The sequence below is a fragment of the Rattus rattus genome, chromosome 15 (genome assembly GCF_011064425.1).
Source record: "Rattus rattus isolate New Zealand chromosome 15, Rrattus_CSIRO_v1, whole genome shotgun sequence".
In the NCBI taxonomy this organism is placed as follows: Eukaryota; Metazoa; Chordata; class Mammalia; order Rodentia; family Muridae; genus Rattus; species Rattus rattus.
The window spans coordinates 7,329,610-7,473,788 of NC_046168.1; the positions used below are offsets into that span (position 1 = coordinate 7,329,610).

At 40.4% G+C, this 144,179-nt stretch overlaps 13 protein-coding genes across 13 annotated transcripts; all 13 read right to left on the bottom strand.

Annotated features, from left to right (window-relative positions):
- Nucleotides 1–22,022: 22,022 nt before the first annotated feature.
- Nucleotides 22,023–26,701, bottom strand: LOC116884732 (protocadherin alpha-13-like). Its single transcript, XM_032885946.1, has one exon. It carries the CDS (start codon nucleotides 25,120–25,122, stop codon nucleotides 22,717–22,719), a length of 2,406 nt encoding a protein of 801 aa, XP_032741837.1. The 5' UTR covers nucleotides 25,123–26,701; the 3' UTR covers nucleotides 22,023–22,716.
- Nucleotides 26,702–34,859: 8,158 nt separating this feature from the next.
- Nucleotides 34,860–38,247, bottom strand: LOC116884507 (protocadherin alpha-11-like). Its single transcript, XM_032885635.1, has one exon. The coding sequence runs from the start codon at nucleotides 37,362–37,364 to the stop codon at nucleotides 34,938–34,940; it is 2,427 nt and encodes an 808-aa protein (XP_032741526.1). The 5' UTR covers nucleotides 37,365–38,247; the 3' UTR covers nucleotides 34,860–34,937.
- A 2,201-nt stretch (nucleotides 38,248–40,448) lies between these two features.
- Nucleotides 40,449–44,366, bottom strand: LOC116884508 (protocadherin alpha-10). Its single transcript, XM_032885636.1, has one exon. It carries the CDS (start codon nucleotides 43,152–43,154, stop codon nucleotides 40,737–40,739), a length of 2,418 nt encoding a protein of 805 aa, XP_032741527.1. The 5' UTR covers nucleotides 43,155–44,366; the 3' UTR covers nucleotides 40,449–40,736.
- Nucleotides 44,367–47,735: 3,369 nt separating this feature from the next.
- On the bottom strand, nucleotides 47,736–50,604 carry LOC116884475 (protocadherin alpha-9). The gene has a single exon (XM_032885592.1). It carries the CDS (start codon nucleotides 50,273–50,275, stop codon nucleotides 47,786–47,788), a length of 2,490 nt encoding a protein of 829 aa, XP_032741483.1. The 5' UTR covers nucleotides 50,276–50,604; the 3' UTR covers nucleotides 47,736–47,785.
- Nucleotides 50,605–53,862: 3,258 nt separating this feature from the next.
- On the bottom strand, nucleotides 53,863–58,595 carry LOC116884907 (protocadherin alpha-7-like). Its single transcript, XM_032886129.1, is given in 2 exon segments — nucleotides 53,863–55,689; nucleotides 55,691–58,595. Coding segments are annotated over 2 exon segments (2,496 nt in total). The 5' UTR covers nucleotides 56,360–58,595.
- Nucleotides 58,596–58,608: 13 nt separating this feature from the next.
- On the bottom strand, nucleotides 58,609–65,070 carry LOC116884477 (protocadherin alpha-8-like). Its single transcript, XM_032885593.1, has one exon. The coding sequence runs from the start codon at nucleotides 61,625–61,627 to the stop codon at nucleotides 59,207–59,209; it is 2,421 nt and encodes an 806-aa protein (XP_032741484.1). The 5' UTR covers nucleotides 61,628–65,070; the 3' UTR covers nucleotides 58,609–59,206.
- Nucleotides 65,071–65,112: 42 nt separating this feature from the next.
- On the bottom strand, nucleotides 65,113–68,435 carry LOC116884706 (protocadherin alpha-7). Its single transcript, XM_032885894.1, has one exon. It carries the CDS (start codon nucleotides 67,552–67,554, stop codon nucleotides 65,158–65,160), a length of 2,397 nt encoding a protein of 798 aa, XP_032741785.1. The 5' UTR covers nucleotides 67,555–68,435; the 3' UTR covers nucleotides 65,113–65,157.
- A 2,759-nt stretch (nucleotides 68,436–71,194) lies between these two features.
- LOC116884908 (protocadherin alpha-6-like) lies at nucleotides 71,195–74,112 on the bottom strand. Its single transcript, XM_032886130.1, has one exon. It carries the CDS (start codon nucleotides 73,688–73,690, stop codon nucleotides 71,195–71,197), a length of 2,496 nt encoding a protein of 831 aa, XP_032742021.1. The 5' UTR covers nucleotides 73,691–74,112.
- A 4,011-nt stretch (nucleotides 74,113–78,123) lies between these two features.
- Nucleotides 78,124–80,701, bottom strand: LOC116884909 (protocadherin alpha-5-like). The gene has a single exon (XM_032886131.1). The coding sequence runs from the start codon at nucleotides 80,515–80,517 to the stop codon at nucleotides 78,124–78,126; it is 2,394 nt and encodes a 797-aa protein (XP_032742022.1). The 5' UTR covers nucleotides 80,518–80,701.
- Nucleotides 80,702–84,025: 3,324 nt separating this feature from the next.
- LOC116884307 (protocadherin alpha-4) lies at nucleotides 84,026–91,815 on the bottom strand. The gene has a single exon (XM_032885415.1). It carries the CDS (start codon nucleotides 88,230–88,232, stop codon nucleotides 85,827–85,829), a length of 2,406 nt encoding a protein of 801 aa, XP_032741306.1. The 5' UTR covers nucleotides 88,233–91,815; the 3' UTR covers nucleotides 84,026–85,826.
- On the bottom strand, nucleotides 91,813–95,555 carry LOC116884309 (protocadherin alpha-3-like). The gene has a single exon (XM_032885417.1). The coding sequence runs from the start codon at nucleotides 94,808–94,810 to the stop codon at nucleotides 92,420–92,422; it is 2,391 nt and encodes a 796-aa protein (XP_032741308.1). The 5' UTR covers nucleotides 94,811–95,555; the 3' UTR covers nucleotides 91,813–92,419.
- A 1,681-nt stretch (nucleotides 95,556–97,236) lies between these two features.
- Nucleotides 97,237–101,862, bottom strand: LOC116884308 (protocadherin alpha-2-like). The gene has a single exon (XM_032885416.1). It carries the CDS (start codon nucleotides 101,363–101,365, stop codon nucleotides 98,966–98,968), a length of 2,400 nt encoding a protein of 799 aa, XP_032741307.1. The 5' UTR covers nucleotides 101,366–101,862; the 3' UTR covers nucleotides 97,237–98,965.
- Nucleotides 101,863–107,785: 5,923 nt separating this feature from the next.
- On the bottom strand, nucleotides 107,786–110,417 carry LOC116884304 (protocadherin alpha-1-like). The gene has a single exon (XM_032885414.1). It carries the CDS (start codon nucleotides 110,269–110,271, stop codon nucleotides 107,812–107,814), a length of 2,460 nt encoding a protein of 819 aa, XP_032741305.1. The 5' UTR covers nucleotides 110,272–110,417; the 3' UTR covers nucleotides 107,786–107,811.
- Between the last annotated feature and the right edge of the window lie 33,762 nt (nucleotides 110,418–144,179).

Sequence of the window (144,179 nt, forward strand, 5' to 3'; positions counted from 1 at the left end):
ACTGCTTTGACTTAAGACCAAGGAATGCTGAATGCTGTCTGAATATCCATTTGTTTTACTGTGAGAATTCCTTCAGCATGATGTTGGGACTGACAAGATGAAAAATGGCTTTCTGATTCATTTCCAGTCCTGTGCTTCTAGAAGGACTTAAATAGTTCGAAATGCCCCTTCTATCCTGTAATTATACTAAGTCAGGGCTGAAGGGATCCCATCTGAGCTTGATCCCAGGTTTAACATATCATTCCTTTTCACAATGCACTAATGTTGTGAAAATAAACATTACTAAGAAGCATTAAATGAGGGGTAAGAAGCATTAAATGTGATTAACTGACAGTTTTGAACTTCTCATACTCTGTTATGAATTGCCTTCAAAAGTGGGGATGGGAAGGTGAATGTATGCTTCCTGTCAGTCACTACACATCAGGTGTACCAAATGAACAGGGAATCCATGGATTCGTGGGGGGCATTTCTAAGCACAGACCATTTGAGGCCAGTTATTAAAGTCTTTTGTTCTTTTAATGCATTTTAAAATAACTGGAGAAATGTTCTGACTGACTCTGACTCATAATCAGGGGATCTGGCTGGAGGAACCTCTCAGTATGCAGTACTTTCCAAGGTATGCAGAGGCTGTTGGAGCACGTCAATGTATGCAGTTGAAAACAGCACGGGAAAGTCAGGTGGCAAACACATGTCAGCCCATTCAGAAAACACCAGCCTGCTCCCACCAGAAGCTTTACATCAGGCAAGAATGCAAGGCCATTAAGGAACAACAGATCCTCAATGAAATGCATAAACGATAATGTAGGTCTGCAAAAATAGCCTCTCTGAAATATTGTCTACTTGCCCTTAATAGAGTGTCGCCTCCAAATTTCAGATGACTGATCCAACATCAGGTTTTATTTTTAGCCACAGTTAAAACTGGATTTATTCACTCAACAAATATTCCTTGTCCCAAAAAGACTTTTTAGACACACACACACACACACACACACACACACACACACACACACACACACACACACAAAGACTAAAGAGGACATTTGCAGTCCTGAAGACAGTTACTGAGCCACCACCCAGTGTAGATGCTGGGAAGCAAATTCAGTTCCTTGTGGTAGGACAGCAAATACTCTTTTTTTCTCGTACAATATATCCTGATTATATTTTACCCTCTCTCCACTTTCTTCCCACTGTTCCTCCCCTCTGAATTCACTCCCTTTCTGTCTCTCATTAGAAAAGAAGAGGACTTTAAGAAATAACAACCAAACATAACAACGTAAAGTATAAGATGAAGCAAAAAATTCCATGTCAAAATTGAACACAGCAAACCAACAGGAAGAAATGAGTGCCAAGAATAGGTAAAAAATATCAGGGACCCATTCATTACTATAGTCAGGAGTCCCATAAATATGATAAGCTAATAGCTATAACATATGCAGAGGACCTGGTGTAGATACATATAGGCCCGGTGCTTGCTGCTTCAGTCTCCGTGACCTCATATGTGCCCTTAGTTGATTCAGAGGGCTGTGTTCTCTTGGTTTCCTCCATTCCCTCTGACTCTTATAACCTTTCCAACTCCTCTTTTGTGGAGTTCCCTAAACTCTAAAGGGAAGGATTTTGTGGACATCTCTAATTCAAACTCTATCTCTACATAATGTCTGACCATGGGTCTCTGCATCTGTCCCCAAATGCTGCCTGAGGAAGCCTGTCTGAGGGTAACTGGATAAGGGACTATGTCTGTGAATATAGCATCAGATCATTACAAATCATTTTTTTGATTTCTTAAACCAGTCATATATCATTGAGCTATCTAGTCCCTGATTCATGGTTATCCAAGCAGTTTAGGGTATGAGTTCCTTCTGATGGAGTGGATCTTAAGTCAAATCAGATATTGACTGGCTACTCCTACAAGTCCCATGACACATTGCCCTAGCACATTTTGCAGGGAAGACAGTTTATAGGAAAGGCTTTGTAGCTGGTTGAGTGTCTACATTTCTCCTTTGCTAGTCTGGAGAGTACCTTCCTGCACCAAAGAGACTAGAGCATAAGGATGAAGGCTCTTTGTAGGCACCAGATCAACTTCTTCATGCTCAGTGTGGATTTTGTCCTTGGCAATGGGTCCCTGCTGTCAATTCGCAGAGACCAGCCCTTTCTTTGTCTTAGCATCAGCTGGAGTTGTTTGGGGATTTTCATGGAACTCTCCTGGTCAACAACTCAAATGAATGCAACCCAGTCTCACCAGTGGAAGTTTTACCTGCCTACAAAAGATGGCCAGATTTTATCTCCCATTACTGAGTCCTCATTAGGATCACTTTCATTCATTCCAAGAAGTTTCCTCTGAACTAGGTTTCCACACCATCCCCAAAATGCTCATCCTCCAAGTCCAGCTGTGGCTCGCTGCATTCTCTCCCTCCATCCCATTCCCCATCTTGATCCCTGCTACTCCCATCCCTAGCCTCCCCAGTGTACCTGTAAAATCTATTCTATTTCCCCTTCCTAGAGACATCCATGCATCTCCCCCAGACCCCTACTCCTTTCCCTAACATTGCTGGCTAAATGCATTGTAGCTTGATTATCATCTAATTACTGGCTAATATCTACTATTTGTCTTTCTTGGTCTGGGTTACCTCACTCAGGATGGTTTTTTTTGTCGTGCCATCCTTTTGACTACAAATTTCATGATGTCATTTTTTAAACAGCTAAATAATATTCCATTGTGTAAATGCACCACATTTTGTTCATCTATTCTTCTGCCAAAAGGCATCTAGGTTGTTTCCAACTTCTAGCTATTATAAATAAAGCTTCAAAATAAAATAAAGCTTCAATGCCACATGAGCAAGTGCCCTTGTGGTAGAATGAAGCATCCATTTGGGCATATATCTGAGTGTCTTGAGGTAGATCAGTTTCCATCGTTTTGAGGAACCACCGTATTGATTTCCACAGTGGCTACGCAAGTTTGCACTCCCGCCAGCAATGGAGGAGTGTTCCCCTTGCTCCCCATTCTGTCAGCATGAGCTGTCACTTAGCCATTCTGACAGGTGTAAGGTGGAATCTCAGAGTGACTTTCATTACCTTAATGTCTAAGGATGTTAAACATTTCTTAGTGTTTCTTAGTCATTTGAAAATTCTCTGTTGAGATCTCTGTGTTTAAGTCTAACCCATTTTAAGTGGATTGCTTGCTTGCTTGGTTGGTTGGTTGGTTGGTTGGTTGGTTGGTTGGTTGGTTGGTTTCAATAGCATCTTCAACAAATGGTGCTGGTCAAACTGGATGTCTGCATGTAGAAGAATGCAAATAGATCATATTTATCACCCAGCACCAAACTCAAGTTGAAGGGGATCAAAGGCGTCAACATAAAATCAGATACACTCAACATGATAGAAATAAATGTAGGAGTAGCCTGGAAGGGATTGGCACAGGAGACCACTTTTTGAACCAATAAGGTAAGCACTAAGATCAACAATTAGTATATGGGACCTCATAAAACTGAAAAGCTTCTGTAAGGCAAAAGGCACTGTCAATAGGACAAAACAATAGCCTATAGAACAGAGAAAAGATTTTTACCAGCTTCACATTGATAAAATATCAATATCAATACCAAAAATATACAAAGAAAATTTATTTTTATGTAAAAATGCTTCAATTTATTTTACAATTCATACTAAATTTTTTGTTCATTCATATAAGTTTTCATGTTAGGTAAAACCTTTCCCTATTGTGATTATACAGATTCATTCCAAAGTAGGTAACCTACTTTAAAGCTAATTTGTTTCAGTAAAACAAGTATGGAAGGTGTATTTGGCATAAACAAATAACTTTTGAAAGAAATACAAATTGTAACTGGAATACCAAGTTTCAAATAAACACATATAGTACAAAAGAACCATTGTTCATAGGACAGTCCAGGGCTATACATACCAAATTAATATATATAAATGAAGTTAATGGCAAAGCCTTACTCTTGAAAAATCAGAAGAAAAAAAGGGCTCTGTCTGTGGTGTGCCTGTATTAAAAGCATGAAGATTTGAATTCCAGTACCCAGAACACATATAAAATGTTAAGTGTAGCAGTATATATCTACAACCCAGAGAGTATATAACTACAGAAAGCAGAGACAGGCAGACCTTGGGGATTCACTGTCAAGCAAGCCTAGCAGAATCAATACGTTCCAGGTTCTGTGAGCAACCCGTTCTCAGCAAATAACAATAGCAACTAAAGAAGATACCTAGTGTCAGTCTCTGGCCACAAACATGTGCACATATACACATGCATATCATGTGGTACAACAGGAATTCCAACAGTTTCAAGAGAGAATGTAAAAGATGTAAATGGCAGTGATGGTGTGAGGGACAATTTTTATTACATGATGAACCTGACCATCAATGTGGCACTTGGGTATGAAAACATTCATGCATCAACACACAGTAAGTGAGGACTACTGTTTATCACAGAGTTCCCATGCTCATGAAAGCTGAAAGCATCCTATGGCCCATTTCTAAGAAAGACATTAGGAAAACCTAACACATATGTTAAAACCATAGTATAAGGCAGCAATATGCAAACGCTGGCCAAGAAATACAGAGCTGAGAAGCAACATAACACTATTAATATGATTTCAAGAACACACATATTGTGCATATTGTGTGAAAATAAGCAAATATGTTCCATGGTGCAAATATGATTAGAGGACAACTGTATGAGTAAGTTCTTTCTTTTCTTTCATTTATGGATTGGACTGAGTTCATCATGCATATATAAGAAACATACCAAAGGGAAACCATACTACACATTAAAGTTCTACTCACAGTGAAAGAGGAGTGAGGAAGACATGGATTTAGGGATCAGAGAAGACAAAAAAGAAGACAGAAGAATGGGTGATACAGAGTCTAACACACTGTGCACACATACAGTGATATTGTCTTTGTGTCTGAACTCCACCTCCAAAACAGAGTGCATGTATGCGCGCGCGCACACACACACACACACACACACACACACACACACACACACACACACAATTATTTGAAATGCCAATAACCAGGCCATAAGCCAAATTATTGGCAAAAATGAGAAAATAAAAATATTTATGGTCTTTTCTTTAAATGGGAAAACATGTATCAAGACTTCTGCAATACTGGCATAGACAGAAAACCCTGTGGCTTTAAACTCATCCTGTAGACACAGCACTCTCATGAGTGTTGTCTCTCTACTGCCTATGGAAATACCTCCATATCTTTTCTGCTATGTAAAATATTCCAGCAAATATAGCTTAAGGGAAAAAGGTTTCACTTTGGCCTATCCTTGCAGATTACAGAATCAAGCAAGGAAGGTACAGCAGTCAGAGCAGGAAGATGGTTGACCCTACTGCCTCTACAGCCATACCCAGGAAGCATGAAGAAAATGGAGTGCCAGGATGTGAAACTTCGGAGCTCCCAGTGAGGCAGGTCCTCTAGCAAGCCTCTCCCTCCCAGAGAATATATACCCTCTTCAGACAGACACCATTTTGGAACCCATGAGTCTACTGGAAACATTTCACATTCAAGTCACCAAGACACTTAATTTTATTCAGCAGCTAGAAGAAGAGCTATGACTTTACCAGGTCAGGGTTCATTTAAAATTAACTAAAATTAGCAGGATGACAATGCTGCCTTTAAAGACACACAGCAACATCTCCAGATTTTAAGAAGCTCACAGGAACCGTCAAACAATTCCCAGTGCCCAGAAGTGCAGGCAGCTCACCGGTGTGAGGACCAACTCCTATTACTGTCTCTCCCTGAAGTACTTTCATTCAGATATTCACTTTAATCTCAAAAGCCATTCACTCCTGCTGTGCCTGATCTGTCATCACACATAGCTCTCCATCACACTTCTCAACCTCCATCAATTTGCACTCAAAACACTCTGAATGTTTAAACTGGGGACACTATCATTCCTAAGTCTCCCAATATGCCTCACTTAAGGGGCTGTTTCTATCTTGTGACAATCTTGCAAAAGCATCACATAAGTACTGTTGATATTTCTAGAGCTGAAGCTATAATCAGAACAGCCATCAAAGAAGGCCTTTATCAGGAGTTGCACATTGTGACCACACCATCATGAGAATAGGGATGTTCCCATTGTCCTCTGCTGTAAGTACATGTGAGTAAGAGAGAATAAGACAAGAAATTTCAAGATCAGCTCATACACATGTTTATATTTTCCTAGGCATAGCTACCAGATCATTATAATTACTAAAAGGACAAGCTAAAAGAAAAGAACTTTTGTTTCTAACTATTAAAAAATGTTAATAAGCGTGATTGTTGGGGGGAGGGCGGTAATGGGAGGAGGATGGGGAGGGGAACATCCATATAGAAGGGGAGGGGGAGGGGTTAGAGGGATGTTGGCCCGGAAACCAAGAAAAGGAATAACAATTGAAATGTAAATAAGAAATACCCAAGTTAATAAAGATGGAGGAAAAAGATGTTAATAAAGAAATTCAAGTATTTTCTTTTTAGTAACCCAGAAAAGAATTTGTTAACATGGAAAGTAAGCAATAGCAGTATTTTTCAATGGCATTTACAGAACTTGAGCAGACCACAGCATTAACTTCAGTACTACTTTCAAAAATGACTATGTGCTCTACATGTTAAGGTGTAATGTGGCTCTGCACACATCCTGAAATGGCTCTATCAACTGAAGACAAAGTGTTCAAACACACAGGCATGTGAGCACAGTGCACATCCAAACATGACAGGGTATAGTAAAAGGATATCTACACTTTCATTCTCCATCTGCGCCCAGAGATAAGGCTGTCTCACAGCCCCCTGGACACAAAACCTGCACAGAGGGAGCTGGTCTCCCAGGAACACTCTCATTCTTAAGCCCGAAGGTAAGACCCACTTCTGCTCCACTGACTGTCCCAAGAGGGACCTACCAGGAGCACACAGGGCACAGGAACCATGGAGCAGCCCTGGACAGGATTCTTCTGGTCACCATCTGCGCCCAAAGCTAACACTGTCCCACAGCCCTCCAGAACCAAAGCCTGCCAGGAGAGAGCTGGTCTACCAGAAATACTCTCACTTCTAAGATCACAGGCTGAGAGGCCCACAGGAGAAACAAGCTCAGTCAGAGACAACAAGACCAACCAACAACATATTTTTAAAAAAAAAAAACCATATGGACACAAGTGCAAGAACCTAAACAAAAGAAACCAAGACTACTTGGCATCATCAGAACTCAGTTCTCCCAACCACAGCAAGTACTGGATATCTTAACACACTAGCAAAGCAAGATTTGGATTTAAAATCACATCTCATGGTGATGATAGAAGACTTTAGGAAGGACACAAATAACTCCCTTAAAGAAATACAAGAGAACACAGGTAAACAACTAGGAAGTGCTTAAAGAGGAAACACAAAAATCCCTTAAATTACAGGAAAACACAACCAAATATGTGAAGGAATCAAACAAAACCATCCAGGATCTAAAAATGGGAATAGGAACAATAGAGAAATCACAAAGAGAAACAACCCTGGAGATAGAAAACCTAGAAAAGAAATCAGGAATCATAGACTCAATCATCACCAACAGAATACAAGCTATTGAAGAGAATCTCAGGGGCAGAACATACAATAGAAAAAAAATGATACAACCATCAAAAATATGTAAAAAGCAAAAACTTCATAGCCAAAAACATCCAGAAGATCCAGGACACAATGAGAAGACCAAAACTAAGGATAGTAAGTCTGAAAGAGAGCAAAGATTCCCGACTTAAAGGACCAGTAAATATCTTCAACAAAATTATAGAAAAAAACTTCCTTAACTTGAAGAAAGAAGTGCCCATAAACATACAACAAACCTACAGAACTCCAAATAAAGAAATTCCCTCCTGTCACATAATAGGCAAAACAACAAATGCACAAAACAAAGAAAGAATACTAAAAGCAGTAAGGGAAAAAGGTGAAGTAACATATAAGGGCAAGCCTATCAGAATTACAACAGACTTCTCACCAGAGACTATGAAAGCTAGAAGATGCTAGGCAGATGACATTCAGAAGAGAACACAAATGCCAGCCCAGGCTACTATATACAGCAAAATTCTCAATTAACATGGGTGGAGAAACCAAGATATTCCATGACAAAACAAAATTTGCACAATATCTTTCCACAAATTCAGCCCTAGAAAGGATAATAGATGGAAAACTCCAACATAGGAGGGAAGCTGCACCCTAGAAAGAGCAAGAAAGTAATTTTCTTTCAACTAACCCAAAAGAAGATAGCCACACAAACATAATTCCACCTCTAACAACAAAATAACAGCAAACAACAATCAAAATTCATCATTATCTCTTAACATCAATGAACTCCGTTTCCCAATAAAAAGACATAGACTAACAGATGGGATACATAAACAGGACCCAGCATTTTGCTGTGTACAAGAAACACACCTCGGGGTTGGGGATTTAGCTCAGTGGTAGAGCACTTGCCTAGCAAGCACGAGGCCCTGGATTCAGTCCCCAGCTCTGAAAAAAAGAAGAAAAAGAAAGAAAGAAAGAAAGAAAGAAAGAAAGAAAGAAAGAAAGAAAGAAAGAAAGAAAGAAACACACCTCAATGACAAAGACAGACACTATCTCAGAGTAAAAGACTGGAAAACAATTTTCCAAGAAAATGGTCCCAAGAAACAAGCTGGAGTAGCCATTCTAATATCGAATAAAACTGACTTTCAACTAAAAGTTATCAAAAAAGATTAGGAAGAACATTTCATACTCATCAAAAGAAATATCTACCATGATGAACTCTAAATTCTGAATATCTATGATCCAAATGCAAGTTCACCCGCATTCATACAAGAAACATTACTAATGCTCAAAGCACACATTGCACCTTACACAATAACAGTGGGAGATTTCAACACCCCACTCTCATTACCGGACAGATCAAGGAAACAGAAACTAAACAGAAGTTATGACCCAAAATGGATTTGACAGATATCTATAGAATATTTCATCCTAAAACAAAAAAAATGAACCTTCTTCTCAGCACCTCATGGTACCTTCTCCAAAATTGACCATATAATGAGTCACAAAACAGGCCTCAACAGATACAAGAAGATAGAAATAATCCCATGAATCCTATGAGATCATTATGGACTAAAGCTGGTCTTCAATAACAACAAAAATGACAGAAAAACTACATACACATGGAAGCTGACCAATGCTCTACTCAATGACAACTTGGGCAAGGAAGAAATAAAGAAAGAAATTAAAGACTGTTGAGAACTTAATGAAAATGAAAACACAATGAACGCAAACTTATTGGGCACAATGAAAGCAGTGCTAAGTGGAAAACTCATAACTCTGAGGGCTTCAAAAAAGGAACTGAGAAGAGCATACACTAGCAGCTTGACAGCACACCTGAAATCTCTAGAACAAAAAGAAGCAAATACACCCAAGAGGAATAGACAGAAGGAAATAGTCAAACTTTGGGCTGAAATCAACCAAGTAGAAACAAAAAGAACTATACGAAGAATCAACAAAACCAGGAGGTAGTTCTTTGAGAAAATCAACAAGATAGATAAACTCTTGGTCAGACTAACCAGAGGGCACAGAGACAGTATCCAAACTAACCAAATCAGAAATGAAAAGGGAGATATAACAACAAGAATGGAAGTAATGCAAGAAATTATCAGATTCTAATCCAAAAGCCCTATATTCATCAGAACTGGAAAATCTGGAGGAAATGCACAATTTTCTAGACAGATACCAAGTACCGAAGTTAAATCAGGGTCAGACAAACCATCTGAACATCTAAACATCTAAACATCTAAACACTACCATAACACCTAAATAAATAGAAGCACTCATTAAAAAAAAAGCCCAGGACCAGATGGGTTTAGTGGAGAATTCTATCACACTTCATAACAGAACTAATACCAATACTCTTCAAACTATTCCACAAAATAGAAACAGAAACTATACCACTCATTCTATGTAGCCACAATTACGCTTATACCTAAACCACACAAAGAAGCAACAAAGAAAGAAAACGTCAGGCCAATTTCCCTTATGAATATTGATACCAAAATACTCAATAAAATCCTCACAAACCAAATCCAGGAACACATCAAAATGATCATCCACCATGATCAAGTACACTTCATCCTAGGGATGCAGGGATGGTTCAGTATATGGGAATCCATCAACATAATCCACTATATTAAAAAACTCAAAGGAAAAAACACATGATCATCTCATTAGATGCTGAGAAAGCATATGACAAAATTCAACACCCCTTCATGTTTAAAATCTTGAAAAGATCAGGAATTCAAGGATCATCCCTAAACATAGGAAAAGCAATATACAACAAACCAGTAGCCAACATTAACTTGAAGCAATCCCACTAAAATCAGGGACTAGACAAGGCTGCCCACTTTCTTCCTTCCTATTCAATATAGTACTCAAAATCCTAATCGAAGTAATTAGACAACAAAAGGAGGTCAAAGGGACACTAAATAGAAAGGAAGAAGTCAAAATATCACTATTTGCAGAAGATATGATAGTATACTTAAGTGACCCCAAAAGTTCCACCAGAGAAGTCCTAAACCTGATAAACAACTTCAGCAAAGTGGCTGGATATAGAATTAACTCAAACAAATCAGTAGCCTTTCTCTTCTCAAAGGATAAACACACTGAGAAAGAAATTAGGGAAATGATACCTTTCACAATAGTAACAAAAAATACAAAAATACCTTGCTATGACTCTAAGCAAGCAAGTGAAAGATCTGTATGAAAAGAACTTCAAGTGTCTAAAGAAAGAAATTGAAGATCTCAGAAGATGGAAAGATCTCCCATGCTCATGGATCCGCAGGGTTAATATAGTAAAAATAGGCATCTTGCCAAAAGCAATCTACAGGTTCTGTGCAATCCTCATCAAAATTCCAACTCAATTCTTCACAGAGTTAGAAAGTTGCAATTTGCAAATTCATTTGGGATGTCATAAACCCAAGATAGTGAAAACTATTCTCAACAATAAAAGAACTTCTGGGGGACTCACCAACCCTAACCTCCAGCTGTATTACAGAGCAATAGTGATAAAAAAAAACTGTATGGTATTGGTACGGAGACAGGCAGGTAGTTCAATGGAATAGAATTGAAGACTCAGATATAAACCCACAAACCTGTGGTCATTTCTTCTTTGACAAAGGAGCTAAAGCCATCCAATGGAAAAAAGACAACATTTTCAACAAATGCTGCTTGTTCAGCTGGAGGTCAGCATGTAGAAGCATGCAGAGCAATCCATTCTTATTTCCTTGTACAAATCTCAAGTCCATGAGGATCAAGGACCTCCACATAAAACCAGATTCACTCAAACTAATAGAAGACAAAGTGGGGAAGACTTGACCACATGGGCACAGGGGGAAATTTCCTGAACAGAACACCAATGGCCTATGCTCTAAGATCAAGAATCGAAAAATGGGAAATCATAAAATTGCAAAGCTTCTGTAAGGCAAAGGACACTGTCATTAGGACAAAACAGCAACCAACAGATTGGGAAAAGATCTTTACCAATCCTACATCTGAGAGAGGTTTAATATTCTATATATGCAAAGAACTAAAGATATTAAACTCCAGAGAATCAAATAACCCTATTAAAAATGGGATATAAAACTGAACAAAGATTTTTCAACTGAGGAATATAAAATGGTTAAGAAGCACTACAAGAAATGTTCACCATCCTTAGTCATCAGGGAAATGCAACTCAAATCAACCCTGAGATTCCACTTCACATCAGTCAGAATGGCTAAGATCAAAAACTCAAGTGACAACAGATGCTGGCAAAGATGTGGAGAAAGAGGAACACTCCTCAATTGTTAGTGGGATTGCAAACTGCTACAACCACTCTGGAAATCAGTCTGGCAATTCCTTAGAAAATTTAACATAGTACTACCTAAGGATCCAGCTATACCATTCCTGGGCTTATACTCAAAAGATGCTCCAATGTATAAAAGTACACTTGCTCCACTATGTTCGTAGCTCCCTTATTTATAATAGCCAGAAGCTGAAAATAACCCAGATGTCCTTCAGCAGAGGAATGGATACAGAAAATGTGGTACATTTATACAATGTAGTACTACACAGCTAGTAAAAACAATGACTTCGTGAAATTCTTAGGCAAATGGGTGGAACTAAAAAATATCATCCTGAGTGAGTTGATCTAATCACAAAAGAACACATATGGTATTCATTCAATAAGAAGTGGATATTAGCCCAAAAGTTGGAAATACCTAAGATACAATTCATTGACCACATGAAGCTCAAGAAGAAGGGAGACCAAAGTCTAGATTATTCAGTCCTTCTTAGAAAGGAGAACAAAAATAATCACAGGAAGATTTGTGGAAACAAAGTGTGGAGCAGGGACTAAACCACCAACAAAAGGGTACACCTGGAGGGACACATGGCTCCAGTTTCATATGTAGCAGAGGATGGCATTGTGAGCTCAATGGGAGGAGAGGCCCTTGGTTGTGTGATGACTTAATGCCTCAGTGTAAGGGAATGCCAGGGCAGGAAGGCAGGAGAGAGTGGGTGGGTGGGGGATCACCCTCATAGAAGCAGGGGTGAGGGGGTATGGAATAGGGGGTTTTTAGAGGAAAGGGGACAGCATTTGAGATGTAAGTAAAAATTATCCAATAAAATATTATTTTTGTCTTTCATGACTGGAGAAAGCTTGAAGCATTTCAAGACTGTGTGAGTTCTCTAAATTATTTTACTCAGACTTTTTAGTTATTATTTGCATAGTTTTATGGAATTTTACCCAGTTCATATGCATATTAATATTACACCAAAGATTGGTGGAGAATTCATTGCTGATTACCAGGGCTTTTTTTATGTTGTCCTTAGTTCTGTGTCCTTCTCTGCAAATTCTCTATTTCTGGACCTTTGTACTCTGACTTCTGCCTCTTCCATGCTCTAAAGCTACTGCCTGAGTTTTGTTATTTTTCTTCTTCCTCTGTGGCGTCAAAGAAATTCTTCTACATAGTGAGATGAGGGCAATCCTAGGGTTTGTCTCATTTGTTTCCTCTTTCCCTTCTATACTATTACTGCAGTTTTATTATTGTTTATTATGGGAGAACTAAAAAATAATAAATTGATATATTTCACTACATAATATCTCTATCATATTTATTTCTTTTAACTAAACTTTTTGTTAAAGACAACAAATGCTGTCATAAAATTAGAATTCATTTTGATATTTGTCTATATTTACACTTTCAATGTTTATTCTTTACATGAAGTATAGTTCTTAGTAAAAACAAGAGAGGGAACATTGCTTTTTAAACTTAAGATAATAATATTATTTTAATGAAAATTTATATCATATTAGTTACATTTGTTACAATGCTTACCTAATGCTTGATCACAAATTCCCATTTTATTCAATACTTATTCAGGGCAGGATGCAATGGGGGGAATGTGGAGGGGAAACTGGGAAAGAGGATAACATTTGAAATGTAAATAAATAAAATAACCAATAAAAATAAATTTAAAAATAGAAAAGACAGTCTATCAGACTGATACATAATCAGGGCACATCATTCTGATGCATACAAGACACACATCTCAGCAACAACGATAGACACTACCTCAGACTAAAAGGCTAGAAAAAGCTTTTCCAAGCAAAGAGACCCAAGAAACAAGATGGAGTATCCATTATAATATCTAATAAAATAGATGTTCAAACAAAGTAACCAAAAGATAAAAAAGGATATTTCATACTCATGTAATGAAAAATTCACCAAGATGATATCTCAATTTTGAACATCTATGCCCCAAATGCAAGGACAAACATTTGTCAAAGAAACTTAACTAAAACTCAAATCGCACATTTGACACCACACAATAATAGTGGGGGACTTCAATAACCCACTTTAACCAATGGACAGATCATCAATACAGAAAATAAACAGAGAAAGAATGAAACTAACAGATGTTATAAACCAAATGGATTTAACAGGCACAAAGGAAGCCTCAATAACATTGAAATAGTATCTTGTATCCTATCAAATAACCAGAGAGAGAGAGAGAGAGAGAGAGAGAGAGAGAGAAATTAAAGACTCAAAAATTCAATGAAAATGAAGGTACAACTTACACAAACTTATGGGACATAATGAAAGCAGTGCTAAGAGTAAAATTCATAGCATTAGGAACCAGATGTAGATCTCTCCTGAGAGACACACACCCAGAATACAGCAAATACATAGGCGAATGCCAGCAGCAAACCACTGAACTGAGAACAGGACCCCCATTGAAGGAATCAGAGAAAGGACTGAAAGATCTGAAGGGGCTTGAGACCCCATATGAACAACAATGCCAACCAACCAGAGCTTCTAGGGACTAAGCCACTACCCAAAGACTATACATGGATTGACCCTGGGCTCCAACCTCATAGGTATCAATGAATAGCCTAATAAGAGCACCAGTGGAAGGGAAAGCCCTTGGTCCTGCCAAGACTGAACCTCCAGTGAACGTGATTGCTGGGGAGAGGGTGGTAATGGGGGAAGGATAGGGAGGGGAAGCCCATATAGAAGGGGAGGGGAGGGGCTAGGGGGATGTTGGCCCAGAAACTAGGAAGGGGAATAACAATCGAAATGTAAATAAGAAATATTCAAGTTAATAAAGATTAAAAATGTATATAAAAAAAAGAAATTGGAGAGATCTCATACTTAACAGCACAACTGAAAGCCCTAGAACAAAAGGAAGCAAACACACTCAGAAGGAGTAGAGGGTAGGAAATAATGAAACTCAGCGCTGAAATCAATCAATTAAGAGATAAAAATATGGGCTGGAGAGATGGCTCAGTGGTTAAGAGTACTGACTGCTCTTTCAGAGGTCCTGAGTTCAAATTGTAACAACCACATGGTGGTGCACAGTCATCTTTAATGAGATCTGATGCTTTCTTCTAGTGTGTCTGAAGACAACAATAAATCTTATTAATTAATTAATACATAAATAAATCTTTTAAAAATACATTTAAAAAAGAAATTTAAAAAAGAAACAAAAAATACATTACAAAGAATCAAAAAAACTAAAAGTCGGATCTTTGAGAAAACCAACAAAATAGACAAACCCTTAGCCAAACTAAGTAAAAGGCACAAAGGCATTATCCAAATTAACAAAATCAAAAATGGAAAAGGGAGACTTAACAGGAACTGAGGAATTCCAAACTGTCATTAGGTCTTACTTTAAAAGCCCATATTCTACAAAACTGGGAAATTTAAATGAAATAGATTAATTTTTGGACAGATACCACATACCAAAGTTAAATCCAAATCAGGTAAATGTTCTAAACCATCCTAAAGAAATAGAAACAGTCGTTAAAAATCTCCCAACAACAACCACAACAATGAAAAGTCCAAGGCCAGGTGGTTTTAGTGCAGAGTTCTTCCAGACATTCAAAGAAGAGCAATACCAATACTTCTGAAACTATTCCACAAAATACAAAAGGAACAAAACCTAATTCATTCTATGAGGCTACAGTTGTTCTGATACCTAAACCACACAAAGACTCAATAAAGAAAGAGTACTTCAGATCAATTTCACTTATGAATATCGACACAAAAGTACTCAGTAAAATTCTTGCAAACAAAATCCAAGAACCCCATCAAAAACATAATTCACCAGGATCAAGTAAGCTTCATCCTAGGGATACAAGGATGGTTCAAAATGTGAAAATCCATTAGTATAATCTACTACATAAACAAACTGAAAGAAAAAATGACATCTCACTAGATGCTAAAAAAATGCCTTTGAAAAAATCCCTTCATATTAAAAGTATTGGAGGGATCATGGATTCAAGGCACATACCTAAACATAATAAAAGCAGTCTATAGCAAGCCAATAGCCAAAAACAAATTAAATTGAGATAAACTTAAAAACAATTCCATTAAAATCAGGAACAAGACAAAGCTGCCTAGTCTCCCACTATTTGTTGAATATAGTTCTTGAATCTAGCTACAGCAATAAGACAACAAATTGAGACCAAAGAATAAAAATTGAAAAGGAAGAATTTATAACTAATGCCAAAAAAGAAAAAGAAAAGAAAGAAGTCAAGGTATCACTACTCATGGATTATATCGTAGCATTCATAAGCAATTGCCAAAATTCTATCAGAGAACTCCTATAGCTGATAAACAACTTCAGGAAAGTTGGATATCGAATTAACTCAAAGAAATCAGTAGCCCTCCTTTATAAAAGTGATAAATGGGCAGAGAAAGAAGTTATGCAAACAACACCCTTCACAATAGCCAAAAATAATACAAAATATCTAGGTGTAACTCGAACCAAGCAAGTAAAAGATCTGTATAACAAAAATTCCCTGAAGAAATTGAAGAAGATACCAGAAGATGGAAAAATCTTCCATACTCATGGATTAGCAGGATTAACATAGTGAAAATGGTTATCTTACCAAAAGCAATCTACAGATTTAATGTAATCCACATCAAAATTCCAATAAAAATTTTTACAGACCTCAAAAGAACAATTCTCGAGTTCTTATAGAAAAACAAAAAACCCAGGATAGCCAAAACAATTCTGAACAATCCTGAGTTGCCTAACAGTGAGGACATGGAACCAGAAGAGGCCACCTCCTGGAACTAGACAGGACCCCAGTGGAAGGGTCAGGACACCAACCCACTCAAAATTTCAACCCAAAATTTGTCCTATCTAAAATAAATGCAGGGGAGGGTATAAAAAAGGCAGAAATGGAGCAGAAACCAAAGGAAAGGCCAATCAATAACCAGTCCAACTCAAAACTCATCCCATCAGAAAGCACTAATCCATGACGTTATTAATGATACTCTGTTATGCTTGCAGACAGGAGTGTGGCATAACTGAAGTCTAAGAAGCAGAAGCAGAACTGAAACAGAAGTAGATACCCTCAGCCAAACATTATATGGAGGTTGGGAACACTTATAGAAGAGTTGGGGGAAGGATTTAAGGCCCAGAAGTATATGGGAACCCCTCAGGAAGATCAACAGAGTCAACAAACCTAGACTCCTGGGAGCTCTCATGGGTTAGATTGAGCCCCTATCCCCAGCATATATGTACCAGACAGATAGCTCAGTCTTGATGGCCGCCCTGTGTAGCCTCAGTGGGAAAGAATTTGCCTAATCTGTCAAAGACTTGATTACCAAGGTGAGAGATACCTAGGGGGATTCCACCTTCAGAGGAGAAAGGGGAGTGGGGAAGAAACTCAGTGAGGGAGGGACCAGGAGGAGGGTAGCATTTTGAATATTCATTCATTCATTCAAAAACTAGTAATTGGAAGAGGAGAGAAAGAGGAAGAGGAAGAAGGAAGGAAGGAAGGAGAAGGAGATGAAGGAGAAGAAGGAGAAGAAGAAGGAGGAGGAAGAGGGGGGGAGGAGGAGGAGCAGGAGCAGGAGGAGGAGGAGGAGCAGAAGGAGCAGGAGGAGGAGGAGCAGGAGCAGGAGGAGGAGGAGGAGCAGGAGCAGAAGCAGGAGGAGGAGAAGAAGAATTATTCCAGTTCAAAGGCCCAGAAAAGATTTTCAACAAAATCATAAAAGGAAAGTTTCCTAACCCAAAGAAGGACATGTCTTATAAAGGTGCAAGAAGCTTACAGAACAACAAATTAATTGGATGGACCACAAAAGGGAGTCCCCTCATCATATAATAATCAAAACACTAACTATACAAAACACAGAAGGAATAATAAAAGTTGCAAGGGGAAAAGGCCAAGTAACATACAAAGGCACACCTGTTAGAATTACACTCAATTTCTCAATGGAGACTCCAACAGCCAAAAAGGCATGGACAGATGTCCTGCAGACTCAAAGAGACCACAGATGTGATCCCAGACTACTGTACTCAGCAAAACTTTCAATCACCATAGATGAAGAAAACAAGATATCCCATGACAAAACCAAATTTAAACAGTATCTTTCCACCAATCCAGGCCTACTGAAGATGCTAGAAGAAAAATTCCAACTGAGAAAAGCTAACTCTAGCCATGGAAACAAAGAAAATAAATGTCATACCAGCAAAACCAAAAAAGGAAAAGAAATACACACATGCACACTATCACCACTACCACCACCACCACCACCACCACCAACAACAACAACAACAACAACAACATAACAGGAATTAACTGTCATTTGTCATTGATATCACTCAGTATCAATGGATTAAATTCCTCAATAGAATGATACACACTAACAAAATAGACGTGAAAAATGGGATCTACCCTTCTAATAAATACAAGAAAAACACCTCAGTATCAAAGATAAACATTACTTCATAGTAAAGAGTTGGGAAACATTTTCCAAGAAAATACACCAAGAAAACAAGCTGCTATGGCCATTCTAATATCTTAAGAAAGAGAGAAGACATCAAATCCAATCTAATTAAAAGATGGAGAAAAATATCCATATAAATAAAAGCAAAAGCAAAGGGGAGGGATATAACATCAGCTTTTGGGAAATCCAAACAAACATGTCCTACTTTAAAAACATATATTCTACAAAATTAGAAAATCTTAAAGAAATACTTTTCCTGATAGATGCCACTTACTAAAGTTAAATCAAGATCAGATAAGCAATTTAAATAGACTTATAGTCCCAAAAGAAACAGAAGCAATCATTAAAATTCTCCCAACCAAAAAACAGAAAACAAAAACAGAACAAAACTCAGAGCCCAGCTGTTTTAATAAAGAATTCTACCAGACTTTCAAAGAAGAGCTAATGCCAATATTTTTCAAATTAATCTACAAAATAGAAATAGAAGGAATATTGCCAAATTCATTTTATGAGGCCACAGTCACCCTGACACGAAAATCAGGTGAATATTCAACAAATTAAAAGACTTATTCTTCATGAATATAGATGCAAAAGTACCAAATGAAATACTTGAAATCTTAAATTCAAGAATACATCAAAAAGAATATCTCCCAGGATCAAGTAGGCCTCCTACTTGATACAGATACAGAAATCCTAGAGATACAGAAATGTTTTAACACACCAAAATCAATCAATGTAATCCACAATATAAAATAAGTGTAAAACAAAGACCACATAATCATCTCATTAGATGCTAAGAAAGTCTTTGACAAAATCTGATACTACTTCATGATAAAAGTCTTGGAGACATTAGGGATAAAAGTAACATAGTTAAACATAATTATGACAATTTGAAGCAAGCTTATAGCAAACATCAAACTAAGTGGAGAGATATTCAAAGCAATTTCACTAAAATTTGGAGCAAGACAAGACTTTATATCTATTCAATATAGTACTTAAAGTTCTAGATAGAGCAATCAGACAACTGAAGGAGATCAAAGGGATACAAATGGAAAGAAAGAAGTCAAAATATCATTATTTGCAGATTCTATGATAGTATACAAAAGCATCCCCAAAAACCCTACCAGAAAACACCTACCACTGATAAGCACAATTAAGGGATGGCTGGATAAAGACTAACAAAAAATTCAGTGGCCATCCTGAGCTGCCAATAATATAAAATATCTTGGTGTAACTCTAACCAAGCAAATGAAAGACTTCTATAACAAAACCTTCAAGTCTTTGAAAAACAAAATTGAAGAAAATTTCAGAAGATGAAAAGATCTCCCATGCTCATAGATCAGTAAAATTAACATAATAAAATGCCCAACTTATAGCAATCTATAAATTCAATGCACTCCTCATCAAAAACTCACACAATTCTTTACAGACTTTGAAAGGCAATACTCAGCTTCATGTGAAAAAATCCATAACTGGAGCTCAACATGTAAAAAATGCATATGGATCCATATCTATCATCTAACGTGAAACTCAAGTCAAAATGGATGAAAGACCTCAATTTAAGCCAGATAAACTGAACTTCATAAAACCCAGGTGATGTAAACAATCCTATACAATAAAAGAATTCCAGAGGTATCATCATCCCTGATTTCGAGTTCTACTACAGAGAGGTATAGTAATAAAAAGTGCATGGTATTAACATGAAAACAGACAGGTTGATAAATGTAATAGATTTTTAATAAAGAAGCCAGTCATACACAATGGAAAAGTGAAAGCATCTTTAAAAAATGGTGCTGGTCTAACTGGATCTCAATATATAGAAAAATGCATAAAACTCAAGTCAAATTGGATCAAAGACCTCCATATAAGCTAGACAAACTGAACTTAATAGAATAGAAAGTGCAGGCTAGCCCTGAGTGCATTGACACAGGGAACAATTTCCTGAACAGAACACCAATAGCACAGGCAATAAGACCAACGAGTGAATAATGAAAAGCAAGGCAAAGGACACTGTCAATAGGACAAAATGGCAGCCTACAAAAGGGGAAGGTTCTTGATCAACTCCACATCTGACAGAGAGCAGATATCCAAAATATACAAAGAATTCAAGAAACTAAACATCAACAAACCAAATAATCTAATTTTAAAAATGAAGTGCAGAGAATTTTCAACAGAAAAATCTTATATGACTGAGAAATACTTAAATGTTCAGAATTTTTGATTGTTAGTGAAATGCAAATCAAAACTACATGAGATTCCATCTTCTACCTATCGGAATGTCTGAAGTCAAAAACACAGGAAACAGAGGATGTGGAACAAGGAGAACAGTTCTCCATTGCTAGTGGAAGTGGAAACTTGTACAACCACTAAGAAAATCTACCCCAAGACCCAGTTATACTACATTTAGGCATATATCCAAGGGATGTTTCATTCTACCACAAGGATATTTGCTAAACTATGTTCATAGCAGCTTTATTTATAACTGGAAACTGGAAACAACCTAAAGAATGAATGAAGAAAATGTAGTACATTACACACTGGACTATTACTCAGCTGTTAAAAAAAAATAACATCATGAAATTTGCAAGCAAATGGATAGAACTTTTTAAAAAAGTCATCCTGAGGGAGGTAACCCAGACTCAGAAGGACAAACAAGGTAATGGCAATACTCGCTTACTTTATAGCCATTAGCTATAAAGTAAATAATAATTGTGCTACGATTCACAGCCTCGGGGAGGCTAACTAACAAGGAGGGCTCAAAAGGGAGGTATGGATAGTCTTGATAAATGGGAATAAAATAGAATTTTCAGGTGGACTTGGGGCAAGTAGGAATGGGAACAGGAGGGATCGGTGAGTGGCGGGGAGGGGAAGAGTACTGGGAGAGACAACTGGAAGTGGAGGACACTGGGGTGGGGAATGTTGAAACCCAGTGCAGTAGAAGCTCCCTGGAATCTAATGAAAATGACCCTAGCAAAGACTTGTGGTAATGGGGAATATGCAGACTGAACCAGCCATCTTTTATAGTCAGGCAAGGCTTCCAGCAGTAGAACTGGGATACCAACCCAATCGACAAAACCCTTGACCTACAATGTGTCCTGCTGCAAGATGTGCTGGTGGCGCAGAACTTGTGGAAATGGCCAACCAATGGTCTGACTTAAGGTCCCTCTCATGCTATGAGAGGGAACCCACACCTAACATTGCCTGGATGACCAAGAATCAAAGACTGTACTTCCCAGAGATCCAGGACAGAGTTAACATGACTGAAAAATATGAATAAAATGATTACTAATGATATTCTGCTATACTCATAGATTAATCCCTAGTCCCATTGTCATCAGAGCAATTGATGAGATCAGATCCAGAGTTCAAACATTAGACAGAGCCATAGGAACCCTGAAGAAGCAGTGGGGAAGGATTGTAGGAGCTAGATGGGTCAATAACACCATGAGAACATAGCAGAATCAACTAGGCAGGGCTCAGAGGGTATCACGGAGACTGAAGCAATTGTCACAGATCCTGTATGGGTCCAAGCTAGGTCCTCTACATATGCTATTGTTAGATAGCTTTGTCTTCTTGTGATACTCCTAACAGTGGGAGTGGGAAGGTATCTCTGACTCCTTTGCCTGCTCTTGGAACCCTTTTCTGCCTACTGGGTTGCCTCATCTAACCTTGACATGAGGATTTGTACAATTAAATAAGTAAATAACAAATCAAATAAATAAATAAATAAGCAAACAAACAAATTTCACTTGTAACCAGGTGTGACGTACTGCACCTGAAATCCCAAACACTCCACTCCGGAGCATAGACAGAAGAATCTAAAGGAGTCCATGGGGGAAGGCAGGGAAGAAAAACTGCAGCCAGGGTATAATATATGAAAGAACAAAGGAAAAGAAAAGAATAAAAAGGAAAAAACTAGAGATAAAGTAAGTTCCATTTTTTAAAAAGCTAAAATAACTAGAAAAGTTTTTTAAAAGTATAATAAAATAGTAAGTTGGAGCCCGACTTAAGCTCCCTGACTAGACCCTAACTCAAGAAAAAGGGTCATTTAGAATTAAGGAGTTATGAGCTGTTTAAAAATAACCTATGTATGTAGGTATACATTAAGGCTACATTTTAAAATTGAGCCTCACTATAATATCTTGTAAAATGGTTCCAGTCCATGCATTGGTTTTATTTAAAATGCTAAATACAAAACAAACATGCCCAAGCTATTAGGAGTACAAAAAAAAAGGAACACAAGAACATTTTTTCCCAGTTTGGGACACTTTACTACATTTTCTGACAATATTTCATTAGTGAATTACCAAACCAATGTCAATAAAAAAAATTGTCAAAGACGGCAAGGATGAGAAATTTTTTAACTAAATTAATGAAATGATTGAGAGAAAGGATATCATGAAGGAACAACTGTTAGACACGATGCTTTATATTATGAACTTACCTCTTTCAAATGTTCTACCTGCCTTTCTCTCTGACATGTATCCTCTGCAGAGCCTAGCACAGGAGGGAGACTGGGACTGAAGGCCATAAGATCAGTCTTAGGTGGGCCCTCTCCAGAGCACACCCTCTGTCGCCTTTGCTGCGAGTAGGACCAGCTACCCACTGCGCTTGAGCACACGAGCATGGGCTTCCCTGGAACACAGGCTCCATTAATGGGCCTTGCTGAGCAGCGCAGTGCAGTGTAAAGCAGTAGCGTGAGCACCAACAGGCTGGACACCGCGCAAATAGCAATGATCAGGTACACGTTGACAGTCACCAGAGACGCCTCCGAAGATGCTATGCTCTCGGAAGCAAGGGAAGATATCTTGGGTGCCTGGCCATTCTCCACCAGAGACACCAGCACAGTGGCTGTGGCGGTTAGCGCGGGCTCGCCGTGGTCCTTCACCAACACCAACAGACGCTGGCGAGGTGCATCTGCTTCATCTAGGGCACGCGTCGTGCTGATCTCGCCCGTGTATAGACCCACGCGGAACGGACTGCTCATGGCCCCTGCTGCCAACTGCAGCTCATAAGACAGCCACGCATTGTAACCAGAGTCCGCATCTACTGCGCGCACCTTCGCCACTACATGCCCTGAACCCACTGACCTAGGCACAAGCTCACTCACTGCCCCCCCAGCTCCGACAGCTCTGTGAGGCAGCAGCGTGGGAACATTGTCATTCTCATCCAGCACAAACACCTGCAGAGTCACATTGCTGCCCAGGGCTGGCACACCAGCATCCCGCGCGCTCACCTGGAACTGCAGCAGCTCCAGCTCCTCATGGTCCAGAGGCTGCAGAGCAAATACCTTGCCGCTTTCAGCGTGCACAGACACATAGCTTGACAACAAGCGCTCGCCTACCCTCCGCTCCACTAGCGAGTAGGACACCAGCGCGTTCTCCTGAGCATCTGTGTCCACCGCAGACACCGTAAAGATGTGCGCGCCAGGCGGGTTGTTCTCCTTCACAAACACCGTGTATTCGGGCTGCGCGAAAACAGGCACGTTGTCGTTCACGTCAGCCACCTCAACGGACACGCTGGCCGTGGCCCACAGAGAGGGTGAGCCCCCGTCTCGGGCTGTCACCACCACCTTATAGTCAGCGGTGGTCTCACGGTCCAGGGCGCTGTCCAACACTAATGAATAGTAATTCTTGAAAGTGGACACCAGCTTGAAGGGAAGGTGCGGTGTCAATGAACAAGTCACCTGCCCGTTGTCACCAGAGTCTCGGTCAGACACGCTGACCAGAGCTATGACAGTGCTTGGCTGAGCATCTTCTCTGACTGGTAGTGACAGGGAAGTGATCGTGACCTCTGGTGCATTGTCGTTTACATCTAGTACTTCCACCAGAAGGGTACAATGGCCTGTCATTGGGATATTCCCTTTATCCACTGCCTCCACGGGTATTTCATACAGTTTAATTTCTTCAAAATCCAGTAGGCCTTTTGTCCTAACTTCTCCGCTGTTGGGATCTATATTAAATGCATGCACTACCGCAGGGGATACAGGCCGCCTGAAGGAGTAGATTATATCTCCATTTGTACCCTGGTCGGGATCTGTGGCGTTTAAGTTAATCACCAATGTTCCATTAAATACATCCTCTAACACTCTAACTCTATAAACGAACCTATCAAACTCTGGAGCATTGTCGTTCACGTCAAGGATGGTGATCAGCAGCTGAACTGTGCCAGTCAGTTCCGGTTTGCCTCCGTCACTAGCTGTTAGTAATAAACTATGTTCCTGAATTTCTTCTCTGTCTAATGATTTCTTTAACACGAGAGATAATGAAGAAGGTCGCTCACGATTGTTTTGCGTGGCCAAAGCAAAATAATCACTGGGATCCAATCGGTAGGTCAAGGCGGAATTGATTCCAATATCTGCATCGGATGCGCCATCTAGTGGAAATCTAGTTTCTGGAGGTCTCGACTCTGCAATCACAATGTTTTTGTTGGTTTCGGGGAACACGGGCGGGTTGTCGTTAATGTCCTTCACCTCCACCTCCACGTGGAAAACCTGCAGCGGACGGTCCACGATCACCTCCAGGTGGATGCTGCACTCCGCGCTCCGTCCGCACAGCTCCTCCCGGTCGATCCGAGAATTCACAAACAAAATGCCATTCTGCAGATTTACCTCCAGAAGGTCCCCGCGGTCCTTGGACGCCACCCTGAACAGACGGGGCACCAGCTCCGTCAGCTCCAGCCCCAGGTCCTGTGCGATGCGGCCCACGAAGGTGCCGTGTTTGGCCTCCTCAGGGATGGAGTAGTGGAGCTGGCCGCTCCCTGCTTCCCAGGCTGTGAAGAGCAGGAAAGAGAGCAGGAGGCACCGGGATCCTGGGCCGCTTTGCGAGAATAATAGCATGGTACACGCGCAGAAAGATGCGGTGGTAGCTACAATATACAGAATACCTTACCTGAAACTGCCTCTCAAAAGCTGTTTTGAAGACGTCCTAGGACTAGAGAATTCACAGCGAGTTCTCTGAAGGAAGTGACTTTCTTTGGAGGGAAAAAAGTTCGCAGTGAAGAGCGACATCATGAGGCATGAGTGTGTAAGTGTAGCCGTCACCAGTCTTCATATTTTCCACTGATAAGCCTTTATTCCTTCGCATTTTCTGAATTTTCCATTGCAAGTATGTATGTGTGAGTTAAATATTTGATATCCAGGAACAGTAAATTGTTTATTTTAAGCATTATGTGTTAATTAATGTCTTGCGCTGTGTGTGTGTTTCTGTGTGTGTCTGTGTGTGTGTAAACTTTTTAATTAGAGAACGTACATTTGGCTTTGTTGTGGTAGATCTCTAGTTCTCATAGCCATGCAGGTTTTGTTAGTAATGTTCTTTCCCTATAATATTTTCAAGACATTCTCCCATTTATCGCCACTAATTCCAAATGGAAACATGGTGATCACATAAAACACATGAAGTGGGAGATGAGCAGTTATATAGTAGATTTCAAACAATACACACTGTCCATAAGTTCCAAGAGTGGATACAATGTTTGTATTTTAAAGAATGTGTCTATGTGTAATATGTTTTCATGGGTACAGGACGGTCTATATAAACCAATGATTTTATGTTTTCAGTTCACCTTGTAGAAAACATACCAAGAAATACCATCCTGTTATTTAGTATAATTTAAACTACTATCAGTGGTTTAAACTTGCTTTCCCCCCTAATATGAATTCATTTCATCATCAGTAAGAAAAGCCTTGGTACTGTTTAACTCTGAGTTTTCCAAATACATGATAGTAACAACACACTAATGCCAATATGTCATTCGCAAAAGAATATTACTGTTATCTGTTACTATAGCTGCAAAGTCAAAAAGTTTCAGGCCAAACAGTACAATAAAAAGATATTTTTATATACTATAAATGTAGGGGCTTGAGAGATGGAGTTACGAGCACTGGCTGCCCTTCTAGAGGTCCCACGTTCAATTCCTGGCAGACAAGTAGTTGTTTATTACCGTCTATGATGGGATCTTATGCCCTCTTCTGGTGTGTAGGCACAGATGCAGACAAAGCACTCATACACATAAAATACATAAACACATAATTCTTAAAGTACATGTAAATTATATATGACCCCACTATTATGTTATAAGTTGTATATACAGTTACTACATTCAGTAGTCTGTGAACAACTCTATAAGAAAAGATGATTGGGTTCATTTCTGTACCTCTATTCCCCTTCTGAAATCCATGTGGAATATTGTATTCTCTCACCCATACGATCTTCTCCTGTTCCTCTATTTCTACTGCATGCATTAACCTTGTGATAACGTAGTCCCTTAAGTCTTTCTTATGCTTCCTGTCTACCAGAATGCACACATATTGACTCACTTATCCCTCGACATAAGTCAACCATTTGCAGTATGCCCTTTAAGATACCCTAGAATCACTTATCGTCTCAAACATTCTCTTCAACGTCCAACACAGTTGACTATTTGACAAACATCAATTTGTCCTATTGATCTTTGGTATAATGTGGTTTATTATCCACAGTGACAATAGATATTTGCATTCCCCTATACATCAATTGGACACTCTCGTGGATGCATCCCTCTTACCTGTAGGCATTTTTCATATTTTTCTTCTCTCAATTTCTCAAAGTTACTCCCATCATGTGACTTGATGGTTTTCCCACTAAGATACATCTCAAAACATGAAATGGAGGGCTCTTTTCTTACTTATTTTGCCTACTCTTCTTTTAATTTTTTTATCTTATTAGTATATTTTGTCTTCATGTGTGCACATGACCATGTGCATGTCTGGTATCTATGGAGGCCAGAAAAGGGTGTTGAGTTCTCTGGAACTTGAGTTACACTGTCAAACGCCACAGATGCTCTAGAAGAGTAGCAAGCCTTTAACTACTTTGCCATCTCTCCCCATTTAGGCTGACCCTATTCTCTGGGGGGAAAAATAGGTGACTCCCTCCATTTAACCTTATTAACTCCATCTCCATTTCTGTGCTGTCTGTCTTATCCCTGGTGCCTCCTCTTTTGCTTGCTTCCTTTCTTCACACGACTAAGATATTCAAACACCTTTAACTTCCGGAAAAAATATTTTTTCATCTCATTCTTAATGTTTACTTGATACTTCACACTCTGATTCTCCACCTTGGTTACCTTGTGGAGAATGGCTGTAGTCCTGAGTGTGCATTCTTGACATAAGCAAAGCCATGTGTAACAGGTCTCACAACTAAGGGAGTTTGAAGTGGGAATTTCTAGTTTCTTTGGAGACTCAGTTGTGTTGTGGGATGTTTTTCTGGAAACTGTCTTATGAGAGGATGTTTGTGCTGAAGCAGACATGTGGGGGGATATTTTGCTGAGAATGAATAGATGGTGTTTCTCTAGAAGCAGCATGGAAAGGGGGCATGTGATGTTTTGCTAGAGTAGACGCTTGAGAGAACACTTTGGAAAGAGTACAAGTGTAACTCAACAGACAAGGGACAATACTGTGTGGTATTTGTTCGCCTTGCCACAGATTGCTGGTCATCGTCTGTCATGACTATGCAGAGAGAAATGCATCAAAGAACTTTTGGTAGTGTTCTGGCAGCTACTTGCCACTTTGACAGACTCAGGCCATTTGGCAGGGCCTGGAAGTTTCTTCTGGATCAAACTGCCTTTGTTGATTCATGAATGGTGTTTGCAAGTGGATCAAACTGCTGCTGCTAATTCATGTGAACTGAACTGCTGATAGCCTGACAACACAGACTGGATTCACACCAAATAACTATTTCCTAACAGCTCTACACCTTCCTTTGCCGTACCAACCTTTCCTTTGCACTGCCTCTGGAGGATGGTAGCTAGAAGGGAGGTTAAAGCATTTAACCACACTTATTAAAGTAGGATTTGAAAAATAAAAGCCTAAAGGAGTGGCATGCCCTACTTCATGCCTGAGACCGCAATGTTTGCTGAAGCAGGATGATTGTGTAACAGGTGACCTTTAAGAGGACAGCCATGCAGAAGGCTCTACTCACAGTTTCCTTGCTCCACAAAACTGAATATTCACCATCACCCCCATAAGATTCTTTATTAAGATAAGCTGGCTACTCTTTTCTTTTCCTAGTATATAATAAAAGTGATTGAGTGGTAGGGGAGGCTGCTATGTCTCCATCCATGCATACAACCCAACCAGTCCCAGCTTGGCTTCTATTTTGTGTCTGTTTTTCTTAATCTCCCATGGCCTTCTAGGACCCAGCCTCCACAGCAGAGACATTACCTACTTTCTGTCTTTCTAAGCTTGCCATAGAAGCTTGAATAGTGGCACCTCAAAAGATGTACCCACATCTTAAGATTCATGAATATAACTTTATATACTAAACCAATGTGACTAAATTAAGAATAATTTATTCTGCAGAATCCAAGTCAGTCCTAAATGTCATTACATATGCTCTTATCAAACGAAATCTGATGAGAAGACATGAAGAGAAAGCACTGTGACTATAAAGACAGAAATTGAATGTGATGTAATCACAAGTCAAGGAATGCCAACAACCATCAGAAACTAACAGAAGCAAAGAATAGGTTTTATTCTCTCCTGCTCTATTATTTGTAGCATGTGTGTAAAGGAAATAGTCCCTTGACTCTTACAGTGCTTTATGTCATCATTTTGGACTTCTGGCCTCAAAAAATGTGAGACAAGCAAATGTCTGATCCCAGTCTTTGATCATTTCTTATAGTAGCCTCAGAAATTAACGTATATGCCTACCTAATGCTCATAGTCAACCACTGAGCAAAGAACAGGGTCCCCAGTGGAGGACTTAGAGATAGGATTGAAGAAGCTGAATGGGTTTGCAACCCCGTAAGAACTACAATACCAACCAACCAGAGCTCCCAGGGACTAAACCACCACCCAAAGAGTACATGTGGACAGACCCATGGCTCCAGCTGCATATGTAACAGAGGATGGACTTGTTGGGCACCAATGGGAGAAGAAGCCAAGGCTTGACTCCCCCACCCCCAGTGTAAGGGAATGTCAGGGCAGGGAGGTGGGAAGGAGTGGGTGGATGGGTGGGGAAACACCCTCAGAGAAGAGGGAGAGGATGGGATAAGGGTTTATAGATGGGAAACCGGGAAAGGGGATAACATTTGAAATGTAAATTAAAAAATCCAAAGAAAAGTGATTTTGAAAAAATAGAAATTAACATGTATGCCTACCAAAATCATTTTCTTCAATACTGCTTTTCGCTTTTCAGCCTGTCTCTTGGTGACTTTGTCTTTTCATGGACTTATATTTTTGAGAAGCAATTATTCCTCAATGTGTGTATAACACCCTCTGAGTTCTAGATCCATGTTCCAAATCATGATACTATTCTAGTACCTCAAACGTGACAGGTTCATAAGTGTCTCTCCCACTCCCTACATGCTCAAATGCATATCAGTAATTTACCCTCTTAGTACATCAAACTTAAAAAAGAATAGATACCACTACATTTTTGTTGTGGAAGTCTTTCTTTCGTGAGCCCTCAACACCTATGACAGGAAATGTCACTAGTGTCAGAATAGAGTACATAGCTTCTGAAAGGCTTAGGTCACAGGTCCAGTCTGCATTCTCATTTTATACCTTAAACTCACAACGTGGGGCAAGCAAGAAAATGAGAGTTTACAGAGGCATACATGGCAGGCAACAGATTGTGAAGGACAATGACATGTTTCAGCTATTTCTTCAGGACATTCTCTTCCAAGCAGCAAATAAAGCCATGCTTGGCAAATATGCAGTACAAGCAGTGCTTTAAGTAAGTCAATCACTAAATAAATCAATCAATCCGTATGCAATAATTGGTCTTTCCTACCTTATTCTACTTCATTTTGCCTTCCTCTTATCATTTATACATTTTTGAGACATGGTCTCTCTGTGTAGTCCTGTCTGTTCTGGAGCTCAATATGGAGACCAGGCTGACGTTGACCTCACACAGACCCTTTTGCCTCAGCTTCCAGAATTCTGGGGTTAAAGTTGTGTGCTGCCACACCTGGCTTTATCATTCATCTTGAGTCCTACGCCTGAAAGCTTCTCTCTAGTATGTTTCCCTCGACTTGATTCTTTTCTACTACAGTTATTTAAATCTTCATTGTTCAGCAGGGTGTGGTTGCCTTTAGCACCAACACTCGAAGGCCCGCAGACTTCTAAAATCAAGGCCAGCCTTGGCTATTAAGTTCCAGGACATGACAAGAACTACATAAAGAAACCCTGTCTTGGGGGAAAGAGAATCTCCATTTGCTTGATACCTAAGTATTCATAGAAGATCCTGTATATGCTTCCCTGCTTTCATAATCTTCCCGTGCCTGATCTTTCAAGTTCCCATTCTTCAAAGAGCATTCTTTTATTCATAGTTATCTTCCACCCGTGAAACCTTACTGTTTATCCTTTGAAATGTTATCTATCATTTAAGATATTCCTGAAGAAAATGTTGCCCAAACTCCAGTGCTCAATCCCTCTTCTAAATGGCACAGACTGCCTAGACAATACATCAACATCATACAATAATCAAATATTAATGATTGAACTTGTAATGTATTCCTGATCCTAAAATAAAAGTTTATGAAAGAGTAGGCAAAAGCTAGGAAAATTTAAAGCCTTTAACATCACATTGAAGGATAGGGAGTTTTGCTTTCTGGTCAAAAACAAGTTCTGTATATTTTTGTGGAAGGAAATTTCAAATGTAAGTTGTAGTTCAGAAAATTCAGCGAATATGGGTGCAAGATCAATATATCACCATGAGGTTGGAATCCTCCAAAATGAGGTTTAAACGGGTCACACAACCTCTGTGACTTCAGTGTCAGGTTTTCTCATCAGTAAGATGTGAATGATGGTTGTATCTGCACCATAGATATTAGCACCTGATAATTAAGATAATCTCAATTAAAGATGTTAATAGAAGAGCTAGTATAGAATAAGGTTTATACTTATGTTTTACAAGATTGAAACGGGTCATTCATTAATCAGAAAGTCACCAAGAGACAGGCTGAAAAGTGAAAAGTAATATTGAAGAAAATTATTTTGGTAGGCATACATGTTAATTTCTTTTTTTTCAATGTTTATGTGCCAACATAGAAAGAAAATAATCAAATAAACTATGATAAGACAGGCCTTCTTTGGGCGATATTTAAGAATTTTTAAATTCACAAATGATTTTACTATATGTGTTTAAGAAAGGTATAATGTCAACCTCGCTTTGAAAAAGTAGTGGAAGAATGAGCTAAGGAGATGGCTCAAAGGGTTTGTTGCCCAAGCATGAGAACCTGAGTTTGGATCACCAGAAACCAAGAAAAAGCCAAGCAAGCACTATGATGGTCCACTATGATGGTAGAAGCAGAAGGATCCCTGGGGCCAGTGAGTCCAGCTGAATCAGTAAGCACCAGGTTCAGTGAGAACTTCATTTGAAACACAGTTGAAGAAAACACACTGACCTCTGGTTTTCACACCCATGTGCACATACACACATGTGCATGCACACAAATAAAATGATTGCCACTCCACTTGAAAAATGACAAAATTATTAATCTTACAATCAAATACAAGCCATATCTTACTATCGCCACTATTACACTTGTAATGTAATATTTTAATATCTGGATTGTACAAAACTTAGTATGGTGATTGATGAGGTTACTTTCCAAACATTGGAAGATCAATTGAGGAATCTATTCAAAAATATATTTTTAAAACTCTTTGACCTATTCTTGTAATATTATAAGAATATTTTAAGTCTGTAATTCTGACTAAATTTTGAAACATATGAATTATGAAACAACTGACCAGGTTTTAAACTAATATACTATTATTTTCAAAGCTAATCATTGAAAACTAACAAGAAAAAGAAAACAAGTGATCCAAAAATCCCTAATGGTCTAAAATCCCCAATACATGCCATATGAAATAACTATGACCAAACCAGAGAATCTAAGACAATCAATCAGTGGTTCGAAAGATAAAATTAGAATGAAAATTAAGAAAACAAAGATGTAGTTCCAGCCTAAAGACTAGTTAGTTATTAACAAAAGCAAAAATACTGAAGTGCTATCAACAACTTACTTCCACCGAAGGATTTAAACAATCTTCTAGACACTGAGGCAGGTTGGGGCCGAAGGCCATGTGGTCCAAATAAAATTGGGGCCACTCCACAACACAATAGTTGTGTCCTCTCTAGCCGATTCGACCTGCAGCCCACTGCACTGAACCACACCAGTCTGAGCTTCCCGGGCCCAGCAGAGCACCTGAATGGTATGGACAGCAGCATCAAGACTACCAACAGACCAGACACTGTACTAGTAAGCAGAATCATTTAGAAGCACAGGATATTTCTATTCTGGCTTTCATCTAGATCAGAAGAATGTAGTTGAATTATAGCGATGTCATTTTGAAGATTTTCAAAGAAGGCTACTTTAAAAGAGAATTTATCAAACTTAGTTGTATTGCCATTCATATCCAAATAGCATTATTTTGTTTTGTTTTATTTTTTGCTGTTTGAGACTGGGTTTCTCTGTATAGCCGTGGCTGTTCTGAAATTTAGAGATCTACCTGCCTTTGCCTACCGAGTGCCGAGATTAAAGACATGGACCACTACTGCCCAGATGGTTATTTTAATCTGAGTAGATTCTGTTAGCTCTGGTTTACTGCCACTAATAACTGTTAACAATAAAGGAATTCTGATATATCCTCTCAAGAATCAGTACTAGAGATATGCTTTTATATTTTTCATCATTATTTTAAATATGAAATGCTCATTCAAATTGAACATATGGATAGGTTAGACAATGTACACCAATATCAGCATCAGAAACACCCTGCAGAGGAAGTTGAGCATCCAGAGGTAGAGATTCAGAAATAAGCTCTTTTTATGATCTGGAGAGACGTATCGGTGATAAAGAGCACTGGCAGCTCTTCCAGAGAATCGGGGCACCCACATAACAACTCACAACTGTCTGTTCCAGGGAATCTGACACTCTCACATACATGCAAGCAAAGCATTAAGGTCCATAAAAATAAATAAATCGTTTAAAATGTTTTTTAAAAAAAAAGAAAGAACCACTTTTTGTTCACTTTCTCTAACTTCCTCAATGGCCTAGACCTCCACGTGGAAAACCTGCAGTGGCCCGTCTACGATCACCTCTAGGTGGATGCTACATGTGCTCCAGCAGCCCAGCTCCTCCCAGTCGCTCTGAGAATTGACAAACAAAATGCCCTTCTGCAGAATTACCTCCAGATGGTCTGCGTGGTTCTTGGACCCCACCTAAACAGAGCAAGGCACAAGCTCTGTCAGCTGCAGCCCCAAGTCCTGTGTGATGCAGCCCGCAAGGGAACTTGGCCTCCAGGAGGATGAAATAGTGTAACTGGTCACTCCCTGCCTCCCTGGCTTACAGGAGCCAAAGCAAAAGCAGTAGACCCTGGGACCTCAGTACTCTTAGCTAAGAAAAATAGCATCTCAGATTGGGGTCTGGGGGAGGCTTTGGGCTGGAACTGTCAGCTTCAATGACGTTCATGAGATATTTATATGCAGTCTCCCTTTTCTGTATTTATTTAGTAAGCTTCATAGAGTATCCTGATCTCTCTGTCATTGGATGGGATCTGAGCAAGATCAAGTCTTGCCCCTGCCTTTGCCCTTTCTCCTCTGCTACCTTCAAGAGAGAACCAGTGCTCTGGAGCTGGTCTCCAGCACCAAAGTTCCAAGAATGGTCTTCAGTATGAGTTCTTGCCAAATATTACGCTAAATGGTATATTATACAACTGAGGAGGAAATGCTTTGAATGAGCTCCAGATGCATGACTGATTCCCTATTTCTGCACTTATCCAAGAACTAAAAGAATTACAGAGGCATAAATGATCTTTGCTAAACTCTTTCAATCTGATTAGACTACATGAAAAAGCTTATAAGACATTAGTGATAAGGCATTTACAATTTCAAGAATTTAAAAGGTTAAAATAATGCATGCACATCAATAGGTTTAACATTTTCCTTTCTGAAAAAATTTATAAAATTTAGGAAAGTATGCAAATGAGCAGCTGTTGTTAGCATAAAAGACAACTAACAAGTGTGGGTGATATGACTGAAAAATTCTATTTGCCTCATTCACTCTGGGAGCATAAGTCAGCCTTCTTTGAGGATGTAATACTTAATAAATCTCTTGCACTTTGATGGGAAATCAAGAATGGATAATTATTTCAATAACAGAAGCATATTAAAATGTAAGACTGAACTTTTGTCTCCAAGTAAATTGAAGATGATTTTTGCCATGGTGGTAGAGGATATTTAGCCATGTGATGGCAGTAAATCAATTCAGAGCTAGAAACAAGGGTTCCATTGTTGATACAAACATTTTTAAAGCAACTGATCAAAGAATGTGAAAGTATCAAAGCAAAGAACTGCTAATGGACAAACTCAAGCAAATCTAAATAGCCTGCCATGATTGCCACATCATTGAAAATTAGAAATGAAGTGCTGTGACTTAGCTTAGGTAAAACAATGGCTATTTCCACTCAGTTGACTTCTAGCATTTTATAACCAAAACTTGAAACAAACAGGGCACTTATTAGCACTCTATTTTATGATTTAAAGGCTGGGTATATATACACATCTAGCATTTTGCTAACAGACGCTGTTCCTTGAAACAGCACTCGAACTTTATTCATATTAAATATTTCCCATAAAACTTAATTCTAACTGAATTTATAGACATTTACCAAAAAGGTGGGATATGTAGAAAACTCACCTGTCCAGGGTGATTTGATTCTGACCCCTGCCTTTCCCTTTCATCTCTATCCATGTTGGGAGGTAGGCTGGGGCTAAAGGCCATGAGGTCTGTCTTGGGAAGAACTTCCCCAGAGCACACCCTCTGCCGCCTCTGCTGTGAGTAGGACCAGCTCCCCACCGCACTGGAGCACACCAGCATGGGCTTCCCAGGCCCCCCAGCGGCCTCATTGATAATAGGCAAAGCCGAGCAACGCAGCGCTGTATACAGCAGCAGCGTGAGCACCAACAGACTGGACACTGCGCAGATGGCAATGATCAAATACACGTTGACATCCGCCAGCGATGCGTCTGGGGCTGAAGCACGCCCTGATGCCTGTGAAAAGGACTTTGGAGCCTGACTGTTTTCCACAAGAGACACTAATACAGTTGCAGTGGCTGTCAGTGCTGGCTCACCATGGTCCTTCACCAGCACCAATAGAGTCTGTCGAGGAGCGTCCACCTCATCCAGGGCACGTGTCGTGCTGATCTCACCCGTGTACAGACCCACACGGAAGGGGCTGCGTACTCCACCTGTTCCCAGTTGTAGTTCGTATGACAGCCAAGCATTGTAACCAGAGTCCGCATCCACTGCGCGAACCTTGGTGACCACATGGCCCGAACTCACCGACCTAGGCACAAGCTCGCTCACTGTCCCGCCAGGTCCGACAGCTCCGTGGGGCAGAAGCGTGGGTGCGTTGTCGTTCTCATCCAGCACAAACACCTGCAGAGTCACATTGCTGCCCAGGGCAGGCACACCAGCGTCCTGAGCGCTCACCTGGAACTGCAGCAGCTCCAGCTCCTCATGGTCCAGAGGCTGCAGCGCGAACACCTTGCCGCTCTCCGCGTGCACAGACACATAGCTCGACAGCAAGCGCTCGCCCACCCGCCGCTCCACCAGTGAATAGGACACCAGCGCGTTCTCCTGCGCGTCTGCATCCTCCGCAGACACCGTGAAGATGTGCGCGCCGGGCGGGTTGTTCTCCTTCACGAATACGGTGTATTCGGGCTGTGCGAACGCAGGCGCATTGTCGTTCACGTCAGCCACCTCCACAGACACACTGGCCGTGGCACACAGTGAAGGTGAACCCCCATCCCGCGCTGTCACAACCAAATCATAGGTTGACACCCTCTCACGGTCCAGACTGCTGTCCAATACCAGAGAATAATAGTTTTTAAAGGTGGATACGATCTTGAAGGGGACATTGGGTGTAAGAGAGCAGGTCACTTGGCCATTGATACCAGAATCTAGGTCGGATATGCTAATTAAAGCAATCACTGTATTTGGCTGCGCATCTTCTCTTACTGGAAGGGACAGCGAAGTTAGTGTCACTTCAGGGGAGTTGTCATTGATGTCTAAGATTTCTACCAAGACTACACAGTGACCTACCATTGGAGGTGTTCCTTTATCCGTGGCCAGCACTTCTATTTCATAAGACTTGTTCTCTTCGTAATCTAAGGTGCCGTTGACCCTCAATTCTCCGCTGTTTTCATCTAGAGTAAATAAGTGCCTCCCAGTGGGCTTAATGGACATCAAAGAGTATACCAGTTGCCCGTTTACACCTTCGTCTAGATCCGTGGCGTTCAACTTTATGACAAGAGTTTCCTTGGCAGCATTTTCCATTACTCTTACCTTGTATTCTAAATGATCGAACACCGGATCATTGTCGTTAACATCCAAGACGCGAACCCAAAGCTGAACTGTACCGGTGAGCTCTGGTTTTCCGCCATCTGTGGCTGTTAATAGCAAATTAAGTTCTGGAGTTTTCTCCCGATCTAGAGTCTTCTTTAATATAAGTGACAGTCGTTTAATCTGCTTACTATTGGTTGATGATTCTAAAGAGAAATACTCGTTTTGACTTAATCTGTAGACCAATACAGCGTTCTCCCCTATGTCCGCATCAGATGCTCCCTCTAGCGGAAAACGTGAGTCTGGTTGCTTGGATTCAGAAATAAGTAGCCTTTGTTCTCTAAGAGGAAACACTGGAGAGTTGTCATTAATGTCCCTCACCTCCACCTCCACGTGGAAAACCTGCAGCGGCCTGTCCACGATCACCTCCAGGTGGATGCTACACTCCGCGCTCCTCCCGCACAGCTCCTCCCGGTCGATCCGAGAATTCACAAACAAAATGCCATTCTGCAGATTTACCTCCAGAAGGTCCCCGCGGTCCTTGGACGCCACCCTGAACAGACGGGGCACCAGCTCCGCCAGCTCCAGCCCCAGGTCCTGTGCGATGCGGCCCACGAAGGTGCCGTGTTTGGCCTCCTCAGGGATGGAGTAGTAGAGCTGGCCGCTCCCTACCTCCCAGGCAGTGAGGAGAAGTAACCAGCGCAGAGGTGGCGGAGTGCAGGATCCCCTTCTCTGAAAACCTAACATTGCATATGAAATCGGCCCCCAAAATGTCTCCTTTCGCTGACTGTATCAGATACTTGTCTTCAGATTGAAATTTCGCTTGATTCTCAAGAATTTTAAAGGATCCGTTAAAAGCGGCATTCAGAATGATGGAGTCGGTTTTGTTTGCGGAGCGCAGGACTCTTCGGACTAATCTATGAATGAACTCTTTCCACCAAGTAAAGAGCGACACCTTGTGCCTGAAATTGTGAGTACTCGTATACTTCCACCACTGGAGAATTCCTCATCTTGTATAGTTTGACCAAAATAATTAGAAAAATGCACATTTATTGACCATTTTGATTTTAAGCCACATGAAAATGGAACATATGTGAAGGTTGTACTTTTTAATTGAATAGCATCAAATTAAATTCCTTTTTGACTTACATCTACAAAATTATTCTTTTATCTAAACACTTGAAAAAGAGGGCTCATGTCTTTCAGTAAAATTGTAAGAGTAAAATTGTGGAGTTAAACAGTTACCTAACATCTTATTTAGTATAAAATATTATCAGATTTGAATTGTTATAATTGCAGTTTCCCTTATTGCTTAGACTGCCAGGGAACTCAATGGTCCCAGCGGTTGACCTAGTTTGTTGCTGCTGTTTGCGCTTTGGTTTTCTTTGAGACTACAGTGGATGTTAGGCAAGTGCTCAGCCCTTGAAGTTCCATAATAACAATGTTCTGTATGCTATGCCCTTAGCTGTGTAGCATTTTCTTATATTTTTAAAAATTAAATCTCCTCGAACAGTTTTACGAGGTGCAAGCTATGTATTGATGCATGTATCTACTGTGTAATGGTCAAATCAGAGTTGACACATCATCATATCAAACATTCATCATTTCTTTGTGGTGAAACTTTCCAAGTTATCTCTTCTCCTAGTATTAATATTTACATGCTGTTATCAGCAATATGATTCTTCTTTTCTTCAGCTCTGATTTTTGATTGTTGTTTTCTTGTAATGGATCACTGAGTTTGTGTCCACTACAGAATAAGGAAACAAATGTTTTCCAGTTTTATAATTTAAAACAGAATTCACAAAGGAAAAGCCTGTTGACCTAGATGAATTCTGCATTTGACATATATGATTTCTCACACAAGTCATATTTTCAGTAATGAGATCGTGATATTTTACTTATGTAATCATTGATTAGATGACAAAGGCAGACTTTTAAACCACAGAATGAAATATCATTCCCTGAAAGAAACAATGTCTCCAGAAAAGTCTCTGCACCATTTGGATATTTCCATGTAACTGACATTAGTTTTCTTAACCCAGTAAAAATACATCCTTGGGAAATGATATCAGTGAAAAATGTGAGGTTTGTTATTGAAGTTCATTTAAAATGTAAGTAAATTTTATGATGTCTTCTCTAAGTACATGAGATTGTGCTGATTTTTCTATGATAGGTTTCTCTGTGTGTGGCTGGATGTCCTGGAACTTTGTAGACCAAGTTGACCTTGAATCAGAGATCCACCTGCCTCTGCCTCTGCCTCTGCCTCTGAAGTGCTGCTATTAAAGGCTATGCCACACATCCAGATTTAATTTTCATTTCTTGAAGATGTAGTTATGTTTTCTCTATTTTTCACACACATTAGCAGTTGAGAAGAAAATGACGATGCCACACAAGTTTAGAGCAGAAAATAATTTAGAAAAACCTCTAGCATTATGTTATATAGGAATTCTTTGAGAAACAAAGGCTGACTTTGAGTTCCCAGGCTCAGGTAATACCCTAACCTTGGTGTTAAATGCTCTTTTGCAACCTACAGGTATTACAATAACGTGAAAATTTCATAAACTATGGTTTAAAAAACAAAGAAAAGGATCAGTCAGCTCTAAGAACAGTGAATTCTATTCACTGAAAAACAATGCAATCGCATGCAGTCAATTCAAATGCAATATATAACATAGCAGTAAGCTGAACACATTATGTGAAGTGTGTCAAATCTATATTGTACAAAAGGAAGCAGCAATTCTCTACATTGTTAAAAGAAATGAGGTTTGAGATGCAATGTAAAGAAATAAATATGAAAAACTCTACCCATGAGAGATGATGATATCGCAAATATGAGTTAAAATCATATTCTAACTTAAATGCTTGTTTCCAATAATACATAGTTTTGGATATGTAAAGTGGTCCAGTGTAAACATCAAGTCAAAGGTTTGGTAAAGAGTGTGACTCTATATCCCATAGTTTGTATTTTGGCTGAATAGTTCAGGTATCTATATCTGAATTATTTCTAGAGAAGATATTATACTCTCTCTAAACTTACCTATTGGAATGAGCTCAACATTCAGCAGCAGACTAATCTCAAGGTATCTCATCAAAATTATTGTTAATACTGACTTTGTAAAAATTGATTGTGGATTTCATGGACTTTGTGCTCAACATTTACTAATTGAGTTTGACTAGATATAAATCCTTCCGGCGTGTCTCACTGATTATATATTAAAATGCAAAGTTTTATGCCCTCTTAGCCAGTAATATTGAGTACTTCTGGGGTTCTTTCTTACAAATGTAAACCACAGAAATGAATTTTGAAGCCATCCTTCAAATGTCAGGATGTATTTTCAAAATCAGATTATAAGTTCGCTTTCCAAGCACTATGCTAAGAGAATTATAGTATTTCCCCAACGATGTTGACTCTGCTCTACTGTATTGTGGCTTATTCAAGTCAACACAGCAATTTTTTCTGAAACATTTGGTCAGATGGCCCAAGCTTTTCAATCAAAGGTAACAATAACCCTGCTTTGGGGGAGTGGGGGAGCCAAGTGGTGGCGGCTCAAGAGACAGAGGAAAGAGGATCTCTAAGTTTGAAGCTAGCCTGGTCTACAGAGCAATTTCTAGGATAGCCAAGGTTGAACAAAGAAACCCAGTGCTTCAGGCAAGCTGATCTCCATCTCTGACCAATCATTTCATAGTTTATAATAAGCTGAGAATCCAAATCAAATTAAAAATTAAATCATACTGTACTCCCAGATACTCGAACATAATGAAGAGCAAAGGACACCTGTCCTAGCAGGTGAACTCCCAGAACAATGATCGAGTGTTGATAATCAGATTTGAGCCCTGCCACTTTGTATTTTCTATTATGATCCTTGACTTCTTTCTGGCATACCTGTTTAATTAAAAAATTGTTGTCATTCTATTTCATTTTTTGCTAGCAGTGCTACCAGTACTATTGTTATACATAGCATGAAGAAAGAATTACTAAATAATATCCAGGATGACAAGAGTGGGAAGTGAGATGAGATGGCCAGTCGTCTTTAAATGGGCCGTCTCAAGAAAAGCAACACAAATTTACTGCTGAAGATATAATCATGAATTGACAGAGTATATCAGTGACATCACCTGTCATGAAATGTACCCCAAGATTTCTGTACTTACATTCTCAAAGATTTCTTGCTGGACACCACTATCTCCAGAACCCAAACCAGGAGGAACACTGGGGCTGAAGGCCATGAGGTCGGTCTTTGGTGGGACCTCTCCAGAGCACACCCTCTGCCTCCTTTTTTGAGAGTATGACCAGCTCCCCACTGCGCTGGAGCATACCAGCATGGGTTTTCCAGGTCCACAGGTGACCTCAGTGGGCAGTGCTGAGCATCGCAGAGCAGTGTACAACACGAGTGTGAGCACCAACAGGCTGGACACCGCACAGATGGCGATGATCAAATACACATTGACATCCACTACAGGTGATTCAGAGGCTGCTGTACCCGCCAACACCCGTGAAGAGGTCCTTGGTGCCTGGTTGCTCTCAACCAGAGAAACCAGCACTGTGGCTGTGGCAGTCAACGCTGGCTCGCCATGATCCTTCACCAAGACCAACAGGCGCTGGCGCGGCACATCTGCTTCATCCAGGGCGCGAGTGATACTGATCTCACCTGTGTATAGTCCCACACGGAAGGGACTGCGCACACTGCCAGCTCCGAATTGGAGCTCATAAGACAGCCAAGCATTATAACCAGAATCGGCATCTACTGCGCGCACCTTCGCTACTACGTGCCCTGAACCCACTGACCGAGGCACAAGCTCACTCACTGCCCCGCCGGCTCCGACAGCTCTGTGAGGCAGCAGCGTGGGCGCGTTGTCGTTCTCATCCAGTACAAACACCTGCAGAGTCACATTGCTGCCCTGGGCAGGCACACCAGCATCCCGCGCGCTCACCTGGAACTGCAGCAGCTCCAGCTCCTCATGGTCCAGAGGCTGCAGTGCGAACACCTTGCCGCTCTCGGCGTGCACAGACACATAGCTCGACAGCAAGCGCTCGCCCACTCGCCGCTCCACCAGCGAGTAGGACACCAAAGCGTTCTCTTGTGCGTCCGCATCCACCGCGGACACCGTGAAGATGTGCGCGCCAGGCTGGTTGTTCTCCTTCACGAACACCGTGTATTCAGGCTGCGCGAATGCAGGAGCATTGTCGTTCACGTCAGCCACCTCCACCGACACGCTGGCTGTGGTACACAGTGAAGGCGAACCCCCGTCCCGCGCTGTCACCACCACCTGATAGTCAGCTGTGGTCTCTCGGTCCAGAGCACCATCCAGCACAAGTGAATAGTAATTCTTGAAGGTGGACACCAGCTTGAAGGGGACATGAGGAGACAGGGAGCAGGTCACCTGCCCGTTGACTGTAGAGTCAGGATCTGTCACGCTGATTAAGGCAATAACTGTCCCCACGGGAGCATCCTCTCGAATAGGGAGCGATAATGACGTTACTATTAACTTGGGAGCATTATCATTGATGTCCAGGACTTCAATTAAGATTGTGCAGTGACCGAACATTGGAGGACTGCCTTCGTCAACTGCTTCTGCTTGAATCTTCCATAAATTTGTTTCTTCAAAATCTATTTTTCCATTGACTTTAATTTCTCCACTGACTGGATCTATATGAAAAGTGGCTTCTGTCTTAGGGGAAATGTCCGCTGCAAAGGAATAAAAAATTTGACCATTTGAACCTTCGTCCAAATCCGAGGCATTAAGTCTAATGACCAGGGTACCATTTCTTGCATTTTCTACCAGTTTTACCCGATAGATTGCTCTATCAAATGCTGGCGCGTTGTCATTTGCATCTAGAACTGTAATATGTAACTCCAAAGTGCCTGTGAGCTCAGGTTTGCCCCCATCCGTTGCTTTAACCACTAAGTGAAGCTCTGAATCTCGTTCTCTGTCTAAAGGTTTTTTTAACACTAGTTCGAGTGGTTTTACCAGCTCATCTGTGGTTGGTACTTCCAGGGAGAAATATTCACTGGGACTCAGTCTGTAAGTCAGAAGAGCATTGGTTCCGATATCTGCATCCGAAGCGCCCTCTAGCGAAAAACGAGAATCTAGAGCTCTCGTTTCCGAAACAAAGAGATTCTTTTGTGTGGTTGGGAACACAGGAGGGTTGTCATTAATGTCCTTCACCTCCACCTCCACGTGGAAAACCTGCAGCGGCCTGTCCACGATCACCTCCAAGTGGATGCTACACTCCGCACTCTTCCCGCACAGCTCCTCTCGGTCGATCCGAGAATTCACAAACAAAATGCCATTCTGCAGATTTACCTCCAGAAGGTCTCCGCGGTCCTTGGATGCCACCCTGAACAGACGGGGTACCAGTTCAGCCAGCTCCAGCCCCAGGTCCTGAGCGATGCGTCCCACGAAGGTGCCGTGTTTGGCCTCCTCTGGGACGGAGTAGCGGAGCTGGCCGCTCCCAGGCTCCCAGATTGTGAACAGCAAAAGTGAGAGCAGCAGGCACCAGGATCCATGGCAGTATTTCATGGCGACAAAGAACATATTGTCTTTGGATTTTTTTAGTAGTAGTGATTTTCTTTCTCTAAGATAATATTAACAGTGTGAGTGCTGTTTATAGTCTTTAAAGCTCGGGACCAGCTTCTTTCCGGTCTGCAGAGGATCTGATTTTCTTCTGTTGGCGCTTTTGTTGGAGAACAACGGCACCCTGTGGCTCAAAGTGTAAGTGCAACTGCGCTCTGCTCTCTTCGCTTATCAGGCTCCAGAATGATTTCGTTTGCTTTTCATTGAAGGCTTCTAATAGTTCTAATTTCAATAGCCAGTAACTAATTAGAGGTTGTTTTATCTTAGAATTATAGTTCCTGGAAAATTTTCATCTTCTTTATAGACATCTAAGAATATATTACTGCACAAACTATATCATCGTGTAAAATAATATGGACAACATACATTGTAGCAGTGATACAGCATTTAAGAGAATTTAAAGAAATGTAAGATATTTGAATGCTTCATATCCAACCTCTTCCTGAGACTATAATTGTGTTTTTCTAAATATTTTACATGCTAAATTATTCTAATTATTTGACTTAACTCTAAAGAGAGTGATTCAACATGCAGATTTCCTGTTACCACTACAACACAATGGAATTTCAATTCAATGCTAATAAACTATTTACTACTTTATCCAAATAATTATTTACTTGATGTTAATGTATTCATTTAACACTGATTTTAGGAAATTTAGAGCACATTTGTAAGGCTATACCAGTTTAAAGCTTTTGTTCAGTCACTGAATCTACTCAGGGTGAATGTTATTTCCACTTCAATGTAAATTATACTTGTTACTTACATGGAAAAATAATCAACTTTCATTCAAAAATAATATCAGTAGTTCAAGTCTGTTTATACTTATTTTCTTAGAAAATTGATGTGAAGAGGCTAGGATATAAACATTATTTTAAGTCTAACTCAGCTTTATTATCTTGTTTTTACCTGAGATACAAAAATATATTAAAATTTACATGAAAACCTATAGAAGACAATGAAGTTTATTTTATGATTAAAGACATAAATCCTAAACCAATAAATTGCTCTGTTAAAAAGAGCAAGCAAAAATTCAACCTATTGAGTTGACTAAATTCAGGAAAAAAAAGAGAGACTCATAAAGAAAAATTAATTTCCTATTTTCTGATTGAAATGACCCAATGACTTTTAGCCTAACTCCATACCGAAGTGAAGGTCCCTTCTTATTTTTGGATTGAAATATTACTTTGCCGAACAAGTACATATAAAATTAATTTTTAGATTTAAAATTCACATGTGTAAGGTATTTGCAAAACTAGTTAGGGCATCATGAGAGAGGAAGAAGAGGTGGAAAATAGAGCAGGTACTGTAGTCCATGTGATAAGGCAACAGAAAGGCCAACAATCCAAGGGCAGAGAGGACACCAGCCAGATAGAGAAAGGGATAAGAGGAAGGGGAATGGATGCCAAAGCCCTTAAATGTTAGCCTAAAAACTCAACATAAAAGAATAAAATGCAATTTTAATGTCTTGAAGTTCCAAGGTTTCCATGCAACTAACAATTATATTTTAACAATGATTTCATGCATTAGTAATGCAACTCAAATACTATCAAGCAAGATGTGATGATACATGTCCCTCACCCTTGCATTCAACAGGCAAAAAGAGGAGAAATAAAGAGAGAGAGAGAGAGAGAATACTAGAAGAAATTAGGGGAAATTCTAAGGAACTTAAGAAAAAAGCTATATCTTTATTTTAACTAAGCTGTTAGCTGTGTCTCTTAGGATTGTATACTATAGATTTCTTACTGAATTTAATCGCTGATGTCCTTGCAAAAATTAATAACAGGAAAATGATAAATGAAAAATAATAAAGTCAGCAACTTGAGAAATACACAGTAACTCAGTATATTTACATGTTTGATGTTAGGAATATCAAATAAATATAAAAATAAACATATCTATAATGCATATATACATATGTTTGAGCAAAGGAAAGGAGAGAAAAGAAACAAAGAAGAGACAGGGAAAAACAGAGACACAGAGGTTCTCTTTTTAAAGCCTACAGCCAAGAGAGGTACAATAGGTCATGCTTGTAATTCTGGCCTTGAGAAACTGGGGCAGGAAGCTTGCTGTGACTTTGAGGTCACTCTGGGCTATTGTGAGACTCTGTCTCAAAAACATAAAGTAAAAACTCAGAAATCAAACCAGGATATTGTCACCATGAAGGTTAAAATACCTCTTAAATTTGCTATTACAACTTGCACTATATTGCATTAAATTATTTAGTGACATGAGTGCACTTCATAACTGAGACATTATCAATAACATGAGCTATGACTAAAGGAAAAAAGAAACCTATAGAAATTCAAATCAAAGGCATAGATTTCATAAGTATGTGTAATATAGTGACCAATAAAATTTTGCATTTTTTCATCAAGAAATCTTTGGGATTTAACATTGAGACCAGCCATGGGAAGCTGGCCGTCAAAGGCAACATTGTGTTTATCTTCTTGTTACAATTTTGTGTTGTCCAACTTAATAATGTCAACCTTTGTTTGGATATATTTGTGAAACATGGACTGAATAATAAATTCATAGCGAATGGGAAAGGACAAATAACTGCTAAAGATCAGAATTAAAGTGATAAATAAAGATTAGTTGCTTTGGTGATGCTGGAATAAATTTGAAAAGTTACAGTAAAGCATAGTTGGTAGGATACTTTCGTCTCATCAGGGTTTTCTGGAGGAACAGAACTTATAGAATAGAGCGCATATATATATATATATACATATATATATATATATATATTGCTGTCTACCAATGGAAGATCTAAGGCTGGATGTTTCAATTGGTCTTCAGCGTGTGTCAGAATCCTGAAGAAGACTACAGTGCCAGGGAAGGCATAGACGTGCCACCGAGAGCCAGAGCAAGTAGGCAAAGGGATAGAAGTCTTCCTTCTATGTCCTTCATAAAGGCCACCACCAGAAAGAGTGTCCTAGATTAAAGGTGTATATTCCCGCCTCAAAGGATCCAGACTAAAATCTGGTCTTCCCACTTCAAATGATTCAATTAAGAAAAAAAATCCCTCACAGCTGTACCCAGTCAATGAAATTTTAGGTAATTCCAGATGGATCCAGGTTGACAACGAAGAACAGCCATCATGCCATGGAACTTAACTAGCTTACATAGCTGTCTTTATATAAACCAACGCCGCTCTGTTTAAGATAACAAGAGAACCGGGGTTGGGGATTTAGCTCAGTGGTAGAGCACTTGCCAGGGGAAGCCAAGGCCCTGGGTTCGGTCCCCAGCTCCGGAAAAAAAAAAAAAAAAAAGAAAAAAAAAAAAAAGATAACAAGAGAACCTACTGACCTAAACCACACGTGCAGAGTAGTATAAAGTATTCTAAGGGAATAATAAAGTTTTCCCATTTTAATATTAATTTAGACTAGAACATTTTTGATCTCTTGAAATAAAAAGAATGCTAGCCTGGCATGTAGAAGACATTTCGTTTGAAATCGTACGTCACAAGAAGGTAAAGGAATTGTTGATGGTGCTGTTTTCTATTTTTAAAGATTTATTTATTTTATTTTTATGTCTGAATACTTTGCCTTCATTATTAGGTGTACTTTATGCATGCTTAGCACCCACAGAGGCCAGAAGAGAGCATCAAATGCCCTGGAACTGGAGTTACGGATGGTTGTGTGTGACCATGTAGGTGCTGGGAATCAAATCTGGGTCGTCTGCAAGATCTCAAGTGCTGCTGAGCCATCTCTCCATTCCCGAGAGAGATAGTTTGTCATTTGTTTGTTTTTAAAAGGACCGTACTATTTGCTCCTGGAATTCACTATGCAGACCAAGCAGAGATCTTCTTGCCTCTGTCTGCTGAGTGCTGGCATTAAGGGTGTGCCTCACCAACCTTGGTGAGATGAAGCCTTTAGGAATAATTTTCAGAGACTTTCCACTCCCATCATAACACTTTCCTCAAAGGGAAAGTGTTTAGGCTTTCTGATAAAGGGGACCATTGTTAAATAAAATCACACCAAGAACTACGAAACATCCTTCTTCTAAAATAAAAGTGAATAATTCATACTGGAACAAGAACCAGTACTACTGAAGCAAAAGAAATCATCAAATAAGAAAACATTATGAATGAACTGGCAAGATACCTTGCTGCTATACCAGTGAATGCAGTTGCTGAATACAAAGTCTTGTTCTATGATACACATGAGGGACAAAAGAAAATGCTATATGTTCTCATGAAAAAAAAAGGGAAAGGAAAAAGTGCAACATTTTGTTAATGCATTGGATCAAATCAAAATTAACTTGAAAATTAAATATAAATAAATAATGTTATAAATATTTTTAATATGAAGACAGCATATGAAAATAAAACTTACTGCATCCTCAACACGAGTTCTATTGGGGAAAGCTTATGGGTTCATAGTTTAAGGCAGAGGTTTGCAGAGTAGTGCATAAATGGACATCATAAAACCAATTTCTGGAATAAACTATATTCCAAAATATTGCTAAAAATATTCGTGCATAGTGGTACTCAAAGAAAATATATCTGACACACATTCATTTGTCACATAATAAAGAATAAAGTGAGAAAGAAAATATATTTCATCAAAAAAATATGAAGGTAAAAAGTATTAGCCCACCTTCCCGGACAAGTCTCCTCCAGCAGAATGATTTTCCATTCCCACTTCGGTCACTGGGCAAGGGGCAAGACTGGGACTAAAAGCCATGAGGTCGGTCTTGGGCGGACCCTCTCCAGAGCATACTCGCTGCTGTCTCTGCTGTGAGTATGACCAGGTCCCCACCGCGCTAGAGCACACCAGAGTGGGCTTCCCGAGTCCGCACCCACCCTGCATGGGCACAGCTGAGCAGCGGAGGGCTATGTATAGCAGCAGAGTGAGAACCAATAGGCTTGACACTGCGCAGATAGCGATGATCAAATACACATTGACATCCACCAGCGACTCCTCCCTGCGGGACGAGTTAGGCAACCCCTGGGAAGAAGCTTTTGGCACCTGGCCGTTCTCCACCAGGGACACCAGAACGGTGGCAGTGGTGATCAACATAGGTTCCCCATGGTCCTTCACCAACACCAATAGGCGCTGGCGCGGTAAATCAGATTCATCCAGGTCTCGTGTCGTGCTGATCTCACCGGTGTAGAGACCCACACGGAAAGGGCTGCGCGCCCCTACAGCCGGATGAAACTCATAACACAGCCAAGCATTGTAACCAGAGTCTGCATCCACTGCGCGCACCTTTGACACCACGTGTCCTGCACCCACTGACCGCGACACAAGTTGGCTAAATTCGCCCATAGGTCCGCTTGACTGCTGCCCCAGCAGCGTGGGTGCATTGTCGTTCTCATCCAGCACAAACACCTGCAGAGTCACATTGCTACCCAGGGCAGGCACACCAGCATCCCGCGCGCTCACCTGGAACTGCAGCAGCTCCAGCTCCTCATGGTCCAGAGGCTGCAGCGCGAACACCTTGCCGCTCTCCGCGTGCACAGACACATAGCTCGACAGCAAGCGCTCACCCACTCGCCGCTCCACCAGCGAGTAGGACACCAGCGCGTTCTCCTGTGCGTCTGCGTCCACCGCAGACACCGTGAAGATATGCGCGCCAGGAGGGTTGTTCTCTTTCACAAAGACCGTGTATTCGGGCTGCGCAAATGCAGGAGCATTGTCGTTCACGTCAGCCACCTCCACGGACACACTGGCAGTGGCACACAGTGAAGGCGAGCCCCCGTCCCGTGCTATCACCACCACCTTATAGTCAGTTGTGGTCTCTCGGTCCAGGGCACTGTCCAGGACGAGGGAATAGTAATTCTTGAAGGTGGACACCAGCTTGAAGGGGACGTGATTAGCCAAGGAGCAGGTGACCTGCCCATTGACACCAGAGTCTTTGTCTGACACGCTGATCAGGGCGATTACAGAGCCCAAAAGAGCATCTTCTTTCACCGGAAGAGACAAAGAAGTAAGGACTATCTCTGGGGTATTATCATTTTCATCCAAGATTTCCACGAGTACAGTGCAGTGAGCAACCATAGGTGGATAACCTTTATCCGTAGCATCCACACGAATTTCATAATTGTTACTCTCCTCAAAGTCAATAGCGCCATTTACTCTTATCTCTCCAGTCTTTTCATTTATTAGAAATTTCCTTTTTATAGTAGACGAGGTCAAAGAGCTAAATGAATACTCCACTTCTTTGTTTATTCCTTCATCTGAGTCTGTAGCATTCAGCCGTATTACTAAGGTTTGATTCTCTTGATTCTCATACATCTTAACTTCATAAACAGATCTGTCAAACACAGGCGCGTTATCATTAACATCCAACACCTGGATCAACAGAGAAACCGATCCTGTGAACTCAGGTTTGCCTCCATCGGTTGCTGTCAGTAGCAACTTTAGCTGAGGATTTTCTTCTCGATCTATCAGTTTTCGAAGAACAAGCACTGGGAACTTGTCTTTGCCTTTTTTGTTTACAATATCAAGGATAAAAAATTCGTTTGAACTAAGTTTGTAAGTAAGCATCGAGTTCTCTCCAACATCTGCATCAGATGCGCCTTCTAGTGGAAATTGAGAATCAAGCAGTCTAGATTCAGGAACCAAGATCTTTTGTTCCGCTACGGAGAATAGCGGAGGGTTGTCATTAATGTCCCTCACCTCCACCTCCACATGGAAAACCTGCAGCGGCCTGTCCACGATCACCTCCAGGTGGATGCTACACTCCGCGCTCCTCCCGCACAGCTCCTCCCGATCGATCCGAGAATTCACAAACAAAATACCATTCTGCAGATTTACCTCCAGAAGGTCTCCGCGGTCCTTGGACGCCACCCTGAACAGGCGGGGCACCAGCTCCGTCAGCTCCAGCCCCAGGTCCTGCGCGATGCGGCCCACAAAGGTGCCGTGTTTGGCCTCTTCTGGGATAGAGTAGTGGAGCTGGGCACTCCCTGCATCCCATGTTGCAACGAGCAGAAGCCAAAGTAGCAGGCGCCAAGCTCCATAGCTCAGACATCTGGAGATCACCACTGAGGCCTTCTCTTGTCTTAAACATCCATGAATATGCCATCTGGGACGCACAAAAGTTCTAATATCTTCTGGTCGGTTTCCCAAGCTCATTTTTTTTTTAACCGAAACGCCGAGATCTCCAAATCTAGCCACTTCCTAACCCCTGAGAAACAGCGAAGTGTATCTTTGTTCTTAAAGACTACATTATTTCGTGGACAGCAGCGACATCCAGTGGCTAAATGTGTAAGTATAATTTTATGCGTGCACTTTTTCTTTAATTCACATCTTTGGTTTGTTTCTGTGGATTATTATCCCTAGGTACATCCAATGCCTCATATTAAATTTCTTTAGCATGTGGAAATATTTAATATGCAACTTTCTCTTCAAACGTAAAACTGCAAGAGATAATTCCTTTTTTGGTCACATGATAATTATTAGGTAAATTTAAGATTCAAGGAATCTTAAGATTCAAGGAATAATGAAAGGACTGATTTTTTTTTACTGCACAGTCCTTTCAAGTTATAATACCCAACTCGCTTATTTTGGCATTGTTTTAAGGTTAAGTAAATTTCATTCAGACAGGAGTTTCAAGACACCAATTCAGTTGTTTGCCAGATGTTTGTGTCTCCAAAGTCAACAGTAGATTGTAGATCCCCAACTTCAGCATCTGCTATTTTACCATTTACATTCCTGTATTTGTCTCTAGTAACCACACAACTTTGGCTTTTCATCCATGCAAACTCTCCATGTTCCACCTCTCACCCTCATGGCAATGTCTCAGTAGTAAGAAGACATTGGTGTAAATGACAGCAAACTAAGTCTGGGCTGGTTCTTGTAGGAGAATTAAGAACTACACAAGTGTAAATTATTCTCAGACCCAAGTTTGGACATGCTTGTTTATACAACACTTATGACCAAGTCCGGCTCCTCAGGAAAAAACATTTCCTTTGGAAAATGGTCACCCTCCAGTTGTTAAACTGTGGCTAGTAGTCCATGGGCTGAAAGAGATGGTCCTTACATTTAAGAAAATGGAAATCGGTTACATGGAAAATTTTTTATTTTATTACATTACACAATGACTTGAGAGTCTCATTTTATATAAGTTGACAAATTCATGACGACTGCTTTCGGAGTTCGCTACAAGAAATCCATTGTTTCTGTGTTTTTCAAACTTTGAGGAGTCTCTGATTCCTGTTGCCAAATGTATGCCCATCAATCTAACTTACCTTGAATCCAGACTTAGACTTTCAAATGTTTGCTAGCCATTGTTCTTCACATTCCATGCACTGTTTGTGATTGGCTCAGGTATTTGCTCTTTGTTTGTGATTGGTTCAGGTACTTGCTCTTTGTTTGTGATTGGCTCAGGTATTTGCTCTTTGTTGTTTGTGATTGGCTCAGGTATTTGCTCTTTGTTTGTGATTGGTTCAGGTATTTGCTCTTTGTTTGTGATTGGCTCAGGTATTTGCTCTTTGTGATTGGCTCAGGTATTTGCTCTTTGTTTGTGATTGGCTCAGGTATTTGCTCTTTGTTTGTGATTGGCTCACATATTTGCTCTTTGTGATTGGCTCAGGTATTTGCTCTTTGTAATTGATTCAGGTATTTGCTCTTTGTCTTGTTTTGCTTTGTTGGGGCTGGGGCGGGTGATGAGACAGAGTCTCTCTATCCTTGACTGATCAGGCTAGCCTATTACTCACAAGATCTCCCTGCCTCTGGCTCTGGAGTGCCAGGGTTAAAGGCATGTGGCACTATACCTTGCAGGCTTAAATATTCAACTGTGTGGTATAGACTGAGGGGGAGCTATCAGTTTCATTTGCATCCAAGACAAGTCTGTCTCGGAGAACTAGCAGCTTCAGCACTTTGTTCTCAGTGCATCTCATCTTCATGTCTGCATTGATGTAATTGGTAATTTGGCCATTTATAGAAGCCCATATCATCGTCCAGCATAAAGGCTGCCATCATATATACATTTCAGAACTTGCAAAATACCCATGACATTAATTTATCTTTAGGGACATGAGGAAGCATGAACACAGTGTAACCCAAGGAAGTGAGATAGGAATTAATGACAAACTGGTGATAGAACACATATCGTCACTTTGCCTAACAGGTGACAGTGTTTGTCCCTGTAGCAATCTTGCTCAAGCCAAGTTAGACTCAGGAAACCAGAAATGAAGTGCCTGTCACCCCTTTTATTCCATTTCTTCCTGAATGATAGTTTATCAAATGAAAATGAGAAAATTGAAAGATAGCTTGAACTAAATGGACAATTTACAGAAACAACTATTTGAAAGTCACAAAGTATTGTCTCCAAATGTTTAGTATAGCACATAGGAACATTGAAGAGTCTTGTACTGTAGAATAATGAAAGAAAACTAAATTCTCACCTATTGTACGGGAGTTTGTTTTTGTAGTTTTCAGACTATGAATTACAAATGAATTAAATTTTTACATTCCAAATTTTAATCACTAATCTAAAAAAAGTTAATTTAAAAAAATCACTTTCTAAAGAAAGAAAGTTCCCCGAGCTGCTTTAATCTCAGCACTTGAGAGGCAGAGGGAGGAAGATCTCTGTGGATTCAAGACCAGCCTGGTCTACAGAGCTAGTTCCAGAACAACCAGGGCTACACAAAGAAACTGTCATGAAAACCCATAAAACAAAAAGAAAGAAAAATAGCTGCTGGGAGAGAGAAATAGCCCAGAATTATAAACATAGAAATCATTGTCAATAGGCATCTTATAATTTACATTATGAAAAATTTAGAAATATATTTTACACATATTGAAATGAGAATCACATTTATACTCTTTGATAGAATTGTGTTTATGACTTTCTGGGTTTCTTTTTGTTGTAGATGATGATGTTTAGTTCTGTTTTGCTTTTCATGTTTTGAGACAATAGTCCTGACACTCTCTATGTAGGCCAGGCTGGCCTTAAAATTACAAATATACTATGCCTCTGCCTCCTCTGCCTCTCTGCCTCTCTCTCTCTCCCTCTGCCTCTTCCTCTTCCTCCCTGCCTCTCTCTTTGTCTGTCTCTCTCTTCCTCTCTGCCTCTGCCTCTGCCTCTGCCTCTCTGCCTCTGCCTCTGCCTCTGCCTCTGCCTCTGCCTCTGCCTCTGCCTCTGCCTGCTTGAATTAAAGAGATGAACCACCATGCCCAGCCTAGAATTAGGTTTCTAAGAAGAGACATTTTATTTGTTGTCTCTTTGTTTTGATTTTACTGATCCCCTGGTTGCAATGTGTCTCCATCCAGAGGACTGTTGAATATGAAATTTTATATTCATGTTCACTGAATGACTACCAAGCCATTGTAGAGGTTTTTTTATTTGTTTGTGTTTGTTTGTTTACTTTTGTGGTATTATTTAATTTTTGTTTGGTTTGTTGGTTTTTTTGTTTATTTGGGTTGGTTAGTTTGGATTTTGTTGTTGTTTGGAATGATAGTGGCTGTTGTTTTGTTTTTTGTTTTTGTTTTCACAAGGAATCGTTCTCAAATGTTATGGAAGTCTATCATTAGCAATTTGATTAATACATTACAGTTTTTAAATAAAATTACTTCAGCAGTTAACTGACACTTCCATAATATGCAGTGATTTGCTCTAATAGGAGTATGGAAATAGAAGTCTTATCCAAATTTATATATATATTATATATATAATTATATATATTAATTTAATATATATAATTATACATATATAATTTTTAAAATACTGGTATAATTGTAGACTTTTCTACAGTGCTTAAATATACCAAGGGAGTTTTTTGGAAAAATCTTCCACAAATAAATATATGAATAAACACAATTCTACAACTCACCTTCTCAGAGGAGTCCAAAGAAACAGATGGTTCTGCAGATCCAGGACATGGAGGTAGACCGGGGCTGAAGGCCATTAGGTCGGTCTTCGGTAGGCCCTCTCCAGAGCATACCCTCTGCTGTCTCTGCTGCGAGTAAGACCAGGTACCCACCGCGCTGGAGCACACCAGCATGGGCTTCCCAGACCCACAAGCGCCCCCAGTGGGCATCGCGGAGCAGCGTAGCGCAGAGTACAACAGCAGCGTAAGCACCAATAGGCTGGACACTGCGCAAATGGCAATGATCAGGTACACGTTGACATTCACTAACGATGACTCTGGTACACTAACACCCACAGAGGACCGGGACGAGGCCTTTGGGGCCTGGCCACTTTCCACTAAAGACACCAGCATGGTGACTGTGGCAGTCAGCTGAGGCTCACCGTGGTCCTTCACCAGCAGCAGCAGACGTTGTCTAGTCCCATCTGTTTCGTCCAAGGACCTTGTGGTGCTGATCTCACCAGTGTATAGTCCTACACGGAATGGGCTGCGCATGCTCCCTGGCAATGAGAGCAGCTCGTAAGACAGCCAAGCATTGTAACCAGAGTCTGCATCTACTGCGCGCACCTTCGCCACCACGTGACCAGGATCCACCGACCTAGGCAACAAATGATTGAACACTCCATCTGAACCACCCGTCCCAGATCCAAGCAACGTCGGCACGTTGTCGTTCTCATCCAGTACAAACACCTGCAGAGTCACATTGCTGCCCAGGGCAGGCACACCAGCATCCCGCGCGCTCACCTGGAACTGCAGCAGCTCCAGCTCCTCATGGTCCAGAGGCTGCAGCGCAAACACCTTGCCGCTCTCCGCGTGCACAGACACATAGCTTGACAAGAAGCGTCCCCCCACCCTTCGCTCCACCAGCGAGTAGGACACCAATGCATTCTCCTGTGCATCCGCATCCATCGCGGAAACCGTGAAGATGTGTGCTCCAGGCGGGTTGTTCTCTTTCACAAACACCGTGTATTCGGGCTGCGCGAATGCAGGAACATTGTCGTTCACATCAGCCACCTCCACAGAAACGGTGGCCGTGGCCCGCAGCGTGGGAGAACCCCGGTCCTCCGCAGTCACCACCACCTGATAGTCAGCTGTGGTCTCTCGGTCCAGGGCGCTGTCCAGCACAAGCGAATAGTAATTCTTGAAGGTGGACACCAGCTTGAAGGGGACGTGATTAGCCAAGGAGCAGGTCACCTGCCCGTTGGCACCTGAGTCTAGATCAATCACACTGATCAGGGCAATAATTTTCCCCAGCTGCGCATCTTCTTTAACAGGGAGCCAGAGTGTTTTGACATTGAGCTGTGGGGCATTGTCATTAGCATCGACAACTTCCACAAGAACAGTACAATGACCAATCAGTGGTGGGAAGCCCTTATCACGTGCCTCTAATGGAATCTTGTAAGCTTTGCACTCTTCAAAATCAATAATTCCGATAACTGTAATCTCTCCACTCACAGCATCCACGTGAAACTTGGATTTTATATCTGAAGAAACATCACTAGAAAATGAGTACATAACTTCCCCATTGACGCCTTCGTCCAAATCTGAAGCATTGACTTTGATTACTAATGTCCCGTTTGGAACGTTTTCTGGTAATTTCACGGTATACAGAGATCTGTCAAAAGCTGGAGCGTTGTCATTGACATCCAGCACTGTGATGAGTAACTGAACGGTGCCGGGTCAGCTCCGGTTTGCTCTCCGTCCGTAGCCGGAGCAATAAGCGCATCTCTGCAGCTTCTTCTCTGTCTAAAGGTTTCCGCAAAACGAGCCCAAGAGGTTTCACCTGCTCGTGGTTGGGCGGTACATCCAGAGAGAAATGTTCATTGGTGCTCAGTCTGTAAGTCAGCAGAGCATTGGAACCGACATCTGCATCTGACGCGCCCTCTAATGGAAACCACGAGTCGAGCAGTCTGGACTCCGGAATAAACAGAGTCTTTTGTGTCGCTGGAAACATGGGAGGGTTGTCATTAATGTCCCTCACCTCCACCTCGACGTGGAAAACCTGCAGCGGCCTGTCCACGATCACCTCCAGGTGGATGCTACACTCCGCGCTCCTCCCGCACAGCTCCTCCCGATCGATTCGAGAATTCACAAACAAAATTCCATTCTGCAGATTTACCTCCAGAAGGTCCCCAAAACCCTTTGAGTCCAACTGGAAAAGACCAGGAACCAGCTCCGGCAGCTGCAGTTCCAGATCCTGTGCGATGCGGCCCACAAAGGTGCCGTGTTTGGTTTCCTCGGGTATAGAGTAGCGGAGCTGTCCGCTCCCCACCTCCCAAACTGCGAGGAGCAGAAGCGAAAGCACTAGAAACCGTCCCTCTGGGAGTGCACCGCCTAAACAAAGCATTTCAGGAGCTTGATACTTCCAGTTCGCTTAAATTACTTCCAAATGAAGAGAAGCCAACTGATTCTCTCAATTCCTCCCTCCCGTGTTCACCATTGCTCATCAGAGTAAATAAGAATGGAGCGTCTTTTCTGCTGGAAAAAGGATGGCTATACCAGTCTTTTAATCAGAACGAATAAAGCGGCCGAGAGCGACATCAGGCGGCCTCAAAGAGTAAGTACATATTCGGCGAATGGACACTGAACCGTTGAACCTTATTTTATCCTCTGAATTTTATCATTGTTGAAATAGAAAACCACCTTTATCTTCCTGGAGGTACTATTAGAGGACTGACCTCTAAAATTAAGAAATACATAATTACAGTTCTCTTGTTCCTGGGAAAACTGTCCACAAAATTTTAAAATAACGATGAAAATTGAGTGGCAACTTAAAATGATGAGGTACATAATCACAAATATTAAATTTGAAAAACGTTTTCGTTCTGTAACTCAGGGACATCCACATTCCTGAATTTTTGATCCTGACATAATAGACCCATGATGCCTAGCAAAGCTAGGCACCCAGAAATTTACTGATCAAAATAAACTTTTTTCTGCTGGATGAAAGATATCAGTAAATATATGCAGATGGAGTAGTTTTCCTAAGTAATTCCATAAACTGTCAATGTATAAAGTATTTTTAAAATAGAATCTAGTAGAACAACCTTTGTGGGGAGAAAATATATTTCTTTTTATTAATATTTACATAGCCTGTTCCCACCATCATGTTTTATTCCTGCACCTACAGGATATGATTGCTTTCAACTATTGTCTTATGTGAAGATCAATGTCTTCTCTCTTGTACAGCATTTACTGTACCATCCCATTGTACATTTCATCTTCAGTATTGTTCATTCAGAGTTTGGGAAGAGTTCTATTTTAAACTTATGCTTACAATTCTTTTCTACCTTTGTTCTAATTAAGAACAACTCTCTTTTGAGTTCTAGTCTCCCACTCAAACATGATTAATTGATCGATCCATTGATTGATGATTGATTAAATCTATTATTAATCCATTGGGGGGTCTAAAAGTAAAATGATGGACATTTTGATGATGAAAATTATTGATGATGTTTAAAGTGATTAGGTGCCAAATTCAGTGTTAGATGACATAAAGGACTTTGAATGCTATTTATGTTTTGTAAAAACAGCTAAAATTTAGGAGGAGATTATGGTCAAGTCACATCTGAGAGCCAAGTAGATGTCATCATAATAGTAAATATAAAGTCGTTTCCACAAAGAAGAGGCTGCACACTGTTCAAATAGTATTATAAGCATAGGCATACCGAAGGCTGAAAGTCTTTAGAACTGAGAGCTAAAGTAAATATTCTATATAGAACATTTTGATAGATAGATTACAGGCGTAGACAGGAATTATGAAAGATATGAAGGCAACCACATAAAATTCTTGCTTTTTGATTCATTTGAGTTGGGGAAAAGGATAAAATCTACTTATAAACGATTATGTGGTGTCATTATATTGCTAACATGCTATAAGAGTCCAGAGTTCCAGAAACCTCTAATTCACATTCATTAAATCTAACAATTCTTTTCTAAGAAATGTGCTTAATATCTAATAAGTATATATTGTCGGGGCAAATAAAACACACTCAGGAAGCAAAGGGAAAAAAGGAGTTCTAGAATTTAAACGTTGAAAGACCAGGAAAGTAGCTCAAACTTTCGACAGATTTACTTTCAAAAAGAAAAATATTTCTGTGTAAACTAAAACGTCTTCAACATTTTGAGTATTTTTATAATGATTTATAAATTACACATCTATCAACAACAGTAGAATTATTACATACTGTATTCTTGCTCTTTATTATTTTCTTAAACCATATTAAATGTAAACGTAATGTAGATTTTTTTGGGGGGAGAGGTGCTAGATTCTGAACTTGGGCCCATGAGCCTGCTATGAAAGGTTTTTTTGTAAAATAATCAACTCATATGGAAAGACCAACACGATTGTACTGTATACTGACTCTGCTTCAGCAGAGCTTTATCAGAATAAGAGCAACGATCGACCAGGCAATGATGCTCAAAAAAAAATATTAAAGTACTGAAAATAATGTAAAGCTTCCATACCAGTAAACGAAACAAACAAACAAAAACAAACTTGAAATGGTGGAAATTGCCAGATCTCAGAACTCAGGGACTGAAACAGGAGGACTGTGAGGTTTATGTTAAACTGAGATACATGAGAGATAGAGAAAGAAGGAAATCATTCTGCATCTTATGACTAAAAGGTTTAAAACAGTAATAAATGTTACAACATCTTGAAACTAAGAGATCTAAAATGAACAAATAAGATGATAAACCAAACTCGTGAAATTGACTGTTGTAGCATAAATGGAAGATATGCCTTCCCGATAATACTACAAAATACATCAAAAGCTCAGAGAATAATTGTGAAATGTAAAAGCTCGGAGGAATGCATTCCCACAGATGTCACCAAATTCTGATCTAGAAGACTGAACTCACACAAAGGCTAAAAGCAGTACTCCACACAATACGAAATTGCTTGTGACGCCTTGGAACAACAAAGATTGCGGTGTACGAATAACCAGCATGTGATATGTCACTTGAACTCAAGAGTATCAAGCCAACATGAAGATGTAGTATCTCAGATGTTAAATAGATAGATAGATAGAAGATAGAAGATAGATAGATAGATAGATAAATAAATAAATAAATGTACGACAACACAAAAATAATAAATCAAGTAAAAATTGTGGCTAGAATAATATTGAATTTTGACAATAACATGTGCAAATGTGCAATACCATGAAAGGAGTCACAAAATTTCTACGAATTAAATGTTTCTAAATATAAAAGGACTTACTTGAAAGCCATGATGGTCATTTAAATCTTGCCCTTCCCCAATGACCTCTGATACTGGACGCGGTGGAAGACTGGGACTAAAAGCCATGAGGTCGGTCTTAGGTGGGCCCTCTCCAGAGCACACCCTTTGCCGCCTCTGCTGTGAGTACGACCAGCTTCCCACGGCGCTGGAGCACACCAGCATGGGCTTCCCCGGAGCACAGACTCCATCGGTGGGCGTCGTCGAGCAGCGCAACGCTGTGTACAGCAGCAGCGTGAGCACCAACAGGCTGGACACTGCGCAAATGGCAATGATCAGATACACGTTGATATCCACCAGCGAGGCCTCTGGGACTGAAGCACGACTAGAAGCCTGAGAAGAGGCTTTTGGTGCCTGGCTACTCTCAACCAGGGACACAAGGATGGTAGCTGTGGAAGTCAGAGTTGGCTCACCATGGTCTTTTACCAATACCAACAGACGCTGCCTAGGTGCGTCAGACTCATCAAGAGCACGTGTTGTACTGATCTCACCCGTGTACAGCCCAACACGAAACGGGCTACGAGGGCCCACTGAGGGTTGCAGTTCATAGGACAACCATGCGTTGTAGCCAGAATCTGAGTCCACCGCCCGCACTTTTGCGACCACCTGACCCACGCTCACAGACCTGTGTATCAGATCAGTTGCCACACTACCCAAGCCTTCAGTACCAGCCAAAAGAATGGATGGAGCATTGTCGTTCTCATCCAGCACAAACACCTGCAGAGTCACATTGCTGCCCAGGGCAGGCACACCAGCATCCCGCGCGCTCACCTGGAACTGCAGCAGCTCCAGCTCCTCATGGTCCAGAGGCTGCAGTGCGAACACCTTGCCGCTCTCCGCGTGCACAGACACATAGCTTGACAGCAAGCGCTCGCCCACCCTACGCTCCACTAGAGAGTAAGACACCAGCGCATTCTCCTGTGCATCCTCATCCATTGCCGACACCGTGAAGATATGCGCTCCAGGCGGGTTGTTCTCATTCACGAACACCGTGTATTCCGGCTGCGCGAACGCAGGAGCATTGTCGTTCACGTCAGCCACCTCCACAGACACGCTGGCCGTGGCCCACAGAGAAGGCAAACCCCCGTCCTGAGCTGTCACCACCACCTGATAGTCAGCTGTGGTCTCTCGGTCCAGAGCGCTGTCCAGCACAAGCGAATAGTAATTCTTGAAGGTGGACACCAGCTTGAAGGGGACATGCGGAGTCAAGGAGCAGGTCACCCGCCCATTGGCTCCAGAGTCCAGATCAGAAACGCTAATTAGGGCAATGACAGTACCCAGTGCAGCGTCCTCTCGAACAGGCAGGGATAAGGAAGTCAAGGTGATCTGAGGCACATTGTCGTTTTCATCCAATACCCTCACTAAAACAGTGCAATGGCCTGCCATCGGAGGGTGTCCTTTGTCCGTCGCGTCAACGCGGATTTTGTAGACATCTACTTGCTCAAAGTCCAAATTCCCTTGAATTACGATTTCTCCTGTGTCTGCATCTATGCTAAACTGGTCAAGAATCCTGGGCGACACCAGCCTATTAAAAGAGTAAGAAATTGCTGAATTCGTCCCTTCATCCCTGTCAGAAGCATTCAGTCTAATAACTGTTGTTCCGTTGTCTGAGTTTTCCAAGATTCTCACTTCATACTCAGGGTGTTGGAAAGTAGGGGCGTTGTCATTCACATCCAGCACAGTGACCAGCAGCTGAACCGAGCCTGTGAGCTCAGGCTTGCCTCCATCCGTGGCTGTCAGCAGTAGCTTATGCTCAGGAGCATCCTCTCTGTCCAACAACTTTCTTAAAGCTAACTCAACCTGTTTACTTTCTTCGTTCTTTGAACTCACAATTAGTGTGAAGTAATCATTAGAGTCAAGCCTATAAGTTACAGCTGAATTGACTCCAATGTCTGCATCGAATGCGCCCTCTAGCAGAAACCTAGAGTCTAGCATTCTGGATTCTGAAATATGCAGTTTTTGTTCTTTCACGGGGAATACAGGCGGATTATCGTTAATGTCCCTCACCTCCACCTCCACGTGGAAAACCTGCAGCGGCCTGTCCACGATCACCTCCAGGTGGACGCTACACTCCGCGCTCCTCCCGCACAGCTCCTCCCGGTCGATTCGAGAATTCACAAACAAAATACCATTCTGCAGATTTACCTCCAGAAGGTCCCCGCGGTCTTTGGACGCCACCCTGAACAGGCGGGGCACCAGCTCCGCCAGCTCCAGTCCCAGGTCCTGCGCGATGCGTCCCACGAAGGTGCCGTGTTTGGCCTCCTCAGGGATGGAGTAGTGGAGCTGGCCGCTCCCAGCTTCCCAGATTGAGAACAGCAGAAGCAAGAGCAGCAGACGCCGGGAATCCGGACCTCCTCGCCGAGCAAACACCATGTCAAGGACTCCTTTTGTTCCTTTGAGAAATCTGGTCTTGATATAAAGATCAACTGTTGGGCATCTCGAATCCTTTAATCCAGTTGAGCGGCAACTGCCATTGTTCAGCGGATTTTAAGAAACATACGGCTGTGAGAGAGTCTTGGGATCTGAGCGAGGCAGACCTTGATAGACAGCGACATCATGTGGCTCCAATAGGTAATGAGTCCAAAGATTTAACAACCTGGGCAATAATTGGGTTCTTTCATAATATGAATATTTTCTTTTCATTTTTTATTCTTTAATAGTAGATTCTTAGTGTTGCAGGTGCATGCATGTTTATCTTCTCTCTCCTTTACAGAGATTCCGTTTCAGTGAGAGATCTTTTCATTAGTGAAAATGTCTCTTTCCAATATTTTAAATACTGGTCTATCAATAGTATGCTAATAATTCTCTGTAATATGTGTTATGACCTGGAAATGACATGCATATCACAAGTATAAACTTCCCTCCACACTTGTCTGTGGAAGTAATTTGTTCATTGGCAGCGGTCATTGAAATGTATTATTCTATATGAACGTATAATTCTAATTTTTCTTAAGTTTATATGTGTTCTTGTGAATCCTTATTACATTTGAAAACATCCTCTTGATGTTCCCAGTGAACATAAAAACATTTTAAACTGTTTTGCTTACAAATTCTTGGAAAATGAAAACCCATATTTTTCCAACAATCAATATATGTGTGATGTATCAAATGAGCCTCTCACAACATTTTCCTTTATAGATTTCTCAGCCATGGTAAATCCAAATAATATTTCAACTTCTGGTCTTGGCTGGATATGGATCTTTCTTCTGCTCCAAAATATGAGCATAACTCCAAAATTATGGCTTTATCTTCTTCATACTTTTTGCTCTTTCTTTAATGAGAGTCTTCTCTATGTCAATGTCTTTAGACAAGTTTGAAGAATGTTTAAACCTATAATTACAAAGGTGGAGGTGGTGGTGCATGCCTTCCTTTCTAGCACCAGGGAGGCAGAGGCAGGAGGATTATTGTGAATTCAAGGCCAGCCTGCTCTGTGTAGTGAATCCCAGGAGTGTTAGGACCATACAGAGAAACCCTGTCTCAAAAGTCCAAAATAAATATCAATACTTACCACCAAATCTTAATATTTGAACATCATGATTTCTATATTTTGGCCATTCTCCAAATTTACTTAGGCATAGTCCCCAACTTAATTTTATAACTGGTTCTCTCTTGCATACAGTATTTAAAGTTTTCCTAGTCCCTTCCCATTTTATATACCATGATTGTTGTACTTATGACTATAACTTCTAGTGGAGTGTGCTGAGGCCTCTAACACATTTGATTTCTATTTGACAAGTATGAGTCCTCAGTCTCACATCAGGCCGTCTTCATGTTGCCTCTGACGTCTTTTCACTGTGAATTATGTTTTACAGAAATACCCCCTCTCATCCTAAAACGCTTCTATTAAAGTTCTCTTTTACTTCATTTTTATCCATGACAATGGTACTCTCAAAGTTAACCTCATAAGTTAATTCTCCAAAAATTCATTTTTTAATAACTGCTTTCAATGAGGTGTATATTGATTGGAATTCCTCTAGTGGCCTTATCACTAAATTGCAGCTTATTTCAATGACATCTGTTGTTTTTCTCTAGATTCCTATCCTTGTATTCTGTAGAGTACCTACCAAAGTTACATCACACCGGAAGCTTCTAATAGCTATAATGTTTACATAAACGTAGTTCTAACTGAATAGTTTGAATTTCTAAAATTAAGTAAAGCATAACCTATGGCTTTTTACTTAAGCTCTTAAAAATCTGGATGTTTGGGGATATGATAGATATAATTGTGTAATATTTTAATTGCTTCTTGGTGCTTGGAATAAGAATATATCATTAGCTACAGATGCCGAGTTACTGAAAATGCACAGACAAGAAAAAGAGAAAAGGGGAATGATGGAGTTTTCTATGAAACTATTAACTTTATTCTCATTTTAGTTAACAAAAGACTATCTCTATAAATAACATTAAAGACATTGTTAAAATGGAACTACAGAATCTCTGTGAATTTTACAAACAAGAAATATATCCCATAGCCAGCAAAGAAAAACCTGAGTTTGTATCTCTCAAACTGATTTCCTAATAAAAAATAATGATAGCTCATGAATACAGATGCCGTGGTAAGGGGGTTCTCCTGTGAACTTCTGTGGTGTCCAAAAATGAATTAATCTTAATTTTTATTAGTTAATTTGCTAGGAAGGCTTTAAATTGATATATCCATGTAGGATGAAACAAAACTTTGAAAATCAATACAACCATTACGATTACTGTCACTAAAACTCTACAATAATCATAAATATTCTCCAAATGGACTATTCTTTAAATAGAAGCAGAATTTGGTGTGCCTGTGGTAGTGCTCTAAGGTTAAGTCTCCTGAGAGCTGCCCATGAGTTGAGCACATTTACTCTACTTACACTAAAAACAAGAGCAAAATATTCCAAAATAATCTCATGGCATATATTAGAATTGAGCCAGCTTTGAAGGTGGATAGTCAGAGGTAACTAAACAAATACTTGAAATTTTAAAAACAGCACAAGTTTTCTGATCTGCCTTTGTGCACCATGGATGTGCACAATGAACAACTTAGCTGATAAGTCTTGATCTTAATCTGAGTGATGAAGTAAGATGCAGATACTTGACATGCTGAATGAACAAAAGATGATGCCTGCCTTGCAAGAGAAGAAGTGCAACAATGCAGAAGAGAAGGTTTGAAGGGTCACTATTTTCCTAAACAGAAAGGCACGTTGCATATATATTTGTAGTTTTAGAATACAAAACAGAAGCCAAAACCTCCCAGAATTCAAAGAAGTAAATGCTTCACTGTAAGAACTGGGAATAACTTTCGCTGTACACTAGAGTTAATTCTTCTGTATTTTGAATGTGAGTAGTCCCGATGGAACTATATTTTTAAGTAATATTAATTACCACAAACATGGCAAGTACAATCCTACAAGTAAGGTTTAAAAAAGAAAGTGCTACACAAATATGATTGGAAAATATAAATTCTTGCAATAAGAAACAGAGATAATTCAACTTGTAGAGTAAAAATATTACACCTATAATGTCGAAACCTATGTTGTGGTAGAATATGCACGATACAAAGTAGTAATAGGTCAGCATATATATTTAAATTAGTTTACTGTAGGATTTATAAGTTCTCATTGGGAGTGCTTGCCTAGCATGCTGTGGGAATTCTATTTTATGAGGTCTGGACATTGAATAATGCACCGGTTGTGGACACACTTAACTTTAGAAATCTCCTACGTAAAGAATGTAAAGACATTAATCATATTAGCAAGTTTTATCAATAGTCCAGACCAACATAAATTACCAAGTTTATGAAAGAGAAACCCAAACTGGTCTGAAAAACCCCTGTGTAAGCCAGATTAAGCTAAAAATTAAATTCCCTTATGCCTCAACCTCCCTGGTGTTGCAATTAATAGGTTACATCATGAAATACAGCTAAACTATTTTTTCCACTCCTGGAGAGAAAAATATTTAAGACTCACGTTGTCTGTAGAGCTTGGACCCTGAGGTAGGCTGGGACTGAAAGCCATGAGGTCGGTCTTGGGCAGACCCTCTCCAGAGCACACCCTCTGTCGCCTCTGCTGCGAGTACGACCAGCTTCCCACCGCGCTGGAGCACACCAGCATGGGCTTCCCCGGAGCACAGGCTCCATCTGCGGGCGTCGCCGAGCAGCGCAGCGCGGTGTACAGCAGCAGGGTGAGCACCAACAGGCTAGATACCGCGCAGATGGCGATGATCAGGTACACATTGACATCCACTAGCCCCTGATCCACGCTGGAGGCTCCAACTGACACCTTAGTTGAGACCTTCTGTGTTTGGCCACTGTCTACCAGAGAAAGCAACACGGTGGCTGTGGCAGTCAGAGAAGGTTCTCCGTGATCCTTCACCAACACTAACAAGCACTGCCGCAATGCATCTGTCTCCTCCAGTGCACGTGTCGTGCTGATTTCTCCTGTGTACAGGCCGACACGGAAGGGAATACGAACTCCACCCGCAGCCGGCTGCAGTTCATAGGACAACCATGCATTGTAGCCAGAGTCCTCATCTACTGCACGCACTTTCGCCACAACCTGACCAGGCACCAGAGCCCGAGATACTACCTCACTCATTGTGCCACCAGCCCCGTTAGCTAAAGGCCCCAGTAGCGTGGGTGCATTGTCATTCTCATCCAGCACAAACACCTGCAGAGTCACATTACTACCCAGGGCAGGCACGCCAGCATCCTTCGCATTCACCTGGAACTGCAGCAGCTCCAGCTCCTCATGGTCCAGGGGTTGCAGTGCGAACACCTTGCCGCTCTCCGAGTGCACGGATACATAGCTCGACAGCAAGCGCTCACCCACCCGCCGCTCCACCAGCGAGTAGGACACCAGCGCGTTCTCCTGTGCATCCGCATCCTCCGCAGACACCGTGAAGATGTGCGCTCCAGGAGGGTTGTTCTCTTTCACAAACACCGTGTATTCGGGCTGCGCGAATGCAGGAGCATTGTCATTCACGTCAGCCACCTCTACTGACACACTGGCAGTGGCCCACAGGGAGGGCGAGCCCCCGTCACGGGCAGTCACCACCACATCGTAGTTAGAGATAGTCTCTCGGTCCAGGGCACTGTCCAGCACGAGTGAATAGTAATTCTTGAATGTGGACACCAGCTTGAAGGGAATGTGAGGATTCAGGGAGCAGGTCACCTGCCCGTTGGTGCCAGAATCACGATCAAATACGCTAATTAAGGTGACGACTCTTCCAGGTTGACTGTCCTCAGATACTGGGAGAGACAAGGAACTGATAGTCAACTCTGGGGCATTGTCATTAGCATCTACAACTTCCACAAGAACAGTACAGTGTCCTGGCAGTTGTGGGAACCCTTTATCACGTGCCTCTAATGGAATCTTGTAAGCTTTGCACTCTTCAAAATCAATAATTCCGATAACTGTAATCTCTCCACTCACAGCATCCACGTGAAACTTGGATTTTATATCTGAAGAAACATCACTAGAAAATGAGTACATAACTTCCCCATTGACGCCTTCGTCCAAATCTGAAGCATTGACTTTGATTACTAATGTCCCGTTTGGAACGTTTTCTGGTAATTTCACGGTATACAGAGATCTGTCAAAAGCTGGAGCGTTGTCATTGACATCCAGCACTGTGATGAGTAACTGAACGGTGCCGGTCAGCTCTGGTTTGCCTCCGTCCGTAGCCGTGAGCAATAAGCGCATCTCTGCAGCTTCTTCTCTGTCTAAAGGTTTCCGCAAAACGAGCCCAAGAGGTTTCACCTGCTCGTGGTTGGGCGGTACATCCAGAGAGAAATGTTCATTGGTGCTCAGTCTGTAAGTCAGCAGGGCATTGGAACCGACATCTGCATCTGACGCGCCCTCTAGTGGAAACCGCGAGTCGAGCAGTCTGGACTCTAGAATAAACAGAGTCTTTTGTGTCGTTGGGAACAATGGAGGATTATCATTAATGTCCCTCACCTCTACCTCCACGTGGAAAACCTGCAGCGGCCTGTCCACGATCACCTCCAGGTGGATGCTGCACTCCGCGCTCCTCCCGCACAGCTCCTCCCGATCGATCCGAGAATTCACAAACAAAATACCATTCTGCAGATTTACCTCCAGAAGGTCCCCGCGGTCCTTGGACGCCACCCTGAACAGGCGGGGCACCAGCTCCGCCAACTCCAGCCCCAGGTCCTGCGCGATGCGTCCCACGAAGGTGCCGTGTTTGGCTTCCTCGGGAACAGAGTAGTGGAGCTGACTGTTCCCTGCCTCCCAGACTGCCAGAATTATCAGGAGGAGGAGCAATTGTTGGCTTTTCCAGTTGTATCCTCTCAGGTTTACCATTTCAAATTACTGACGTTTTCTTCTCATGCGCGACAGTTACCTCAAATTCTGGAGACTTTTTATTCCTTCATTCCAGTCCCGAGATGCTGGCCATTGTGGAGCAAACTGAAGAGTGAAGCCCAGTGGATTCTTTCTAATGGAAAATGGTCTCGCTTTGTGACTATTTAGTGGCTAAGAGCGACATCATGTGGCCCAAGAAGTAAGTAGATTTACAAAATTTACAGTTATGCATTGAAACGTGCATTTTAAATTCAAATTATGTTCTCCGTTGTAAACATGTAGAGCAACATTTCTCAGGCGTCTTCGTGGTATTTTTAATGTTTAACAGCTTTTAATTATTTAATTTTGACCATAAGTTTCGCTCTGTATTAGAAAAGCAGTTTTCCTACACTGTTTTAAAATACAAACAAACCTAAAAGGATCTCTTTAAGACAAACTTAGTAAATAATTTTAATGTCGAGAAGGCGAAGAGGTAATAAAATTTCATATATTTTTATTGGATGGAGATCTAGAAAGATGGGAGTTGGATGGGAATCTTTGAGACAAGATTGTGTATTAAAGTAGCTTCTTAAGAAACAAATATTGTGAATTTCTCTTTATAAGATTAATAAGTTTGTGGTTCTCATGTTTACTTATTCTTTCCTTCCAAAACCTTGTTTATATGATTACATGCTTGTTTTCAGTCTTCAATATCATGTAGGTTCTTTCTTCATATTATAAACCCATTTCATTAGCTAAATATTAGTGCTGACCCATCTTATTTTCTACAATTCTTTAATTAAGTCTTTGAATATTTTATCTTTGGGGAGTTAGTTTAACAAGTGTAGTTTCTTAAATGTTTCACACCACTGTTCCCAGATGCAAGTAAAATAATTACATGTGTATTCCAAGGCTTCCAAATTTTGATGTCTGTCCACATGGGTGGTTTTAATGACTGGCACTCTGCTTGACACTTGCAAACCCCTTTTGTTACTCTGTCTTCATGCCTCACTTTCTTCATATGGTCAACTTCATGAACACCTTTATTACCATTGCCTCAAATGTTTAGTACTTTTCAAATGACTTTAGAGAAGAGTAAAAATTATTCTAATACTTACCCAAGAGATTCTCTTCATAATACTTTTTCTTGCCTTATCTCATACTGTCTCCTGTGCAAAATATACCCTTCAGTCCAAGTAGATTTCTCCCTGCTTTCAGATTCACTTGGAATTTTGCTGCACATCCATTTACTTAGTTATATCTTCCCCCCAAATACTGATTATTGTCAACCTTCACTCAAAGGGGTATCTCCATTTTATAACCACCAGACTCATCATTGATCTGGCCATTTCCTTCAACTAGGGAGATAGAACAGTTGCATTCAGTCACACCATGATTTACCTATCTATGTATTTTCCCTTTTTGTGACTCATAACACTGTTCTCTAATTGTCACATTGTATGTAGTATATCTTTATTTTTAATACAAAAAAATTGAAGCCATGGGTTAGATTTTTACTCATTCTTCTAACAGATACTGGGAAATGAAACCCTTCTATACATTTTTAAATGTTTTACTTCGTGAATATAGCCATAGTACTTTTGTGAGCTATGTTCAGGTTATTAGGCATAATTATCTATACAAACTGTCATTTTGTTGTTGTTGTTGTTGTTGTTGTTTCTGTTGTTGTTGTTGTTGTTGTTGTTCAAGACAACATTTCTCTGTATAGCCCTGGCCATCCGGGAACTTACTATGTAGAATAGACTGGCCTCAAACTCAGTGCTGGGATTAAAGGTGTGAACCACCATCACCTGGCACAGAGTGTGTTCTTTATCAAACTTCTATATCCAGAAGTAAATTTTTTACTCTTAAGTATATAGGAAAATTTAGAAGATTTTTTTAAATCTTGCTGTTATATTGAGTATGTGTTAAAATTACTCTGAACTTCCTTGCAAAGGACAAAGAAAACTGGATTAGTGATTTAAGCCATTTCAAGAATGGAAATGAAAAGGAGACAGCAGAAGCTCAAACGCCAACTTAGGCCTTATACTGACACTGAGCAGTTCTTAAGTGAGAGAAAGGGTGATATGGAAGCCTACAGTGCTCTATTTCCCGGGGGAAACGGCAATGCAAAAAGCTAGAACTATCCTTGGGAGTCACTTCTATGTCTTGAATGCCTTTTAAATCCAAACATTTTTCTATTGCTAAAGTCTTCAATGGTTAATACTAAAAAGTAACTGTTTTCAAATTAATGCATGACACTAAAAAGTTCATGGCAGCTCAGAATAACTGGGTGATACTGGCCTTCCCAGAAAGAACAAAAACAAAAAATAACTTCACATAAACGAAAATGACATGGAATTCACGAGTAAGCAGTCACTACTTGGCAAACACTATTATAAGCACCGTAGAAGTATCAACTTAAAGGTGTTTTTATATTTTTTCTGTATGACAGATATTATTATTTATATTCTCTGTTTTGCAAATTTAATACAAAGAACTAATAGAATATACAGCCTATGCAATAGTGCAAAAGTAGACACAGCGGGGGTGAGATTTGGCAAGGGAGGATGTCCTGGAGACTCACAAAGTAGCCACTACATGGATGCCTTTTGTGTAGAGAAATAGTGAATGGTGCAGATAATTACACAAAGGAAAAAAAAGAAGCTTGTAGTCCATAAGGAGACCCATTAAACGAAACTCAAAGCAAGAGAACTGCAACATCACGGAGGTGCATTGACCTTTATGTTTGTTTCTTTATGACTTTCCTCGCAGTGATAGAATCTAGGGCCTTGAACCTGCTAGGCAAGCCAACAACCACTGAGCCTAACCCTGAAATATTGACTTTATGTGAATCTATTGGATTAAAATCTAAGGCTTCCCCAACTACTATTTCTATAGTGTATGAAGTGCACTAATAAACTGGGTAATAACTATGGATGGAACAAGTTTATTAAAGAGTACGAAATCTCCCTCACCCATTCTCTTTCAGCCAGAGGTACTCAACCTAGTCATTGTTGTTTATCCCTAAATGGCTGCAAAAATCAACAGTTTAAAAAAAAAAGAAGCTCTACTTCCTCTAGGATTAATAGTGATTAGGGAAGGAATACAGAAAATAACATTGTACTCATTCAAGAGAGTATAATTCATAGACTGCTTCCCTACCATGCCTTTGGTTAAGTACACATACAGAGAGAGAAAGACAGACAGACAGACAGACAGACAGACAAAGACAGACAGAGACAGACAGAGACAGACAGAGACAGAGAGTCAGAGAGAGGAAAAAAACAAAAAAGCAAAGAGGAAAGAATGTATGACCCAATTGTGTCCTATAAAATGTCCTATAAAAAAAGAACAATATATTCAAAATGATTCTCGTCCTAGTCTTAAAATACAAAAATCTGAATACCCTATGTAATTGCTCAGAAAAATATTAAAGCCAATATAAACTCTGTGGTAGAAAGGACAAATGTAATAAAATTTTGAGTTTGACTTTAAAGCTATATAGTGAAGCCGAATCTTCATAGCCAAATGTGTATAACAATGCTTAATTCTGTTTACATGTAAGATCAAAAACAAATGAAGATTATGTGGGAAATAATGAAATTAAAATGCTTAGCCCGGTGTAATAAATAAAAATTTTAAATGAGAAAATATGAAATTAACTATAGAAAAACAATACAAATTTTAATCCGTACAGATAGTTATGAAATCTTGGACTTACTCTTGAGCAATGATCTTCGTTTGAATCCTGATGCTCACCCACAACCGGACAAGGAGGAAGACCCGGGCTGAAGGCCATGAGGTCGGTTTTAGGTGGCCCCTCTCCAGAACAAACCTTCTGTCTCCTCTGTTGTGAGTAGGACCAGCTCCCTACCGCGCTAGAGCAAACCAGCATAGGCTTCCCTGCCCCGCACACACCCTCTGTAGGCGGAACTGAGCACCGCAGTGCAGTGTATACCATGAGGGTTAGAACTAGCAGGCTGGACACCGCGCAGATGGCAATAATCAGGTACACATTGACATTCACTAAAGAAACTTCCTGGCCGGTGGAGCCTGCCGCTCGCGAAGAGGCTTTTGGAGTCTGGCTGTTCTCAACCAGAGACACTAACACGGTGGCTGTGGCCATCAGCGCTGGCTCCCCGTGGTCCTTCACCAGCACTAATAGGCGATGGCGTGGTGCATCTGCCTCCTCAAGGGCACGCGTGGTACTAATCTCGCCCGTATACAGACCTACCCGAAACAGGCTTCGTGTTCCACCTGTTAAAGGATGCAGCTCATAAGATAGCCAGGCATTGTAACCAGAATCCGCATCTACTGCACGCACCTTAGTGACAACTTGGCCAGCACCCACTGAGGGTGACACAAGTTCGCTCACTATACCACCGGATCCTTGTGTCCAAGGTCCAAGCAGCGCGGGTGCGTTGTCGTTCTCATCCAGCACAAACACCTGCAGAGTCACATTGCTGCCCAGGGCAGGCACACCAGCATCCCGCGCGCTCACCTGGAACTGCAGCAGCTCCAGTTCCTCATGGTCCAGAGGCTGCAGTGCGAACACCTTGCCGCTCTCCGCGTGCACAGACACATAGCTCGACAGCAAGCGCTCGCCCACCCGTCGTTCCACCAGAGAGTAGGACACCAGCGCGTTCTCCTGTGCGTCTGCATCCACCGCGTCCACAGTGAAGATGTGCGCGCCAGGCGAGTTGTTCTCCTTCACGAACACCGTGTATTCCGGCTGCGCGAACGCAGGAGCATTGTCGTTCACGTCAGCCACCTCCACAGACACGCTGACCGTGGTACACAGAGAAGGCGAACCCCCGTCCTGAGCTGTCACCACCACTTGATAATCAGCTGTGGTCTCTCGGTCCAGGGCGCTGTCCAGCACAAGCGAATAGTAATTCTTGAAGGTGGACACCAGCTTGAAGGGGACATGCGGAGTCAAGGAGCAGGTCACCCGCCCATTGGCTCCAGAGTCCAGATCTGAAACGCTAATTAGAGCAATGACAGTACCCAGTGCAGCGTCCTCTCGAACAGGCAGGGATAAGGAAGTCAAGGTGATCTGAGGCACATTGTCATTTTCATCCAATACCCTCACTAAAACAGTGCAATGGCCTGCCATAGGAGGGTGTCCTTTGTCCGTCGCATCAACGTGGATTTTGTAGACATCTACTTGCTCAAAGTCCAAATTCCCTTGAATTACGATTTCTCCTGTGTCTGCATCTATGCTAAACTGGTCAAGAATCCTGGGCGACACCAGCCTATTAAAAGAGTAAGAAATTGCTGAATTCGTCCCTTCATCCCTGTCAGAAGCATTCAGTCTAATAACTGTCGTTCCGTTGTCTGAGTTTTCCAAGATTCTCACTTCATACTCAGGGTGTTGGAAAGTAGGGGCGTTGTCATTCACATCCAGCACAGTGACCAGCAGCTGAACCGAGCCTGTGAGCTCAGGCTTGCCTCCATCGGTGGCTGTCAGCAGTAGCTTATGCTCAGGAGCATCCTCTCTGTCCAAAGATTTTTTCAACAAGAGTCTAACTTGTTTGTTGCCATCGCTGTTTGTTTTCACATCTAGTCCAAAGTATTCACTGGAACTGAGTTTATAGGTCAAGATAGAATTTAATCCAACATCAGCATCTGATGCGCCCTCTAGTGGAAACAAAGAATCTGGCAGCCTAGATTCGTAAATTAACATTCTTTGCTCCTTTACTGAGAACACAGGCGCGTTATCATTAATGTCCCTCACCTCCACCTCCACGTGGAAAACCTGCAGCGGACGGTCCACGATCACCTCCAGGTGGATGCTGCACTCCGCGTTCCTCCCGCACAGCTCCTCCCGGTCGATCCGAGAATTCACAAACAAAATACCATTCTGCAGATTTACCTCCAGAAGGTCTCCGCGATGCTTGGTCGCCACTCTGAACAAGCGGGGCACGAGCTCCGCTAACTCCAACCCCAGGTCCTGCGCGATGCGGCCCACGAAGGTGCCGTGTTTGGCCTCCTCTGGGACGGAGTAGTGGAGCTGGCCGCTCCCTGCCTCCCAGACTGCAAGGAGCAAGAGCGAGAGCAGCAGACACCGTGTTCCCAGTCTGCCTTCAGTGGTAAAATCCATGTAGAATGTTTCTTGCTTTGTTTCCATTAGAAGATCTATTTTTCTCCGCATAAAATTCCGTATGATTCAAAGTCTATCGATTCAATTCTTCTGCATTCGCCATCATTCAGCAGTCTTGGAAAGACCCAGCTACCAGAAAAAGAGCTTTGTGCGCTGGCTAGATAGAACTCGGTGGTAGACAGCGACACCATGCGGCTCCAAATGGTAAAAAGCGAATTCGTATAGCCTCAATGAAGGGTTATTCTTTTAATTAATATTCTTTACCTTACCTTGATAGTAAATGATCCAAATGTTTATACTCTTCAAGGACAATGTCTCCTCCCATGACTTTATGTAACTTAGACTGAATATGGTCTTTATTCACAGAGAAACAATATTCTTAGCAATGTTTTAGACATTTTTATCATCGGTTTAAAAATAGTAAATGTAGTATAATCTAATCTTGGAAATCAGACGGTGAGCAATTCTCCATAATTTGAGTACACATAATATATATATGAGAGAGATTTTTTAAAAGTTTATCTAAACTTGAGATGATTTAAAACATTTTCAAGTTTACTATCTAAACTTTTTAAATATTAAAAGATTGTCGATGATTATTGGCACTTTGTTCCACAAATATAATACAGCTTATGGCTCCCTCATGCAGTATTTAGCATGGTTTTAGTGCATAGTGTGTTCAACATTTTAATGCATAGTATGTGTTCTCATTATTGGTCAGCTTCACCCTAAACTGTGCATCTCTGGATGTTCAGGTCTCAGAATTGAGAATAGCAAGTAGGATACAGGAATGTGCCTGTGAAATGTCTCTCCATCATTTCTTGTCCAACATTCAGTTTATATTGGTTTCACATTTGTGTATCCTACTACAGTAATTTCTGCTCTTATCCTCTTGTTTTTGGTGCCCTTTCTGCTCTTCCTAAAGACTTGATCTTTTTCTTTACAGCTCAACTTTATCCATTATCCTTTGCTTTGCAGGGTCTGAGACCTTTCTGTGCATTCCCAGACCCACATCTATATCTCACCTTCCTATGTATCCGTCCATTTCATTAATATATGCTGACTCCTTGAAAGCAGTCAGTTTAGCATGAAATCGTTACTACTCATTATTAGAAAATTCATAATTTTAAGGCTCAGAAATTGGTGTTTTGTTTTGATGACAGAAACACTATAACAAAATTACTATGGTAATTTTTATCTTTATCCCTGTCTTCTTTTGGGTTTTATTCAAAGTCTGCCTACAGTTTCTCTATCTTTTGCATATATCATATTTGTCTTTATAAGTATAAATTCATTAAGTTACTTAAACTAGAAATTTAATATTAGAGCCACTTCCAGATGACTTAGATCTTTACCATAAGCCAACTTTTCATTTTAACCATAACAACATTTTCTGTTTGTCAAGAGTTTCTCCATGTTAAAAATTAATCAGATTATTTTCTAAGATATTTGCTATATATAGGATCTTCAGTTGGTGTTTGGTTTCTAGTAATACACTGCCAATGTTAAATTCATAAGCCAAATAATTATTTTCAATTATTCTTCAGGATGGATCATAATTTGAAGGTAATATAGGTTGCTTCTATCCTCTTCCTTAAGATGGCCTTTGCTTAAACTTGGTTTTTATTGGCTGAAAATTGAACCTAAGGCCTTGAAACGTTCTCTACCACTGTGCAGTACCCTCAGCCTCAGATGGGGCTTTTAATAATTCCATCTTTCCCTGTAAAATATCATCATCATACACTAAAGTCACGACAAATATAAGCTTTTCCATTACTTCACCGTTAATGTCATCAGCCGGGCATGATCGGACTTCTTTTCAAATCTAAGCGAGGCAGCAGTACCCACATGTGGCCTGTCATCCCACCTTCTCCACTATTCTGACGTACGTTAAGCCTCACAATAACAAAGAGCTGTCCCCTTTGTGAGAAGCTATCATCAAATAATTAACTCAGATCTATTTGCCATTCTTTGCCAGAAACTTTCCATTACAAAAGTTTGTGCAAACAAAAACAGCATTTGCTGGCCCAGGTGTCATGGTGCATGACTTCAATCCCTGCACTTGGGAGACAGAGACAGAGGCAGAGGCAGGCAGATCTCTGAGAGTAGAAGGCCACCCTTATCTACAGAACAGAGTTCCAGAACAGCCAGGGTTACAAGGGGACTTGAAAAGGGAAAACTAAACAAACAAACAAACAAACAAAAAGTTATTTGCTAACCAGTAAGTTTATATTTCAAAACTAAATTAACCAGATTTCTAAAAGTTGGTAGGTATTTGCAATAAACTAATTCTGTAGCAAAAGCGACTTCTCAATTCTAATATCTCCCTAAGGCTGCTCGGTGTATTATAAATATCCAAATAGCATGTTAGAAGGGATAGATGTAAAAGTAAATGCATAGGAAAACTTAAAAATGAAATAAAAAGGGTTCTAATATTTTTATATTAGGTGTATAATGGTTATTGCATGTTACGCCCACATGTTTTACCAAAACAAAAAAGAGGAGCAAAACAGTTTTCAGTTTTCAGTGGCAAGGACACTCGCCTGTGGTAGACTACAGTGTCTGCAGACAACGAACACAAATGAAGAGTTTCATAATAGTAAATTTTTGTTTTTTTCTAAACGGAAAGTGTAAAGCAGCACAGAGCGTGTTTTCTGACCAAACACACTCGGACTTTCAGAGCTGAGGGACTTCACACGTAATACTCAATACAAACAACTTAAAGTGAAACAGCACTCGGGTTTTGGGGAAACGACACCATTATTCCTTCAAATTCCAATGTCAAACTTTGGTGGGAAATGAATAATTCTATATTCACACAATGCTCTAGGATGGGAATGAAAGAAATTTTTACTGTACTACTTTGTATTACAAGAATTTTAAACAATGGTTATGTCTATCAGTGAAAACACTACTAAAATGAAATTTTTAACACAAAATTTTTTAATTATGAAAATGTTGACCCTCATAGAAGCAGAGGGGGTGGGATAGGGGGGTTGTGGAGGAGAAATTGAGAAGTAGGATAAAATTTAAATAAAATAATCAATAAAATTAAAACATTGGTACAGAAATCTATTTAGATAAAGATTCAATAAATTATTTACTATACAAATATGACTGAAAAATAAATTAAACTTTTATATAAAGATAAAATAATTACAACCAAACAAAAAAGAAAAAAGCACAGTTGATGGACTGTTGTAAAAAATACTGATGTAATCATAAAACAGTATATTAAGAATAAATAATTTAACCCAGGCTTGGTAGTTCATGCCTTTAATCTCAGCTCAGAGGAAGAAGATGATTGAAAACTTGTGAGTTCCAGGCCAGCTGGTTTACATAAGGAGTCCCAACCAACAAGGGCTACATAGTAATATCCTGTCCCAAACCTGACAAAAAGAAAAAATTTTATTTGTCTTGCAATTTGTTCTACGATGTGCCCTAAATTAAATGTGAGTGTACTTGTACAGTGATATACCATGAAAACATTTTACAAGCAGACTGTGGTCTCTCATGACAGTAAATCAGCACCAGGGAGCCTAAAACAGGAGGATTCAAAGTTTGAGGCCAGCCTAGGAATCTAATACTGTCAAGGCTAGTAGGGTGACATAGTTCACCTCCGTCTCAGAAAAACAAATAAGGAAAGAAACAAAAGTGTCTTAACAGAAATATTTCTTGCTATGCAAGCAGATGGATCTGAGTTCAAGTCCCAAGAACCCATAAGCCACACGTGTAACCTCAGCACGCATGGCTACCTCCAGGTTCAGTGATAGAAACTAACTCAGGGGAATAAAACAGAGAGTGATGGCACCTCCCCCTCTGGCCTCCATGAGCAGAGGCAAATTCTCACACACACATACACCACACACATACATTACATGTCCACAAAAGACTCAAAAATATTTTAGGTTAAGAAAGAAAGTTGTTGGGCTTATTAATAAAACCTCCCACAGAATAACAATGACTGTGAGTCATACTTGGTGCAAAGAAATGTCCAAAAATAGAGCTTTTAAAAATGCATTTATTTTATTTTATGTGTATAAATGTTTTGCCTGAATTTATGTATGTGTGTGATGTGTCTGTACAAGTCAACATGTGTTGGCTCCCCTGGAACTGAAGTTATAAATGGTTATAAGCCATCGTGTGGGTAGAGGGAATTGAAGTCAGGTTCTCTTCGAGAAAAAAGTGCTCCTAACCACTGAGCCAATCTCTTCATGACCCCACGCCCAAAAACTTGTACTTTAAAGAATAGGGAGGGGCTGGGGATTTAGCTCAGTGGGAGAGCGCTTACCTAGGAAGCGCAAGGCCCTGGGTTCGGTCCCCAGCTCCGAAAAAAAGAACCAAAAAAAAAAAAAAAAGAATAGGGAATGGTACAGCTAAACGTTAACTATGAAATTTCTAGGCTAATTGTATGTGTATCGTTGGATTCTTCAAAGCTAAAATAACCACGGGGAACAAAACTTTACATATTCAATGATAAAGAATTAAGAGAAAAAATTCAGTGAGTACGATTTACAAAACTCAAAACTCACATTCTCTGAAGAGCTGGGTCCCTGAGGTAGGCTGGGGCTGAAGGCCATGAGGTCGGTCTTGGGTGGGCCCTCTCCAGAGCACACCTTCTGTCGCCTCTGCTGCGAGTAGGACCAGGTCCCCACCTCACTAGAGCACACCAGCATGGGCTTCCCCGGAGCACAGGCTCCATCTGCGGGCGTCGCCGAGCAGCGCAGCGCGGTGTACAGCAGCAGGGTGAGCACCAACAGGCTGGACACTGCGCAGATGGCGATGATCAGGTAGACGTTGATATCTATCAGTGTGGAGTCTGAACCAGAGGTTCCAACCAACACTCTGGATGAGACCTTCGGTGTCTGGCTGTTCTCCACTAGAGACACCAGAAAGGTGGCCGTAGCTGTCAGCGGTGGCTCGCCGTGGTCCTTCACCAGCACCAACAAGCGTTGGCGTGGCATGTCCGCTTCATCCAGAACTCGTGTCGTGCTGATCTCACCAGTATATAACCCCACGCGGAACGGGCTGCGCACAGCGCCTGTCGCTGGCTGCAGCTCGTAAGACAACCACGCGTTGTAGCCAGAGTCGGCATCCACTGCACGCACCTTCGCAACCACATGGCCGGAACTCACTGACCGGGACAACAACTCAATAGTTGCTCCTCCACCCTGAGGCCCCAGGAGCGAGGGTGCATTGTCATTCTCATCCAGCACAAACACCTGCAGAGTCACATTGCTGCCCAGGGCAGGCACACCAGCATCCCGCGCGCTCACCTGGAACTGCAGCAGCTCCAGCTCCTCATGGTCCAGAGGCTGCAGCGCGAACACCTTGCCGCTCTCCGCGTGCACAGACACATAGCTCGACAACAAGCGCTCGCCCACTCTCCTCTCCACCAGCGAGTAGGACACCAGCGCATTCTCCTGCGTGTCCGCGTCCACTGCTGACACCGTGAAAATGTGCGCGCCAGGCGGATTATTCTCTTTCACAAACACAGTGTATTCGGGCTGCGCGAACGCAGGCACGTTGTCGTTCACATCAGCCACCTCCACAGACACGCTAGCCGTGGCCCACAGGGAGGGCGAGCCTCCATCCCGGGCGGTCACAACCACGTCATAGTTAGAGATGGTCTCTCGGTCCAGAGCTCTGTCCAGCACAAGTGAATAGTAATTCTTGAAAGTGGACACCAGTTTGAAGGGGATGTGGGGTGTCAAGGAGCAGGTCACCTGCCCATTGGCGCCTGAATCACGGTCTGACACGCTAATCAGGGCGATGACAGTCGCCAATGGAGCGTCCTCTTTGATAGGCAAAAAAATGGAGGTTATGGCCATCTCAGGCACATTATCATTTACATCCACGAGTTTCACTATGACTTTGCAGTGTCCTGCTAGGGGGAATGAACTTCTATCCACTGCATCAATATTAATCTCGTATAATTTACAGTCTTCGTAATCCAGCTCGCCCTTAACCTTTATTTCTCCACTGGTAGAATCTATTGTAAATTTTGATTTTACACCATCAGGAACAAGATTACTGAAGAAATACAGTATTTCTTTATTAATTCCCTCATCTGCGTCTGAAGCGTTGAGTTTAATTACTAACGTCTCGTTGGGTGTGTTTTCTAACAATCTGACATTATAAACAGATCTATCAAACTCCGGAGCATTATCGTTTGCATCCAATACATCAATCAGTAACTGAACAGTACCTGTTAGTTCAGGTTTCCCTCCATCAGTTGCCATCAGCAACAAACGATGCTCTTGAGTTTCTTCTCTGTCTAGCGGCTTCTTCAAAACTAGGTGCAAAATGCTTGTTTCTTCTTCGTTTCGTTTAACATCCAAGTCGAAATATTCATTAGGATTTACCTTATAGCTCAAGGCTGCATTGGCTCCCACATCCAAATCAGATGCGCCCTCTACTGGAAACCGCGAGTCAGGCATTCTTAACTCTAAAATAAATAATCTTTGTTCGGGTCCGGAGAATGTAGGCGGGTTGTCGTTAATGTCCCTCACCTCCACCTCCACGTGGAAAACCTGCAGCGGCCTGTCCACGATCACCTCCAGGTGGATGCTGCACTCCGCGCTCCTCCCGCACAGCTCCTCCCGATCGATCCGAGAATTCACAAACAAAATGCCATTCTGCAGATTTACCTCCAGAAGGTCTCCGCGGTCCTTGGACGCCACCCTGAACAGACGGGGCACCAGCTCCGTCAGCTCCAGTCCCAGGTCCTGCGCGATGCGGCCCACGAAGGTGCCGTGTTTGGCCTCCTCAGGGATGGAGTAGTGGAGCTGGCCGCTCCCTGCCTCCCAGGCTGCGAGAAGCACAAAGGAGATCAGCAGGCGCCGAAATCCCGGACTTCCTCGCTGGGAATATACCATCGCAATCTTGTTCCACTTCTCCAATCTCTATTGCAGCACCACACAAAATCCTTTGAAAACTTCGTTCCAATTTATTATAGATTGAATTCCTTGCTTTTTGTGAGCTTCTGTAGCAGAGCCTGAAATGGAAGATCCTTTTCCTAAGTAAAATGTACTCTCTGTATCCTTTTGACGTTGGAAGCTAAAAAAAAAATCTTGTGGTGTCTAGCGACACCATGTGGATAAAAGGGTAAGTACTTTGTTTCATTTTACTCACTTTTTATTAATGAATTATTTCTCAATAATACTCAATTTCAATTACATGCTTTTATGCCTCTATACATTTCTGTTTTCTGATTAGATGTCACTTTTTTAACCAAGCTCCTATTTTAGTTGCATCACTTCCCAATCCGATAGATGTTCTGCGGATGATCTCCCAATTGGGCTTGACTTTATAAACACAATCTAAAGTAAAACGGCGATATGAGCATACCACTGCATACGGATACAACGTCAGCAGACACCCCAAATAATTTGTCTATTTATTTATAGAGAAATGTATACTGAAAATGATAAACTAACTTTCATTAGTTATTAGTTCAGTAGTCTCTGTTGCTCAATAGTATCTTTTCCATACTTAGCTACAGCCTAGTTTTTTAGTTTTTCTGTATTAACCTAATGGACATGAATTTCCTGGGTATTTTTGAACAGAATATTTTAGATTGTAATGTTCAGTACTTGTGATTTATTGATGCTATCTTCAAAAGAATTAAAACAGTTTTAATATGATACTAAGGTCCTTTTTGAAATTTATCCAAATTAATGAACATTTAGTCCTTTTACAGCACCTAACAATTTTTATGTTGAATTACTGTAATGTAATTTTCAGCACCTAACCATTTTTATGTATCACTGTAAGGTAAAGATTTTTTTTAAATGAAAATAAATATTTTACTGGTTTTTTTTCTTTTCTCCATCTTTATTAAATTGGATATTTATTTACATTTCAATTGTTATTACCTTTCCTGGTTTCCAGGCAAACATCCCCCTCCCCTTCTACATGGGTGTTCCTCTCTCCCCATCCTCCTCCCATTACCACCCTCCCCCCAACAATCCTGTTCACTAGGGGTGCAGTCTTGGCAGGACCAATGGCTTCCCCTTCCACTGGTGCCCTTACTAGGTTATTCATTGCTATCTATGAAGTTGGAGCCCAGGGCCAGTCCATATATAGTCTTTGGGTAGTGGCTTAGTCCCTGGAAGCTCTGATTGGTTGGCATTGTTGTTCATATGGGGTCTCAAGCCCCTTCAAGCTCTTTCAGTCCTTTCTCTGATTCCTTCAACGGGGGAACCAGCACCATTTGCTGAAAATGCTATCTTTTTTCCATTGGATGGTTTTGGCTTCTTTGTCAAAAATCAAGTGACCACAGATGTGTGGGTTCATTTCTGGGTCTTCAATTCTATTCCACTGGTCTATCTGCCTGTCCCTGTACAAATATCATACAGTTTTTATCACTATTGCTCTGTAATACTGCTTGAGTTCAGGGATAGTGATTCCCCTGGAAGTCTTTTTATTGTTGAGGATAGTTTTAGCTATCCTAGATTTTTTGTTATTCCAGATGAATTTGCAAGTTGTTCTGTCTAACTCTCTGAAGAATTTGATTGGTATTTTGATGGGGATTGCATTGAATCTGTAGATCGCTTTTGGTAAAATGGCCATTTTTAGTATATTAATCCTGCCAATCCATGAGCATGGGAGATCTTTCCATCTTCTGAGATCTTCTTCAGTTTCTTTCTTCAGAGGTTTCTTCAGAGGTTTCTTGAAGTTCTTATCATACAGATCTTTCACTTGCTTGGTTAAAGTCACACCGAGGTATTTTATATTATTTGGGACTATTATGAAGGGTGTCGTTTCCCTAATTTCTTTCTCGGCTTGTTTCTCTTTGGTGTAGAGGAAGGCTACTGATTTATTTGAGTTAATTTTATACCCAGCCACTTTGCTGAAGGTGTTTATCATGTTTAGTAGTTCTCTGGTGGAACTTTTGGGATCACTTAAATATACTATCATATCATCTACAAATAGTGATATTTTGACTTCTTCCTTTCCAATCTGTATCTAAGGTGAAGATTTTAAATGTCCAGATGTCATACAGTTTTAGTAAGCAACTTGGCACTATTTTCAAGACACAGCATCTAAGTAGCAACCGTGGAAATTGTTTAATCATTTATCATACATTTAGCCAATAAGTTGGAATCCTAATAATCGATTAAGATATAGTGTGCCACAAAAATATTTAGGCTCTAGTAAAAGTAATGATATATTCAATGAAGAAAAGGCATTCCTAGTGTGAAAAATAGATTACATTTTATGCAGATATATAGAAAATAAAAGTCTCTGAACTTTGACTCATCCTTGCAGCTGTTGAAATTATGACCTGTATTTGCCATTCTCTAGTTGAGGGCTTGAGAGTTGCTTTCTCAAACATGATATTCTTTTTTTTTTATTTTTTTTTTATTATTATTAACTTGAGTATTTCTTATATACATTTCGAGTGCAAACATGATATTCTTAATCACACAGAAGACACAAGACTCTCCTAAGCCATTCTAAGTCAGATAGTAAAGAATTCCCTTTGACTGTTCTAGCTCTCTGTTCTCTTTTTTTAGGCATTTAGTTGTAGCCAGGAGTGGTGGTGCACACCTTTGAGCCCAGCACTCTATGACTTATTTTACTTTTTGTTGCCATATGAAGTAGTATAAAAGTAATGAACAAGAGATACAAAATTAGAACACTAATTAATTACAGATAGTTCAGGAGTGAAAAAGAAAGTAAAGAAATTAATATTTATTTCAATTCATTCTTTCTCATTGATATAATGTATATTTTCAAATGCATGTCAAGTAAATATTTAAATAGATTCGATTTTCTGAAAGAAAATGTCATTCAAGACAACTGCAACTTTTCTTGTACAGGTTATAGAGTTTAATTCATATTATTGGACTTAAGAAGAAAGTTATGAGAAGAAAAACGTTCTGATAGATGATTCAGTGACATGAGAGACCACAAATAACTATAATTCTTATGGTAATTAAATTCATTAAAAGGAGATAATTTCACTTAAAAAACTACTTTTTTTAAAAAAGCAAAGCAAGGTTCTAAAATTTGGAGGGCACTGATCAAAGTCAGGAATTCAGTTGATTTGGACCTAGATTAATAAGAAAAGAACCAGGCATGCCTTTAATCCCCTCATTGCAGAGGCAGGAAGATCTCAGGGATTGAGTCTACCCTGGTCTAAAGAGCAAACTTTGGGACAACCAGGGCTGCACAGAGAAATCCTGTTTCAAAAAACAAAGAAGAGAAGGAAGAGGAAATAATTGCCAAGTAAGGAGAAAGTTGCAACAACATAAGCATCAGGCAGCAAAGAGTGTGAGTGACTTAAAAGGACAAGTAGATATTAAATATATGAAGTATATGGTGAGAAGACTTAACATATGTATGGTGATTCTCAGAAGAAGTAATGTAAAGTAGGAGCAATATTTGAGGGTATGCTAATAAATATTATTTTAAATTGATAAAGAATCATTTCACAAGTATAGAAGGTCATTAAAAAGACTTTAGGGGAGATTTTTAAAAGTAATTCAAAACTGATCAGGTAATACAAAGGCTGTTGACAATTTTCAAACAAAAAGAAGAATCTTTTGCTTCGATTTTTCAAGACAGGGTCTCTTTGTATAGATCTAGCTGTCTTAGAACTCACTCTGTAGACCAGGTTGGCCTCAGAGATCCACCTGCATCTGCCTCCCAAGTGCTCAGATTATAATCTTGTTCCACCACAACCTCATCAAGAAAGAATGTTTAAAGGAGCTAAAGAAGAAAAAAAGTCACAATATTTCAATGATAAATTTGGTAGTCATCATCTCATGAAAGGACCATAGAAAGTTATCTTGAAAGTGATAGGGAACAATACTTCCAACTAAGCACTAAATACCTAACAAAACTATTTCTCAGAGGTGGCATTTAAATACATCTGAATATACAAAAGCATGGAGATTTCTTCACTATCAGACCATAGGAAAAGAAATACTCAAGAACCCTTTTCAGAAGAAAGATGAACTCAGGAACACAAGCATAAATGAGTATTAACAGTACAAAAGTAATAACTGTATGTCAAGGATCTATGCATAATTCAAAAGCACAAGTGTAACATAAATTGGGCAGCAGATACACAGAATGGTTCCCTAAGCTCTCAGCATTCTCCCAACATGACAATACATTGCAAGTATTGGTTTATGCCTCTACAAGTCAGCAGTGTGCCTTATAATCTCTAGGAAATGAAAGAGAAAATTAAAAGAATTTATGACTTTAAAACACACATCAGAGCTACAGACATCAGCAAGATGTTGTCATATGAAGTTCTAGACCTCCTTTTCCCTAAGGAGAGAGAGGCACATTGTCAAGAAGAATATACACCCCTGTTCCAATCCTGAGAGACCTAAAAATGAAGCCAGAAGCCCCTGAACTTCAGACAAGCTCAAAACTGCTGTTTCAAAGCAGGTGAAAAACACAAGGAACTTCTCATCATAGAGTTTTCTCCCAGTAAAATACCGCCCTGGCGAGAGGAAACAACAGCTTCTAGCTTCTCTCGAAGGAGTGTGGAAGAGTGGACCTCGAATTCTACATCCTAACGTTCAGAGGGTAGAGCACTACCCAAGGCTGGGTTTCAACAGAGATGGAGTTTTAACCAACTGCACAGAAATTTTAGAGAAATTGAAGAACACCATTGACTGAAAACTTCAGAAGAGCAGTTATACATACAGGGCCAAGCAAAAGGAGCAGTGGCCTCAAGGATGGAATGTTTGCTCATTAAGATTGTCAAAGCTAAAAGAGAACCTTGAAGAATGAAGAACTAAGAGACTTAATGGTTGTTTGGGTTTTTTTGTTTGTTTATTTTTTGGTGAGACAATATTTGCATTGTGTTATTCACAGAAAGAAGAGAACTGAAGAAATCTTTGGAATTATGTCTTAAACTCTCTAAATCTGAGGATGAAATGGATGGTCAGGACCAAGAATCTTAGCATAGTTCAGAGAGGAAGAGACTGAGTAAAGCCACATCTACAAACTAATTGTCAAGAATCAACAACAATGAAGACAGAATTTTGACGGCAGCTGGATCACCATAAAGCTTATCAGCAGATTTCTCGCCAGAAATTTTGCATGCTAGAAGGTATAGTCAAACTCCCAAAGGAAAACTTTCATCACGCACGAATCCCAAATCCAGTAATAAATAAATCTGTGAAGAAAGTGATAATAAGCCACTCATGAAAAAGTCAAGTTAAAGACAATAAAAACTAACCTTTCCAGAGGAATCCTCTGTGGACTGCAATTGATCCTCTCTGTCCCTTGAATCAGATAGACTGGGACTAAAGGCCATGAGGTCGGTCTTAGGTGGGTACTCTCCAGAGCACACCCTTTGCCTCCTTTGCTGAGAGTATGACCAGCTCCCCACTGCGCTGGAGCACACCATTACTGGTTTTGGAGGCCCGCACACGTTCTCATTGGGGACAGTGGAGCAGCGCAGGGCGGTGTACAGCAGCAGCGTGAGCACTAACAGGCTGGATACTGCACAGATGGCAATGATCAGATACACGTTTACATCCACCAGTGACGTCTCAGCGTTTGTGACTCTTGTGGACACTCGCGATGGAGCCTTTGGTACCGGGCCATTCTCTACCAGCGACACCAACACTGTGGCAGTAACCATCATTGCTGGGTCGCCATGGTCCTTCACTAGCACCAGAAGACGCTGACGCGGCGAATCTGCTTCATCCAGGCTGCGCGTAGTACTAATTTCACCCGTATATAGACCCACACGGAATAGGCTACGGGAATTGCCTTCTGACGATTGCAGCTCATAAGAGAGCCATGCATTATAGCCAGAGTCCGCATCCACCGCGCGCACTTTGGCCACCACATGGCCCGCACCCACTGATCTGGACACTAGCCGGCTCACGATTCCACCAGAGATTCCTGCCTCGGGTTCCAGCAGCATGGGCGCGTTGTCATTCTCATCCAGCACAAATACCTGCAGAGTCACATTGCTGCCCAGGGCAGGCACACCAGCATCCCGCGCGCTCACCTGGAACTGCAGCAACTCCAGCTCCTCATGGTCCAGAGGCTGCAGTGCGAACACCTTGCCGCTCTCCGCATGCACAGATACGTAACTCGACAGCAAGCGCTCGCCCACCCGCCGCTCAACCAGCGAGTAGGACACCAGCGCATTCTCCTGTGCATCCATGTCCACCGCAGACACAGTAAAGATGTGCGCTCCAGGCGGGTTGTTCTCCTTCACAAACACTGTGTATTCGGGCTGCGCGAATGCAGGAGCATTGTCGTTCGTGTCAGCCACCTCCACAGACACGCTGGCCGTGGCCCACAGGGAGGGAGATCCTCTGTCTCGGGCTGTCACTACCACCTTATAGTTCGCTGTGGTCTCTCGGTCCAGGGCGCTGTCCAGTACGAGTGAATAATAATTCTTGAAAGTGGACACCAGTTTGAAGGGGACATGATTTGTCAGGGAGCAGGTCACCTGCCCGTTGACACCCGTGTCCCGATCAGACACACTGATGAGCGCGATGACAGTGCCCATCGGAGCATTCTCTCTGATTGGAAGTGATAGAGATTTGAATTCCAACTCTGGGGCGTTATCATTGATGTCTTCAACTTCTACAATAACTCTACAGTGTCCAGAAAGTGGGAGTTGTCCCTTGTCAATGCCCTCTATGAGAATTTCATAGGACTTGCATTCTTCAAAATCAATGTATCCCTTTACAGTAATCTGCCCTGTAACTGGGTCTATGTGGAATTTGTGTTTCACACTTGGTGAAATATCTGTAGAAAATGAGTACATGACTTCCCCATTCACGCCTTCGTCTAAGTCTGAAGCATTGACTTTGATTACCAATGTTCCGTTTGGAACGTTTTCTGGTAATTTCACGGTATACAAAGATCTGTCAAAAACTGGAGCGTTGTCATTGGCATCCAGCACTGTGATATGTAACTGAACGGTGCCGGTCAGCTCGGGTTTGCCTCCGTCGATAGCCGTGAGCACTAAAAATATCTCTGGAGTTTCCTCTCGGTCTAAAGATTTTCGTAATATAAGCCCAAGACCTTTTATCCGTTCATCGTTGGATGGTTTTTCCAAAAGAAAATATTCATTGGGACTTAGCCTATAAGTCAGCAGAGCATTTGTACCGACATCTGCGTCCGAGGCGCCCTCTAGTGGAAGCTGAGTGTCAATCAGCCTGGATTCCGCAATGAACAGATTCTTTTGTGTCCCTGGAAATACCGGCGGGTTGTCGTTAATGTCCCTCACCTCCACCTCCACGTGGAAAACCTGCAGCGGCCTGTCCACGATCACCTCCAGGTGGATGCTACACTCCGCGCTCCTCCCGCACAGCTCCTCCCGGTCGATCCGAGAATTCACAAACAAAATGCCATTCTGCAGATTTACCTCCAGAAGGTCCCCGCGGTCCTTGGACGCCACCCTGAACAGACGGGGCACCAGCTCCGCCAGCTCCAGCCCCAGGTCCTGTGCGATGCGGCCCACGAAGGTGCCGTGTTTGGCCTCCTCAGGGATGGAGTAGTGGAGCTGGCTGTTTCCTGGCTCCCAGATTGCAAGAAGTAGAAAAGAGAGAAGCAGGCGCTGGGATTCCTGGCCACTTCCCCAGGAAAATTCCATTTCAAGTGCACAGTGCTTTGTTCTGATTAGGGATTCTCTCTCAGAGCTAGGAGGATTCTTCTAATCCGTCAGTCCATCGCCACTGCATCCGCCATTGTTCCGATTCGGGATGGTAAATACAGCTTTCCGGGAAGAATGGAAATGGTTTTTCTTTCAGTCTGCCTTCTGTATGATCTGTTTTACGGTAAAGAGCGACACCATGTGGCTCCAGACTGTAAGTATGATTTCCGGAAGTCCACACCACTAGAAGCTGTCTTGTTTATTCTTTCACCCTTTCCAAATAGGCTTCCCGTTTCGCAAAATAGAGACATATTTTATAGCTCTTCTTCTGTGTCAGTGATTGTATGTGACCTTTCGCTTTACCAGAGCATCAACTTCTAATACAGTGGAAATTCATGTAGATTTTTTTTCATGTAGGTTTTAAGTCTTTACAGAGAGCAGGTTGTTGTTAATTCAAACTTGGTAAACATGTAGTGATGCGGTGCAGATTAGGAAAATTCAAGACAGATTCCGAGTGAGCGGTTCGGTCTGTAGCAATTTAACAACTCCGCCAAACTATAGACATTTCACGACTAAAACAACTGGACAGTTATTTTTACACTTTTTGATAACTTGAAGTACGAAGACTGCATGCTTGGTTCATTTGTTTGATTCTAATTACTCCTTTGCAACCGTTTAAGTATCTGTGCAACCTTTTGAAATAATTCTTTTAAAGATATTGTTGTATTTTAATATTTAGTTCCTCTGAAGTATTTGAATAATGTTTGTTGGATATTTACCCAACACAACTGGTTTCCTTTTCTTTTCATTTTTGAGGCTGGGTTTTATTTAGCCTAGACTATCTTGTAATTCAAAATTACCGAAGTTTACCTGGAATGTCTGATTCCCCTGCCCGAAGTGCTGGATTATGGGCATACACCACCGTAAGTTTCGTGGGATGCTGGGCACAGAACTCATAGCTTCTTGCATACTCGGCAAGCACTCTAGCAACTGACCTACATTTTTAGCCCAGGGTCATTTCTTAATTTCTTAATAAAATATTTAACTCAAGTTCTAAACATATGGTATCTCAACATTTTAATTTTATGAAGATACAAAATCCAAGGTGAGAGGTAGTGGCACAGACCTTTAGTCCTAATGCTTGAAAGATGGAGACAAGCAGATCAGAGACAAGATTTTGAGGCCAGGCTGGTCTACAGAGCAAGTTCCAGGACAGCCAGAGCCACACAAAGAAATCATGTCTCAAAACATAAACAAAATACTAAAAATAAAATAATATTAATATATCAAAAAACAAAAACAAGAAACTAAAATTTACATGATATTGACCTAAAGAAGATATATTTTAACATAGAAAGCCCGTGTTTTACCTTAATTTTTAAGCCAAAATTTGCCAGGCATGATCTTGATTCATCCATGGTCTAAGTGGACAACGGAGATATTCCCAACAAACAAAATAATTTCCTAAACAACCTTAACAAAGAAAGAGTGGGCGGAAGTGACCATCTGAAGTCTCCTGTAGAACGCTAACAGGCGAGGAGATGGTTCAAGTGGCCATCTGCAGACTCCCTTTTCATCCTAAATTCATAATTTTCTTTTTTCCATTCTTGTTTAGAAATCATGTTATTTTTAGAAAATCAAACTGTCAAAAGTAATTTCAAGCTCCCTCTCTCCATAAAGATCATCTTATTTTCCTCTCTCTCACTCACATGAAACTAATTTCTGAGTCAAAACAGAAAAAACATACTCTCACTGAGAACCCAAAGACTTTTTTTAATTATCAAAAGTCTGTAATTATTCTGGGCTGACACCCTGGAAGAAGTCAGAAGAAGTATCCTCCCTTTGTTTTACTTACAGAGCCTATGCATCTACAGAATAAAAACTAATACTTGTGGCAGTTGATCTTTCTGTTAACTTGATTTTTAACAATCCTGATGGAAATAAACCTCAGGACATATCTGTGAGGGATTTGCTAGATTATGCTAATTGAGGTGAGAAGATTGATCCTGAACATGGGCAGCAGCATTCCCCTGCTGGAGACTTGCTTTGAAAAAAAGTAGAAAGCAACAGAGGATCAGCACTCATCATTCTCTACTTCCTACTACAGGACAAGATGACCTGCTGGCAAGACTTCCCTACTGTGATGGACAGTAGTAACCCCAGAACCATGAACCAAAATAAACACTTCTTTCCTTGAGTTAATTTTATTAGCACATTATCGCCACAACAAAAGAAATAATACAATATTCATTTGAAATAAATATTTATTAATATTCACTATGGGGACAATGGGACGGATTAGTGGGTAAAAAGCACTTGCCATGCAAAACTGGCAATCTTAATTTGATTCTTAAACTCAAAACACACAGAAGAAAGATAGGGTCAACTCCCTCAACTTGTCTTCTGATCTCTATATGTGTGATATATACATTAATTAATTAGTTAATGAAAACTTACTTTTTATAGTATATATACTTCAAATCATATTTGTCCAAGGTCAAGACCAACATGGGCGGCTTGAGACCCTATCTCAAAAACTTTCAGACATGTCCTGTTGAAAGTCTTCTTAATCAAGAATTTCAAAAAGAGCTGCATTAGAAGGTTGAAGTCCCATATCGAATGACCCTGCAACCTACAACAGGATGATAGCAGACTGATAAAATATGATTCTAATTGAGGTTGGATGTGCTGTGGCAAGTACTTGATGAATGAAGGAACCGAAAAGGGTGACTCCAGGAAAGAACATGGAAATAAACATGAGGATTGATAAAGAAAACATGTATTTCGGCCAGGTGCAATCGTGTACCCCTTTGGTTCCAGCACTCAGAAGGCAAAGACAGGCAGATCTCTGTGAGTTCAAGGCCAGCCTGATCTACCTAATGAGTTCCAGGACAGCTAGAGCTACATAATAAGAGCTTGGCTTTAAAAACGAAAACAAAACAATGTATCTCGCATGTTAGACTGCCCACAATGCCATGATCCTTAACCAGGTTTTATTTTGCTATTATTTCTCTCCGGTACCAAGGGAAATTGAACACAATTCCATGTATTATTTTTGGGAGAAATGAACATATACATTGGAAAAATAACTGGAGAATAGTCTTGTTTTAATTTTATTTGGTGTCAGATGTTTGAAGATATCTACCTAGTGCAAGGCAGATAAATATTCACAGAGCCAAACTGAAATTAACTTCTCAAGATTAATTATACATTATATTTTTATGTCGTTTTGGCTGTCCTGGAATTCACTCTGTAAAACCAAACTGGCCTTGAACTCATAGAGATTCTCCTGCCTCTGCCTCCCAAGTGCTGGAATTAAAGGTGTGTACTAGCACAACCAGCAGAAATTAAAATATTTTTCAGTTGGGTAAAATGAGGGCACAGCAATTTCAGACCTTTGTTTTGCTTTGATTTCTCATCCCTTTTAATGGAAATATTTAAAATACCACTGTGGAGAGGCTGGGAAGATAGCTCGTGGTTAAGAGCACTGGTGTGTATCACTCACACACATAATCCTAACTTTTTCATTAAAAACCACTGTGGAATGAAAATTTAATACTCCCACAACATATTTAAAATATTTTAAAATGCTTTTAAAATAATATTTTTAATCTAGTGGTGCATTCCTTTCCATTTGGGCAATTTGTTGAAAATAAGTCTCTATGTAATTTTTAAACTACCATACCAGTAAAACCTCTTCGTTGTTAACCTCTTTTGTGTAGTTGTAAGAATGCTAATGTACCATGAGTGCTAGGTCAAAGAAAAGTTCTTACTAATGACCTTCTCTGAATACAAAGCCTGAATAACAACTTAGAAACTGGGCACTGATCATTCTTCTGGCACCTCCTAGAAATCCCAGGGAAAGAGGCAAAGATATTGAAGCTTTGCACAAAGATTAGTGGACAAGAGGGAATAAAATGCCCGAAATACTGTAATTCACACAAGATAAAAATGGTTTCCTTGGTACCCAGTCATAAAATGATCCTACTACTGTATTTATCAACAGATACATTTTAAGTGTGGATCTCACCCCTTGTCCATTCAGTACACACTTTAGTCATGAGAACCTACAGTTTTAATGATAATATTAGCGAGTGCAAAGTGCATTGCAGAAAGAACATAAATAGAATAGTTCATTTTACTGCATCTCCCAAAAAAGAAAATATTGGCATATAATTGTGAATATTTTAGAGGGAAAATTTACTCACTTTGACGGAGAAATCGATGTCTCCAACCAGTTTGTCCTCTTTATCTTGATTAACTGGGCAGGGTGTAAGACTTGGACTAAAGGCCATGAGGTCGGTCTTCGGTGGGCCCTCTCCAGAGCACACCCTCTGTCTTCTCTGCTGCGAGTAAGACCAGGTACCCACCGCGCTGGAGCACACCAGCATAGGCTTCCCAGGCCCGCCCTCTGCAGGCGCTGTGGAGCATCTAAGTGCAACATACAGCAGCAGCGTGAGCACCAGCAGGCTAGACACGGCACAGATGGCGATGATCAGGTACACGTTAATATCTACAAGTGAAGCCTCCCTGCCCGCAGAATCCACCAAGGCCCGGGATGGGGTGTTTGGCATGTGTCCACTCTCCACCAAAGACACCAGCAAGGTGGCTGTTGCTGTCAGCACCGGCTCGCCATGATCCCTCACCAACACTAATAGGCGCTGTCGCGAAGCATCTGTTTCATCCAGGACACGTGTGGTGCTGATCTCACCAGTGTACAGACCCACGCGGAAGGGAAGGCGTCCACTGCCCGCTGCCGACTGCAGCTCATAAGAGAGCCACGCATTGTAGCCAGAGTCTGCATCCACCGCGCGCACCTTTGTCACCACGTGTCCTGAACTCACTGTCCGTGACACCAGTTCACTCACTGCATTCCCTGCTTGAGGCCCCAGCAGCGTGGGCGCGTTGTCGTTCTCATCCAGCACAAACACCTGCAGAGTCACATTGCTGCCCAGGGCAGGCACACCAGCATCCCGCGCGCTCACCTGGAACTGCAGCAGCTCCAGCTCCTCATGGTCCAGAGGCTGCAGTGCGAACACCTTGCCGCTTTCAGCGTGCACAGACACATAGCTCGACAGCAAGCGCTCGCCCACCCTCCGCTCCACCAGCGAGTAGGACACCAGCGCATTCTCCTGTGCATCTGCATCCACCGCAGACACCGTGAAGATATGCGTACCTGGTGGATTGTTCTCCTTCACAAACACTGTGTATTCAGGCTGAGCAAACAGGGGCGCATTGTCGTTCACATCAGCCACCTCCACGGACACACTGGCGGTGGCCCACAGAGAGAGTGAGCCCCCGTCCCTGGCAGTCACAACCACGTCATAGTTAGCGATAGTCTCTCGGTCCAAAGGGCTGTCCAGCACGAGTGAATAGTAATTCTTGAAGGTGGACACCAGCTTGAAGGGGACTTGAGGGCTCAGAGAGCAGGTCACCTGTCCGTTGGCTCCAGAGTCACGGTCGGACACACTGATCAGGGCGATGACAGTGCCAGGCGCAGAACTTTCTAACACAGGAAGTGATAGTGACTTGATGACCAATTCAGGCGCATTATCATTGACGTCCACAATTTCAACTAGAACCGTGCAGTGATCTGTCATTGGGGGAGTTCCCTGGTCTGCTGCCTCTATCTGGATTTCAAAAGATTTGGTTTCCTCAAAATCTATGTTGCCTTTCACAGTGATGTATCCATTGACCGGGTCTAAGTGGAATTTTGACAGGATCTCAGCTGACATATCCGGGTGAAAAGAATATACAATGTCCTTATTTACTCCTTCATCCAAATCAGTGGCGTCAACATCCACAACTACAGTTCCATTTGGAGCATTTTCGGGCAATCTGACCTTGTAGAGTGTCTTCTCAAATGCCGGGGCGTTGTCGTTCACATCTAGGACAGTGATCTTCACTTGAGTGCTGCCAGTGAGCTCAGGTTTCCCACCATCGACTGCCGTTATCAATAAATGATGTTCAGAAATGTCCTCTCTGTTTAAAAGTTTTTTCAACACCAGTCCCAGAGACTTAATTTCCTCGTCTTTTCTCTTGACGTCCAAAGAAAAATATTCACTCGAGTTAAGACTGTAAGACAACAACGAATTTGTTCCGATGTCTGCGTCTGATGCGCCCTCTAGCGAAAACCGGGAGCCAAGCGACCGAGATTCATAGATAAACAGATTCTTGTTGGCCACTGGAAATACCGGCGGGTTGTCGTTAATGTCCCTCACCTCCACCTCCACGTGGAAAACCTGCAGCGGCCTGTCCACGATCACCTCCAGGTGGATGCTACACTCCGCGCTCCTCCCGCACAGCTCCTCCCGGTCGATCCGAGAATTCACAAACAAAATGCCATTCTGCAGATTTACCTCCAGAAGGTCTCCGCGGTCCTTGGACGCCACCCTGAACAGGCGGGGCACCAGCTCCGCCAGTTCCAGCCCCAGGTCCTGCGCGATGCGGCCCACGAAGGTGCCGTGTTTGGCCTCCTCCGATACCGAGTAATGAAGCTGGCCACTCCCTGCCTCCCAGGCTGAGAAGAGAAGAAGCCAAAGCAGCAGACGCCGATCTTTTCTCCAAGAAAACACCATTGCAAGCCCCTTCCGGATGTTTGGTTGCTCTCACACCGATCCAAAATTTCTTGAATGTTTTCAGTTTCTTATTCTTCACATCTTAAAACACCTTACCGTTACCATTTTGTCTGAGACAATGACGAAAAGGATGGTGTGGATGTGTAATACCCACAGCATTTCTTTTAGGAAGGAACTTGCGGTGGACAGCGACACCAAGTGGCTAAATGTGTAAGTATTCAATGTGCTTATATTTCTTCTTCTATGCCCAATTTGAACGGTTGCAGCATTGATTTTGACCTGTGATTTCCTTCAAATAGTCACCAAAGTGTTTGTTTATGAAAACATGGCCTTCATACTATTCAGCTCATGGCATCACTGCTAATAATGGAACTTCCTGTGTAATAAGCGGCACACTGTTTTCCGTTTCTCTTCGGAGTTTTCCCATTAAAATTTCACAACAGTTTTTTAAGATGTATTTTAATATAGTTCACTGTTTACAGTACATACAGCTTAAACAATTTAAAAGGAGCTTTACCTGATGGTGTCTGAGTGAAATCTCCATTTAAAATGCCAGACATTTTATAGAAAGGTAAGTCTTTGATATTTGTGACAACGAAGATATAAGACATGAAAATATGTGATAAATGTGTGCATATGTACTAGTGTATGTTTTATATAATTCTGGAAATTTACAACATACATGACAATAAGCTCAACTGCATTTATTAATTTAGAACATTTGTAAAACACCTCTAGTCCTTTATTCAACTGCAGTAACCTTGCTAACTGTCTTAACTAGTACTTCTATGAATAAGTCAGGTCTCATCCATTCACCTTCTTACTTACTGGGATTTAGCCTAGTGCCTTGAGAACCCAGGGTGAGGAACTCTGCTACTGGAGCTATAAGTCAAGTCAGTCTTACAGTGAAGTTCTTTTTTTTTTTTTTTTTTTTTTTTTTAGATTTTTTTTATGCATTTCTTATATAATTTTCGAGTGTTATTCCTTTCCTGGTTTCCTTCATCTCCTCCTCCCTCCCCTTCTTTTTATGGGTGTTTTATCCTCCCCCCTTGTGCCTCCCCCAACAATCTCATTCACTGGGGGTTCAGTCTTAGCATGACCCAGGGCTTCCCCTTCCACTGGTGCTCTTACTAGGATATTCATTGCTACCTATGAGGTCAGAGTCCAGGGTCAGTCCATGTATAGCCTTTAGGTAGTGGCTTAGTCCCTGGAAGCTCTGGTTGCTTGGCATTGTTGTACATATAGGGTCTCGAGCCCCTTCAAGCTCTTCCAGTTCTTTCTCTGATTCCAGTGAAGTTCTTTTGTAACAGAATTTCCTGTCACAGGACAACACTGTGTGGTTGGGATGTTATACTCACGTCACACCAAGTAAGAACATTTTTTTAAATGTCCACACAGTTTACACATTACAATTTGCATGTATACATTTAGATGACCAAAAAATGAAATGCATGTGGGTTTAGTGATGGCCACTCTGGATGAATTTCTGCATCAAGTAACTTTCAAAAAGTTCTATGTTGCTAAGTACTATGATGTACACCCATCACAGTAAAAAAAAAGAGCTAGTAACACTCTTTCTTTGATAGTCCCTCCTAACTCAGAATGACATCCTAGGACTTAGGAGCCTAAAGCAAAAAGATCTTGAGTTGAAGGTCAGACTAAAACCAGGACCCAGCCCAAAAATAAACAAACAGGACCTGAGAGATGGCTCAGTGGGTAAGTCATGTGCTGTCAAGTAAGCCAACATTATTTTAATCCTGTGACCCAATGAGTCCTGAAAATTGTTATCTTCTAACCGCCACAATCACACCATGGGATGAATGCACACTCACACATGTACATACACACAAATGAAATAAATGTTAAAGAAAGAAAAAAGTTGAACGTGTTTTAAATTTTAAAATTTACAAAAGAAAAAAATGGCTTTGCAATATGAGTCACTAGGCAATATATACAGGACTGGGTAATGGAATATTCTGAAGATCAATGTGAATTCACTAATAAACAGAAAAAACAAAATAAAACAAAAACCACTAATAAACATGAGGTATGAGTCATCTTAAAGTTGGCCCTGAATAGTCATGGAAAGTGCAAATTTAAATATTTATGTAGGGAAAAGTCCAGATTTCTGCTTATGGGCAGAACACTTCAAAGAAGAACATAACGCATAATTAAAGTATTAGAAAGAAACGTTTCCATACAAGGTTTGTTTTCTGTGTTTCATTGAATAAAATCCAGTATTAAATTAAGTCATAGTTTATCATCTGTATTTAGAATAAAATAAATTATAACTATTATACTGGAAATTAATGAATATTCAAATTGACCTTTAAAAAATAATAAGTCTATTAATGATATTTATTAATAACAAACAAATAATGTTAATAGATTCTACTGTGACAACTCATAAAAAACGATTATAAAAGTGTCTTTGTTCTTCTCAGTGCTAGGGACTGAACTGAGGACTTCTCATCCATTATAGTAGTTTTACTATTGGGGTTTTGTTTTGAGTCAGGGCCTCATTGTATATTTCTGGCTGGAACTCACTTTGTAGACCAGGGTAGCCTCAAACTCAGAGATCTACCTACCACTGCCTCCTGAGTCCTGGGCTAAAATGCACCACCATGCCTGACCTCATCCATTATGGGGCAAGCGCCCTCCCCTTCTGCTCTCCCCCTAATCTAAAATTATGTTTTAAAAGATTTTTTATTTTATATGTATGAGTGATTTGCCTTTGTCTATGCATATGCAGGCTTGGTGCCTAAGGGGCCAACTGGAGTTATGGGTGGTTGTAAGTCACAGGGTGGCTCACAGGAACCAAATGCAGGTCCTCTGTAAGAGCAGTCAGTCATCTTGTTTCTGAACAGTGTGTTTCTAAGAGAACAGTGTGTGTCTAAGGGTCCACTGTAGATATCACTCTGATGATCATATCTTAGAAGGTTAATTTGAAAATGAAATACAAATTGTAAAACATTGTGGACTTCAAATTTATGGAGAACTTTTCTCGTTTTCAAGGAAATAATGCACTTCTAATATTAAGACCTATCAGCTCTGGGAAGATTATAGGATTCCACTAGGAGTAGAGTCTACTTAAAGTTCAAGATACACCCACCAAATTGTCAACTCTGATACAATCAGATTCCCGGACTGACTTGGATGGTGTAAGCAATGGCTGAGGCTAAGATCACTTAGTGTAGTAATGAAGTTAGTTCATCAATGTGCTCATGAATCCGCTGAAAGGCAGCAAATGATTAAGTGCCAGAAAACAGTTTTAGACAGGTACCTCACCTAAATACATCTTTCTTTGGATGGGGAAAAAGAGATCCTTCACATGTGTAGCATTCACTGGTCAGGTCCTATGTCTTAAATATCCACTTCAAGATTTTCTGGTGGAAATGCAGCCATACAAGCCAGGCCTTCTATTTTGGGCAAACTCCAGTTCCAGAAGAAACAAACTAGCCAGATAAAAGGGTAAGTCAGGATGATGGGAAGTGTAAATCGGCTTAGAATGAGAGGTGGCCTGCATGTTCACAGAAGGAATTCACATGAATTAACCTAAGGATGCTGACTGTTTGACCAATACTCTTCACTTTCATAAAGAATGGGGAAAGACCTGGATGTTTGGCCACCCAATTTGTATTCAGACAAAGTCTAACTATTCAGCCCTATTGGCATGGAACTTGATGAGTAGGTCAGGCTACACTGGAGCTCACAGTGATCCACCTGCCTCTGCCTCCCAAATGCTACAATTTAAAGGCATGCTTCATCACACTCATTGGGCTGGAATTAAAAGTTCAAACTCCAACCCACAAAAGGTAGAGAGAACCACCTACACAAAGTTGTCCTTGAGGCCCACACACACTGTAGGGCTACAACCACACACCAACATCATGCACACCCACGATTATAAATAAATATCAGATTTCCCATTTTTTCAATGATTCAAGGTCCAGTTATTCACACATAGATTTAGTTATGAACCTAACTATGAAAGTAAGGTGTTTAAGAGAACTGTTCAATGTGCAAGAATTTGATACTCATGACAGCATCTCATGACAGCACAGTGATACAAAATGAAAGTATAGCTTTGGGTCTAAGTAATGAATAGAAATCATAACCAATATAGAAATAATGATCTTCTTAACAAGAAAAAAATTAAAGACCTACCTTTCCTAAGTGTTCGGCCTCTAAGGGTGGTTGTCTCTCTTCTGCTGATTCTGGACCTTGGGATAGACTGGGGCTGAAGGCCATGAGATCAGTCTTAGGTGGGCCCTCTCCAGAGCACACCCTCTGTCGCCTCTGCTGCGAGTACGACCAGCTTCCCACCGCACTGGAGCACACCAGCATGGGCTTCCCCGGAGCACAGGCTCCATTGGTGGGCATCGCCGAGCAGCGCAGCGCGGTGTACAGCAGCAGGGTGAGCACTAAGAGGCTGGACACTGCACAGATGGCGATGATCAGATACACATTAACAGTCACCAGAGATGTCTCTTGGCCAGCGGCATCTACCAACGCTCTTGATGACGTTTTTGGAGCTTGCCCATTCTCAACTAGAGAAAGTAACACTGTGGCTGTGGCAGTTAGCGCAGGCTCACCATGGTCCTTCACCAACACTAGTAGGCGATGGCGCAGCGCATCCACTTCATCTAAGGCGCGCGTGGTGCTGATTTCACCCGTATACAGACCCACGCGGAACGGGATACGTGTGCCAACTGTGGGTTGCAGTTCATATGACAGCCACGCATTGTAACCAGAGTCTGCATCCACTGCACGCACCTTGGTGACCACATGACCCGAACCTACTGACCTAGGCACAAGCTCACTAACTGAGCCGCCAACTCCCACAGCTCCGTGAGGCAGCAGCGTGGGAACATTGTCATTCTCATCCAGCACAAACACCTGCAGAGTCACATTGCTGCCCAGGGCAGGCACACCAGCATCCCGCGCGCTCACCTGGAACTGCAGCAACTCCAGCTCCTCGTGGTCCAGAGGCTGCAGCGCGAACACCTTGCCGCTCTCCGCGTGCACAGACACATAGCTCGACAGCAAGCGTTCACCCATCCTCCGCTCCACCAACGAATAAGACACCAACGCGTTCTCCTGTGCATCTGCATCCACCGCCGACACTGTAAAGATGTGTGCGCCGGGTGGATTGTTCTCCTTCACGAACACCGTGTATTCAGGCTGCGCGAACAGGGGCGCATTATCGTTCACGTCAGCCACCTCCACAGAAACGGTAGCCGTGGCCTGCAGCGAAGGTGAGCCCCCGTCCCGGGCTGTCACCATTACCTTATACTCAGCTGTGGTTTCCCGGTCCAAAGCGCTGTCCAGCACGAGCGAATAGTAGTTCTTGAAAGTGGACACCAGCTTGAAGGGGAGGTGAGGACTTAGGGAGCAGGTCACCTGCCCGTTGATTCCTGAGTCACGATCTGACACTGAGATGAGGGCGATGACAGCACCCAGTGGAGCATTCTCTTGGACAGGTAGTGAAAGAGACGTTATTGAGACTTCCGGCGTGTTGTCATTGATATCCATAAGTTTTACTGAAATTTTACAATGCCCTGACATTGACGGGGTTCCTTTGTCAGATGCAATGATCTGGATTTCATACGATGTCTTTTCTTCATAATCTAATTCTCCCGTAGTTCTGATTTCTCCTGAGTTTGCATCTATTTGAAACTTTGTCCGTGTGGTGGAAGACACATCACTACTGAGTGAATACACAATCTCACTGTTCGCTCCTTCATCTGCATCAGAAGCGTTTAATTTAATCACCAGGGTTCCGTTTGCAGTGTTCTCTAACAGCGGCACTTTGTAAACTGACTGGGGGAAAGTAGGTTCGTTGTCATTCACATCTAACACCTTAATGAGTATTTGAACAGTGCCCGTGAGTTCAGGCTTGCCTCCGTCGGTAGCTACCAGTAACAATTTCACCTCCGCATTCTCCTCTCTGTCCAGAGATTTCCCCAGCACAAGAAACAGAGATTGGCTTAGTTCATCACTCGTTTGTACATCTAGAAAGAAAAACTCGCTGGGGCTGAGCTTGTAGGACAGAAGAGCATTCACTCCAATATCTGCATCAGATGCTCCCTCTAAAGGAAACCGCGAGTGAAGCACCCTAGATTCGGAAAACTGGATAATTTTTTCTGTCATTGGAAATAGAGGTGGGTTGTCGTTAATGTCCTTCACCTCCACCTCCACGTGGAAAACCTGCAGCGGCCTGTCCACGATCACCTCCAGGTGGATGCTGCACTCCGCTCTCTGCCCACACAGCTCCTCCCGGTCGATCCGAGAATTCACAAACAAAATGCCATTCTGCAGATTTACCTCCAGAAGGTCCCCGCGGTCCTTGGACGCCACCCTGAACAGGCGAGGCACCAGCTCCGCCAGCTCCAGCCCCAGGTCCTGCGCGATGCGGCCCACGAAGGTACCGTGTTTGGCCTCTTCTGGAACGGAGTAATGAAGCTGGCCGCTCCCTGCCTCCCAGGCTGCGAGGAAAGGAAGCAAGAGCAGCAGACACTGCCTGACCTCTGGGCCCCCTCTCAAAGAAGGCATCACTTCTAGTCCTCCGTGAGTTGGTCAAATTAAACGATCATTTTTTTTAAATTAAATAAAAGGTCTAACACCTACTCAAATCCTCCTGCTTCTCCTGTCGTTTTATCTGGAGTAACAAAGAACTCAGGGTGTTTTCTTTCCAAGAGAGAAATCACTCTCTGGTAGACAGCGACACCCTGTGGTTGAGCTGGTTTGAATTTTACCTTATTAACTGTAAATATGAGTTTACCGTATTTAACTGTCGATGTGAAGTTTATGCGTTAATTCAGTGTATACTTCAGTAGTGCTAAGTATATTCACGTTGTTGCAAATTTAGTTAACAACTCCAGCTTCCCTGACCTTGCCCACGGTAACCACCATTCTACTTCCTGCTTATGTAAGTTTCACTACAGTGTGAGTTAATCCATAAAAGATTTGCTGAGGTTGTTGTTCTGGCTTGAGTGCTCTGTTTTCCTTTGTTTTGAGACTAGCTCTATCAGCTTAATACAATGTCCTGAAGTTTCACCCGTGTTGTAGCAGGTTACAGGATTTCTTTCCTTTTTAATGCTGAATGATTCCGTTGTGTATCCACAGCATTTTGAGTGTCCATTCAACCATCCATGAACGTCTGTTTGCTTCTTGTAAATAGTGATCTTACCAACACAGATGTGCAAGTATCTTTTGGATAGACTGGTTTCATTTTTTGTAATATTACATTTTTTATTGCTTCTTCAAATCAAGTACAAAAGAATCAATGGCTATTTTTGTTCATTGAAAATGTGTTTAAATACACTTTTGTTATTTATAATTTTGAGGTTTAAATTGTTCGCTGGTTACATTAGTTTCTTATATAAGAAATATATTTTTACTTTAGGATCATTCTCTTATCTGTTATATTTGAATTTTCATGCAAGAAGAACAAACTGATCTTTTTGGTCTTAGTTACTTGAGAGTATCTTTATTAATTTTTAGCCAACTTCCTTCATGTGTAAAAATATGAAACTCAAGTAAAGATGGTGTGGGATTATTTGAAATGAATGGAGGAATGTCAGTTAGCGAAGTTCTTCTCAAGTTGCACACTTGTTACTCTGTTTAAGTTTAAAATGTTGCTTTTAACTTTCTTAGAGGAAAACAAAATGAACTGCAAAGTTTACACTGTCAGTAAAAGCAGCAATACAGATAGATTGTCCTGGAGCTAGATCTTAATAACTTTTCTCTGAGTTGGGTATGGTGATGCACGCCTTTAATCCCAGTACTTGGGAGGCAGAGGCAGGATCTCTGATTTTGAGCCCAGCCTGGTCTACAAAGCGAATTCTGGGACAAGCAATGGTAAAAGAGAGAAACCCTGCCTTGAAAAACTAATAATGACACTAATAACTTTTCTCTGAGTCCAGTATTTTAAACTTAGTTCACTTATTACCTTTTGCAGTAAGATGAATATCAATGAAGATAATTATATTAAGAAAACAAATTAATCCTGCTTCAGACAGAACTATATTCCATGTATGTTCTTAATAGTGGTCCTGAGATTTTATACCTAGATTTTATAATGATACATAAAATCAGGTGTAAATACACACACATACATATATAATATATATATATGTATAGCATACGTTGTATATATGATGAAAGAAGAAAACACTATCTAGAAGAACAAAGAGGTCTAGTGGAATGAGGAAGAACGGTGAGAAAGAGAGGAAGAGAGTCTGGGGGAAATACTCAATGTGTATTTTATACCAGTATGAAAATGCCCTTACATAAAACAGAATGTACAATGAATGTGCACAATGAACTTTTCAAAATAAATTTAAGAATAAGATGTGAAATAATTCATTTCATTAAAATGATGTGAAGGAAGAAAAAACATTGGAGTATTCTGAGTGGGGCAATAACATCAACTAACAATGGAAAATCCATCCATGTTTATGTTGAATATTAAATCTTAACATTACTCCATGTTTATGTTTTCCCTTTATGCTATAATAGAGTTCCATAAATTACAGTCACTTTTCACACTTTGTAATTCTAAATTCAGGCCTTTCTTTAATTGTGATTAATTTTTGAGATTCATTCCCAAGTTAATAGAATTAACTAATCCAAAACCTTTTAAGCTTGATACACAGAAAGAATAGTCTCCTTGTTCTTGTATCTACAATGGACTCATCTTGAACTTTGTGTTCACAATGTAGTTTTATGAGGGCATAACCAAATACATCAAAGTCAAATTTGCTTGGTTCAGGTCTTGCTATTGTTATTATTGGGTTTTGTGTCTTCATTTACTTGTTAAGACAGTGTCACTTGTATCATAGGCTAGCCTCACACTTGTTCTCTAGCATAGGATGGCCTTTAAATTGGGATTCTATTGCCTCCACCACCCAAGGACAAGTATGTGCCAGTAAGCTGAGCTCTTCCAAACAAATTTAAAAGGCTATTGGTGCTATCATATGATGCAGGTTTCTAGTCATAATTGTATGATTAATCTTTCGGTAAAGTACTCTGAGACAACTGCACATCCAGAAGACTGCTTCAGCTCTCCTGAAACTAGAGTAACAAATGGTTATGAACCACCATGTGGGAGCTGGGACTCAATCCTGGGTCTTCTGGAAGGGCAGCAAGGGACCTTAACCACTGGACAATCTCCCCAGTACAGTACATATAAACTTACTAATATAACAAGTTATGCCATTCTAGCCTCAAATGTCGACCTTACTCAAGTTTTTCTGAGTTTAAAAGAAGACAATATTGTTAATCTTCTACTTACAATTTTTCAGTGTAGCTCAAAAAATTCTATCCCTCCCAATAGTTTCATCATTTTTTCTAAGATGGAGTTTCTCTGTGTAACCCCGGCAATCCTGGAACTTGCTCTTTACACCAGAGTAGCCTCAAACTCAGAGGTCCACTGTCTCTGCATCCCAAGTGTTGGGATTAAAGGCGTGCACCACCATGCCTGCTTGTTTTTATCATTTTAATGTTTCCTTTCAGAGCATTTTCCATGGACTTGCTTTAGTTTTACTCTTCAGCTGCTGTCACAAGAATTACAGTTTTGTAATAATGTTTGGCATAAGGAAGAAGTTTATAATATGTTCTGTTTCTAGAATACTTGTTAAGCATGGTCAGCAGCATGTTTCATTGTTTAAAATGTCACATACAGTGGAAATTTCTGCTTTCTTTGGAGACTTAGTTTTGTCATGTGATGTTTGTCGGGAAACTATCTTATGTTTTGCTGACAACAGATAGGTAGTGTTTTTCTGAAAGCTGCTTGAAAGGGGGATAATGATGATTTGCTAGAGCAGATGCTTGAGAGAACACATGATGTTTGGGAATGGTATAAATATAACTCAACATACAGTGGACTACGGTGTGTCATTGGTCAACTTACAACTCTTTGCTGGTCTTTGCTGGCTTTTCTGACGCTGGTCTTCCCTGATTATGCTTTAGCATTGGTTCGCCTTGCCTTCTTTGCTGACTTCATAGAGAAAAATGCACCAAAGAACATCTTGTGATATTCCGGTGGCTTCTTGGCAGAGCCTTGGGGTTTCTTCTGGATTGAATTGCCATTGCTGATTCATGAATGGTGTTTGAAAGTGAATTGAGCTGCCACTGCTGATTCATGTGAACTGAACTGTTGCTTTCCTAACAACAAAGATTGGAATCGCCCCTAAAGGGCTATTTCTAAACAAGTCCACATCCTCCTGTGCCCTATTAATCTTTCCTTTCTACTACCTCTGGAGGGAGGTGGGCTAGAAGGGAGGTTAAAACATTTAAGAACCCTTACTAAGATAGGTTTTGAAAACTATAGGATATAGTCAAACATATGATAATATTTACTTTTATGAATGTGTTGGTTTGACAAAAAAATTAAAAATGTAACATTACGCCAAATCCAATACCTCTTATAACTCATTACTGTAAACAGGATAAAATGTCCTCTTGAGGCCAGGAATGTGGACTACTATACTGTCAGTGCTACTGTGTGCTTGGGGTTTTATTGCAGGGATTTTTATATGCCAGGCTGTCAATATGTACTTGTTGCGTGAATGAATTATAAATACTGAATGTCTCTCTAAAGACAATGCTCATGTGTTACTAATGAATATAGCCATGGAGACATAATAATGTAAGTGAGGAAGAAAATTTTATTTACGGTTTCTGAATATATTCTTTCCAATTGTATAATCCTATGAGGTTTATGTCACCTGTAGAGAAAATTGGAACTTTATTCTTTAGCATCATTATTCCAAAATTATTCTTTGGTTATTCTTGCCCAGAGATTGTATCCCAAAGTATTAATATTTGAAAAGTTGCAGGATCATGTCTTACAATGCTCTAAGCAACACTCCTGTCAACCTATCACCCCAACCTCAGGAAACTTAGCTATCAACTCAATTTAATTTTTCATAGAATATTTTACATTTCTCCCATTCCTCCTTCTAAACTTTCTTATATACCCTCCCTTGATCTTTTTTTAAATTTATGGCTTATTTTCCTATAATTGTTCATGCACGCACGTGTGTGTGTGTGTGTGTGTGTGTGTGTGTGTGTGTGTGTGTGCATCTAAATGCAATTGGCTCAGTCTATATAGTGTTACTTGCATATATATTTTCAGGGCTGGCCATTTGGTATTGAATAACCAGTTGGTGGGCTCTTCTCTCGGGAAAACTGTATCTCCTGCTCTTGGCATTCCTTAGTTGTCTGTGGTTCTTGGTCTAGAGTTGAGACCTCCTCAGCTTCCTTCCTTCCGTGTTAGCACATCTATTGGTGTTGTACTTTTACAGGGGGATTTAAGGGATTTTTTCAGTACGCTTGTTTGGATGTTTAGCCAACAAGATGCATTCACTTGATTCTTGTGTGACTATGGGATTGAATCTAAGAAGTAAAGCATTATGGTAGAGGCTGCAGAGATGGCTTGGTGGGTAAAGTGCATGGTTTTCAAGCATGAGAACTTGAGTTCAGATCCCTAGTGTTTGCATGCCCCGACAGTCTAGCCAAAAGAATGAGCTACCTGACCCAAAATAAAATGTACAGAATGATTGAGGAAGATAACTACCATTAACTACTGACCTTCACACCTATAAGCACAGGTGAGTATACCCATACATACACACATACACATGTCTCCGTGTGCGTGTGTATCACTAGCTCTCTCTCTGTCTCCGTGTGCGTGTGTATCACTAGCTCTCTCTCTCTCTCTCTCTCTCTCTCTCTCTCTCTCTCTCTCTCTCTCTCTCTTGCACACAAGCACACACAAAGAAACACACACGAATTTAGCAAGCTCTTGACTAAAAGGTTAAAAACAGAGAGACCTATATTAATGAGTATCCATTGGTTGTTAAAACTGCTGTAAAATACTGCCTAATACGTTATTCATTATCGTTATTGATCAGCATAATGACTATAAATCAAACCATTATTCCTCATCTGAATAACTTGTGTATAGAATTCCCCTTTCAGCCTGGTGGTGGATTTTCATGCCTCTAATCCCAGCATTCAGGCGGCAGCAGGAAGGGGATCTCTGAATTTAAGGCCAGCCTGGTCTACACAGTGACTTGCAAGATAGGCAGGGCTACACAAAGAAACCCTGTCTCAAAAAAATGTTCCTTTCCTATCCCTTTTTTTATTTCCATATTCATTTCTAGAAAGAAATTAGGGATTTGTACATAGTAAAATTTCATTTGGAAAAATTATTACTATCTTTCTCTTGGTCTTTTATTTTGGATTTTAAGCAGTATTTAAATTTTGATTTCTGGAAAGTTGTTTAATTGAAAGCAACTTTATATATTCAGTCAAATGTAATGAACTGTAATAAACAAGAAAAAATAGTAAATATTCTAAACTTAGTTGTTCTTGCCCTTGACAATATCATCTGTTAAAGAAGTTAAAATATCACCTAATAGTGTATCAGGAGTAAAAGAAGAGAAAATAAAGAGTTTGGGGACATTGGCAAATAAAGGGGCAGGTTTCAACTGACTAGATTGCTTAAAATGCAAGTTGACATACTAATTATTCTTTTAAACCAAGGAATGGTACCAGGAAATTGTTGGATATTTTAATGTAGAAACTAAAATACCATCAACAAATATATTTTAGATCATAGTGCTTAAAATTATTATTTAATTCCCACTTTGAAATGGAGCAATGTAGAAAGAAAGCGCAAGGTTTCTGTAACTTTGCCTACAATTATTTGTGCAGAGCAAGGCACTTAAGAGTTGAGAGCCATTGTTAAAAATGACCAGCCTTTCTGTGCTCGCCTATCATTTATGAGGCCCTTGACTCCATACCACCACTACCCAAAATTAATACTGATAGTACTGAATTTTTTAAAAAAAAATTCTACCATGTAAATAAAAGAATAGAATAATTTATACAAACATTGCTTGTTTCCTAACTCTATTACCCAGCTGCCAAAACTGGAGTATTTGGAAACACAGTTTGTGACATTTCATTGAATACATTCTAAGTTCTATTTAAAGAATGACTTTAAAAGTAAAGTTAAATCTAAAAAGAAGTTTGAAACCATAGCTCAAACTTGGACTTACGTTACCAGAAAGATCTGAATTTACTTCTGGGTGGTCACTTCTTTCCGCTATGTTCAAACCTGGGGATAGACCCGGGCTGAAGGCCATGAGGTCAGTCTTGGGCAGACCCTCTCCAGAGCACACCCTCTGTCGCCTCTGCTGCGAGTAAGACCAGCTTCCCACGGCGCTGGAGCACACCAGCATGGGCTTCCCAGGAGCACAGACTCCATCTGCCGGTGTCGCTGAGCAGCGCAGCGCTGTATACAGCAGCAGAGTGAGCACCAACAGGCTGGACACTGCGCAGATGGCGATGATTAGGTACACGTTGACATCCACCAGAGACGCCTGGGAACCCACTGCGCCAGTTAATACCGGCAAAGAGGCTTTCTGAATCGGACTGCTTTCCACCAGAGATACCAACACGGTAGCGGTAGCAGTCAGCATTGGCTCTCCATGGTCCTTTACCAGGACCAAGAGACGCTGTCGTGGAACATCGACCTCATCTAGGGAGCGTGTGGTGCTGATCTCACCAGTGTACAGCCCCACGCGAAACGGGTTGCGTGCACCACCAGTAGGAGGTTGCAGTTCATATGACAGCCACGCATTGTAGCCAGAGTCCGCATCCACTGCGCGCACTTTCGTCACCACATGTCCTGCACCCACTGTCCGTGACACCATTTCGCTCACTGCGCTGCCTGCGTGAGGCCCCAGCAGCATGGGCGCATTGTCATTCTCATCCAGCACAAACACCTGCAGAGTCACATTGCTGCCCAGGGCAGGCACACCAGCATCCCGCGCGCTCACCTGGAACTGCAACAACTCCACCTCCTCATGGTCCAGGGGCTGCAGCGCGAACACCTTGCCGCTCTCCGCATGCACAGATACGTAACTCGACAGCAAGCGCTCGCCTACCCTCCGCTCCACCAGCGAGTAGGACACCAGCGCATTCTCCTGCGCATCTGTGTCCACTGCAGACACGGTGAAGATGTGCGCGCCAGGCGGGTTGTTCTCCTTCACAAACACCGTGTATTCGGGTTGCGCGAACGCAGGAGCATTGTCGTTCACGTCAGCCACCTCCACAGACACACTGGCCGTGGCCCACAGCGAGGGTAAGCCCCCATCCCGGGCTGTCACCACCACCTTATAGTCAGCTGTGGTCTCTCGGTCCAAAGCACCGTCCAGCACGAGCGAATAGTAATTCTTGAAGGTGGACACGAGCTTGAAGGGGAGGTGAGGACTCAGGGAGCAGGTCACCTGCCCATTGACACCTGAGTCAATGTCGGATACCTTAATGAGTGCGACGACAGTGTTAAGTGGGGCATCCTCTTTGATGGGCAAAGACAAGGATGTGATCACCAGCTCCGGAACATTATCGTTTACATCCAGGACTTTCACCAAAACCTTGCAGTGATTTGACATGGAGGGAGTTCCTTTATCAACTGCCTTTACTTGAATTTCATAGGATTTTGTTTTTTCATAATCTAGATCACCGATCACCCTAATTTCTCCTGAAATAGAATCCACTTTGAATTTTTCTTGAATGTCAGGAGAAACGTCATTGCCAAAGGAAAACACAACTTCACCATTGACCCCTTCATCAGCGTCAGTGGCATTTAATGTGGTCACTAATGTTCTATTCACTGTAGATTCTGTTAACTGTGCTCTGTAGACGGCCTGGTCAAACACTGGGGCGTTGTCATTAACATCAAGCACAGTAATCTGCAGCCGAACTGCCCCCTCCAACTCTGGCTTGCCCCCATCGGTGGCTGTCAGTAATAACTGAAGTTCTGGTGTTTCTTCCCTATCCAAAGATTTTCTCAGTTCAAGCGAAAGGGATTTACTTAGTTCATCTGTGGTCTCTACCTTCAAAGAAAAGTAATCAGTGGGGCTCAGCGTGTAAGTTAAAAGAGAATTGGCACCAATGTCCGCGTCCACGGCGCCCTCTAGTGGAAACCGTGAATCTAGCTGTCTGTTTTCAGGAATAAATATCCTTTGTTCTGAGCCTTTGAAAATCGGTGGGTTATCATTAATATCTTTAACCTTCACCTCCACGTGGAAAACCTGCAGCGGCCTGTCCACGATCACCTCCAGGTGGATGCTGCACTCCGCGCTCCGTCCACACAGCTCCTCCCGGTCAATCCGAGAATTCACAAACAAAATGCCATTCTGCAGATTTACCTCCAGAAGGTCTCCGCGGTCCTTGGACGCCAGTCTGAACAAGCGGGGTACCAGCTCCGCCAACTCCAGCCCCAGGTCCTGTGCGATGCGGCCCACGAAGGTACCGTGTTTGGCCTCCTCTGGGACGGAGTAATGGAGCTGGCCGCTCCCTGCCTCCCAGGCTGCGAGAAGCAGAAGCGAGAGCAAAAGCAGGCGCCGGGCTCTCAGGCCTCGGAGCCTGGAAAACAGCATTGCAAAAGTGCTGCACCTTTCGTATCGCTGTCACTCCAAGCTCATACTTTGCAACTTCATAGTTTCAATCATTTGTCTCCTCACCATTTTTTGTCTTTTCTCGGCTGGTGACGACATGAAGCTTCCTCCCTTCCTTTTTAATTATCACTGCTTCATTTCCAGCTTCAAAACGTTGTGGTATACAGCGACACCATGTGGATAATGCAGATTTTACATCTAACAATGGTCTTTGCAATTTTGTTATTTCCAGTACATTTGAAATTGCAATTCACCAATGAAATAGAAAGTTCTAGCTAATAAATAGCTAATAAAAATAACTGAAGATATATTTAGTATAGAAATGCAACAACCATAACTTGTCGCACATTTTCATATAATTTGATTTACTGCAAATCGTCATTCCAATCTAGCCGTACATGCGTGTATGAAATGGCTCTGCAGTCCGTTAGAGTTGCAGGGTACATGGAGCATTTGTTCCGGACGCATCCCTACCCCTTAAGTTGATTACTATATAGAGATGCTCAATTTCAAATAAAATGATATAGAACTTGTACATGACTTGTGCATGTCCTACAAACACTTTATAACCTCTGAATCATTTACAATCTCTAAAGACATATAAAAATGTAAACAGCTGTTGAACTGAATTGCTCAAAAAGTAAATCCTTCCCATGTTCGTCATAGATACAATGTTTTTTTAACTTTCTGTTCATATTTGGTTATACTCATGAAACACATTAATCTAGAGAATTGCATATACAGAGTTCTTAGTGTGGGACTAACATGAAAATGTACAGAACTCCACAGACTTATTCTACAGTGTTCTATAGTATTCTTTTTTCCAAAGTTATAAGAAAACATAAAATATTACAAATGTTATCCCCTTTCCTCCCTCCCCATAACATTTGAAATGTAAATATATAAATTTTCCAAGAAAAAAGAAAGTGTAAAATAGCAACAGCTGCTTTAATCTCCTTGGAAACTGTCTTGAGGGCGTGTGATTCTTTATATAAATGAATTGCTTCAGCTAATTATTGAAAGAGCTTCAAATAAGACAAAAGAAAGAAAACAATACATCACAGAAATAGCCCTGAAAGCAATGGGGAAAGTAAGAAATGCCTTCAGTCTCTGGTAGCTGAAGCTATGAACTTGATCACACTTAAGACATACACTACAGGGCTGGACAGCTGACCCCGCAGTTAAGAGAACTGGCTGCTTTCCCAGACAACCTGGTTTCACTTCCAAGCATCCACATGTAAGATCACAACAGTCTGTGACTCCGGTTCCAGGAGGTGCAACCCCCTCACACAGACATAAATGAAGGTAATACACCAGTGCACATAAAAATAAAAGAATATTTTTAATAAAGATGTACTCTACAACTGAACTACAATCCTAGCCTCGGAGAAGAGTAAAAAAAAAAAAAGTAAAAACAGAGAGGCAGAAAGCAGAACACATATGCTTAAAAGTGAGGGTTTTTTTTTTATACCTTAAATGTGAAGCCAAATAAGACTAACAGCCAGAAAGGGCAACATAGGCTAGAAGGCAATATATAACACTCTCTGCAGGAAAAAGGTGTCAACAAAATATTCATAACTGTATTCGAAAAATAAAGTAAAATGAAAGTGTATCCATATTTTTAAAAAAGACAAATACAATAGCCAAAATAAAATCCCAGTAAGAGAATGGATTTTTCAAAAATGAAAATAAGTGAGCTAGAAAATAGAAAGAAATTGCATGAAAGAGAAAACAGCATAAAAGAAATACAAAATAGAATCACAACTATAACAAAACATTCAGCATTTGTCTTCTCTCCTGAGGTGAAAGAAGAGAAGCAGATTGACAAAATATCCAAGTAAATAATGAGTTAAAAAATCCAACCCTGGTAAACAAAATGGAAAAATAAGTAAACACTGAATATGATAAACCCCAACCGTGAAGCGAAGCGGATGGCAGGGATATGCCTGAAAACAAAAGACAATATCATATGTGCACATCAAGAAAATAATTGAAATTCCAGTGAACTCCCAGAAGAAACTAAAAACAAAGAAGCATTACAATAATTTTAAATCGTTTAATGAAAAGAACTATCAATTCCAAAGTATACATACATGAAGAAAAGCATCCCAAATGAAAGGGAGATGGAGGCATTTTTTCATCAGTTTCAAACTATGGTAATTTGTTATTGGTACATTTACTTCAAAAAACCATGAAAGGGTCTTTCAGTAGAAAGAAATACATGAGAGAAATTATCTTGAAAGAACAAACTGGGTGTGGTGCTCTGCATCTTTAATCCCAGCAGTCAGGAGGCAGAGACAGGCAGATCTCTGAGTTCTAGAAGTCAGACTGGTCTACAGAGCAAGTTCCAGGAGAGCTGAGGCCGCTCAGAGAAACCCTGTCTTGAAAGAAAGAAAGAAAGAAAGAAAGAAAGAAAGAAAGAAAGAAAGAAAGAAAGAAAGAGATAAAAAAGAAAGAAAGAGAAAAGAAAGAAGAGAAAGAGAAAAGTGAAGAAAAAAGAAAAAGGAAGGAAAGAAGGAAAAGTACAATACGCAGAAATATGTGTAGCACACAAACATTTCTTGGCTTTCTAGACGTAGTCATAATACGTAGATGAAATTTTAAATTAATATACAGGAAATGCTCAAGGCAATTACATTATTGAGATGGAAAGGTAGAGGAATGCAAACGATGCCAATATTCTAAATTTCATGTAACTGTTGAAATAACGGCACATATCATCACAATTTATTAATAAACTGATAATATGTATATATGATATAAATATATAGATAACCCAATGATCTATACAAAAATGAAACAGCAAAATACTTAAAGTAAATAAAATGTAATTCAAAGACATGTTCAACAGGATTAGGGAGATACCTCAGTGATTAGAAGTGTTGATCATGGAACCAAAACCATCCAATGGAAAAAGATAGCATTTTCAGCAAATGGTGCTGGTTCAACTGGAGGTCAGCATGTAGAAGAATGCAGATCGATCCATTCTTATCACCCTGTACAAAACTTAAGTCCAAGTGGATCAAGGACCTCCACATCAAACCAGATACACTCAAACTAATAGAAGAAAAAGTGGGGGAGAATCTCGAACACATGGGCCCTGGAGAAAACTTCCTGAACAAAACACGAATGGCTTATGCTCTAAGATCAAGAATTGACAAATGGGATCTCATAAAACTGCAAAGCTTCTGTAAGGCAAAGGACACTGTTGTTAAGACAAAACAGCAACCAACAGATTAAGAAAAGATTCATTACCAATCCTACAACTGAGAGAGGACTCATATCCAATATACAAAGAACTCATGAAGTTAGACTGCAGGGAGACAAATAACCCTATTAAAAATGGGGTTCAGAGCTAATCAAAGTATTCACAGCTGAGGAATGCCAAATGGCTGAGAAGCACCTAAAGAAATGTTCAACATCTTTAGTCATAAGGGAAATGCAAATCAAAACAACCCTGAGATTCCACCTCACACCAGGGAGAATGAGTAAGATCAAAAACTCCCATGACAGCAGATGCTGGTGAAGATGTGGAGAAAGAGGAACATTCCTGCATTGTTGGTGGGATTGCAGACTGGTACAACCATTCTGGAAATCAGTCTGGAGGTTCCTCAGAAAAATTAGACATTGAACTACCTGAGGACCCAGCTATACCTCTCTTGGACATATACCCAAAAGATGCCCCAACATATAACAAAGACACATGCTCCACTATGTTCATAGCAGCCTTATTTATAATAGCCAGAAGCTGGAAATAACCCAGATGCCCTTCAACAGAGGAATGGATACAGAAAATGTGATACATCTACACAGTGGAATACTACTCAGCTATCAAAAACAATGACTTTATGAAATTCATAGGCAAATGGATGGAACTGGAAAATAGCCTGAGTGAGGTAACCCAATCACAGAAAAACACACATGGTATGCACTCATTGATAAGTGGATATTAGCCCAAATGCTCGAATTATCCTCGATGCACAGAACACATGAAACTCAAGAAGGATGACCAAAATGCAAATGCTTCACTCCTTCTTTAAAAGGGGAACAAGATACCCTTGGGAGGGAATAGGGAGGCAAAGTTTAGAACAAAGACTGAAGGAACGCCCATTCAGAGCCTGCCCCACGTGTGGCACATACATATACAGCCACCACACTAGATCAGATGGATGAAGCAAAGAAGTGCAGGCCAACAGGAACTGGACATAGATCTCTCCTGAGAGACACAGCCAGAATAGGGCAAATACATAGATGAATGCAGCAGCAAACCACAGAACTGAGAATGGGACCCCCGTTGAAAGATTCAGAGAAAGGACTGAAAGAGATTGAAGGGGCTTGAGACCCCATATGAACAACAATACCAACCAACCAGAGCTTCTAGGGACTAAGCCACTACCCAAAGACTATACATGGACCTATCCTTGGTTCCAACTGCATAGGTAGCAATGAATAGCCTAGTAAGAGCACCGGTGGAAGGGGAAGCCCTTGGTCCTGCCAAGACTGAACCCCCAGTGAACGCGATTGTTGGGGGGAGGGCTGTAATGGGGGGAGGATGGGGAGGGGCAGGGGTTAGGCAGATGTTGGCCTGGAAACTGGAAAAGGGAATAACAATTGAAATGTAAATAAGAAATACCCAATTTAATAAAGATGGAGAAAAAAAGTGTTGATCATGCAATTTGAAGACTATATATCCCCAGAAGCCATGTAAGGAAGCAGATGCAGAAACACAAGACCACCCAGTTTTACACAGGCAGTGATGGACAAGGCACGCTGCTCTAAACCAAATAGAAGTTAAGACTGACACCCAAGTTTGTTTCCTGACCCCTATGTATGTACATGCCCATATTAATTTAACCAATCAGAATTACAAACACTAAGGCAGGAAATGCATAAAAATACAAAATTCTGGCCTATAATCAGATTTCTGCTGGTTCAGAAGTCAGCATGTGAATAACACAGTGATAAACTTTACACAGTGCACAAAAACATTACTCTATCATCTCCCTCTTTTAGTCCAATAAAAGGTTCTATAAACTATATATATATGAAAATTATGAAAACATCAAGTAAGAATTATATTTACAATGTCTAATCCATTTGTATTTTTCAACCCTATCTTGGAGAGACCAAATTTCTGTACCTAACTCACTTTCTATCATAGCTTGAATTTATCTACCTAAAAATATCTCCTTAGTCCTTAAATCATTTTCTTAAATTCTAAACAACTTAAGCTTAATTGTGAGACTATAACTATATAGTACTCAACCCCATCAGAGGCCTGAGAAGAATAAATATTACCTGAGTAAAGAGGAAGTGCACACAAGCAGCTTCCAAAACTACAGGAATAACAGAGGTCACTGGATACCTGAACAGTCATTCAAGGTTTCTCTACAATGTTGGAGCAACCATTCATAGCCTACTTGCACAGTATATCTAATACATGTTTTTGTGAAGTGTGGAATTATGAAAAACTTGCCTAATTGTCTTAGAAAAGTTCAGCAGTCAACTTCCTCTGTGTCCTGTTTGTCTACTGTTTGGACAGCATGCTATCTGCAGTTGAAGCAAGGGCAGGTTTTTTGATGGGGGGCTAACTTTACATTTGAAGAAAACTCTATAAGAAGGTTCATTGATTCTCATCATATTCTTGGAAGAAGTATGGCTGTGCTGCCAGAAGTAGTCTAGTCTCACTGTCATGAAAACTCTTTTATTAATAAAGCATTTTAAATGCCATATTTTGTAGATTTTTGAGGATTTGAAGACCATGTGTCTATAGTATATTGGAATAGGCAAATGTTGCTTGGTTTCTTGCTGCCAACTGTATGCTTAACTTTGAAAACATCTACAGAAGGCTAAATAAAGCTTGTTTATGTATTTAACTGAAGTAGTGTCTATCGTGACCACAGGTTTGTTTGACTATCAATTTGCATTTCTTTATACCCTCCACGATTTGCAATAGCATCTTTCAAGGAATAGAACATCACATTGCATTCATAAATGAGTTGCATAGGTACAGTACATTAAACAAAAGTGAAAACATATATCAGCATTTTAACATACAGAGATCTATACCAGTATATGTAAGGCTTGTCGTTGCCTTCTAGTCTAAAAGTTGATTTAATAACTAACCCTGATATCCTACCATTCTTATATCCTCCTTTTTTCTTTTCATCCCTTTCCTTCTTAACACTAAAGAGGAGAGAATGAAGGTAGAGGAAATAAAAAGAAAGAAAAAAAAGAGATTCCTGACTCTAACTTCCTTAATTTTGTTTGGTCCCTGACAAAGACCATTAAAATCTTGCAATCAACCACCAAAAATGACAACAAACATCCATCACCCACCAAATGACCAAAAACCACCCACCCTACTTTTGGGAATCAGGGCATCATTCTCTTAAAATTGCTTCCTGCTGTCAGGGGGCAATGGTCCTTTTGGGGAACCCTAAGAAACTTGGGTCATTGGCCAAGTTCTAAGAAATCTAGCTTTAACATATGCAGTTCAGTCTCTGTGTGGGAAACTGAAGGGCTTAACATAAGTCCTGGCTAAGACAGTCTATGAACCCAAACAATCATAGCTAGCCACTTGGAAGTTGTTCTGGATGCAGATTTTTGAGGAAACAGCTATTGAGGAAATCTGCGAGGTTGGATCGTCAGAGTTATAAGTCTTGTCTTCTTTGGTGTCTGGATCTTTTGCTCTGTAAACATATAAACTTTTAGAGATAATAAACATTTCTGCATTTACATATATGTAAAATGTGCACAAATCAGCTAAAGATGATACTCTGCTCTTTGAGCAGGTGAAGGGCATCAAACATGATAAATTTGTACTGTGTAGCCAAACTATAATATAAGTTTCCATCCATATGGAAATATAAAAAGATGGCGTGTAGTAATAATTCCTGATGACTCTGTAGGCAACAAGATTTATTGGCTATGCGGAAACATGTCTCAGTCAGCCTCAGAGCTGTTACCATGTAGAGATCAGCACATGTTACCTGTTTTGTTATTCTTCTTGGTTTCTTCGTTTCTGCAGCCAGGATTTCCAGGAGGTCTCCCCTAGTCAAATCAAGTCTTTATTAATTTTAAAGGAATCCATAGCTTTTTTCCTCCTGTTGAAAAAAAGATGTACCCTCTCCCCCAATACAACACATTTCCTGCCTTCCATTCTGAAGTTAAGACATCCTTTAAAATAAATAGACTGATTTGTTTCAATAGATTTTTTCCATAATCCAATGTCTTCTTCATTAGCAGCTTTTTTTGTTCATTAGCATTTAAAAACTTAAAGATGATAAAGCACTATTTAATCTATCACTGGGAGTTCCATTACTCCTTCTGTTTATTAAACATACCTTTGAGATTATGATTGGATCTTTCTATAACTGCTTGTCCTGTAGAATTGTGTGGTACACCTATAAAATGCTTTATATAGTAATACGCAAAAATGTTTCATTTTACTGTAAACATATGCTGTAGGATTATCAGTCTTAATTTATATAGAAATCCCCATAATAGCCATAACTTCTAATAAATGTGTAATTACAGAATCAATATTGTCAGAACTAAAAGTGGTTGCCCATTGAAATCCTGAGTGTGCGTGTGTATGTATGTATATATATATATATATATATATATATATATATATATATATCAGTGCATATACTTAAATTTTCCAAACTCTGTAAAATGAAATACATCCATTTATCAAATTTCATTTCTTTGGTACCTTGTATTACTCCCTGAAGATAGTGGAGCTTTGTTATACAAAGACCAAGAAGGATGTTTCCTTATAATTTCCTTTGGTTGTTTCCAAGTGATAGAAAATTTTTTTCTTCAAACCTTTCCTGTTAGCATAGTGTTTCTTATGAAATTTTAAAGCTTCTATCATATTTCCTGTTAATAATTGATCAATTTCATCATTACTTCATGCCAGAGGGCCTGCTAGGTCCATATGGGATCCATGTATGTTATATACAATGAATTATTTTTAGTTGTAATTGACTAAATAGTGAAGTTAATTCTGGGTCACCTTAAAGAAATTCAGTGGTTTCTATATGCAAAAAAATTCTTCCTGTATATTGAGTCACTAACTACATTAAGATATTCAGAAAAATCTAATAATACCATAAAAATGACATAGAACAATGATTTATGTAAGGGCTCTGAGCCACTTTACTCATTTTTTTAATTTATAACCTCCCTTAGCAGATTTATTTGCATTAGTATAGAGCAGAGGAGCTCCAGAAATTGGTGTCCCTTTTACAACATGAGGAACAATCAAGAGTCTTTTATAAACTGAAGGAATCAGCTTTTGAGATATTTGCTGTTAATTTCTCAAAAAAAAATTCTGCAAGCTCTTTGTCAGTGTTCATTTTCTGCCCTTATTGAAGGAATTTCTGTACTAATAAAAGGCACTATAATTTGTATGGGTCTATTCCTGCTAATAGACAGTCTCATTTTTCCTTTTAGAATCAATTCAGAAACCTTTTCTACGTAGTTCTTTATTATTTTACTCTGTTTCTGTGTTTACAATATCCGTTCTAAGATATTATCTTCTCTCTGCATAATAATTCCTATGTGAGAAGGAGTAGAAGGAAAACAGCTAAAATAAAATCCAGTTTTGGGTCCAAAATGTGCATCCTGTAATTTTTTTCTACAGAGCCAATTCTTTTTCAGTCTCAGCTGATAATACTTTTGAACTATTTAAGTCCTTATCACCTAGTGAGGGTTGAAATAAATTGCTTAGCTCTTAAGTAGTCAATCCAATTATGAACCTGAGCCAATTAATCTCTTCCAACATTTTTTAAAATCATTAAGAGTTTGTAGTTTATATCTCCAGATAATTAATAGAAACTCCTCTTCGTATATTTTCAGGAACTATTTGCAATACCCAGCATACAAGTCCCTTTACTTCATCAAACACTTTTTCTAAGGTATCTAAATCTGAATCAAACAATAAGATATCATCCATATAATAGAAAATTATGGATTAAAGAAACTGCTTACAAATGATTTCTAATGGCTATTGTACAAATATGAAGTCAGACTATTATTATTCATTATTAGTATTAGTACAAATAGACACTGAAAAATCAAAACATTCCCTATCATGCCCATGCAAAGGGATTGTGAAAAGGCAATGTTTTAAAACAATCACCATAGTAGGACCTGCCTTAGGTAACAAAGAAGGCAATGGGATTCCAGGCTGTAAAGAACTCATTTGGTTGAATGATTTTATTGATTGTTCACAGATCTGCTAGCATCCTTCATTTTCCAGATATAGTTTTAATGATAAATGCAGGAGAATTACAAGGGTGAACTCTACTATATGTTGAGAATCAAGCTGCACTTGGACTAGCTTTTCTAGTGTCTATAACTTTTCTTTTGTAATAGGCCATTGTTCTAACCCAAACAGGTTTGTCAGTTTCCAATTTTAGTGGTAGGGCAGGTAGTTTCCTACTAGCAGTGGCTCCCCCATATACAGTGACAGAGTCAGTTTCTGCTATATCTTATTTATAGTATGTAACTGTCTTTGATAACACTTTTAAATTTCTGCATTAGAAACTTCTCCTCCTTACAGCATGCTAATCCTTGCTTCCCACTGTTGAAAGAGTTTTTTTTACCGTAGATTTATGTCTACATTAGCCATATGTGGCCCAAATTTTATATATGACCTCCTGGTTCTAAGCATTTAATCCATCTTAGACTTTGTTTCCCTAAGAAAAAATTGGAATTTCTAGGAGCTGTGTAGATACCCTTTGAAGTGGCCAAACTGGATTCCAGTAATCTTGTGATATTACTTCATCTCATGTATCCACTAAACCTTCAATCTCAACACTAACTGTAGTTTTTGCTTTTCTCTATTATCATTTATAGTAGATTGCCAAAATATCTGGTTTGGATATGTTTGAAATCCCTTGTTTTGTTTATACTAGTTGCTCTATCTCTGTGGTTTATTTTTTTGAGCAGTTGTTTATTCTATCAGGATTTGATTTGTTTTTCAGAACAATATTTCCTTAGATAACAGGAAAGGAATACATCATGCTGTTTTTGGTTGGCTTTAAGTAAAGCCCCTTAATCAGCTTTCTGACATTCAGGAATTTCTTGTAGTGTTTTTGAATGACCTACATTCGTAAGCCCTATATCTGTTCTTTCCATATCTTCTACATTTTACAGGAAACATTCTCCCTAAATTGTTATTAGTGAAAAATTTATCCTTAGAATCTGTTTGTCCACCTTCCTTTAGGAAATGACACTCCTGAAAAATCAGAGGAGACAACCCTCTGCCCACATTCCCAACCAAAGAGGAAATTGCCTAGTACCATCTGGGCCCCCTGGGCCCAGGGACCTAGGAGTAGTCAGGGACAGAACCCTTCTGATTCCTGCCTATGCCAAGTGCTGAAAGACAGTCACCAGGAGTGTCTACACTCCTGAAGGAACACTATTCTCAGCAACAGCTGAAAGAAAACGCGAAAACAGGTCTACAAGAATGCTGACACAGAAACCTACAGGAGGGTCAAGCCACTGTCAGAAACAGCAAGACAGCTAACACCAGACACAACCTGTTAGTGAGAGGCAAGTGAAGGAACCTAAACAACAGAAAGCAAGACTACTTGACATCATCAGAGCCCAGCTCTCTCAGCAAAACAAATACTGGATATCTAAACACACTGAAAAAGCAAGACTTGGAATTAAAAGCACATTTTCTGATAATGATGGAGGACTTTAAGAAGGACATAAATAACCCCCTTAAAGAATTACAGGAAAACACAACCAAACAGGTGAAGGAATTGAACAAAACTCTCCAGGATTTAAAAATGGAAATAAAAACAATAAAGAAAGCACAAAGGGAGACAACGCTGGAGATAGAAAACCTAGGGAAGAGATCAGGAGTCATAGATTCCAGCATCACCAACAGAATACAAGAAACAGAAGAAAGAATCTTAGGAGTAGAAGATACCATAGAAAAATCGACACAACTGTCAAAGATAATGTAAAACAGAAAAAGCTCCTAGCCAAAAACATACAAGAAATCCAGGACACAATGAGAATATCAAACATAAGAATAATAGTTATAGGAGTTGGGGATTTAGCTCAGTGATAGAGCGCTTGCCTAGCAAGCACAAGGCCCTGGGTTCAGTCCTCAGCTCCACAAAAAAAAAAAAAAAGAATAATAGTTATAGAAGAGAGTGAAGACTCCCAACTTAAAGGGTCAGTAAATATCTTCAACAAAATTATAGAAGAAAACTTCCCTAACTTAAAGAAAGAGATAACCATAAACAAATAAGAAGCTCACAAAACTCAAAGTAGATTTGACCAGAAGAGAAATTAATCCCATCACGTAATAGTCAAAACACCAAATGCACAAAACAAAGAAAGAATATTAAAAGCAGTAAGGGAAAAAGGTCAAGTGACATATAAAGGCAGACCTATAAAACACAAGACTTACACCACAAGACTTCTCACCAGAGACTATGAAAGCCAGAAGATCCTGGGCAGATGTCATACAGACACTAAGAGAACAGAAATGCCAGCCCAGGCTACTATATCCAGCAAAATTCTCAAATAACATAGAGGGAGAAATCAGCTTATTCCAGACAAAACCAAATTTACACAATATCTTTCTAAAAATCCAGGTCTTCAAAGGATAATAGATGAAAAAGCCCAATACAAGGAGGGAAAACTACACCCTAGAAAAAGCAAGGAAGTAATCTCCTTGTAACAAAACCAAAAGAAGAGAGACATGCAAACATAATACCACCTCTAAATAAAAAAATAGCAGGAAGCAACAATCACTATTCCTTAATATCTCTAAACATCAATGGACTCAATAAAAAGACATAGACTAATAGACTGTACATGAAAAGAAGACCCAGCATTTTGCTGCATACAGGAAACACACCTCAGGACAAAGACAGACACTACCTCAGAGTAAAAGGCTGGAAAAGAACTTTTCAAGCAAATGGTCCAAAGAAGAAAGCTGGAGTAGCCATTCTAATATCGAATAAAATCGACTTTCAACCAAAAGTTATCAAAAATATAAGGAAGGACACTTTCTATTCATCAAAGGAAAACTCCACCAAGATGAACTCTCAATCCTGAATGTCTATGATCCAAATGGAAGGGCTCCTGCATTCATAAAAGACAGGCTCAAAACACACATGAAGCTCAAGAAGGATGACCAAAATGCAAATGCTTCATTCCTTCTTTAAAAGGGGAACAAGAATACCCTTGGGAGGGAATAGGGAGGCAAAGTTCAGAACAGAGGCTGAAGGAACGCCCATTCAGAACCTGCCCCACATGTGGCCCATACATATACAGCCACCAAACTAGATAAGATGGATAAAGCAAAGAAGTGCAGGCTGACAGGAACTGGATGTAGATCTCTCCTGAGAGACACAGCCAGAGTATAGCAAATACATATGCGAATGCCAGCAGCAAACCACTGAACTGAGAGCAGGACCCCCGTTGAAGGAATCTTAGAAAGGATTGAAAGAGCTTGAAGGGGCTTGAGACCCCATATGAACAACCGACCAGAGCTTCCAGGGATTAAGCCACTACCCAAAGACTATACATGGACTGACCGTGGGCTCCAACTGCATAGGTAGCAGTTCATACCCTAGTAAGAGCACCAGTGGAAGGGGAAGCCCTTGGTCCTGCCAAGACTGAGCCCAAATGAATGTGATTGTTGGACCGAACAGGAGCCGGATGTAGATCGATCCTGAGAGACACAGCCAGAATACAGCAAATACAGAGGCGAATGCCAGCAGCAAACCACTGAACTGAGAACGGGACCCCGTTGAAGGAATCAGAGAATGAACTGGAAGAGCTTGAAGGGGCTTGAGACCCCATATGGGCAACAACAATGCCAAAGCAACCAGAGCTTCCAGGGACTAAGCCACTACCTAAAGACTATACATGGACTGACCCTGGACTCTGACCTCATAGGTACTAATGAATATCCTAGTAAGAGCACCAGTGGAAGGGGAAGCCCTGGGTCCTGCTAACACTGAACCCACAGTGAACTAGACTGTCGGGGGGAGGGCGGCAATGGGGGGAGGGTGGGGAGGGGAACACCCATAAAGAAGGGGAGGGGGAGGGGTTGGGGGATGTTTGTCCAGAAACCGGGAAAGGGAATAACACTCGAAATGTAAATAAGAAATACTCAAGTTAATAAAAAAAAATGTGAAAAAAAAAAAAAGAATGTGATTGTTGGGGGAAGGATGGTAATGGGGGGAGGATGGGGAGGGGAACACCCATAGAGAAGAGGAAGAGGAGGGGTTAGGGGGATGTTGGCCTGGAAACTTGGAAAGGAAATAACAATTGAAATGTAAATAAGAAATACCCAAGTTAAAAAGATGGAGGAAAAAATGTAATAACATCACTATACAACAGATAGATGTAATAACAAACATAAAGAACAGAAGTATTATGTTCAATACCATAATTGATAAGGAATAAAAAGAAATTTGGAAAAATCAATATCAACAAATGTTGATTTTTTTAAATTTTCACACTTATCATAATGGTTCACTTGAGAGGCAAAGGCAAGTGGATATCTGTGAGATTGAGGCCAGTGTTGCCTACATAGTGATTTTTAGGCCAGTTAGGGGTATCTAATATAGTTCTATCTCAAAAAGAAAAATAAATTTGATCTATCAAATTCCATAAAATCCCTAATACCCTGATAATATAGACCTAATTGCAATGGTAAAAAGCTTTTTTGAAATATTAACGAATATAAATGTAAGAACATTTAAGAACATACTAACATAAAATTCCTCCAATGTCCCTGAAGAATATGAATGATGGCAGTGGTGGTATGAATGAGAATAACCCTATAGGTATGTATGTATAAATTCTTGGTCCACAATTAGTGTAACTGTTTGCAAAATGTTACACAGTATCCTTGTTGGAGGAGAAGTGTCACTGTTGTCAGGTTTTAAGGTTTCAAAGAGCCCACACCATTTCCAGTTAGCTCTGTCTAATCATGGTTTTCTTTCTAGATGTAAGCTGTCAACTATCACAGCGATACCGGACCTGCCTGCTTGCCACCATTACTCCTGCCATGATGCTCAAGGACTCAGCCTCTGAAACTGTAAGCCACCAAAAACACTTTATTCAATAAGTTTCCTTGGTTGTGGTGACTCTCCATAGCAATAATGACAAAAGGGATTATGGCAACTCAAACTTGTTTCAACATCTTAAAACATATTAATAAAGTAATCAACACTAATTAACATAAAACCATACAGATAACCTAAATAGACACTTCTATATTTTGATTTTGGTATGTAGGAACTTGAAACAATCACGTAGAAATAAATCTAAGCAGTACTGCAATGTGATGTTATTGCATGAAATATTTAATTATATTGTTATTGTCTGCAGGTGTTTTGTCTGAATGTATATCTATGTACCACATAATTGTACCTGGTGCCTCTGTAGACCAGGAGAGGATAATGGATATCCTAGGACTGGAGTTGTAGATGGTTGTGAGCTGCCATGTCTGTGCTCAGAATTGAACCTAGGTCTTCAGAAAGAGCAATCAGTACTTTAGGCCCTGAGCCATATCCCTAGCTTCTCACACATAAGGATTTTAAGATGCATTAAGGTAAAAAAAAAAAAAGGAAGTAAAATGAAGTTTTAGTGAAATTTGAATGAGGGCTTGGGAGTGGATAAGAGAAATGTAGATTGCTTAGAAAAATGAATAGAGTGGATTTTCCTTGTTGTACAAATGTGGTAGTTTAGAATTTCAAATGTTTTTCTATTGCTTTAGGCTAAGGGAAATTTTGTTGAAAAATATATAAGTCCGTATTTTACATAAAAACATCCTGCACCAAATAAGGAATATAAATCCTATCAAAAACAGAAATTTTATTGCCTGTTAGTTCCCATATGCCTCTAAATTGTAGCAGAGGGTAGCATTATTCAGCATCAATAGGAGGAAAAACCCTGGGTCTTGTGAAGGCTCTTTTCCCCAGTGTAGGGGGATGCCAGGGCGTTGAGGTGGGAGTAAGTGGGAGGGAGTGAGAGCATTCTTATAGAAACAGTAGTAATATGGAAGGAGTATTGGAGATGGGGGGAAGGGGATAACATTTGAAATGTAAATACATAAAATTACCCAAGAAAAATAATTTTTAAAAAGGTACCATAAGGTATTAGCCTTTAGAAAATCAAGAAAGAACATTAATATTCTATTTCCTCTTAAATACCTATAAATCAAACTGGGTATGGTGGTACAAACACAACTATAATACCAGTGTTTGGAAAGTGAAATAGAAGGATCAGAAATTTGAAGTCAGCTTTAGCTATATAGTGAGTTGAAGGACAGCCTGTGCTACATGCATCCCCCATCTTAGAAAAATAAAACCCTCCAATTCACCTATGATATCTGTGTCTTGAATTAATTTCATAGATGGTAGGAAAATGGGGATCTAAATATATTTTCTTACAAATTGAAAAAAATATTGCTTGTTAGTTCCAATATGCCTCTAAATAGTACAACCTACTCCATATAAGTGATGGTTAATGTTTTCAACTTAAAACAATCTAGAATCAATCATAAAACAGACACACATGTAAAGGATCACTTATATCGGGTTAGCCTTTAGGCAAGCCTATGAGAAATTTTCTTGAATAGAGTGTGACAATGCCCTAAACTTGGGCAGCACCATTCAATTGGTTTGAATGCCCAAACTGTATTTTAAAAGTGAAAACTAACTGAGCACAAAAACTCATTTTCTTCTACCTCTTAACTGTGGAACCAATGAGACCAGTTGTCTCAAGCTTCCACTGCTATGGTTTCCACACTATAAGGTAAATGATCCTAGAATTCTGAACCAGAATAAATACCTTCCTTCCATAAGTTGTTTTTTAAGTTATTTTATTACATCAAGAAGAAAATATAACTAATACAGAAAAGTAATAACAAAGGTTATTATGGCTGTGATAAACCTGACCATGTATTTCTTAATTCATTGAATGAGGGAAGAATGTGGAAGTATTTGGAATTGTGATCCATAAAAGCGTTTGAATATTGCAACTAGAGATTTGTGGGCCATTGTGACAGGAGTTGGTTATAGCAGAAGACCTAGTGAAATGCATACTGTGAAGGAATGTCTTGTGAGGTTTCAACAGGGAACAAGGACTCTATTGGGAGCTGGAGCCATTCGTGTGTGATTTAGGTTTATAATCTGACTTCATTTTTGCCCATGTCCTGAGAACTTGCATAAAGTTGAGTTTAATAAGAAGGGATAAATTTTATTGGAAGTAGAAATCTCAAGACAAGACTACATTCAGACTGTCACATGACTGCTTTTTGATATATAGTCTATGGATACAGAGAAAAGGAGAAAGAAGTTGGGACAAAAGATAGAAAAAAACATAGTTGGTCAATGAGAAAAAGATCTGGAGCAAGTTAAACTTTTAAGCCAGTACATGTCCTGAAAAATGAGGCTGTAATTGTTAAAGATATTGTCCCTGCATTTTTTAAAAAGGTGCCTAAAAGGGAACAATCAGCCAGCAAAGCCTTCAGGTTATGAAAAAATCGATCGTATTATAAAAGAGAGCACCTAAACTGAAAATGTAGCTGATGGAGCTTCTTATTCCTTGAAAGTAAACACCTAGAAAGGTGTCCCCCCTGGAATCATCACATCGTAGTATAAATATAGCTATATAGATCAAGGCGGCCATGCTATGTTTTATTCTAGGAGAAAAAATAGAAAAAAATCATCCATATGTTGTCTATTCATAGACTTTAAAAGAAGCAAGATTGAGGGAATATGAGGGTCTTCCTCTTGAGAGGATACCGTGTGAAGCTATGAAGCCAAAGTCTACTTTGAAATGGCAATTGCAGGATGTTGAAGATGCAGAATGTTGCCTGCCAGAGAACACTGAAGGCATATAGTGGTCCATGCCTAAATCAAAGTCTATGTGTACTACAGGAAGCATAGCTGGATGTGGGAGATATCTAAGCCTTTTGAAACTCAAGTGATTTTAACACAAAGTCCAGATGCCAAGCATACAATTGAATTTGGTATTTTCCCTGTGGGATTTTTTGTATGGCTTTGGTTCTATTTTCCATTCTATACCCCAATGCTTCCATTTTGGAATATTAACTCTTACCTTGTAATATTTTATGTGATGTTGTTGTTGTTGTTGTTGTTGTTGTTGTTGTTGTTAGAAAGGGTTTCTCTGTATAGACTGGTTGTCTTAGATCTCACTCTGTAGATCAGCTAGCCTTTACTTTAGAAAACTATATCCCTCTGCCTCCCAAGAATTAGGATTAAAGGCATAGGTAATCATGACCAGTCTGGAGCTTTGAGTTTTTTTATGTTGAGATTTCTTTGAGACTGAAGAGAGACTTTAGATGTATAAAGTATGGGGATAGTCAAAAACCACAGGGATTTGGGAAGTTAGACTAAATTATTATTTGCATTATGAGATACCCTTGAATCTAGAGAGACAAGAAGAAGGATTTAGCATAAGTATGATGTGTTTGTATATAATGTTAATAAAAGTTAGACTTCTGATATTAAATATTGAGTGTCAACTTGATGCAATCTAAATCAACCACTCAACAAAACTGTGAACAAACCTGAAAGGAGTTATCTAAATTATATGAGTCTGTGGGCAAGCCCTGAGAGATTATTTTAAAGTTAGTTTAAGTGGAAAAATTCAACATGAATTTGAGTACCACATACCATGGGATTGAGTAGCAAACTACACAGAATAGAGAAAGCTTGCTGACCATGAGCATTCACCTGACTCTGTCTTATGGCTTTAGATATAATATGATCAGCTGCCTCAGTTACATAACTTCTCTGCCATGATAGACTAGACTCTGAATTGTGAGCCAAAATAAGCCACCTCTTTCTTTCATGTCATTTAATCATAGCAAGTAGAAAAGTAACTCCAATAATATCAAATGTTCTTCACAGTGACCTCTGTGATTCCAAATCATATCTGTCAGACCATGTAACTTAGAGAGATATGTGTGACCTTAAGATAACATGAAAAATTATGTTTTCCTACTTGTCTCGAAGATAGATATTATGATATTCTACAAATCCAAATATAATAAGGAAGCAGGATAGGCATTGTGGTACACAACTTTAATTCCTGAATTGGGAGGTAAAGGCAGGTGACTATCTGTGTATTTGAAACCAGCTTGGCCTATATATCATGTTCTAGGCCATCCAAGGCTACAGAGTGAGACACTGTCTCAAAAAATTCATTCATCACTAGCTAATAATCACATGGCTTAGACCACATAATCATAGGATTTTTATCAGTATGAATTCTCTTTTGTATGTTAATATTTTTTCTTTATTTGACAAAACAGTTTCTTGCATACTGTTTATATCATGAATTTCTAATGCTGAGGAACAGACACATGTTGCTTGTAGTCCTTCTTATGGGCTTTATATTCATTATTGCTAGAATCAATTATTTAATTACAATCATCCTATACATGTTTTCGCTCATGTATGAATTCTCTTAAATCGAGCAAATCGATAGCCATTTATTATCATTTCTCTGGCTGAATTTAAAATATGTTTAATGAATCATGTATAGGTGTTCTTAAGCACCATTGTGTATCATTGTTTGAGAATATTATGCATATTTTAGGAGGTAGGCCTTAGCTGAAGTAAGGAAGCTCTGTGTATAGGGTCATGAGAAACATCTTCCAGGCTCCTATTCTCAACTTCATGTACATTTTAAAGTGAATACCTCTATCCTTACAGATACCCCTAACACCATGATAGGATCAATGACCAGGGAATTAACTCTCTAAATCCATGAACCAAGGTAAATTATCTTCTTTCTTATTTCTATGTCAGGTATTTGGTCAAATGAGGGAAATTTAGGTAATAAATCTCTCCACTGTTTATATGATCACACAATTTTATCAGTATGAGTTCTCTTTTATATGATATGATTTGCTTTTTCTTTTTTAACTAAAGGCTTTCTTTGGGTGTACTATAGATGCATGATTTGCATTCATATAAATTCACTGATATATCCTTGGGTTTGCCTTATATCTAGAATCTTTCCAGAATTCCTCACATAAAAAGACATTCTCTATAATAGTGATTCTAAATAACGTGTCAGTGCATACAAATAGTCTTATCAATTTTCTTATATTTATAATGAACTTTAAAACCAATATAAATGTTCAAATTTTATAAAATTGATCAATCACAGTGAGGACTTTATTGCATTTTTTACTAAAAATATGAGAAAACACCAGTATGAGTTCTCTGGAATATAATAAGAGCAAGTGTAAAAGTTTCTAACATTTTTTATATTCACCAAGTTCTCAATAGTATGAATTCTCTCTTAAGCAATTCACAAAGAATAGACAGTAAAATATTTAATACACTAAAATCTTTATCAACAGTATAACTTAAGTTTTGTGAGAACTCAATTATGTATAAAGACTTTCTTGTATTGCTTACAATATGTGAAGGCTAGGCTGTTTAATAGATTACCTATGCTTAATGAAAATGTTACTGTATTTCTTACAAGCATGTGTCTTATCAGTATGAATTCTCTACTATACAATAAAAAATGAAGCCTGGGGGTTGGGGATTTGGCTCAGTGGTAGAGCGCTTGCCTAGGAAGCGCAAGGCCCTGGGTTCGGTCCCCAGCTCCGAAAAAAAAAAAAAAGAACCAAAAAAATGAAGCCTGAACATCCATGCACATTAAATTCATTACTTTTCTCTTGTAAAATGTTCTAATATTTAATAAATTATCACATACAATAAAGGCTTTCCCATATTGCTATCATTCATAACAATACACAGTATGAGTTCTCTCATTTTCAGAACAAATTCAAATAGTTTAATAGATGTTCCACCTTTTTTATTTTCATAGGTTTTCTCACCCAGTATGAGTCCTCAGATAATGATTATTTTAAATAATTACATTTTTCTCATGCTCTTAATATTTATGGCTTCTCACTAAGATAGACATATGTTGTGGTAAAGAGTAGTTAAATATAAACATGTTTTTAAAATCTTTCATTCTGTCATTGTGGTTTTCTTCAGCAATATGAGTTCTCTGATGTTAAGTGCACTGCTGTCCACTATTATAGATCATTCCATAGTCTTTATTGTCACAAAATTTTTAATCGAAAGAAATTTTCTGTCAGTTTTAGAAGAGCTTGTGATATTAAATACAGAGATATTCTATTATGTATTACATAAAATAACAGAATATTTATATGTGAACATACATCATTATAAGGATGATTTGAAGTAAAGCATTTCTTCTGAATCCAGTTAATAAAATTTCATAATTTCTTTTGTTGTTGTTGTTTTAAGCTAGGGTCTTGCTTCATATTTCAAGTTCAATTTGAACTTCTGATCCTCCTCTTATCCTTCCAAGTGCAGAGGTTACAGGTATGCCCACATAAAACATTTATTTTTAATCATTTAAAAATACATGTATTAGTTACTTTTCTATTCCTGTGATAAAATTCCTTGGTCAATGCAAATTATAAGAGAAAGGCTATACTTGAAGTTATAGATTCAGAGAGTTGGGTTCAGGATGATTGAGCAAAGGTATAAGAGCAGGAACAAATAAGACCTCACATCTGAACTTGCAAACAGGAGGCAGAGAACACCCAGAAAATAGTGAAATACTTTTGAAATATTAAATCTCACACTCAATGACATATCTCCAACAGGACCATAATTTCTAATTCTTCCTTAACAATACCAACAAGCAAGAACAAAACATTCAAATATAAGCACCTATTAGTGTCATTAAATTACTATATTACAACTACCACAACATGGAAGCCTTATAGTCAAACTTATTATTTCTTGATATGTATTTAATTCCTTGTTGACATATTTACTGTTTACTCATCATAATGATGGGTTGAATCAAGGGCTGTCAGGATTCTGTATAACTCTCCTCACAATTAAACACAATTGAAGCTTATAGTTTTCTGTATTTCTGTGATAATGCACTATGAGCAAGCAACACATAGAAGGGAGGGGTTATTTGGACACAATTTACAAAAAATTAAGAGTTCTTCACAGAGGGGAAGGGCAGCACCAGGAAAGAGGCATGGTAGCTGGAACTGGATTCTAAGAAAGTCACATCTTAAAAGTGCAAGCATAAAGTAGAAAAAGAAAACTAGAATTTATATGAGTCCTTAAGCTCCCAAAGACTGCCTCTATTGACATATGCCTTGCAAAGAAAGTTGAAACTCTTATTCTTCCCTAAACAGCACTACCAAATGAGGATGAAGTGCTTAAATGTCTGAGACTACATGGGACATTTTTCATTCAATCACAATGACTTTTTTAATTTATTCATTATTAGACTCCAGATTTTATTCTCCTCCTCCTCCCTAACCTCCTCCAGCTTTTCCCTAATTCAACCAGAGGGGTCAGCAGCTTCTTTTTATTAGTACGGTGCACATATCTGCATCTGACTTTTTCAGTAGCTTATTGAGTCTTTTGGAGGGCAACCATGATAGGTTCCGTTTTCTGAATGCCCCATTGCCTCAGTAATGGTGGCATGTTTTAGGGCCTCCCCTTGAGCTGGACCCCACTTTGGGCCTATCACTGGATCTTCTTTTCCTCAGGCTCTTCTCCAGTTCCATCCCTACATTTCTTTCAGACAGGAAGAGTTATAGGTCAGAGCTTTGACTGAAGAGTAGCAATCCCATCACTCACTTGATGCCTTGTCCTCCTGCGGGAGGTGGGTTCAGTAAGTTCCCTCTCCTCACTGTAGGGCATTTCATTTAGCTCCCCTCCTCTTGAGTCCTGAGAGTCTCTCACTTTCCAGGTCTCTGGTACATTCTAGAGGGTCCTCTCAACCTCCTTCCTCCCGAGGTTGCATGTTTCCCTTTCTCCTGGCCTTCAGAGCTTCAGTCATTTTCCCCCACCCAATACCAGATCATGGTCCCCTCCTCCTCCCACTCCCATCCCCTTTCTCTCCACTGTCCCTTCCTCTCCCATTGTGGTTGCTTTCTTTTCCTTCCCAAGTGAGACAGAGGAATCCTCACTTGGGTCTTTCAGCTTGTTGAAGTTCTGTGGACTGTATCTTGGGTATTGTGTACTCTTTTGGCTAATATCCACTTATTAGTGATAACATACCATGCATGTCTCATTGGCTCTGAGTTACCTCACTTAGGATGATATTTTCTAGTTCCATTCATTTTTCTGAAACACTCAGGATGTCCTCATTCTTAATAACTGAGTTGTGTTCCATTGTGTAAATGAACCACATTTTCTGTATCCATTCTTCTATGGTGGGACATCTGAGTTGTTTCCAGCTTCTGGCTATCACAAATAATGTCACTATAAACATAGTGGAACATGTGCCCCTGTGGCATGATGGGGCATTTTTGGGTATATTCCCAAGAGTGGTATTGCTGCATATTAGGTAGGTCTATTTCTAACTTTCTGATGAACCTCCAAATTTATTTCCAGAGTGGTTGTACCAGTTTGCAATCCTACCAACAATGGAGGATTGTTCCTCTTTCTCCACATCCTTGGAACATGTGTTCTCACCTGAGGTTTTGTCTTAGCCATTCTGACTGGTATAAGATGGAATCTCAGGGTCATTTTGATTTGCATTTCTCTGATCACTAAGGACTTTGAACATTTCTTTATGTGCTTCTCAGTCATTTGAGATTCCTCTGTTGTGAATTCTCAGTTTAGTTCTAAACTCCATTTTTTGATTGGGTTCTTTGGTTTTTTGGGTGGTTAACTTCTTGATTTCTTTATATGTTTTGGATACTAGACCTCTATCAGAGGTAGGGTTAGTGAAATTTTTCCCAATCTATAGGATGCTGCTTTGTCTTATTGACTATGTCCTTTGCCTTACACTCCCAGCTTTCCAGTTTTGTGAGGTCCCATTTCTCAATTCTTGATCTTAGAGCATGAGCCATTGGAGTTCTGCTTAGGAAAATTCCCCCTGTGCCAATGAGTTCATGGCTCTTTCCCACTTCCTCTTCTATTAGATTCAGTGAATCTGCTTTTATGTTGTGGTTCTTGATCCACTTGAGCCTGAGCTTTGTTCATGATGACAAATATTTTCATTTTTCTGCATACAGACAGCCAGTTAGAACAGCACCATTTATTGAAGATGCTTCTTTTTTCCATTGTATATTTCTGGCTTCGTTGTCAAAGATCAAGTATGTGTGAGTGTGTGGTTTTATTTCTGGGCCTTCAATTCTATTCCATTGATCAACCTGCCTGTTACTGTACCAATACCATGTAGGTTATAATCACTGTTGCTCTATAGTAGAGCTTGAGGTCAGGGATAGTAATTCCTCCAGTTGTTCTCCAATAAATTCTTTTACTTTTTGCACTAAAGTGGACTGAATTAGCTAAAATATTAAATCAAATAATATGAAAAGGCCGTTGCATACATTTTCATGCCAATTTAACATATGTGTGGTGGCACGAAATTAAAAAATAACAAATTCAGTCTTTCACAGTTCTACAGGAACAATTTATGATATCAATAGATTAATAATGTTATTTTCCTTCTCAAGGCATAGGAGGAGATTAAGTCTCTTACTATGTCCAGATTCTGTTGAATACCAATATTGCTTAGGACAATATCACTCCATTAAATGCTTCAATTTTACATAATTTTCTAATCAATCTATATCTTCTACCCTTATAAGAATATTTCCCTCTGGGAACAGGAAGATAGGGGTACTTAAACTGCAGGTCCCCTGCGGTCCAGACACCGCCCAGATCTGAAGGGACCCTCATCAGCTCCCTGCACCCAAATCCTGTGGGAGGGAGAGCTAGACCTTCAGAGGGGCAGACACACCTTGGAAGCCAGAGGAGACTACTCTCTGCTCACATTTCTGACTCTAGAGTAAAACACCTAACACCATCTGGGCCTCCTGTGCACAGAGACCCGGGAGACAGTGGGGCAGGCCCTTCTGGTTGCTGCCCTCATGGAGAGCTGAGACCCAGCCCCAAGGGCTGCAGGCCCGAGACCAGATAAGACAAACTTTTCTGCTCCAAATGACCTGCCTGGTGGACTCAGGACACACGCCCACAGGAAGATCTAAAAACCAGTAGACAGAAACGACTACACGCCTGAAAGCAGAACACTGTTCCCATAACTGGCTGAAAGAAAACAGGTCTATAGCACTCTTGGCTCAAGGCCTACAGGACCGTCTAGCCACTGTCAGAAATAGCAGAACAGGGTAACACCAGAGACAACCTGATGGTAAGAGGCAAGCACAGGAACCCAAAAAACAAAATCCAAGAATACAAGGCATCATCAGAGCCCAATTCTCTCACCAAAACAAACACTGAATATTCAAACACACCAGAAAAGCAAGGTCTTGATTTAAAATTATTATGTTTGATCATGATGATGGAGGACTTCAGGAAAACATAAAGAACTCCCTTAGAGAAATGCAGGAAAACACAAATAAACAAGTAGAAGCCTATAGAGAGGAATCACAAAAATCCCCAAAAGAATTCCAGGAAAACACAATCAAACAGGTGAAGGAATTAAAAATGGAAATGGAAGTAATAAAGAAAGCACAAAGGGAGACAACCCTGGATATAGAAAACCAAAGGATGTGTAGAAAGAGGAACATTCCTCCATTGTTGGTGGGACTGGAGACTGGTACAACCATTCTGGAAATCAGTATGGAGGTTTCTCTGAAAATTGGATATTGAACTACCTGAGGACCCAGCTATACCTCTCTTGGGCATATACCCAAAAGATGCCCCAACATATAACAAAGATAAATTCTCCACTATGTTCATAGCAGCCTTATTTATAATAGCTAGAAGCTGGAAAGAACCCAGATGCCTTCAATAGAGGAATGGATACAGAAAATATGGTACATCTACACAATGCAGTACAACTCAGACATCAAAAACAATGACTTCATGAAAATCATAGGCAAATGGATGGAACTGGAAAATATCATCCTGAGTGAGGTAACCCAATCACAGAAAAACACACATGGTATGCATTCATTGAAAAGTGGATATTAGCCCAAATGCTGGAATTAACCTAAATGCACAGAACACATGAAACTCAAGAAGGATGACCAAAATGCAAATAATTCACTCCTTCTTCAAAAGGGGAAGAAGAATACCCTTGGGAGGGAATAGGGAGGCAAAGTTTAGAACAGAGGCAGAAGGAACACCCATTCAGAGCCTGCCCCACATGTGGCCCATACATATACAGCCATCAAACTAGATAAGATGGATGAAGCAAAGAAGTGCAGGCTGACAGGAACCAGATGTAGATCTCTCCTGAGAGACACAGTCAGAATACAGCAAATACATAGGTGAATGCCAGCAGCCAACCACTGAACTGAGAACAGGACCTCTGTTGAAGGAATCTTAGAAGGAATAAAAGAGTTTGAAGGGGCTTGAGACCCAATATGAACAACAATGCCAACCAACCAGAGCTTCCATGGACTAAGCCACTACCCAAAGACTATACATGGACTGACCCTGGGCTCCAACCTCATAGGTAGCAATGAATAGCCTAGTAAGAGCACCAGTAGAAGGGGAAGCTCTTGGTCTTGCCAAGGCTGAAGCCCCAGTGAACATGATTGTTGCGGGGAGGGTGGTAATGGGGGAAGGATGGGGAGGGGAACACCCATAGAGAAGGGAAGGGGGAGCGGTTAGGGGACTGTTGGCCCGGAAATCAGGAAGGAGAATAACAATCGAAATGTAAATAAGAAATACTCAAGTTAATAAAGATGGAGAAAAAAAGAAAACCAAAGGAAGAGAAAAGGAGCCATAGATACGAGCATCACCAACAGAGTACAAGAGATAGAAGAGAGACTCTCAGGAGCAGAAGATTCCATAGAAATCATCAACACAACGGTCAAAGATAATGTAAAATGGAAAAAGCTACTGTCCAAAACAGACAAGAAATCCAGGACTCAACGAGAAGATCAAACCTAAGGATAATAGGTATAGAAGAGAGTGAAGACTCCCAACTCAAAGGACCAGTAAATATCTTCAACAAAATCATAGAAGAAAACTTCCCTAACCTAAAGAAAGAGATGCCCATAAACATACAAGAAGCCTACAGAACTCCAAATAGATTGGACCAGAAAAGAAACTCCTCCCATCACATATCTATGAGTCCTGTTTTGTGGTTATATAGTCAATAGTGGAGAAGTTACCATGAGGTGCTGAGAAGAAGGTATATCCTTTTGTTTTAGGATTAAATGTTCTATAGTTATCTGTTAACTCCATTTGGTTCATAACTTCTGTTAGTTTCTCTATGTCTCTGTTTAGTTTCTGTTTCCATGATCTATTCATTGATGAGAGTGGAGTATTAAAGTCTCCCACTATTATTGTGTGAGGTGCAACATGTATTTTGAGCTTTAATAAGATTTCTTTTATGAATGTAGGTGCCCTTGCATTTTCTGCATAGATATTCAGGATTGGGAGTTCATCTGGGTGGATTTTTCCTTTGATGAATATGAAATAAACTTGCTTATATTTTTTATTACTTTTGTTTAAAAATCGATTTTATTTGATGTTAGAATAGCTACTCCATCTTGTTTCTTGGGACAATTTGCTTGGAAAATTGTTTTCCAGCCTTTTCCTCTGAGTTAGTCTCTGTCTTTGTCACTGAGGTGTATTTCTTGTATACAGCAAAATTCTGGGTCCTCTTTACGTATCTAGTCTGATAGTCTATGTCTTTTTATTGGGGAATTGAGTCCATTGATGTTGAGAGATATTAAGGAATAGTGACTGTTGTTTCCTGTTATTTTTGTTATTAGAGGTGGAATTACGTTTCTATGGCTCTCTTCTTTTCGGTTTGGTACAAGAACATTACTTTCTTGCTTTTTCTTTTCATTTTTGGAACAGGTTCCTGAAGGGATGGCTTTCATCCCATCTTCCTAATCTCATGGTCTTGAAGGCTGACCTACTCACCATTCATTGAAGATTTAATGTGACCTCGTTCTTTTTTCATTCCATCTTTATTAAATTGGGTATTTCTTATTTACATTTCAAATGTTATTCCATTTCCTGGTTTCCAGGCCAAAATCCCCCTAAGCCCTCAACCTCCCCTTCACATGGGTGTTCCCCTCCCTGTCCTACCCCCATTACCACCCTCCCCACAACAATCCCATTCACTGAGGGTTCAGTATTGGCAGGACCAAGGGCTTCTCGTTCCACTGGTGCCCTTATGAGGCTATTCATTGCTACCTCTGCAGTTGGAGCCCAGGGTCAGTCCAGGAATAGACTTTGGGTAGTGGCTTAGTCCCTGGAAGAGACAACCTGGTTGGTTGGCATTGTTGTTCATATGGGGTCTCAAGCCCCTGAAAGCTCTTTCAGTCCTTTCTCTGAACCCTTCAACGGGGGTCCCATTCTCAGTTCAGTGGTTTGTTGCTGACATTCACCTATGTATTTGCCATATTCTGGCTGTGTCTCTCAGGAGAGATCTACATCCAGTTTCTGTCAGCCTGCACTTCTTTGCTTCATCCATCTTATCTAGTTTGATGGCTGTATGTGTATGAGCCACATGTGGGGCAGGCTCTGAATGGGTGTTCCTTCAGCCTCTATTCTAAACTTTGCCTCCCTATTCCCTCCCAAGGGTATTCTTCTTCCCCTTTTCAAGAAGGAGTGAAGCATTTGCATTTTGGTCATCCTTCTTGAGTTTCATGGGTTCTGTGCATTTAGGGTAATTTGAGCATTTGAGCTAATATCCACTTAACAATGAGGGGATACCATGTGTGTTTTTCTGTGATTGGGTTACCTCACTCAGGATGATATTTTCCACTTCCATCCATTTGCCTATGAATTCATAAAGTCATTGTTTTTGATAGCTCAGTAGTATTCGATTGTGTAGATGTACCACATTTTCTGTATCTATTCCTCTGTTGAAGGTCATCTGGGTTCTTTCCAGCTTCTGGCTATTATAAATAAGGCTGCTATGAACATAATGGAGCACGTGTCTTTGTTATATATTGGGGCATCTTTTGGGTATATGCCCAAGAGAGGTATAGCTGGGTCCTCAGGTAGTTCAATGTCCATATTCTGAGTAACCTACAGACCAATTTCCAGAATGGTTGTACCAGTCTGCAATACCAACAATGGAGGAATGTTTCTCTTTCTCCACATCCTCGCCAGCATCTGCTGTCACCTGAGTTTTTGATCTTAGCCATTCTCAGTGGTGTGAGGTGAAATCTCAGGGTTGTTTTGATTTGCATTTCCCTTATGACAAAAGATGTTGAACGTTTCTTTAGGTGTTTCTCATCCATTCAGCATTCCTCAGCTGTGAATTCTTTGTTTAGTTCTTAACCCCATTTTTTAAAAGGGTTATTTGTCTCTCTGCAGTCTAACTTCTTGAGTTCTTTGTATATTTTGGATATAAGCCCTCTATCAGTTGTACAATTGGTAAAGATCTTTTCCCAATCTGTTCGTTACGGTTTTGTCCTAACAACAGTGTCCTTTGCCTTACAGAAGCTTTGTAGTTTTATGAGATCCCATCTGTCCATTCTTGATCTTAGAGCATAGGCCATTGGTGTTCTGTTCAGGAAATTTTCTCCAGTGCCCATGTGTTCAAGATTCTTCCCCACTTTTTCTTCTATTAGTTTGAGTGTGTCTGGTTTGATGTGGAGGTCCTTGATGCACTTGGACTTAAGCTTTGTACAGGGTGATAAGAATGGATCTATCTACATTCTTCTACATGCTGACCTCCAGTTGAACCAGCACAATTTGCTGAAAATGCTATCTTTTTTCCATTGGATGGTTTTGGCTCCTTTGTCAAAAACTAAGTGGCCATAGGTGTGCGGGTTCATTTCTGGATCTTCAATTCTATTCCACTGGTCTATCTGTCTGTCTCTGTACCAATACCATGCAGTTTTTATCACTATTGCTCTGTAATACTGCTTGAGTTCAGGGATAATGATTCCGCCAGAAGTCCTTTTATTGTTGAGGATAGTTTTAGCTATCCTGGGTTTTTTGTTATTCCAGATGAATTTGCAAATTGTTCTCTCTAACTCTATGAAGAAGTGGATTGGAATTTTGATGGGGATTGCATTGAATCTGTAGATCGCTTTTGGTAAAATGGCCATTTTAACTATATTAATCCTGCCAGTCCATGAGCATGGGAGATCTTTCTAACTTCTGAGGTCTTCTTCAATTTTTTCTTCAGAGGCTTGAAGTTCTTATCATACAGATCTTTCCATGCTTGGTTAAAGTCACACTGAGGTATTTTATATTACTTGGGACTATTATGAAGTGTGTCATTTCCCTAATTTTTTCTCAGTCTGATTATCCTTTGAGTAGAGGAAGACTACTGATTTGTTTGAGTTAATTTTTGTACCCAGCCACTTTGCTGAAGGTGTTTATCAGGTTTAGTAGTTCTCCGGTGGAACTTTTGGGATCACTTAAATGTACTATCATATCATCTGCAAATAGTGATATTTTGACTTCTTCCTTTCCAATCTGTATCCCTTTGAGCTCCTTTTGTTGTCTGATTGCTCTGGCTAGAAATTTGAGAACTATGTTGAATAAGAAGGGAGTGAGTGGGCAGCTTGTCTAGTTCTTCATTTTAGTGGGATTGCTTCTAGTTTCTCTCCATTTAGTTTAATATTAGCTACTGGTTTGATGTATATGGCTTTTACTATGTTTAGGCATGTGCCTTGAATTCCTATTCTTTCCAGGACTTTTATCATGAAGGGGTGTTGAATTTTGTCAATTGATTTTTCAGCATCTAATGAAATGATCGTGTGGTTCTTATCTTTAAGTTTGTTTATATGGTGGATTATGTTGATAGTTTTCCCTATATTAAACCATCCCTGCATCCCTGGGATAAAGCCTACTTGACAATGATGGATGATTGTTTTGATGTTATCTTGGATTCGGTGTGCAAGAATTTGAGTATTTTTCCATCGATATTAATGAGGGAAATTAGTCTGAAGTTCTCTTTCTTTGTTGGGTCTTTGTGTGGTTTTGTTATAAGGTTAATTGTGGCTTCACAGAAGGAATTCGGTAGTGCTATATCTGTTTCAATTTTGTGGAATACTTTGGATAGTATTGAAATAAGGTCTTCTATGAAGGTCTGATAGAATTCTGCACTGAACCCATCTGGACCTGGGCTCTTTTTGGTTGGGAGACTTTTAATGACTGTGTCTGTTTCTTTAGGAGTTATGGGGTTGTTTAGATGGTTTATCTGTTCCTGATTTAACTTTGGTACCTGGTATCTGTCTAGGAAATTGTCCATTTCCTCCAGATTTTCAAGTTTTGCTGAATATAGGCTTTTGTAGTAGGATCTGATGATGGTTTGAATTTCCTCTGATTCTGTTGTTATGTCTCCCTTTTTAGTTCTGATTTTTTTAATTTAGACACACTCTCTGTGTCCTCTTCTTAGTCCAGCTAAGGGTTTATCTATCTTGTTGATTATCTGAAAGAACCAGCTTTTGGTTCTGTTGATTCTTTGTATAGTCCTTTTTATTTCTACTTGGTTGATTTCAGCTCTGAGTTGATTATTTCCTGCCTTCTACTCCTCCTGGGTGTATTTGCTTCTTTTTGTTCTAGAGCTTTTAGGTGTGCTGTCAAGCTGCTGATATATGCTCTCTCCTGTTTCTTTCTGCAGGCACTCAGAGCTATGAGTTTTCCTCTTAGCACAGCTTTCATTGTATCCCATAAGTTTGGGTATTTTGTATCTTCATTTTCAATAAATCCTAAGAAGTCTTTAATTTCTTTCTTTATTTCTTCCTTGACCAGGTTATCATTGAGTAGAACATTGTTCAACTTCCATGTATATGTGGGCATTCATTCCTTATTGTTATTGAAAACCAGCTTTAGCCCATGGTGGTCTGATAGGACGCATGGGATTCTTTCTATCTTTCTGTATCTGCTGAGGCCAGTCTTATGACCAATTACATGGTCAATTTTGGAGAATGTACCATGAGTTGGTGATTAAAAAGCTATATTCTTTTCTTTTAGGATAGAATGTTCTATAAATATCTGTTAAGTCCATTTGGTTCATGACTTCTCTTAGTCTTTCTATGTCTCTGTTTAATTTCTGTTTCTATGATTGGTCCATTGACGAGAGTGGAGTGTTGAATTCTCCTACTATTATTGTGTGAGGCGTAATGTGTGCTTTGAGCTTTAGTAAGGTTTCTTTTATGCATGTAGGTGCCCTTGTATTTGAAGCATAGATATTTAGGATTGAGCGTTCATCTTGGTGGATTTTTCCTTCGATGAATATGAAGTGTCCTTCCTTATCTTTTTTTTTTATGACTTTTGGTTGAAATCTATTTTATTTCATATTAGAATGGCTACTCCAACTTGCTTCTTCAGACCATTTGCTTGGAAAGTTGTTTTCCAGCCTTTTACTCAGTAGTCTCTGTCTTTGTCTCTGAGGTGCATTTCCTGTAGGCAGCAAAATGCTGGGTTCTCATTGCGTATCTAGTTTGTTGATCTGTGTCTTTTTATTGGGGAATTGAGTCCATGGATGTTGAGAGATATTGAGGAATAATAATTGTTGCTTGGTATTATCTTTGTATTTGGAGGTGATTATGTTTGTATGCTTGTCTTCTCTTTGTTTTGCTGTGAAACGATTAGTTTCTTGCTTTTTCTAGGGTGTAGCTTGCCTCCTTGTGGTGGGCTTTACTATTTATTATCATTTGTAGGGCTAGATTTGTAGAAAGATATTGTGTAAATTTGGTTTTGTCATAGAATATCTTGGTTTCTCCATCTATGTTAATTGAGGGTTTTACTGGATACAGTAACCTGGGCTGGCATTTGTGTTCTCTTAGGGTATGTATGACATCTGTCCAGGATCTTCTGGCTTTCATAGTTTCTGGTGAGAAGTCTGGTGTAATTCTGATAGGTCTACCTTTACATGTTATTTGACCTTTTTCCCTTACTGCTTTTAATATTTTTTCTTTGTCTTGTGCATTTGGTGTTTTGACTATTATGTGATGGGAGGAGTTTCTTTTTTGGTCCAATCTATTTGGAGTTCTGTAGGCTTCTTGTATGTTTATGGGCATCTCTTTCTTTAGGTTAGGGAAGTTTTCTTCTATGATTTTGTTGAAGATATTTACTGGTCCTTTGAGTTGGGAGTCTTCACTCTCTTCTATACCTATTATCCTTAGGTTTGTTCTTCTCGTTGAGTCCTGGATTTCTTGTCTGTTTTGGACAGTAGCTTTTTCCATTTTACATTATCTTTGACCATTGTGTTGATGATTTCTATGGAATCTCCTGCTCCTGAGATTCTCTCTTCTATCTCTTGTATTCTGTTTGTGATACTTGTATCTATGGCTCCTTGTCTCTTCCTTTGGTTTTCTATATTCAGGGTTTTCTCCCTTTGTGCTTTCTTTATTGCTTCTATTGCCATTTTTAATTCCTTCACCTGTTTGATTGTGTTTTCCTGGAATTCTTTCAGGGATTTTTGTGATTCCTCTCTATAGGCTTCTACTTGTTTATTTATGTTTTCCTCCATTTCTCTAAGGGAGTTCTTTATGTCTTTCTTGAAGTCCTCCATCATCATGATCAAATGTGATTTTAAATCTAGATCTTGCTTTTCTGATATTCAGTGTTTGCTTTGGTAGGAGAATTGGCCTCCGATAATGCCATATAGTCTTAATTTCTGTTGCTTGGGTTCCTGCGCTTGCCTCTCACCATCAGGTTGTCTCTGGTGTTACCTTGTTCTGCTATTTCTGACAGTGGCTAGACCATCCTAAAACCCTGTGTGTCAGGAGTGCTGTAGACCTGTTTTCCTGTTTTCTTTCAGCCAGTTATGGGAACAGAGTGTTCTGCTTTCAGGCGTGTAGTCTTTCCTGTCTACTGGTCTTCAGCTGTTCCTGTGGGCATGTGTTCTGAGTCCACCAGGCAGAAAAGTTGGTCTTACCTGTGGTCCCATGGCTGAAGTTGCTCGTGGGGGTCTGCTTTTGAGCTCTTGATGAGGGCGGTAACCAGGAGGGCCTGCACCGCCTTTTCCCAGGGCCCTCTGTACAGCAGGGTCCCAGATGGCATTAGTTGTTTTCCTCTGGAGTCAGAAATGTGGGCAGAGTGTAGTCTCTTCTGGCTTCCCAGGCATATCTGCCCCTCTATAGATTTAGCTCTCCCTCCCACGGTATTTGGGTGCAGGGAGCTGTTGATCGGGTCCCTTCAGATCCGGGCAGCATCTGGACCTCAGAGGACCTGCCACTTGAGTGCCCCTATCTTCCAGTTCCCAGAGGCCCTATACAGTTTCCTCTTGTGCCAGGGATGTGGGCAGGGGTGGGCAGTATTGGTGGCCTTTCCCACTCAGCAGTGCCCACCTGTCCAGGCCATGAGCTCTCTCTCCCAAGTGGTTTCTGAACATTTCTTTAGGTGTTTCTCAGCCATTCAGCATTCCTCAGCTGTGAATTCTTTGTTTAGTTCTTAACCCCATTTTTTAAAAAGGTTATTTGTCTCCCTGCTGTCTAAATTCTTGAGTTCTTTGTATATTCTGGATATAAGCCCTCTATCAGTTGTACAATTGGTAAAGATCTTTTCCCAATCTGTTGGTTGCTGTTTTGTCTAACAACAGTGTCTTTTCCCTTACAGATGCTTTGCAGTTTTATGAGATCCCATTGTCAATTCTTGATCTTAGAGCATAGGCCATTGGTGTTTTGTTCAGGAAATTTTCTCCAGTGCCCATGTGCTCGAGATTCTTCCCCACTTTTACTTCTATTAGTTTGAGTGTATTTGGTTTGATGTGGAGGACCTTGATCTACTTGGACTTAAGCTTTGTACAGGGTGATAAGAATGGATTGATCTGCATTCTTCTACATGCTAACCTCCAGTTGAACCAGCACAATTTGCTGAAAAGGCTATCTTTTTCCCATTGGATAGTTTTGACTCCTTTGTCAAAAATCAAGTGACCATAGGTGTGTTAGTCCATTTCTGGGTCTTCAATTCTATTCTACTGGT

What these genes read in the sequence shown, in the direction of transcription:
- LOC116884477 (XM_032885593.1), bottom strand. Translation starts at nt 61,627, where the DNA reads ATGGTGTTTGCTCGGCGAGGAGGTCCGGATTCCCGGCGTCTGCTGCTC.
- LOC116884507 (XM_032885635.1), bottom strand. Translation starts at nt 37,364, where the DNA reads ATGTTAGGTTTTCAGAGAAGGGGATCCTGCACTCCGCCACCTCTGCGC.
- LOC116884307 (XM_032885415.1), bottom strand. Translation starts at nt 88,232, where the DNA reads ATGGAATTTTCCTGGGGAAGTGGCCAGGAATCCCAGCGCCTGCTTCTC.
- LOC116884508 (XM_032885636.1), bottom strand. Translation starts at nt 43,154, where the DNA reads ATGTTCTTTGTCGCCATGAAATACTGCCATGGATCCTGGTGCCTGCTG.
- LOC116884308 (XM_032885416.1), bottom strand. Translation starts at nt 101,365, where the DNA reads ATGCCTTCTTTGAGAGGGGGCCCAGAGGTCAGGCAGTGTCTGCTGCTC.
- LOC116884304 (XM_032885414.1), bottom strand. Translation starts at nt 110,271, where the DNA reads ATGCTGTTTTCCAGGCTCCGAGGCCTGAGAGCCCGGCGCCTGCTTTTG.
- LOC116884732 (XM_032885946.1), bottom strand. Translation starts at nt 25,122, where the DNA reads ATGCTATTATTCTCGCAAAGCGGCCCAGGATCCCGGTGCCTCCTGCTC.
- LOC116884909 (XM_032886131.1), bottom strand. Translation starts at nt 80,517, where the DNA reads ATGGTATATTCCCAGCGAGGAAGTCCGGGATTTCGGCGCCTGCTGATC.
- LOC116884475 (XM_032885592.1), bottom strand. Translation starts at nt 50,275, where the DNA reads ATGAGCTTGGGAAACCGACCAGAAGATATTAGAACTTTTGTGCGTCCC.
- LOC116884908 (XM_032886130.1), bottom strand. Translation starts at nt 73,690, where the DNA reads ATGCGGAGAAAAATAGATCTTCTAATGGAAACAAAGCAAGAAACATTC.
- LOC116884706 (XM_032885894.1), bottom strand. Translation starts at nt 67,554, where the DNA reads ATGGTAAACCTGAGAGGATACAACTGGAAAAGCCAACAATTGCTCCTC.
- LOC116884309 (XM_032885417.1), bottom strand. Translation starts at nt 94,810, where the DNA reads ATGGTGTTTTCTTGGAGAAAAGATCGGCGTCTGCTGCTTTGGCTTCTT.